The sequence below is a fragment of the Rhineura floridana genome, chromosome 1 (assembly GCF_030035675.1).
Source record: "Rhineura floridana isolate rRhiFlo1 chromosome 1, rRhiFlo1.hap2, whole genome shotgun sequence".
Lineage (NCBI taxonomy): Eukaryota > Metazoa > Chordata > Lepidosauria > Squamata > Rhineuridae > Rhineura > Rhineura floridana.
In genome coordinates, this window is record NC_084480.1 from 150,729,089 (window position 1) to 150,873,267 (window position 144,179).

The 144,179-nt window shown below is 42.9% G+C and overlaps 2 protein-coding genes across 14 annotated transcripts; one reads left to right on the forward strand and one right to left on the reverse strand.

The window, feature by feature from the left end:
• Positions 1-927: 927 nt before the first annotated feature.
• On the reverse strand, positions 928-102,436 carry KEL (Kell metallo-endopeptidase (Kell blood group)). Of its 11 annotated transcripts, XR_009764148.1 has the most exons (21): positions 65,567-65,643; positions 56,236-56,371; positions 47,647-47,850; positions 43,087-43,211; positions 42,325-42,471; positions 40,242-40,307; positions 38,979-39,167; positions 33,197-33,342; positions 28,151-28,280; positions 27,638-27,748; positions 25,856-25,954; positions 20,073-20,150; positions 14,805-14,908; positions 14,011-14,121; positions 13,133-13,200; positions 11,511-11,677; positions 7,272-7,330; positions 6,740-6,835; positions 6,408-6,656; positions 4,753-4,902; positions 3,873-3,952 (listed from the first exon to the last, which is right to left on the reverse strand). XR_009764148.1 is itself a non-coding variant. In XM_061637619.1 (20 exons), the coding sequence occupies exons 4-20, from the start codon at positions 56,348-56,350 to the stop codon at positions 3,776-3,778; spliced, it is 2,133 nt and encodes a 710-aa protein (XP_061493603.1). In that variant the 5' UTR covers positions 56,351-56,371; positions 66,120-66,167; positions 90,440-90,527; positions 102,343-102,436; the 3' UTR covers positions 928-3,775. The 11 variants fall into 11 exon arrangements, 7 of the variants coding, with proteins under 7 accessions (XP_061493603.1, XP_061493594.1, XP_061493613.1 ...); XM_061637619.1 differs by lacking the exons at positions 4,753-4,902; positions 6,408-6,656; positions 7,272-7,330; positions 65,567-65,643 and adding exons at positions 66,120-66,167; positions 90,440-90,527; positions 102,343-102,436 and having other exon boundaries at positions 928-3,952; XR_009764143.1 differs by lacking the exon at positions 7,272-7,330.
• LOC133389645 (glutathione S-transferase kappa 1-like) lies at positions 98,672-114,883 on the forward strand. 3 transcript variants are annotated; one of them, XM_061637682.1, is made up of 8 exons: positions 98,672-99,202; positions 105,228-105,309; positions 107,781-107,909; positions 108,695-108,795; positions 109,779-109,814; positions 110,850-110,966; positions 112,594-112,672; positions 114,573-114,883. In XM_061637682.1, the coding sequence occupies exons 1-7, from the start codon at positions 98,672-98,674 to the stop codon at positions 112,624-112,626; spliced, it is 1,029 nt and encodes a 342-aa protein (XP_061493666.1). In that variant the 3' UTR covers positions 112,627-112,672; positions 114,573-114,883. The 3 variants fall into 3 exon arrangements, with proteins under 3 accessions (XP_061493666.1, XP_061493665.1, XP_061493667.1); XM_061637681.1 differs by lacking the exon at positions 112,594-112,672 and adding an exon at positions 112,673-112,766; XM_061637683.1 differs by lacking the exons at positions 110,850-110,966; positions 112,594-112,672 and adding an exon at positions 112,673-112,766.
• Positions 114,884-144,179: the final 29,296 nt, after the last annotated feature.

Genomic DNA, 144,179 nt, shown 5'->3' on the forward strand with positions numbered 1-144,179 from the left:
TTAGGAACAGCAAACAAATCACTCACTTCTCTCCAGCTACGAAAACTCTCTCTAGCAAGAACTCCTTCCCCCACAGAGCTTCTTCTCCTTGAACAACATCCCCCACTGGAATTGCTTTCCCCCACACTAGGCTGGCAGAGCTGTCCAGCCTATATCTCTCTCGGTTGCCTTGGCACATGGGATGGAGGGGGTTTAATATTTTCCTGCTCCACCATAGTCCTGTCAGAAATTGCCCCGCTCTGCAGCTGCTATTAAACTCATAGGGAAGATTCTATCAGTGCTGATGGAAGGTTCCCTCCCACAGCTAATAGCAAATACTTCGGGAGATTTTTGGGAGGGACCATGGTAGGAGAGGGTTAATCCTCTTCTCACATGACATGATCCCAATAAAAATGTGAGGCTCTCCTTCAATTAAGATGTTAAAAAAAAAATTTAAAAGACACAGCAGCAAGTGACAAGTTAAGTCACTTAGGTTGCAGCATTTGGGCCTTTTTAGGTTAGAGAAAAGGCGGGTCAGAGGAGACATGATAGAAGTGTATAAAATTATGCATGGCATTGAGAAAGTGGATAGAGAAAAGTTCTTCTCCCTCTCTCATAATACTAGAACTCATGGACATTCAAAGAAGCTGAATGTTGGAAGATTCAGGACAGACAAAAGGAAATACTTCTTTACTCAGCGCATAGTTAAACTATGGAATTTGCTCCCACAAGATGCAGTAATGGCCACCAGCTTGGATGGATTAAAAGATTAGACAAATTCATGGAGACAGGGCTAACAATGGCTACTAACCATGATGGCTGTGCTCTGCCACCCTAGTCAGAGGCAGCATGCTTCTGAAAACCAGTTGCCGGAAGCCTCAGGAGGGGAGAGTGTTCTTGCACTCGGGTCCTGCTTGCGGGCTTCCCCCAGGCACCTGGTTGGCCACTGTGAGAACAGGATGCTGGACTAGATGGGCCACTGGCCTGATCCAGCAGGCTCTTCTTATGTTCTTATGTATCCCAACTAGTTTGGTCCAAAGTGGAGACAACATAGGGGGAAAGACACAGAATTTCCAGGGAAAAATAATAATTCCCTCCACAAGTTTTCATGCATAGCAGTGGGATGCATTTCACTGTTGCACATGGGGAACTGTATGTACCCACCAAATAGATCATTGATACAGAGTGTGGGGGTCCTAAGATGTAGAGTCAATTTCAAACAGAGACCCGAGTTCAACATGTTTCAAAAATGCTACTTAGGCTGAAAACATACACAAGAAACAGGATGAAACAATATGTTATGTCAGGTATGTTATGCTTAACATTGCCACTTTTATTTAAAAGGAAAAGTTTTCAATCAGCAGGTCTTGTTGATGAGCTCAGGCAATCAAACAATAAATAGCAATCTCCTCCCTTCCCCTCCCTTGCAGAACAGGCTGGAAAAGATCTCCTTTGTCCTTTCTCTAGAAATATTTTGAGCTTCCCCCCCCCGACTACTCTCCTCATTATGTACACTGAAATGAGGCACAACTTCTTGTATTTGTGAGAGAAGCTATGCTACAGAATGGTTTATGCATTTGTTGCTGCAGCAAGCTCATTTAGCAGGAAACCAATGAAAAGCCTCAGGTAACAGCAGAAAAGAGCTGCAATAGTAGCCAACGTAGTGTCCTCCAGATGTTGTTGGACTACAGCTCCCATCTTCCCTCACCATTGGCCATACTGGCTGCTGAGGCTGATTGGGAGTTGGAGTCTAAAAACAACAGAGGACATTAGGTTAATCACCTCTGATTTAAAGAGTTGCACTAGAACAAAGGATACAATTATTGTCCATTTATATTAAAATAGGCTCTCCACATACTCCAGTGGACATTGGATTACACCTGGGATAGACATGTTGCTCTTGGGAGCCGTTATTCTGGAACTACAGCAGTCTGAGGAATGGAACACCAGTGGTCAGCAGGGCTGCTGTTCTTTGGGGATAAATCTGAAATGTCAGGGTTTTAGTCTTCTCAGAGTCTTCAGAGAGAGGAGTAAAATTTCAGTGTGAAAAGCCACATCACATGGACAGGCTGTTTTCTTATTGGCTTGAGATGACTCTTTACTATTTGCTCCATTTTTGTGTCAATGAGGTTCCACTCTTGTGGCACCAGGCACAACTAGGCTCTTTCCCGTCTTGCCTGATGCCGTCTTCTGCCCTCACCAGGTGCCACTAGGCATTGTACCATCTTATCAGACTCCACCCCTGAGTTGCCAGGCTCTGCTCTTTCATTCCCTGGTTGCACCCCATGAGTTTCAGGGTCCATGTCCCAGCAAACCTAATCACCAGGTTCTACAATAAAGTTGGTGTCACATAGCAGTATTGAACACACATGCCTGGATGGCAGGACTTCTGGACCGTAGAGCTGAGGAAAGAATTTGCTTCCTGAAAGATTGCCTCAAGAGGCACATTAGCAGTAGTCTCATGCCTTTTTCCAGAATGAATATGTTAGCAATGCAATAGCATGTCTATGAAATATAGATGGAGATTTCTTTTCCCTGTAAGTAAAACTGAACATTTTTAACCACACCTTTATTAAAATTTGGTACTGCCTCAAGTGACCAGATATTTGCTTTGGAGGTTAGATTGAGGCCACAGGCCACCAAGCAACAACCTGTTAATTAGGGCTCAGATGATGGAATACGGAGAAAAACAATCTCACTTCCTTTACACAACCTTAATCTCAAGACTGTATTGCATGTATAAGGTGTAAAATAAAAGCACATTTAATAATGTATATTTAGTTAGATACAGTACAATTCAAACATCACACCAAACCATGACTTTTTATGGCTTGGTGCAATGTCTGAATTGACAAGCCATGGTTTATGGTCAGTCAGCAAACCAGAATGAGAAATCATGATTTAAAATGGTTTTGGAAACCATGGTGTCTGCTAACTCTAGTTTGACAAAACTGTACAACCATCTTTTTGTCACTGCACCATGGACATAGGAGAGGACTTTGAAGCTGAGGGGACAAAAGCTAATAAGCAGCTTTAAACTATGGCTTGCCTTTAGGCATTCGCAAGATCAAACCATGGCCTAGTTCTCACTGGTCAACTTGTGTCTGGGTGTACCACTTCAGACTCCCATGATAGAATTCTTTATACAAAAAAAACAACCCTGAACTTAGGAAACTAGTATGTAAAGAAGGAGGCAAAACAGAATCCTTCTCACTCTTATCTAGTTTTCGACATGGAGAGAATGTTTTGTATGAAGGATAAGCAATCAGTGATATGAATCCCTACCTGCATTCTGATGTGGCACTGTTTACACATAGATTTAACACCTGAATGAGTTTCCAAAGGGGTAGACGTGTTAGTCTATCTTAGCAAAAATAACAAAGCCTTATGGCACCAAGAACTAGGTCATGGATTGTGTTCTAAACTACGGTTAACACAAACCATGTTTGGCATAAATGGCGTCTTAGTGTCTCACCATTCCATAATAGTCAGAGAGTCTCTCACTGGAATTGTCATCTTTGATTGGAACAGAGCCGCTAAACACAGTCACCAGACTTGTCAACTGATCTTCAGTTCCCCAATCTGAAACTCCCCTAAGGCAGGTCAGGATGTAAAGAGAACAATAGCAGCTTTCTACAAAGCAGTATCTTCTCTGTATTCTCTTTCTTCCTGGTAAAAGGATGGAATTTTGTTCCACCATGACCACTTGGGTGGAAGTAGTGGAGGAAGAAGGGGTCCACATGATCCTGCAGCTTCAGTCTCCATCTTTTTTGCATCACACACTCTTCAGGTTGCTTTACCAGATGTGGCACTTCACAGTTGGATTCATTGGCGATTTACTCGGACAGTGGAAGTGCCTGGAGAAATCCTGGCTATTGCTTAAGGAACCACGGACACGGAGTGGTGGGGGGCTGTGTGGATCCCTGTGTAAGAAGGTCTGCAGTTCCTCGAGGCTCTGGTGTCCACACATTGCCTGTAGAGAAGACAAACTTTTAAATATGGAACTGTGATATCAAGTGAGTAATTTCCCCATATTCCTATTTGTCACCTTTCCCCTCAGCTTTGGGTGCAGGATAGAAACTTTGAAGACAAAATAAACACATTTTCTGGGGCAAATATGCTTGTGCAACTTTGTGGAAAAGCTGTTTGGGCTGCAGGCTCTTGATCTGGAGCAAACAAAAGGTGGGCAGAAAAAAGGTTAAATGCCTCTTTTCTCTCTGACCACTTTTCTGCATCCAAAGTGACTTTTTGTTTTTATTTTTTTTAAAAAAAAATCATTGGGGCTCAGTTACACAAATTTCCATGTAATGCATAGTAAGACCTTAATTGATTCAGGTATTGGGATCTGAGGGTCTGGGCTTGAGAGATCCACCAAAAGTAATTACAGGCATACCCCGCTTTAATGTTCGCAATGGGACCAGAGAGTACACTTTAAGCGAAAATAACCTTTAAGTGAAGCAATTGTCTTCACTTGTACTGCACGCAATCACCACTAGATGGCAGCGGCGTCATGCCAATAAAGTATACGTTATTGCAAAGCGCGCGAACGTTAAGCGGGGTATGGGGATGAATGGAGCATGTACGTTATAGCGAGGCGACGTTAAACGAGGCCACGTTAAGTGGGGTATGCCTGTACTAGCTCTTGAGGTGGTATTATAGAGCAGCAGTTGTCCTTAATGTACATGGTCATTTTTTCTCCCCCCCCCCTCCCCCGGTCTGTTTCTGGTTAAAACAAACAGGCCTTACCGGGTTTTGTCATGCTTCAAAGATTACCTTTAAAAAGTGAAATATTTCTCGGCAGTACAACATATACTGGTGGAAAACATCCATGTACAACTGCTGTGGGCACCTATTGGATGGAGCCTATGATCCTAACGGTGTGGAGAATGTGTATCAAACTCTCTGCATGAACATTTTATAGCCCTTAAAGAATGAAAAAATATTTTTAAGGCTACCCACTTCTCCACAGTAATGCCCCATTCTTTCAACAGTGTATGCTCATATCCATTTCAGAATCCCCCCCCCCTGGTTCTCTTAGGTTTGAAATAAGCAGAAGCTGCTTGCTATAAGATCTAGTTAATGGCCTAACTGAGCCTTTCCCTCAGTCTCCCCTCTTCCTTTTTGTTTCCTCCACAAGCAAAGAATCTTCCATTCATGAATTGTAACAAATTGCAGTTCCCATTTTTTTTTCTGAATATGGGAAACTGTAGTTTATGCAAACTGTAGTTAGGAATAGGGACAGGGGAAGAATTTATTCGATTCACATTTAATGCAAACCTACCAACTTTGCATTTCTAGCAACACACCAACCAAAAGACAGCTCCCCTTCCAAGTTTGCACTTTTCCAAATATTGCAATGCAGTTGTCCAACCAAAGAATTCATACAAAAGTGTATATTTTAATGAAAAGTGCATGCAAAAATGTGTACATTAGTGAAAATGTATGAAATGCATTCTGTTTGGGGAAAAGTGCTTGCAAAAAGGTAAAATTACAAAGAAAATGCATATATTAGGAGAAATATACATGAAAATGCATGAATTTTCATGTGTAGGTTTTTTTAAAAAATTAGTAAACCTATGCTAAAATTGGGAAAACCAGATTTAAGACTGGAAAAAAGAGGAACTGAGAGACACCAAACTTGACAGATTCATCCATCCCATTAGGAAGCTTTACATTTCTTCCCCTCACATGTTGAGGAGGAATGAAGGTGAGGGAAGAGGGCATGAGCTCAGTGCTTGATACAGCTCATACGCATAATGACAAACCATGATTTGTTGTTAGGTCTAGTGACTTGTGCGGGTCTAGGGTAGGCAACCTTTTTTTCCTGTCGAGGACCACATTCCTTCAAGGGTAATCTGTTAGGAGTTGCATGCCAGTGGAGGGTAGAGCTAGAGATGAGGATGAGCAGACAAAAATGTTCTGGATTAATTAATCCAGAATAAAGACCATCCTGTTTCAACATTCACCATGGCTACCTCAGATTAGAATACCCAATCCTATGCAAATCTGCTCAGAAGTAACTCCCGCTACATTTGATGGGGCTATTCTCAAATAAGTAAACAGAGGATTGTTTTTGGCACGACCGATGCAGCTGCTCTGGAATACTGGAAAGCAAGTGAAATTAATCCCTTTCTGACTTTAGTGTGACATACACATACACACACACACACAATGGCAGAAGTCCCAAGCCATACAACCAAGAAAAACACGTTCTTATAAAAAATAAATTTATTTTCATCAAACAAATGCTGCCCCTTTTAATGGTTCTGAAACTACATAGGAAGACAGGGGAAGTGCTTTTAAAAACCCAGGTAAAAGAATGAGGAAACAAACTGGAAGGAAAAAAACTGATGGAATGGAAGAACAAGGCAACTTCAGGAAGTGTTGGGGGCTTCATAAAATGAGGTTAGGAGACTCAGTTTGCTCACCTGTGGTCCAGAAGAGACCGATTTGGAAACAGGAGAATGAAGCAAAAAGACCTTCTCCTCCTGGAACCAGGTAGGCCAGGCACCCCCTTCCATGTTGTGTTTGCACAGTTATTGAGCTACAGCTGCTGGGTCAGACCTAGTGCCGTGGTACTGCTAAAGGGAAAGTGGCTCCTACTGTTCCACAGAAACAATACGTTGCACTCCGTTCCAAGAAAATATGAAGGAAGACAGCATTTATAGGTGTCAAACCTGTAAGCAATGGGACTGATGTAGAGAAAGGCCGGCCACAGCGAAACAAAAGAAATAAGAAAAGAAGCCAAAGATTTCATTACGTGAGCAAAGCTGATGAAGAAGAGCTGATGGTGTGAGAGCCCAGGCCAAGGTAACACCTTCACCACTCTGTGCTTTGCCAACCAGTTCTTATAGGCCTGTCAACGAGAGAGAGAGAGAGATTTAAATCTGCAAATTTCAAAATTCGTTCTCTAATTCTAGGCATCACTTCCCAAGAACAACCTTTAATGAGAAACTTCCTTTCCACTAAGTTGCCAGGTTGACACCCGGAGAACTTAGCTGGTGATGGATGCATGCACTGGGAGATTTCGCAAGGGTTGCTGCTGCCTCTTCTTTCCTTGGCCTTTCTAGTTGCCTTGAGGGGAAGGTCTATAGCTCACTGGCAGAGAATCTGCTTTGCATGCAGAAGGTCCCTGGTTCAATTCCTGCCATCTCCAGGTATGCTGGAAATATCCCCTGCCTGAAATCCTGGAGAGCCACTGCCAGTCAGCGTAGACAATACTGGGTGAGCTGGACCAATGGATTGATTCAGCATAAAGCAGCTTCCTGTGTTCCTCTGCCTTTCTCCCCTACCTGCTCAAGCAGCTGGGACTTTTATATTGCCCTACAGCAGGCCAGGGAGGAGGGAACACCTGAAATAAAAAGAAAGGGGGCACAACAGAGTTAGTTGCATTCTGCTTTTTCCCTGGCCTTGCTGGAACATGCCTCCCCGTTGGAAAATGGAAGACCAGCCCAGAGGTCCCTGCATCATTGCAGAGCCCCTTGTGATGACCTCTCATTCCCTTAAGGCAGCCTTTCCCAACCAGTGTGCCTCCAGATGTTGTTGGACCACAACTCCCATCAGCCTCAGCCAGCACTGCCAATGGTCACGAAAGATGGGAATTGTGGTCCAACAACATCTGGAGGCACACTGGTTGGGAAAGGCTGCCTTAAGGAAAGAGTGCCCATGTTGACTGAGTGAGAAATAGTGCCCCGTGTGAACGCTACTTCTCTGCCCCGGGGAATGAGCTGGCTTCTCCTAAAGCAGTGTGCAACGTACTTCTTCTCAGCAACTACGGGGGAACATGAGAGTGGTGTACAGGCTTCATGTTGTCTCCCATATCTTGATTAGTCTTCCCCCACACCTATCCCCCAAAGTCTTGATGGAAGGAATGTCTCCGGCCAGGGGAGAAGCAGTTTACCAGATTCTTAATAAGAACAACAACAACAAACTATAGCTTGGTTTTCTGCCACATGCTACTCATTTAAAATGGCAGCCTTATTCATTATGACGGCTGCAGGCAGGGCCTATTCCTTTCAGTATAATTACTATATACTCTGAAAGTACTTTATTATGATTTTTGCTGCTGTTACTTGATTTTGCATGATTATCAAATCCTCACTTTCCAAACAATATGCGAACCGAAACACAGCTGTTCTTCAAAATTGGCACTTATTTGAATTTTGCAATGCAGTTCACCGACCAAGCAATGTTTACAAAAATGCATATATTAGGGGAAAGCGAGCATAAAAATGAATATATTTGTGAAAATAATATTAAAAATGCATTATATTAGGAGAATTGCTTGCAAAAATGTGTACATTGGTAAAAACTGCATACAAAAATGTGCTTAGCAGAAATTCTCACTAAAATACTAAAGGATTGTCATGATTTTTTTTTAAAAAAAACCACAAATTGCTGCAGAAATGTGGAAAACCAAATTTAAGATTAGAAAATTGAGAAACTGAGAGAACCGAAATTGACAGATCATTCCATCCCTATTTCAGATACAAATTTCTTTGAGCAAAAGCGAAGTCTTACAGGTTTGTGATATCAAAACCTGACTACTTCACGATTCTGTCTCATGGTTTCCCTGACAGAAAAGTGGGGATGCCTTGACTTTGAACAACTTTCCAGGCTCATATTCATCTGGCACTGATGCAGTTGTCCTTTGGTACCAGGTTAAATGCTTCCTGTTCTCCTGAGATTTTGATGGCAAATAGGAAGGGACCTGTTTTTGCTCCAGATTGGAAGAAGGGTGGAGGTATATAAAAATATTAAATAAATAAATACAATTTTAAATCGTTGTGCATTGCTGCTGCTTGATAGCTTTGGGGGTTCTGTCTTTTTTAGGCTGTCTTGTTCTTTAAAGAAAATCAAATGAAAGCCATCTTGAATACCTACTGGTGAAAGTGCAGAATAGAATACTTTTAAAGAAAGAAAGAATGCTCGCAGGGAAAGTTGACATTGCTGTTTTTGTGACAACATCAAGGCAGTTCGGGAGGAGTCTAATAGTCTCATTTTTTTAATCTCCATTTTTTAGGATTGTGTTGGATGAAGGGGAATTAAATGAAATCACACAAGAATGCTGATCTGCATTCATACCTATGCGCTCTTCATAGCTGTTGCTAATTCCAGAAGTTATTTTCTCCTGCCCTGCCTTTGTCAAATGCACTGGGGGAGTGTACTATTCTTGTTCACTGTGATGCAACTGCACCTATTGAGGTGAAGTATTTTCCTGCTGAACTCACTAGAACAGTAAATCACTGCTGTTTGAGAGGGTAGGTTCCCCTTAAGATTTGTTTGCACTGATCACTTTTTCATGACCTGTCAATCTACTGCTCATCTTGGACTGTTTGCACCACATGGTATCTGATATCTAATCAATACCTTTTATCCTGTATTTCATTTTACATTCTCTCATTACATAGGAGCCAAATGCTATTGCATTATCTTGCAAACCGGAGTGCCAAAGTAATCGCTTGGCTTCATGGGCAGCACAAAGAGATATTTCCTCTCCCCCATTTCTCCTGTGCTCCAATCTCTTTTTGTACAGCTCTACTGATTAAGTGTAGAGACAAGTGTGCCTCTGTAATTAATCCTCTTTTCCCATTATTGTTGTTGTTGTTGCTGTTGCTGCTGCTTTATGTATTGCTTTATACCACACTCTCAAGGCAATTTACATCATGCACCAGAAAAGTAGATACATTTTGTTAAAAATAAAAGTGATCATACTTAAATCCAAAATTACAATGAATACAGAAATAGTAAGTTTCCTGAAGTTGTCATTCAAAGATAGCATTCTTCCCAAATCCCTGGACGTATCCATACTTTGGTGAAATGGTGTCTCTGCATGACAATCTCTCCTACCCATTTTTTTAAAAGCTGACGGTGAAACGTCTAGCAATGGTGCTAATGGACAACATCATTGCGGCAGACACAAACACTCCTAGATAATCACTGTAACTGGTGAAAGTGTGGAAAAGAACCCCTACTCATTGTGGGATAATTAATGAAGAACGGTAAGTGTGAATGGACATAGGAACAAAGTGTATAAGAAGAAATGGACAACAAGGGGGTGATGTGAAGACTAGGGATGGGGGAGGAATCCTCTAAATTTGAATTTGTAGCCTAATTCCCCCCAAATCCATATGTTCGTCATCCTTGCAAACCAATTATGAATGCTGCCAGCTTCTCTATTTTTTCTCAACATCTTTTTTTTTTTTTTTTGCTAACGAAACTGGCCAGCCTGGGTCTATGCTTTCCTGAGGTAAAACTGGAGTTACTTTTTTCTTTAGTTTATTGTTTTTAGCCAATGGCCATTGCAATATAAGAACACACATCAAAACATATTTTGTAAAACATTTGTAAAACATTAAATTTCAATCCAATGATACATCAATAAAACCCTAAACTTTAAAAGAAAATGGTAAGAATTTGCTACATCTGTTTGAAATAGACACACACTCAGGAGAACTCCTCTACGTTTGTAAGGCTAGTATGTTTCAAAAAGGCCATTCTGATCTTTATTTATTTTATTTATTTATTTTATTTCATTTTTAAACCGCCCATAGCGAATAGCTCTCTGGGCGGTGTACAAAAGATTAAAAGTACAGAAATACAAAATATCACAATAAATAAACTTTGCTGCTGCTAGTGCGAACAAGGGCTACCCTGTAAGTAACCGATTTATCCGTATCTGCCAACAGCCATCTGATCTTAAACTCATCTGATTGGCTTGCTAAAATAGTCTGGAAGGGAAGAATGAACTTGGCCCCTGGTGAATTGTATAAGATATAGTGCTGCATTCCTTCAATTTGCCGTGAGCCGCGTATACAGTAACCACTGAGCTTCCCCAATCCACTCATTTAAAGGAGAAGGTTTTCAGTTGAGCTTGCTTGGGCTGTTAGGGGAAAAGGGGCGGGGGGGAGAGGAGGAAGCGCTAGTACTAATGTGGCATTGATCTTGCAGCCGATCCAGTAGCAAGCAAAGCCTCTTCATCCTGCTGAACAGCTGATGGGGGTGGGAAGTCTAAACATACCAAAGAGCCAAAATCAGGGAACCAGAGGAAGGGGAGATCAGCTTCTCTCCCTCTAGGCAACCAGATCTGTGTATATATGCGCACGAGTGCAAGTTGTGTTCTTTTCCTACTGTAAGCCTGAAACGGACAAGTCTGGGTCCAAACTTGAAACTGAATGACAGACGATCTCTTGCTTTCTCCCATGGCTGGGGGTGGAGGATCTAATATAATTTAGGAGGCGTGAAGGGGAGATTTGATTGGTGCACTGGCCAGAAGGAAAGCCCTTTCAAAACAGTTAACAGCAGGAGACAGCGGGAAACAATCGAACACAGAAAGGGATTTGCCTCCCAGTTCGACGAATGCAATCAAATTGGGAGTAACCAGCAGCTCCTATCCTTAGTGAAGCGATTACCTAAGAGAGCGTGGCAACAAGGTTATGTGGAGAGGACAGAGTGGAAGAGGTGGCTGCAAGTTAGGACTGAGGAGTACCTGCAGTGTTCTGTGGGCTCTGATGATGATCTGATTTTGGTACCTGGTAAGCAATAGCAAGTCCCCCAGTGTCAGCTGCATTCTCCAGGAGGGTGAAAGAGCCATTGATGCTGTGGCCCTTCAAGGAGTAGCTCTCATACTGTTTCACAAGACACTCTATACCCTGTGGCCGTGTTTTCGTGTCACAGGCAGAACAGTTCTCAGGCAACACTATGAACAAAAGGAAAATCCAAGGTAAGTCCCAAGTGGTAATTTACTTACCTCACCAGCAGCCGCTGCATTTCAATTAACTGTATATGTTCTACAGTATTACAGTAGAGTCTATACATACAGACACATATCAATATACAGACACATATCAACAAACAGGCAATGTTTTGTTCCTCTATTTTATTGAGGTGGTTGTGAATGCCAAGACAGGGGAGCTTTAAACTTGCCTTAGGATGGGTTAAGGGTTGGGACATGGTCTGGGTTACTTTCCTTGACTAACAGATTCATCTAAAAGGAGTGAATATGGAACTGTTGCTATTTTTAAAAAATAGGGATTTGAATTTTGTCCTAACCTCTGGGTTTGTAAGCTTGTGACTTTATGTTTTACAGTTTAGATCAGAACTACTAATTACTAGGGATGGTGGAGAATATCCACTAAATCAGACCTGGCACAGGATTTCAGCTGAATTCAATAGTTCGCCATCCTTTCAAACCAGCACCTATTTCTTGCTGTGGGCCATGGCTGTAATTAGCAGAGATTTTGCAGCCACGGCTGCAAATTGGCAAGAATTTATTCTCTCAAACTTTCCCTCCTATTTTACATTATGTTACATTGAGTTATGTTGAGTTAAACCACGTGGAACACTGTGATTATTCATGTAAGCTACCTAAAAACTACGCAAAGTTTTTCCCACTGCCAAAAAAACAAGTGGAACACTGTGATCATTCACGTAAGCTACCTAAAAATTATGCAATGTTTTTCCTGCCACCAAAAGAACACATCAAATACTGTCTTCATTTACATAAGTATCTGCAATGACAACTACGAAAATTTGGCCAGCGAAAAAAAATAAACCTCAGATAGAATCACTCAAAACACGCACAGCAGATCAAATCGGCAAGTGTGAGAGCAAGCAGGAACAACAAAAGGGAGGATTGGGATCAAACGATGGACTATCGGAATGCAAGTGGATCGGAACCATGCAGCGAACCCCATCCCTACTAATTACCCAGCTGCCTGATGTACTGAACCCTCAGCTACTGCTTCTCCTCTGCAAAGCAGCACTGGGAAGAGGCAACATGCAATGGTCAAGAGAAAGTTGTTTTACCCATCTTTCTCAGCCATTTTCTGACCTGCTAGGATTCCAGATCCACATTAGTGAAGAAATAAACATGGGTTTGAAAGTCTGGCTGGAGGAAAAGAGGCTGTGGGTGGGATTTGCACAGGAAAACTGAGGTGGGTTGGTGGGGGAAGGATTAAGCCCTTTCTCATACCTGTCACTTCTCTACTGAAAATTGCCTCCTCTTGAAGCTGCTTTGCAGATGAGAAAATGGTGTCCAAGGTTTCAGCACATAACTGGACAATGTGTTGTTCTGACCTTAGGGAAGTAACTACTTGCAAGTACAAGTGACAGAAGGCCCAAAAGATTATTCACAATAGCTCACAGTACATACCATAATCATAGAAGGAATGTAGCAGCTCATGCGCCATAAAAAAACCCATGGCTCCAAAGTTCACAGCACTGAAAGACAAACAAGAGATGGGCTTAGAAAACTTTCATGGCCTGTAATCTACAGGCTGTCTTTGTGGGAAGCCTACAAAACATTAGCAGAGGACTGCATGTTTTGTTTCCCTGTGCAGGCCCTCCCTTAGCATGTGCGGGGCCCGGGGCAAAAGCATAGTTGGGGGGGCACATTATTTCTCTCTATATATAACCTTTCCTCCAGGCAGCAGCGGAGGCTTTGTATTTTGGCTGCTAGGAGCTTGCGGCTGTGGCTCCCTTTTTTGCAGTCTTTGTTGGCGGCGGCAGCAGCTTTTTATTTTTTGGCTGCGGCTCCCTTTTTTGCAGCCTTTGTTGTAGACTCGCTTAGCGTTTCTCGCTGCAAGGTTTTCTCCTTCCCCGCTCGCTACCGCGGCCGTCAGGAGACTGCCGCTGCACCTCTTCCTCCCAGCTCTTTTCTATGCTCCCCTCAGCTCCCCTACTGCAGCTGTGAGGAGGATGCGGTGGCTGCTGCTTTTATATGCAGATCGCCAAGCGTGGGCCCTCCCAAAGCGCGTGGCCCGGGGCAACTGCCCCGCTTCCCGGTGCCTAGGGACAGCTCTGTCCCTGTGCACCCCATATTCTAAGTAAGGTGAGAGAGAGATAATACTGTAGTTTTGCAGGTTGTGGAAGGTGGCATGGGAGAGCCATCGTTATTTGTGCCCATACACATCCACTTTTTCTACCCCTCTACTCTTTGTGGTTAAACAGCTTTGGAAGGGTTTTGCAATATTATTTGTAGCATAGTGCAATGTGCAGGTGACAGATAAGAAGCTTTGCTACTTTCCTTACCTGGGAAATTCAGTATGGAAGAAAGGGTTGCGGAACATTCCAGCAGGGAAAACAACAGCGTGGCGCCTCAGTGAGTAGTATGAATGTACGGACCAAGGGGGCACTTCCCAACTGGAACAGAAATTTTTAAAAGATGATAGCAAAAGCAGGGATTACTTGGGCCATGATTTTTATTCCATCTCTTCCTCCTCTTTATCACTCAGTGGGTCTCACCTTTGTAGTAATACTTAAGTACTGGTTCATAAATAGATGTGTTCATCACATGATAACTGAAATATTAAGTGATAATTGCAAGTGTGAATGAACTATCATGGATGTAACGTCACAGAGCTTTCATATCACTAGAAGTATAGCACTACTGAGGTAGCAATCTGCTATTCCGTTTTTTAAACATTTTTGGACTTTCTTCAGACTGTAGAGCATGAAATTTGCATTCACTAGTTTGCATTCATCTTTTTTTTCTTCTAAGTTACTGGTGTACATTAGTACATACTGCATATATGTACATTGGTTTGATCACGGTGCAAAATAATCTCGATGCTATCATCACATATATATAGTAGTGCACTGGTAAAAAGGTGAAGAATGAATACTGTGACATATGATGTGCCAGTTCTGGAATTAATTTTAGAAATTCTCCATGCCAAACCAGAAGTCAGGTAGAGTAAGAGTGAATCCATGAAACAACAAAGGAACTGAACAGGGAAAAGTCACTTCTTAGTAACTTCTTACTATGAATCGCCATCTCTCTTGCATTCAGATAATGTCTCCTTCATCCGACAAGAGAAACATACTTATCCTGTAGATGGGGATTGATGAGCCTCAGCAACAACCTCTTTCGCAGAGACTTCAGGCAGGCAATTACATTATGGAAAAAGTTATCTTTGTAAATCTCCAGCTAAAAGAAGAATCAGGCAATGAGGTTAGAAGACAAGGAGAGGGAGCAAAAAAAATGATTGATACTCCTAATATAGAGACAAAAAATCAGGGTCATAAAAAACCTATTTTTTTCTGACCATATTGTTGCAGATGAGTCATTAAAATACAATAAAATATAAAACTTTGGAACATAATAATAAATACTTTCTTCTGCCTTTCAGGCAATATTGTAAGGCAAAACAACCTGAGGTGGATAAATAACACTTCAGGGCACAATCCAAACCCCTGGTGGGCAGCTTGTGCTGGCCAGGGTAGATTGTGCTATGGGAAGGAAAACTATGGTTTCCTGCTCTAACTCCAGGCTGGTGCAATGGAGAAGCTTGAATTGGGCCTATTTCCCCAACTTGTCAGCAGCTGGGTTAGCTTAGGATTCAGCAGATCCTTGACTGGCCCAATCTTGTCCCCTCAACATCCCATCTTCAGGGTATATGCTGGCTAATGCTGCTGGAGATACCACTGGCAGGAGCTTCCATCCACTCTTTAGGAGGGTGCAGTCAGGAGTTACACAACAGTGGAGACACCCACTCCTGGCACAGTTGAGCAGAAGGACATGTCCGACTCATTCAACCCCCCCCCCCCGCAACAAATCGACAAGCTGGATTACTCTGCAAATTGCCAAGCCTGTTTCACTCATATGGCCTTCTTCAGTGGCAAATACTGATAAGCAGATTGCTTCAGTGTGAATCTTGAGTGCACAGTGTATCAGGCTTATCTGTATCTGAGTTCATGCGCTCATATGATTTAAGACAATACTGTGAGAAAATCCTCTAATCATCATACAATTAGGTTGTAAGCAAAAAATGCTGTAGTTAAAGTTCCCACACACTATGAATCTCTGGAGTATCCATCCACATATTAACAAAACATGTCTACTTGCTGTTCTCCTAGCAGTGGATGCTTCAAAACTAAAGGATTTTATCACCATTAGCAATGGCAGCAGTCCATCTTCTTTCTTTTTTCCTAACTGGGCTGGCAGCCTGGCCGCATCATTGTAGGGCATTGTGTGTACATAAGAACATAAGAAGAGCCTGCTGGATCAGGCCAGTGGCCCATCTAGTCCAGCATCCTGTTCTCACAGTGGCCAACCAGGTGCCTGGGGGAAGCCCACAAGCAGGACCCGAGTGCAAGAACACTCTCCCCTCCTGAGGCTTCCGTCAACTGGTTTTCAGAAGCATGCTGCCTCTGACTAGGGTGGCACAGCACAGCCATCACGGCTAGTAGCCATTGATAGCCCTGTCCTCCATGAATTGGTCTAATCTTCTTTTAAAGCCATCCAAGCTGGTGGCCATTACTGCATCTTGTGGGAGCAAATTCCATAGTTTAACTATGCGCTGAGTAAAGAAGTACTTCCTTTTGTCTGTCCTGAATCTTCCAACATTCAGCTTCTTTGAATGTCCACGAGTTCTAGTATTAGGAGAGAGGGAGAAGAACTTTTCTCTATCCACTTTCTCAATGCCGTGCATAATTTTATACACTTCTATCATGTCTCCTCTGACCCGCCTTTTCTCTAAACTAAAAAGCCCCAAATGCTGCAACCTTTCCTCGTAAGGGAGTCGCTCCATCCCCTTGATCATTCTGGTTGCCCTCTTCTGAACCTTTTCCAACTCTAGAATATCCTTTTTGAGATGAGGCGACCAGAACTGTACACAGTATTCCAAATGCGGCTGCATTTATACAACGGCATTATGATATCGGCTGTTTTATTTTCAATACCTTTCCTAATTATTGCTAGCATGGAATTTGCCTTTTTCACAGCTGCCGCACACTGGGTCGACATCTTCATCGTGCTGTCCACTACAACTCCGAGGTCTCTCTCCTGGTTGGTCACCCCCAGTTCTGACCCCATGAGCGTATATGTGAAATTAAGATTTTTTGCTCCAATATGCATAATTTTACACTTGTTTATATTGAATTGCATTTGCCATTTTTCTGCCCATTCACTCAGTTTGGAGAGGTCTTTCTGGAGCTCTTCGCAATCCCTTTTTATTTTAACAACCCTGAACAATTTAGTGTCGTCAGCAAACTTGGCCACTTCACTGCTCACTCCTAATTCTAGGTCATTAATGAATGAGTTGAAAAGTACAGGTCCCAATACTGATCCTTGAGGGACTCCACTTTCTACAGCCCTCCATTGGGAGAACTGTCCATTTATTCCTACTGTCTGCTTTCTGCTTCTTAACCAATTCCTTATCCACAAGAGGACCTCTCCTCTTATTCCATGACTGCTAAGCTTCCTCAGAAGTCTTTGGTGAGGTACCTTGTCAAACGCTTTTTGAAAGTCTAAGTACACTATGTCCACTGGATCACCTCTATCTATATGCTTGTTGACACTCTCAAAGAATTCTAATAGGTTACTGAGACAGGACTTTCCCTTGCAGAAGCCATGCTGGCTCTGCTTCAGCAAGGCTTGTTCTTCTATGTGCTTAGTTAATCTAGCTTTAATAATACTTTCTACCAGTTTTCCAGGGACAGAAGTTAAGCTAACTGCCCTGTAATTTCTGGGATCCCCCCTGGATCCCTTTTTGAAGATTGGCGTTACATTTGCCACTTTCCAGTCCTCAGGCACGGAGGAGGACCTGAGGGACAAGTTACATATTTTAGTTGGCAGATCAGCAATTTCACATTTGAGTTCTTTGAGAACTCTCGGGTGGATGCCATCTGGGCCCGGTGATTTGTCAGTTTTTATATTGTCCATTAAGCCTAGAACTTCCTCTCTCGTTACCACTATTTGTCTCAGTTCCTCAGAATCCCTTCCTGCAAATGTTAGTTCAGGTTCAGGGATCTGCCCTATATCTTCCACTGTGAAGACAGATGCAAAGAATTCATTTAGCTTCTCTGTATGGGTGCTTATGTGTGTGCATGCGTGTGTGAAATGGTGGGGAATATTAAAGAAAATATCTTCTGAATTTTTTTTGACTCAGCTATATTTGGGAGGGGTCAGAGACATAGTAGCCACATGCTGGATTCAAATGTTACTGGAGGTGAATGAGATGGAGCTCCAGGAGAGTGAAAACTAAACCTTTCTGTTTAGGTAGATGAGAATTCTGCTCACTTTGGATTTTTAGCCAGATTTTTATATAGTCCGCATGCTCACTCTGTGCGCCTGCTGCAGACGCAGCGGCTTTTCTGCAATACCGGAGTTGTGCGAGCCCTGCCCCTTTGTCCTTCCCTTCCCCTTTATCTAATACACTAACGGTATCTCCTGCAGCTAGCATGCATTAAGTATCCATTGCTACGGAGGTGAACAGACATGGGGAAATAATGCAGATGCCTCCTCTTCCTTCATGTTCAAGCCTGGCTCGGAGGAGCTGTGGCCGCCTCTCTTTCTTTTACCTCCTCCTTCCCCTTCTGCTTTTAATGGCAAAAGGGAAGTACAGCATTTAAACGGTTAAAACACTAGAGATTACAAGGGAAGTCCAGAGAGACTCTCTAGGCTTCCCTGTTAATCTCTATAGCATTAAGCCTTCAAATGTCCTTCTACTTGTTCCTACCTTGATTTCACTATATCAATTCGAACCAGATAAAGCCAAAGTAAACAAAGAAAAAGCAAAGACGAGTCAGGGCTGCATTCCAGTTGGACGGAATGCTAGCGGACTGGGGCCAGCAAGTGGCCTTCCATCACCATAACAGCCATCCTTCAGCAGGCATTACCATGTCATATATTATTATTATTATTATTATATCTTGCCCTTCCTCCGTGGCAAACACTTCAAAACACATTTAACAAATAAAAAAAATTCTATAAACAGGTACAAACTTTCTCAAAACAGTTGCGGTTAAAAACATTCTTCCATCTAGTGATCTCTGAATTGCGAGGAACAGTCTCTTTCAGCCATCAAATGTCTGGGTAAACAGGAATGTTTTCAAATTCCTTCTAAAAGTCAATAATGATGGGTACGGATGCACCTCACCAGGGAGGATCTATGTTAATCATGTCATTGCTGGACCCTATACATTTATATAAGGCAGTCAGGTTAGACATGGATGCACAGAATAGAGCAGCCAAGTGAAGCTGAGGACAATTTCATGCTGCGTGTGTTATTTTTGGCTGAAGGCTGCTTGCAGTTTTGTGTTAACATTGCACTTTCTACTGCCAGGGAGAGCTTCTGGTAAGAAGTTGGTATAAAGCTGTTGGATAGCCAAAACAATATTTAAAGAGAAAGAATACTAAAAATATGTGTTGAGCAGACACTATGCAAAAACAAGAGCGCTGGTAGGAACATCACTGATGCAAGGGTCTCAGGTACTCAATTTATCCCCCTCCCAGACAGATTATGGTAATTCATGGTCTATGTATTGTGGGGTTCCATCCACAATTATTGAAATTCATATTCAATTATTGGATAATTCCAGCCTCCTGATCTAAGTTTGCTGGGTGATATAAAGGGATGTATTCATATTTTTAAAGCTTCTTTTGGGGCAGGGGAATTGCCTGTGAATTACTTTTTTTGTTTTCTGGCTACTATCTGCTCTGCCCTGCTATCACATTCTATGCCAAGCTGAAGGCTTCAGGCCTACTCACTCGTAGGTAAATATGTCTTTCTTTATTCTAATATTCTAGGAAATTAGAGTAATAATATACATGTAGTGGGCTGGAGGGAGTTTAGGAGGAAAATATATGAGTTATTCTGTTATTTCATATTTTTATTGTTTTAATTAATTAGGTTGTGCAAAAATATATATCACATCACTTTAAGATATTTTCTAAGTTACTTTAAGTTGCTTTAATATCAATGTATTATCTTTGTTTTGTTTTCTATCTGTCCTAAAACACCATTATGTTTATGCAAACTGCTAATGTAACTTTTAATTGTTTTAATTTATTACATCATTTATGATTGTATCATTGTTTTTCATTACAAAATCTAGTTTTTATGAACTTCACATCTTTAATAAACAGATGCATTCATTTCAATTATAATTTGGAGTTTGGTTTTTTTTGTGTTTACCTCCTTGTTCCACCAGGTTGCTGCTGAGCAAATAGAACCAGGGTGAAGAATCCAATGAAGGTTGATGCACGGGTCAGAGTTTGGCATGTTATGCATAGGCCTTGATTGGATCCACTAATTTAGAATTTAGAATCTTATGTTCAGCCTATGATAAGTGATGCTCGATCAACTCACCTCTTGATACTCATCATTGACTTTATGTGTTTGAAGGATGCTGTCTGGGTAACCAATCTCCACCTGGAGCCTATAAATCTAAACATGCAAAAAAAAATATTGAGAGGACTGATGTTGCTTTGATTTGATTATCCAAACACACCTTTTAAGTTATAAATGTGAATTTGGTATGTAAACAAACACTTCATGTGCCGTAAGCTAAGCAGGGAGGGGGCGGATAGATGAGGGTGAAACAGAGGATAAGGACTTGGACTGGGAACCTGGGGAGGGGCAGATAGTGGGATGGACTCACAGGGCACCCCAGCCCCCATCTTAGACAGCTCAGCCCCTTCAGCTCCTGACCCCCTTGTGGAAGCACCGACACTGCCAGAGATTCAACCTTGCATGTCAGATGTTTCCCAGCCGAGCACTGCCCAGCTTCCCCTGCCTGAACTGTCAGTTAGCAGCTCCCCTCTGTCAGAGACAGAAGCTTGGATCAAGCCACCTTCATCCTGCACTCAAAGGTGTTTGAGGTGGGAAGTTCAAAAGTCTAAGCTGAGGAGGAGCCTGTGGGCACACAAGATCCAACCCTACTTAAGGGGACTTGGGGGGGGAACCCAGTTGCTGAGTCAAAGTCTTAGATCCATGGAGACATGTGTGACGATCCCACCTTTGGCTCCACCTGTCAGGTTCCCACCTGCTTGTGGCTACCACCTTTCACTAGGCACCACCTCAGGACACCACCAGTCAGGATTGTCATTTTTATTTTTTCTCACTCCGCTCTAGCACAGATCTCTCAAGATCCCACTGCTAGGCAGCAGCACCAGCCACTCCCTGTAAACAATACTGCTAGAGACTTCGCCTTAGTCTCCCTATGGCTTGTTACTTTGTGTCTGGGTGCCCTTGCTGTCCACAGCCCCCCTGTATCTTTGTCTATAAAGCATACAATCCTGGGTTGCTCTGGATACTTGATGATGTTACAATTTCTTCCTTCACTGCTGCCACCATTAGATACAGTTTCCCTTCAGCCTTGGTAATTACCCTGCCCTCCCTTCTGGTCTGTATATCCCCAGCCAAGGATCAGGCTTTTGGTAAACCAATAAAAGTATTTATTTGATAACACTAGGAAATAACAAGATTACTTTAGGAATGTTTAACAAGCGTATGGTTTCATATAGTGTCACTCTCATGTTTCCAGTTATATATATTCTGTCCAGATATCAGCCTAATAGAATCCAAACCTCCCTCAGAACTCTGTCAACTCAATCCCAACTGCCTCCCACTTCAACTCCTGTCCAATCACTCTCCTCTCAACTCCCCCCAACAACCTTCCCAACTCAACTGTCATCCTCTCATTTATACCTTCAGCCATTCAAACACTCAGCCAATCATCATCCAACATTCTCCCGCATTCTAGCCCATGTACTCCCCCCTCTTACTCAATTCACTTACCATATATCCCTATATAAACCCGCACTTACCATATTTACAGTTTTTAACATATAAGGACATCACGCCTAGTCAGTGCTAGTTCAGGTCAAAAATTCCTAGAAAGTGCAGCTAGGTTAAATTGGGTCACTGCTTTTGATTTATCTATAACTTTAATAAAAAGAGAAAAAACCACAGTCGTGTCTGAGACTGAGTCCTTTGACTCTGGGCAGGAGAGTTTGACTCAACCACAACCTCCTCCATCCGACACCCCCGTAACGGAAAGAATGGAAGCGAGCAGTGGAGCCGGGGAGGACCTACAGACAGCTGTGGAAACCCTGATAACTGAAGTTCAGAGCCTTTGCACCGAAACTCAGTCTCTACAAACCAAGAATCAGACCTTGCACCTCCAAATGACTCAACTAGTGGCCCAGGGGATCCCCACATAGCAAGCACAGGGACCTATTCCACCTGTGCCAGCACCCCGAATCAAGTCTCCAGTAGGAATGCTCGCCCACTACGGAGGGAGAGTAGAGCAATTCTCCACATTCATAGCCCAGTGAGAGCTTTACACATAAGTCCAACAGTTGGAATTCCCCAATGATGATGTGAAGGTGGCAGTCATCATCAGTCTCTTGGAGGGAGAAGCTGCCCAGTGGGCATCCTGTTGTTGCTCCAAAATGACCCCGTCTTGTCCCAGTATACTGCCTTCTTTGACGCCATGACCAAAATCTTTCAAGACCCCCAGTGGAGAGAACCCATGTCCTGCCAACTGGGAAACCTGCAGCAGGGGAAAAACTCGATTGGGACTTACACTAACACCTTTTGTATCCTTGCAGGAAACAGACTTTAACGACTTTGGTTTAATGCATTTGTACCACAATGGGCTCAGCACAGAGGTCTTGGACGAGTTGGTGCGAGCCCCGCAGCTGAGCACTTTTCCAGAACTGGTCCATTTGTGCCTGCAGATAGACAGCTGGCTTGAAGGTCATCACCAGGAACGCAAAGCTCAGATGGCTCAATCCTTGCCTCCCATACCACTCCCCCGCACCTGCATTTCTCCCTGTGTGGGAACTGGGGGAGGAGCCCATGCAGATAGGGGGGTGCATCTGCATCCGATGGAAGTGGAGAAAGAGAAGCATTGAAAAGAGGGGCTGTGTCTATACTGCGGGAAGGGAGGGCACCTGGTCAAGATGTGCTCCTCCAAATCAGAAAAGGCTCTGGTGCAGGAAAACTCCAACTCCCAGATCTCATAGAGGTCCACGAGCTGTGAAGAACCGAAACCCAGCGACCTCAAAGTCAGCCCCTCCTGCCAAAGCCCGCCTTGCTTCTACCGGTCTGCCTAGGGTTGCCTACAGGTCAAAACATCCAATTCTTTACCCATGGTTGATTCAGGTGACTCCAGTAACTTTATGGACTTGGGCTTTGCCCAGAAACATGGGGTGTCAACCGTCAAGCTCGAGGTGCCTCTGTCAGTGGAAACTATAGATGGATGACCCCTGAAGTCAGGTACAGTCACTCAGGCCACAACTGAGCTGCGAGTGGACATACCTGGACATGTGGAGAGGATGTCATTCTATCTAGCCACCCTACCCTGGTTCCTAGTGGTGTTCAGAATGGCCTGGCTGGTGCAACATGACCCCCTCATCTCCTGGGAAAAGGCAAGTGACCTTCCACTTGGACTACTGTGAGCAGCACTGCCAGCCGCCTGAGTTGGTCACCCCAGCGATGCTGGTGACAGCGCTCCCACCTGAGGAGGCTTCCCTGCCTGTGAAATGCCAGGGCTTCTGAGATGTTTTTGACAAGCAGAAGGCCGACCAGTTGCCACCCCACTGACCTCACGGCTGTGCTGTGGACCTGCTTTCAAGAGCCAGTGCCCCCTCAGGTCACAAGCACTCTGTATCCAAGCCAGAGCTGGTGGCAGCTTGCCCTGATCCATGGTTTGAGGAGCTACATCATGCCAGTCTTCCCAGGACTACATGCCAGAATTCTCTCAGAGGGGAGGGATGCTGTATCACTATGAAGCCCTGTATGTGCCTCCATGAGAGATATGAGCCAAGGTCCTCCACCAATGCCATGACCTCCCAACTGCAGGGCATTTTGGAGTGTTTAAAATGTTGCAGGTGGTCATAGGGGACTTCTGGTGGCCAAGGGTCAAACATGACGTGGAAAGATATGTACAATCCTGTCCCACCTGCATGAGGGCTAAGCATACCCCAGGGAGACCCTTGCTGGAGCCGCTCCCCACGCCCAAAAGGCCATAGTGAATGGTGACTCTGGACTTTATCATGGATCTACCCACTTCCCAGGGGAAAACTAGTGTTTTGGTGGTCATGGATGCCTTTAGTAAAATGGCTCATTTCATCCCGTGTCGATTTGCCATCCGCCAGGGAGATGGCCCAATTGTTTGTGCAACACATTTTCTGGCTGCATGGACTCCCTACCAGTTTGGTCTCGGACCAGGGATCTCAGTTCACTGGTTGATACTGGCATGCCTTGCGGCAGCTGTACAAGTTGAGTTAAGACTGTCATTCTCTCACCATCCCCAGACAGATGGGCAAACGGATAAAGTGAACACTACCTTGGAGCAGTACCTCCGCCGCTATGTAAACTACCAGCAAGATAATTGGATGTCCTTGCTGCCCCTTGCTGAATTTGCCTACAACACCTCTGTGCACGAGCCCACCCAGCACATACCATTTTTTTGCCAATTTTTTTATACTACCCGCAGCACTAGCTCCGGCTGTCCCAGCAGCAGTGGAGTTTGTACAAGAGTTGCAGGCAATGCAATAGTTGCTGCAGGAAGAGCTAGCCTGGGCTAAAGCTGGCTACAAGAGAGTAGCAGACCAACACAACCAGCCTGGCCCTGAAATATAGGTGGGCAACAAAGTGTGGCTCTCCACGCATTACTCGCCAACGCGAGTTCCTTTCCACAAGCTAGAGGCTCAGAGGCTGGGACCCTTCGAAGCAGAGGCACAGATCAACTCAGTCACCTTCCGCCTACACCTACCTGCCTCCTTGAAGATCCACCCAGTATTTCACCGCTCTCTGCTCACTCCCGCCAGTCTCCCATTGAGCACCCGAGGCACCACCCCCACCAGTCATGATTGACTAGCAAGAGAAGTATGAAGTGGAGCAGATCCTCGACTTTCACCAGCGGCGAGGAAAGCTACGGTATCTGATCCATTGGACCAGAGGAAAAGCCATGGGAAGTGGCGACAGATGTCCATGTGCCAGATTTGGTGAGAGAGTTCCATGAAGCTTATCCAGACAAACTCCCAAGGTGTGTGTGTGTGTGTGTGGGGGGAAATCAGCATGCAGGGTAGGATGATGTTGTGAGCCAAGCAGGTAGGGGGTGGATAGACAAGGGTGAAACACAGGATGAGGTCTTCAACCAGGAACCTGGGGAGGGGGCAAATAGCAGGATGGACTCACAGGGCACCCAGTCCCCGTCTTAGACAGCTCAGCCACTTCAGCTCCTGACCTCCCTGTGGAAGTGCCGCCGTGGCCAGAGATTCAACCTTGCATGTCAGACGTTTCCCAGCCAAGCGCTGCCCACCTTCCCCTGCCTGAACTGTCAGTTAGCAGCCCGCCTCTGTCAGAGATGGAAGCTGACATCAAACCACCTGTGCCCCATGCTTGGAGGCGTTTGAGGCAGGATGTTCAACAGTCTAAGCTGAGGAGGAGCTTACGTGTGCGCGAGATCCAAACCTACTTAAGGAGACTCAGGGGGAGAACCGAGTTGCTGAGTCAATGTCTTAGAGCTACAAACACATGCTTAGTCACTGTTAGTTCAGGGCAAAAATTCCTAGAAAGCATAGTTAGGTTAACGAGATGTACTGCTTTTGATGTATCCATAATTTTAATAAAAAGAGAAAAGAGTCCTTCGACTTCGGGCAGGCCATCATCCTAAGATCCATATACATGAGTATTACTTATGGTCTGCTCCAGTATACACCTTCCATATCCCTTTACTAAGGTGCATAATGCAAGCTCTCTAGTATGTAGATCACGGGTTTGAACTAGAAGTCTTAGGGTCTGTTGTCTGGTGCTATGTAGCCTGAACCTCAGAGTCCTCTTCTGAAGAAAAAGAGGTATGTAACATCAGTCCTTATGACTGGTAGAATTCTAGTGAGGACTGATATAAATACTAGGAGCCTGACCAGCCCTTGACTTGTCAGTAAATTAACTCTTCTGCCTGCTACACTCCAGGTTTCATTTCCAGCGCTAGTCACTGACTTCAAGGACTTTGAGCTGGAGAACACAACTCTCCAGCTTTAAATTCTCATGCAGTCATCCATACTAGTCCTGACAGCCATCCTGACAAACATATGAAATACGTTTATTGATGCAACAACCATTACAAACATACATACTTTCTCCTTGGCTTCTCGGCGGGACTGACTTCCCATCCACTCCACTTGATCCAGGCGGCTGTGGATGGCATCTCGAATCTCAGAGAACATCTGCTCAGCCTGGTCAGGAAAAGGAAAGAGATCCCCAGAATTAAGGCACGTGTCAATTGCATTTGGGCATAATGCTAAACCATAGTTTAGTGCTATATGAACAAACATGAGCTCTCCCCTCCCATGCAGCTGCAAGGAGGAGATTGGAAGCTGTTGCTTCTGTTTTCAATTAATAGCAGTTTGCCATTATGTACAGACCTGGGCAAGCTGTGATTAATCTTAACTATGATCTAGGGGGGAAAGCCAACTTCATATCATAGTTTCTGATCCTGCCTTGCTTCCCTAAACCATAGTTAACATTAACCTCAGTTAAGGTTCACACATAACTACTGTTGGTATTGACCTTTAAATCCCTATACGGTTTCGGCCCAGTTTATCTCACGGAGCGCCTTCAACGCCACCAATTATGCCGCCCGACAAGATCGGCCACACAGGGCCTTCTCTCAATCCCGCCAACAAAAACAGCCAGATTGGCGGGTACAAGAGAGAGGGCATTCTCAGTGGCGGCCCCCACTCTTTGGAACTCCCTCCCACAAGATCTCCGGCATGCCTCTTCCCTAAATGTATTTCGGAAAGCCTTAAAGACCTGGCTTTTTCAGCAGGCCTTCGGGGTATCCGGGGAGGGTTAATCGATATAATTGTAATGCCTCCTACCCAGTTTTAATATTGTTGTTGTAGATCTATTGTTTTTATTGTATTACTGTATTTTATTAATTGTATTTTAATAATTTTGTAAGTCGCCTAGAGTGGCCATTGGCCAGATAGGCAACGAAGAAATTAAATTTATTATTATTATTATTATTTATTATTACTGTGGTTAGTTAAAAATAGAAAGCGTCTGATCTGGTCTCCCCCTCATGCTGGACAGGAGGAGGAAAGGGAACGGGGAGCCATGATCCTGAAGCTTTTGCACATAATGCTAAATTATGATTCAGCCATAGTCATTTCCACAGAAATGCCATGTCACTGACATGAGAAAGTGGGGAATGCCCACTGGTTTACTGAGCTCTTCAACCCACCTCATCACTTCAGTGTAGTGTAATATCACACCATATCAGCACACGTGGCCTGCCATATCATACAATGTTGAAAAGACTTCCAGAGCCACAAATAATGCCAGAGCCCACTGTGCACTTCATCTTTTCCTCCTCATAGAGGTAGCAGAGCCATGCCACATCAGGATAATATTGCTGTGAGCAAATTGTTTTTCTATACACAGATTTCCTGCAGCAATTACAGGGGAGCCACCAGAACAAACAGAGATGCACAGAGTGGGTGCACGGAACCAGGTAGGTTTCAGAACCCTAAGCGAAACAGTCAGGGGACAGAGAGACTGAAGAAACTCAGCTCGAAATTCAAAGGAGATATGAAGCAAGAGGGAAAGGAGAAGCAAAGGCTGTAAAAACAGGACTGGGAGGTGGAAGTGTTTGGGAGCATATTGGTCAAGGAAAGCTTAAGCCATATCACCAACTCCTTTGTATGGAGCAGTGAGTGTCAACTAGACAATGAGGGTGCTGCAATTGCCCTCTTTATCAAACATCTTGCTTTCTTCCTGGAAGAGACTTCCTTACTCTCCCAGCAATATTCCCTCTGCCAGAATGTGTTACCAGCCAAGAGTAAGGGATAGGATATTAGCTGAGGAGGACAAGATAAAGGAAAGCAAGTCTATGTCTGGCATTATTGAATACCTACGAGATCCTTGGCCTTCTGGGAGAAAATCTCCTGCACAACCATTTTCCCAAGTACAGGGCTAAAGAACATGCTGGTCTCGCTTAGGCATTTTCTCCAACGCTCAGCTCTTAACTAAAAAATAAAGAAAGACAGACAGACAGAAAGACACCTGACATAAGCCATTGGGAAGCTCTCCTGAATATGTTCAAATACGAATGAGAGCTAAGCTATAGCCTGCTGCGGCTGCCATGCCTCTACAATATTGACATTAAAATGTTTAACCTGGGAAAAATATAGCATGCACTGAATCAAAAATCCCCCTCTTACACACACACCCTTACACTCTCTCTCTCTCTCTCTCTCTCTTCCCCTCCCCCCTGTGGCCCTATTCATCCTATTACTCTCTGTTCCTTGAAAAGTTCTACATTTTGTCCATTCCTAGAGCTTCAGTACCCCCAATGCCCAAAGAAAAGTTTTCAAGCGGAACCTTCAGCTCACTGTTAAAATGAGGAAGGTAAATAGAAGCAAGCTCACCATTTCTGATCCTCTTGTCCTGCTATATAACTTGTCTGTGAATTCCTGACGAGCTTCTTCAAATTGTCTATCGAGGGCTGGGGAAAGATTCCTAATCAGATAAAGTATCATGTAGATCTGTAGTACATCCCTGCAAAAAATATAAAACACCAAAGATGTATTACAAATGTGTAAGAATAAGAAGGCACAGATATGAATGTTGCAGGACCCTAAGTTGCCCAACAGTATTCAACCCAAATCCTAACAGAAAATGAAATATCAATATTTCATGCAGATAATCTAGACAAGAGACCCTATCTTTAATATCCTATATCCACTTCCTTGGTTCACGTTATATATCCAAAGTAAGCTATTCACTGTCATGAGAAAAACTTGAAATGTCAGCAGTATGCTGATGATACCCAGCTCTATTTCTCTGTAACATCTGAATCGGGAGAGGCCGTGCAAGCCCTGGACCGTTCCTGGACTCAGTGATGGGCTGGATAAGGGCCAATAAACTGAGTCTGAATCCTAGCAAGACAGAGGCATTGTGGGTTGGTGGTTCCTGAGTTTGGATAATTGGTCAGTTGCCTGCTTTGGATGGGGTTGACCTTCCTCTGAAAGAGCAGGTGCATAGTCTGGGGATGCTCCTTGATCCATCTTTGTCGCTAGAGGCCAAGGTGACCTCAATGGCTAGGAGTGCCTTTTACCAGCTTCAGCTGGTAAGACGGCTGTGGCCGTTTCTGGATAGCCTGACCACTGTTGTCCATGCACTGGATTGTCCAAGCTAGATTACTGTAATGTGCTCTTGTGTGGGGCTGCCCTTGAGGTTGGTCTAGAAGCTGCAGCAGGTGCAAAATGGGCAGCGAGACTGCTCACCGTGGCAGGGTATCGCTAACATGTCACCTCACTGCTGAATGAATTGTACTGGCTACCTATTAGCTACTGGGCTAAGTTCAAGATGCTGGTCTTGATGTACAAAGCTCTATACAGCTTGGGACCAGGATACCTGAAAGTCCATCTTACCCCTTATATACCCAGTCAATCACTACACTCTGCAAGTGAGGGCTTCCTACAGATACCATCTTATCAGGAGATCCGTTCCGCACAACATAGGAAGGGACCTTTAGTGTAGTGGCACCTACCCTGTGGAATTGCCTCCCCTTAAATATTAGATAGGCGCCATCTCTGTTATCTTTTTGGTGCCTACTGAAGACCTTTCTCTTTCAACAAGCCTTTTAAGTGGAGGCTTTGTCCCAGTCTGTGTCTGTGTTGGAATTTTTAAAGCTTTTAAAAAATATAAGCTTTAATGCTTTTTATTAAAAAAATATGTTTGTAAAGATGTTTTGTTTTAATATGTTTTTAAGGATGTTTTGTTTTAATATATTTTAAAGTCTGTTTTTTATTATGTTTTAGAGTATTTTTAGTGCTGCCCTGGGCTCCTACTGGGAGGAAGGGCAGGATATAAATCTAATAAATAAATAAAATCTTAATTATGTTAATACTGTATCTAAACTAAACAGTAGCAAACAGACAGCTGTAGAGAAAGCCACCAAGTAGTGGAGACTGGAAGTACATTCTTACTGTAAGAAACCCAAGATGTGTCATTGTGAAGGAGCCTGATTTGCATGCTGGATGGCAGCCACGCTCAATAAGTAAGAAAAGTAAGAGCCTGTTTCACCCTGAGCACAAAGGGTACTGGGAAACCAGGTCCACAGCTCTGGTTAGGAAAGGGGATTGAAAATCACTCTCTTTCCTTGTAGAGCAAAGATTAAAGAGCTGACTGGTTGCTGTTAGACTTAGTTGCAACTAAGTCTACAAGAGCTTGACTGCTGCTGTACTGAATTACTGAATATGAGATTTATTAAACTTTGTCATAAAAATCCTATGCTATAAATCCTGTTGGCTGAAATCACTAATAAGTGGTCCCATCCTTCACTACTATGATGGAAGGCTTGTGAGCCCTACCGGCAGCTGGGATCTTTTCTGCACCTCTGATTGCCTGACTTTGCAACTTACTGTTGTGTCCATTCCAGTGCATCTCCGTCTCTGTTTTCTGAAAACCGGCATATGACACTAATCAAATGTGGCTTTTTATTAAAAAACCTAGTCAGATAAGCTCAAATGGTTTTTTTCCCATTCAACTTTAGACAGATTTCACAAGTGATTGGTAGATCAACCAGTTGCCCCTCCAGGTGTGGCCAATGGAAACATTTTGCTATAGGCTCAGGCAGATACATGATCAGCCCAATGCTTTGCTGTGGGTGGTCCTGAAAGATCTGAAGTCTGCAGTGGGGAAGGGAGGTACAGGCGGGCCCTGCTTATACGGCAGGTTCCGTTCCAGACCCCCGCCGTAAAGCAGAAATCGCTGTAAAGTGGAACCCCATTGAGTATAATGGGGCGCATCGTGCAAAAATGTCACAAAAATGCTGCAAAATGCTGCAAAAGCAGCAAAATCAGCTTTAAAACTGGGAATGAAAGCCGCTGCATTAGCGGAACACCAGGAAGCGAAGCGCCGGGAAGCGGGGCCCTACTGTATGCCCAGGCAGAGCACAGTCTCTTCAAAATATAGCCAGAAAAACCATGTGCCCATAGCCTAAAAGGAGTTACAGGAGCCTCTTTGCTGATACCTGTTGGCTGGAATATCAATTTGCAGCTGCTAGTGGTTAGGCAGCCTTTCCCAACCAGTGTGCCTCCAGATGTTGTTGGGCCACAACTCCCATCAGCCTCAGCCAGCATTCCCAATGGTCAGGAGAGATGGGAGTTGTGGTCCAACAACATCCGGAGGCACACTGGTTGGGAAAGGCTTAGCCAAAGTATTTGTGATGCACCTAAATCTGATGCTTACACCTGCTAGAAAGTATGTTACATTCTCAAGGTTTTGCATCTTTGTGGAACATGCAAGGGACCTCTCACCTCACTGACTGTATTCTTGAATTAACCATGAGTAAGGCCCAATGGACATAGACTCCCATATCTATCGATCTTGGGAGGAGGTGGACAATTTTGAATATGAGGATAACTTTGTGGTTTTTTTCCTATGTTATCTATGTTATCAGTCTCTTGTTAATGCTGCTACTGCTGCTGAGAGGTGTGGAAAGAAACCTCTAAATACATACATACATACATAATGTAGAAATGTTTGCAAACTGATGCAGAAATGGGGCAAACAACTTAATTTTAGTTTCTCTGTTGCTCATTCCCCCCCCCAGTCTTGGCACATTCATCCATCCCTAACTCTCACGCAGATGCTATTCCTCAAACTTGCTTCTTCCCAGTCTTATGTCTGCTTCCCTTCCCTCTAGCATGGATTGTCTCCTGCTATATTGGAGAATTGCAAGGTTTGTGTTTGTTGTCTGGGTTGTGTTTTGCTCTTTTTCTTGTTTCACAAAACAGCTCATGTTTTGTAGTGTTATTTCCATGCCATTCTTTCTACTGCCAGGCCTTTTTCAGCTTTAAAATTGCAAATCAAATTATCACAGTATGTTCAGGGGTGAGACAAAAAGATTTCTATATTGTCATGGCTTTGGATATGCAGTATAGCACTGTATGGAAAGCTTACCCTATTACAGGATATGCAATGATACAAGGGAGAGGTTTTGAACTGGTGTCTGGAGTCAATGGTGGACTAGATGTGGATGAGCAAACAGAAGCTTCATCCTGACAAGAGGGAAATCTGTTGGCTAGGGATACTGCTGATCTAGGGTTAGGTGACCACCCAATTTGGATGTGGTTCCACTCCCCTTTAAAAATTGGCTATGCATTGTGGGAATTCTCCTGAATGCTCATATGACAACGGTGGCTAGCTTTACTGTTCTTCAGCTTTGACTAGTGCATCAATCGCATTCCTTCATGGAAGAAACTCGGCCTGGTCATGGTCATTCATCACCTGGTTCAATCCAGATTAGATTATTGAAGATTACTGCCTTCACCCTGGGTGGAAGTGGTTTGAGGACACATTCACTAATGTAAAATATATTCCAGAAACAGAAAACACATCTAAGAGTGTTAATGTCAATGTTATGACCTGGTCGGTTAAACAATAAATGTCCATTAAAGTTTAGAGAAAGAAATGCAATAAGACAATTTATTATAATGGAGTTTGTCTGTACAATTAAAGAAGCATTGCCAAAAATGGGAGAGGGTTGTCGTGAGCCATGCTAGCAGTGGGTGGACCAATACGCAGGAGGGGGGTGAGGAAGACTTGGACTGGGACATTCCTGTTGGGAAGGACCCAGTGAAGGGGGAGATGTTGAAGCAGCTCCCGCTTTGGAAGCTGATGAGTCACCACCAGACACCCCAGACACCCCCCAGGACCACTGCCCACTCCTCCACCTGACTTGGTGTCTCTCCCTGTGCCTGCACTGCTGCCAGACAGCTCTCCCCAGCAGAGGGACAGAAAGGGGCTGAAGCCAAGGCCCTGCCTTTGCCCAGGCCCAGGAGGCCAATGAGGTGGGAGATTCAACAAACCCAGCTCAGGAGGAGTCTGCACTTATGCGCACGCCTCCAACCATGACTCAGGGCATACGCAAGTAAGGGGGACTGCCCAGCTGTACTTAAGCTGGGCAAGGGGGAAGGGTTAGTTGCTGAGTCAACGTCTTATTGCTGCCAAGTTGTGTCTAGTTAGTTAGAGAGGGATGCTGAGTTCTGAGTAAGCCATAGGTAGATTCATGAAGCACTCTGAACTGAAATTTTCTATTACTTCAATAAAAGAAAAAACTACAGCTGTGTCTGAGTTCCTTGAGTTTGGGCAGGACAAGAGGGGTGCTGAATACACTCAGATAGAGAAAGGGGGATAGAAGACTAAGGCTGCTCTAATCCTATATTGACTTACCTGGAAATAAGTCCTATTGAACTCAGTGGGACTTACAGGATACTACATTTTTCCACTGCCTTTGTGGGACAAGTTCTGTAGCTGTTTGTCGCTGTGATTTTAAAGTAACCAGTGTAATGACACCTTGGCTACTTATTCTGAGTCCTCCTCCTCTTTAAGCATTGCCTATGCAGATCAACAGCTGTTGCCCTTCTAGGACACAGAAACTACAGTACCACATGCCAACTCCTCACCTCCGGTTCTGCCATTCTCCAATTAGCTGTGACATTCCTTTCAAATAATCCATGTCGTGCACAACAATTGGTTGAGACATGTTCAACTGCAGTGGATGGAAAGTTGCCTGGAGGCACAACAGCCAATCAATAGAAGGAGCCTTTTCCTAAAGATAGAATGAAACAGAATTAAATGATGAGATGTTTCATGAAGAAAGACAATTACAAAATGCCCCCAAGAACCAGAAGGGGGCATTCTCATGCTCCATATTGTGCAACTGTCATTCATGCATGTGGGTGAAGGAAGGCACAAAAGGAAACATTGCTCAGAAATAAAGTGAAATGACATATTGTGAATGAATGAGTGAGTGAGTGAGTGAAGGATGAGCATACCACACACAGCAACAGGAAGCTACATTATTAGCCTGATCCTATGCCTGTGTTTATGTGAAAGTTCAATAGCATGTACTCCCTTGTAGGTGTGCATGGGGGAAGTAAATAGAAGATAGAACTTCCCCCCCTAACTAGAACATAAACATCTTATTGGGAAGTATCTCTGAAACCAAGAAATAATGAGTTTAAGAACATGAGAGTGTTGCTAGAGCAGTCCAAAGATCCTTTTAATCTAGCATTCTTTTCTAAACAGTGGCCAGTTAGATGCCTTTGGGAATCCCAAGAGCAAGGCATGAAGGCAAGAGCCCTCCTCCACTCACTTTTTCAAAGGCAGGCTACCTCTAAACAAAGAGGTTTCACTCAGCTATTATGGCTACGGCTATGCGTAATAGCTTCTTCAATGAATTTGTCTAAATCCACTTAGAGAGCCATTTTAAATCTCAGTCAATGGCTCATTCCATAACCTACATATAGCATTACAAAATGTAAAATCTAAAAAAAATGGAGTCTGTTCTTGGTTTTGTTGCAGGTTCCATCTCAGAGATCTATCAGATCAGCCATGTGTCCATGGTAGTTTGCTCCTGATGGCAATGACAGTTCCTCCAAAAGATATAGGAGTTGTGAAGACAGTTGTCCTAACTATTGCTTCCAAGTTTCTTATAATTTTCTGGAGGAGGTCTTCTAATATCTTGTATATATTATTGCCATGTAACATAAAAACACACTGATTTGTTTTTCCATGGATTAATTGAAGTTGATGGGCTGCTTTTTCTGCCACAGCAATAAACCATATGTGGAATGCACTTTTTAAAAAAAGAATATGATGCCAATCAAGTTCCTTTGGAGGAGCCTGGCATCTAGTATTGTGAGGAATTTACGAGGAAGAAAACATTCTCACTACCTGTTTTCTCCAAACTGTGCATAATCTTTTAAGCCTCTATCATGTCTCACCTGAGTTGTCTTTTTCCTAAACTTGTGCTGGACTGAAACTCCCATCAACCCATCCAGCGTGGCCAGTGGTCAGGAATGGTGGGAGTTGTAGTCCAGCAACATTTGGAAGGCCACAGGTTAGCCACACCTGCTTTAGCCTTTCCTTTTAGGGATGGGGCACTAGCTCCCTAATCATTTGGTTGCATCTTCTCTAGCTCAACAATATCCTTTTTCAGATGAGTCGACCAGAACAGTACAAATATAAATTGAAACATAGATTTTAGGTTGATTGTTAAAAAAACTCTTTCTGATTTGAATATGAGAAATATTCAGTGATAGGGCTGGGGGCATATATGGGGGGGACTGCCTTCAAGTCGATCCCATCTTATGGCGACCCTATAAATAGGGTTTTCATGGTAAGCAGTATTCAGAGGTGGTTTACCATTGCCTTCCTCTGGGGGGGGCATATAGCAAAATGGTAAAACTTATTTCCTTTGGATGTTTTATTTCTTAAAACATTTCTATAGCACTCTTCATCAAAACAGACCCTGTAGTGGTATACAACAATATAGAAACTAAATTAATTACAATCTAATGCAGTACAACAAAACACTTAACATTAGGAATCATAAAAGACAGTAGATAAAAATGACCAAGGAATTACACCAATAAAAGTGCTTGGGTAAATGAAAATGTCATAATCTGGCATTGAACAGACTGTAAATTAGGCACTTGGAATATCTCTTTAGTGAAGGCATTCCAAGATAAGGCACTACCACTGAGAAAGCCCTCTCCTTTGTGACAATATAGCACATTTCTGATAAGAAAGCACTTGGGGTTGGGCTTCTGCAGAAGATCTTAAGATATGGGCAGGCTGGTAATGTTTTCAATAAACATTTGGACTGGCCTTTATTGCAGGATGGGTAGAGGAAATTCTAATGTCAGGGTAGTGGATGAAGCTGTTCTATTTATGTATTTATTGCATTTATTAGTTTTCTTTCACAAAAATGACCCAAAGCGACTTACAAAAACAGGATAAACATGGTAGATACATTTAGAAAGAAACAATCATCATTGCAATCCCCTCCCCCTTTTGAATCGAAACAGTTTACAGCTGGGGCTGATGGGAGCTGTAGTTCAAAAAAGTAACTTTTCCAAGCTCTGCGACTTTCCTGCTTGCATGCTATCTCTCCCAGTTTTCCTTGCCTGCCTCCTAGACTCTCCTTGCTAGCCTTCTCCTCTGCTGCTTGTTACTCTGGAGTGGTGTTCCCTCTTCCCACTTTCCTCCCCTTGGATTCCCTGCTTCTCTTGGCCTGTTGCCTTCTTAGACCCCTGACTCCTCCTTTTCTAGGCCCCTCCTCTTCTACCTCTTCTTCCCTCTGCTCAGTCATGGCCACCAGAGAGAGGCTCTTCTGCGTAGCCTGACTCTGTGAGTTCTAGGTGAGAGTCAGGAGACTTGAGAGTGTCAGAAGGAGAAGGAATTGATATCTGTTTATATTTATTAGTAATTTGTATAAATTTAACATATTCGTATATGTAAAAAAAAAAAGGTAAAGGTGTCCTTGCACTTGTAGTGCGAGTCGTTTCCGACTCTTAGGGCGACGTCTTGCGACGTTTACTAGGCAGACCGTATATATGGGGTGGGATTGCCAGTTCCTTCCCCGGCCTTTCTTTACCCCCCAGCGTATGCCGGGTACTCATTTTACCGACCACGGATGGATGGAAGGCTGAGTGGACCTCGACCCCTTTTACCAGAGATTTGACTTTCTCCTTCCGTTGGAATCGAACTCCAGCCGTGAGCAGAGCTTTGGCTGCGTTACCGCCGCTTACCACTCTGCGCCACGGAGGGTCTATTTGTATATGTAACACTGTGTATTTCTGTAACATTTGTTGTTTCAGTTGTCTTAGTTTTCTGTTTCCTGCTTATAGATATTTTTATATATTAAACAGTAAATAATAATATTTTAAAGATGTTTTGTTTTAATATGTTTTAAAGTATTTTGTTTTTAAGATGTTTTAAAGTGCTTTTATTGTTTTTGTTCGCCACCCTGGGCTCCTTCTGGGAGGAAGGGCAGGATATAAATTTAACAAACAAGCAAACAATAAATAAATAAATAATGCTAGGAGGGTTCAGCCAATCACTGTCAGACATTTGTTTTTTTTTTTTTTCAATAATTTTTATTCAGATTTTCATAAAACATACAAGACGAAATCATAAAACATTCAAAGACAAAAAACAAAATCAAAAATAGTTAAACAAAAAAAAAAAAAGAAAAAAAAAACAAAAATAAAAAATAAAGAGTAAAATATTGACTTCCCATTTGTCAAAGATCAAATCAGTTATAAGTCTATAATATATAACAATCCTGTCTCTTAAGTCATATTATAAAATCACTTTCCTCCAGTAGTTATCTTACTTAATCATCAAATCTCATAAACATTACTTTATTCTTTCCACAAAAAGTCAAAGAGAGGTTTCAATTCTTTAAGAAATATATCTATCAATTTTTTTTTCCAGATAAGCATATCGATTAATCCATCTCATTACTAATTATGATAATCTTATTGTCATAACCATAGTCAAAATAAACATTTCAATTAATCCATCACATCAGAATCTGTTAGGTTCAGTAATTTCAGTAGCCATTGTTCTATTATCCCTATTAGTTCCATTTTCCATCTTCCATCTTCAGTAGTCTTGTTAAGTCCAGTAATTTCAATATCCAATCTTCCATTATCAGTATTCCATAATAATCTTGCTGTCAAAGCCATAGTCATATAGTAAGAGTCTGATGGGAATTACCTCTATCCCAAATATTTTCTTGCCATCCATTCTGAATAGGTTGCTGAAATACTGCTGTAAAATCATATCTCTGTTCTTTTTTTCAAAATACACTGGGTCATCTCTTAAAAGTTTTTCCATTGTCACATGGCTGCAGTTAATTCCATAGATTTTCTCTATATTGGGCTCCATCACATCATTCCAGTCCAGAAGATTATCCATGCCATTGATAACTTTATCTCTAGAATCTTCATTAATTTCTTCAGAGATAACATTGAGTTCCAAACAATAGATTTTATTTCTAAAGTCCATAGACTCCAAATCTTGTTCCTGTTCCACGTTTGTTCCAATCTCCGGGATCTCCTCTCTCACAGGGACCCCTGTTCCAGTCTCCAGGGTCTCCTCTCTCACAGGGACCCCTGTTCCAGTCTCCAGGGTCTCCTCTCTCACAAGGACCCCTATGTCTTTAATCTCCTGTGTCTCCAAACAATAGATTTTGTTTCTAAAGTCCATAGACTCCAAATCTTTTTCCTGTTCCACGTTTGTTCCAATCTCCGGGGTCTCCTCTCTCACAGGGACCCCTTCCAGGGTCACCTCTCTCACAGGGACCCCTATATCTTTAATCTCCTGCTTCATTTTACTCAATTCAATTTTCAGCTCCTTACAACCCTGTCGCAGGTTTTGTTTCGTTATCTCAATCTCATCCATTATTTTCTGAAACATAGTTATTTCCAGATTCTCAGCCACTTTCTTAATTGCCATTTTAAAAGAAAAATATAGGAAAACCACTTCTTATTTCAGCAACAATTGGGTTAATACTCCAAACTTGGTGACATCACAGTATAAACAGAGCAGACAGCCTTATCTCTCCATGCTTAAGTAAACAAAATGCAGTTCCCAGGATCGAAACAATTAATGGCGGTCGTCAGGAAACAGATTCGTCAAAATAAAATAGACCAAAAAGAGAGTAGTCTCAGACAATATAATATTCTTCAAAATAAAAATCTGGAATAGAAATCCCTCTTCTGTGTATATCTTTAGAATGCAAATCCAGGACAGCTTTTTGCAACAAAAACAGAGATAAGCTATTAATTAGTGAGTAGCAGAGAGAAGTTATGGCTCCCCAGTTAGATGTCAAAAACCGATCAATCTGGCAAATCTCTTTTAAACAGCAACAATTTAAGTCAAGTAAAAGAAAAATATAGAAAGAAGGGTGCTTGCCTGTTAGTGCGTTCTCTCTTAGAAGATAAGATGAACGTTCGCTTTATCAGATAGAGCTTGTTGTTGAAAATCCGTCCCACCTTCGTCGGCTGGACCTCGTCCCATAAATTAATGAGATCTGGTCGTCCCAACAAAAATAGGCTTTGAGGTTAATCTCTTCGTTTCTCCCTACCCGGGAGAAGTTTAATCAGTCAAAAAAAAAAAAAAAACCTGACTGATATATCTGAATAAGCTTCTTTTGAGGCAGGAGCCCGTCTCAAAAGCAGGCACAGGCTAAGTCACCCTTCCCGGAAGTCACTGTCAGACATTTGAAAAATCTCTTGGTGCCTTACAATATAGATTACTCTTTTAAAAAAATAGAATTATTTCAAAGAGGAAGATTTGCAAGTCCTCTAAGGGCTTCATTAATCAGATTTCCATGATAACTGGACATGTTTTCTACTCTCCCCAAGTACATTTCTGGAGATAAATATATACCTGCAGCTCCTTGATGGTGGTGGTATAAAATAGCATCCTTTTCTCCAGTCGCGTCTCCAAGGGAGTAACTGCCTTCTGGAGGTTGGAGATAAAAGAGAATGCCAAGGAAATGTAAGTGTAAGTAATGGCTGCATGGCCTCCCATCAGGTCTCCTAGTTTCTTAAGGTACAAGAAGTATGAACGAAGAACCTGCAAAACATAATCTTGTTGTCAGACAGAACCCCTATTTATTTCATCAGACCAAAAACCTCCTAGGCCTTTCTGTCCCTCCACTATCCCCATACACTTGTACAATCTTTAGCTCAGTGTGTTACATACAATGCAGGTTTTCTTGGCCAAATTAATTTGAACCAATGCAGACATTTGAAGGTGATATAGCATACACTGCCTGGGGTATGGAACCAAGTTCCAAGCAGTGTGACCCCAGCATCTTACCCTCTGTGCCATTTTATCCTTCCTTGCCAAAGGAGGAGCGGCTGACTGCCCCCTTCTGCTCATCAGCACTACCCCAGAAGATGGCCAGAAGGTGGTACTGCAGCTGCCAATTCCGCAAGGGTCAGGTGACACACAGGCTAATCCTGATTAGCCAAATTTATCAAATTTGCACTTTCCAAAACAATATGAGAACCGTAACACACCCATCCTTCAAAATTTGTGCTTTGGCTGAATGCTGCGAAGCAATTTGCCAACCAAACAATGTTTACAAAAATGTATATATTAAGGGAACATGTGCATGAAAATGAATATATGAGTGAAAATAAAATGCAAACATGCATTCTATGACAAGTAATGGCTCACAAAAAAAGTACATTAGTCAACATTGCCTATAAAAAAGTGTTTATCAGGAGACATTTGCACGAAAATGTTGGAGAATTTTCATGACAATTTTTTTTAAAAAAAACGCAAATTGCTGCAGAAATTTAGAGAACTGAATTTAAGATTCGAAAAATTAGAAGGTGAGAGAATCAAAGTTGACAGATCTTTCCATCTCTAATCCAGATTCATCTGGTCTCAAAAACCTGTTGACTGTGGCCTGATTTCCTTGTATGAGCTGCTGTCAGAATTTGTTTACCTTCAAACAAGCAGCCCTGGTAAGTTTGGACGTGCATGCATACCACTTGATATCTCATCAATTATGTAACTTTTCCAAACAATGGTTTCTCATACAGCACCCAAAGAGTAGTACAGCCAAGCTCGTAGTGGTAGTAGCCCACTTGGAACCAGTGAATCATCTGACTATTTTGCATAGGGCTTGATACTTACCTGGGGATAATTCACTGTTTTCTTGAAGTGGTTTTCTGGTGGCAACTCAAACTCTGGATGGTCAATCTGAGGCAGGAAGACATGGACTGAATAAATGCCAGTAGAATTAGAGGTTGGATAACAAAAGAAAGCAGTAGCCAGGAGATTTGTGGTGGGGAAAATGGTACCAAAGTTGCAACAGACAGAGAAAGGGGACGATGAATATTGAATTCTGTGAAAATCCCTCTGATGGAAACAGCAGTGCTCATAAAAGGAAGTATGGTTTGTTGTTTTTAATTACATTTGTATTGATGTAATTGTATTGATACATTATTTGATATATGTGCACATTTGCACACGCACGCACACAGAGAGTGGAAGCTGCCAGAGTCCTTCTTAACAATTCTAGTCCAAATCTTACATTAACTTGTACATTCTCAGCGCTCCATATGCTCTGCTATATATGGGACAGCACTGAAAGGTAGACAGCTCTGTCCAGAGTGATTGGTCTTGACTCGGAATAAAGCAGTTCCTTATATTCATATATCGTATGAATTTTTAAATAAAGGGGGTTGTATCCAATGTAGAGCTGAGTCATAGTCCCATCAGCATAAGGATTTGTGCGTGCACAATAGTAATAATAATAATAAAATTTTATTTCTAAGTCGCCTATCTGGCCACGACAATGGCCACTCTAGGCGACGTACATAAAAGGGTAAAAATATAGGACTTCCCCCCTCCTTCCTATCTGACTTCTGTTCCCTATATTATTTATTTATTTACTAACTAAATTTATATCCCACCCTTCCTCCCAGCAGGAGCCCAGGGTGGCAAAACAAAAACACTAAAAAATCTTTAAAACATCATAAAAACAGCCTTTAAAATATATTAAAACAAAATACCTTTAAAAGCATGTTTCTTTTTTAAAAAGAAGCTTTAAAAACATCTGAAAAAGCAATTCCAACACAGATGCAGACTGGGATAATGTCTGTGCCATGGTAACCTCTAAGCTAGATTACTGCAGTGTGTGATACATGGGGCTGCCTTTGAAGATAGTTTGGAAACTGCAGCTGGTGCAGACTTCAGCAGCTAGATTGCTCACTGGGCAAGATCTGAGCTCATAACACCAATTCTGGCACAACTATGCTGGCTACCAATTAATTTCTGGGGTCAATTCAAAGTGGTGGTTTTGAACTATAAAACCTTATATGGCTCAGTACCCAAGTACCTCAAGGACTGCCTCTCCCCATACGAACCAACCTGGACCTTGTTTTGGCATCTGAGGCCCTTCTTTGTGTACCTCCTCCAAGGGAGGTGCAGAGGGTAGTGACATGAGAGCAGCCTTCTCAGTGGTGGCCCCATGCTCTCCCCAGAGAGGCATGCCTGACACCATCATTATCTATTTTTAAGAGCCAGACAAAAATATTTCTCTTCACCCAGGCATCTGGCTCCTAATTTTGGAGGGTTTTTGGAGGGCTCTTGATGTTGTTGCCTCTTTTAAGGGGTGGGCTGTTCTACCACTGTTATATTTATGTGTTTTAATTTTTTATTTTGTTTTAGCTTTTATACTAGTTTTAACTTTTTATTGATTGTAAATCACTTTGGGCTCACTTTTGTGAAGAAAAGCTACTCACAAATCTAATAAATAAATCATAACTAAATGACTTTTCCAGCTAAATTAGGCTGCTGAAATGAAGGAAGCTAACCAGGACACTGTTGTGTGAAAGGATTGTGAGCTCAGTTCAACTCTGGGTCTAAAAACAAATACCTAGGCTCAGAATATGGTTAGAGGTGGCCTGTTCTTTAATTCTATCTCTGTGTCTTCTGCATCTGGCACAGGCTGGTAGATTTTTTGGGTTCTAGTAAAAGTAGATCCAATAAGCCTAGACTCTGCTGACCCTTGTCCTAAACTGATTGGCAGCAGCTCTCCAGGATTTCAGAGATAAGTCTTTCTAAGGCCTAACTAGAAATGTCAGGGACTAAACATAGGATCTTCTGCATGCATATGATATGCTCTACCATTCGGTGATGATGCTTCCCCAGTTTATTTGCATTTCTCATTATCCAACTCTGCCATCTAACACTTGCCTCTTGGTATTCCCACCTGGATAATATTGGTGCTTGGATCAGAGGAGCTGGGTCCCACATAGGCTTTGAAGAAAGGGAAAGTATTGTATTTTCCCATGAGCATCTGAAGAGTCTGGTTGAAATCTGTCTCTTTCCAGGATCCTGTGATGTTCCAGCCACCAATCTGAGCAAAGACAAAATGAGAGAGGTTTTTCCCCCCCAAATTCTCAGATAACGTCCTCCTGGGTGATGTAGGGGGAATCAGTGTTTGACTGATATGAAAGTTATGGCCACTTCATCAGTTAGAGAAACTGTGATTTAGTTTATGATTGATTATAGCATTCTACCATGGATCTGCCTGGATCTTTATTGATTAACATAAGTAAAAAATGAGAAATCCTTCCCCAAAGGAAGGACTTACAAGACGTAAGTCAAATTGCAATAGTGGGGGACATTAAAGGGAAGGAAGGAAATAAGGGAAGAGGTAAAGGTAACAAGGGACAAATGTGAGCAAATGTAGACATGTGTTTTAGCTTCAATTTCAGATGTAACAGAAAATAAGGGTAGAAAGGTAGGGTAGGGCATATTGTATGGAATGTTTTATGGCCATCTGTCAAAAAGGAATAGCGATACAACCTGCTAAACCATCACCAGCTCAGCAGTGATCTCAGATACAGATTGGTTGTGAGTTCAGTTATCACACTTACTTGTTTTATTCTACTGCTGAAAGGAAGATGAGCTTAGATATATGATAGGGTATGTCTGTGCAAGTGCAGGGGAATCTGTGTGCAGTGATCACCTCATTTACAAGCTCCTTCAAAGGCTGAGCACCTTGAGCTTCAATCTGTTCTGTATTCATGCAAGAGGTGTAAAACTGTACGGCTTTCTCCTCTGCTGAGCTGTAAACTCCAAGCTGTGGCTCTTCTGAGGAAGAGAAGGCAGGTAACATACAAAATGGAAATGATTGAATTAGAAAGGCTTATAAAAAGGAGTGCACACATCTACTGACTAGCCCTAGTTTTCAAGATTAAGGCAGCTACTTAGACAATATAACATATAGAATAACTGTAATTAGGACCTAAAAGGAGACCATTATTTTATAGCACAAATGTTTCAACAGTGACCACAGAAGAAGACCTGGTATAGGTCAAAACGTGTATGGTCTTTTGCTAAGATAACCTTTTATCAAGTTTTTGTATTCAGAAATTATTGTGAAGTTGGTATGTCTAGATATATATGCATATAACAGATGCACACCTTAATGTGGTGAAGGGGTTTGAGAGTGTTGAAGAAGCTAAGAGCAATGCCATCAGGAGTCTAGACCAAGAGGCTAGACTCCTAGCAGGGGCACCCAAGGCGGGATGGTCAAAGATGAGACACCAGACTAAGATGCATCCAAACCTCTGAATACCTCTTATCACAAAAACCCTATGAACAGAGTATCCAAACTGCAACACGAGATAGTGCTGGAAGATGAGACACCCCCCCCCAGGTCAGAAGGCACTCAACGAGCTACTGGGGAAGAACAAAGGATAAGGATGCAACTGGGTCAAACCAAAAGGAAGCCCAGAGGCTGATGTGCACAGATGCAAAAGGAGAGTCTGGAGTTGTACGACTTACACAATAGGAACATGGAATGTGAGAAGCATGGACCAGGGAAAGTTAGAAATTGTCAAGCAAGAAATGGAATGTGTCAACATTACAATACTTCGCATGAGTGAATTAAAATGGACAGGAATGGGACATTTTCAATCAGGCAACTACAAAATATTTTATGCAGGAAATGAGAAATTAAGACGAAACGGGGTTGCTTTAATAGTGAGAAGTGATGTAGCAAAAGCAATTAAGAGCTACAACGCAAGGTCTGAGCGAGTGATATCAATGAGATTAAATGGGAAACCTATTAACATAACCATCATCCAAGTCTATGCTCCAACATCAAACGCAGAAGAAGAAGAATTGGAGAGATTTTACGCAGAAGTACAGGAGGAAATTGATCACACACCAAAACAAGATATGATGATAATTATGGGGACTGGAATGCAAAAGTAGGGAACAGAGAAGAACTAGGAATTGTGGGGAAATGGGGCTTAGGAGACAGAAATGAAGCAGGAAAAAGACTTATTGAATTGTGTGAAGCCAGTAATTTGTTTCTTGCGAACACATTTTTTGAACAACCGAAAAGAAGACTGTACACATGGACATCACCAAATGGTCAATATAGGAATCAAATTAATTATATAATTGGTAGCAGAAGATGGAGAAGCTCCATACTTTCTGCAAAAACAAGACCAAGATCAGACCGCGGTACAGATCATGAACTGGTTGAATCGAAGATCAGAGTAAAGCTAAAGAAGAACAAAGCAATCATGATGCCAAAATGCAATTTAAATAACATCCCAGAAGAGTACAAAGATCAAATAAGGAACAGATTTGAGGCTTTAAACTTAGCTGACAGAGAACCAGAAGAACTATGGACTGAAGTCAGGGACATTATCAGGGAAGAATGCAAAAAGACAATACGTCTAGTTAAAAAGAGAGAAAGACCTCAAGGGATGACTGACAAAACTCTTAAAATGGTTAAAGAGCAGAGGAAAGCAAAAGCAAGAGGAGATAGAAACATGGTCAGAACCCTAAATGCAATAATACAGCGACTAGTACATAAGGACAAAGAGAACAGTTTTTTGTACAGTTTTGTATTGTGATATACTGTATTGTGTTAATTTTATTGTATTTTTAATGTTCACCGCCCAGAGAGCTGTTGCTAGTCGGGCGGTATATAAGCTTAATTAAATAAATAAATAAATAAATAATAATTATTGTATAGAAATAGAAGAGGACAACAAAAAGGGGAGAACAAGAGCCCTATTCCAAAAGATTAGAGAAATGAAAGGGAAATTTAAACCAAGAGTAGGGATGTTGAGTAATCAACAGGGGAACACACTGACTGACCGAGATGAAATAAAAGGAAGATGGAAGCAATACACTGAAGAACTTAGAGATGACAGGATGACAGATTCATTCATGGAGGAACCGTACGATGAAGAACCAGAAATTTTAGAATGTGAGGTGAAAGCTGCTCTTAAAATACTTAGAAGAAACAAATCACCAGGAACAGATGCCATACTAATAGAGTTGCTATAAGCTACTGAGACTGAATCTGGCCAAATTTTGACAAAAATCTGTCAAGAAATATGGAAAACTAAACAATGGCCCACAGACTGGAAGAGTTCAATATATATCCCAATTCCAAAGAAAGGGGATCCGAGGGAATGCAGTAATTATTGAACTATTGCCTTAATATCCCATGCAAATAAAGTAATGCTCAAGATTCTACAACAAAGGCTCTTACCATATATGGAGTGAAAAATGCCAGACATCCAAGCTGAAAATCACCCTGTGCTTTATAGATTACAACAAAGCCTTTGACTGTGTGGAACATGAAAAACTATGGAATGCTTTAAAAGAAATGGGGGTACCACAGCATCTGATTGTGCTGATGCGCAACCTATACTCTGGACAAGAGGCTACTATGGAGAAACCGATTGGTTCCCAATCAGAAAGGGTGTGAGACAGGGGTGTATTTTATCACCCTATTTGTTAAATCTATATGCAGAACATATAATACGAAAAGCGGGATTGAACCAAGATGAAGGAGGTGTGAAAATTGGAGGAAGAAATATAAATAATTTAAGATATGCAGACAATACCATACTACTAGCAGAAACCAGTAATGATTTGAAACGAATGCTGATGAAAGTTAAAGAGGAAAGCACAAAAGCAGGACTACAGCTGAACATCAAGAAGACTAATGACAGCAGAAGATTTATGTAACTTTAAAGTTGGCAACAAGGACATTAAACTAGTCAAGGACTATCAATACCTCGGCACAGTCATTAACCAAAATGGAGACAATAGTCAAGAAATCAGAAGAAGGCTAGGACTGGGGAGGGAGGGCAGCTATGAGAGAACTAGAAAAGGTCCTCAAATGCAAAGATGTATCACTGGATACTAAAGTCAGGATCATTCAGACCATGGTATTCCCGATCTCTATGTATGTACGTGAAAGTTGGACAGTGAAAAAAGCAGATAAGAGAAAAGTCAACTCATTTGAAATGTGGTGCTGGAGGAGAGCTTTGCGCATACCATGGACTGCGACAAAGACAAATAATTGGGTGGTAGAACAAATTAAACTAGAACTTTCACTAGAAGCTAAAATGATGAAACTGAGGTTATCATACTTTGGACACATAATGAGAAGACAGGATTCACTAGAAAAGACCATAATGCTGGGGAAAAAAGAAGGGAATAGAAGAAGAGGAAGACCAAAGAAGAGATGGATTGATTCCATAAAGGAAGCCACAGACCTGAACTTACAAGATCTGACCCGTGTGGTCCATGACAGATGCTCTTGGAGGTCGCTGACTCATAGGGTCGGCATAAGTCATAATCGACTTGAAGGCATATAACAACGACAGCAACAGATTGTGAATGTTATGCCAGCCTTCCATCTTCACATATGATGACATATGTTATGCGATGTAGTTGTTTTAATGTTGTTTTAATTATGCTTTATGGTGACAACCATTAAATAATACAATTGACATATATCTAATACCTGAATTGGCATACAACTTTGCCCAATTTTTTATTTCAACTTTTGTAAAGGTTGGCTTTGAATTCTTTGGTGATATATTTTGTCAGGTGAGGTAGGAAGCCAAGGGGACATGCCATTGCTAATTCTACTGTCTATAGATCCTGACGGGGAATTCAGCCAGTTCTGGCTTCTACTGACACTGCAGCATTGTGACCTAACAATGCTAAAAGGGCCAGGATGCAGTCGGTGGTAGTGATGGGTCTGAATTTCAAATGTGCATTAGAGCTCACTTGCCTGTTCCTGCTGGATGAAGAAATGTAGTTGTTTATTTTGTATAGAACCAACAATATGCCCCAAAGTCTCTAAACTGCAGGATTTACAATAAAACTTTTGACAATGGGGAAGACATTAGAGAGAAGGAAAGGGTAGGAGGAATCAATATAAGCAAGGATAAAAAGGAACTGATAGATGTGCATGTGCATTAGTCACATGTTATATAGTGGTGTTGAGTTGTGTTACCACAAATGCTTCTGTGCAGGTTGTGGTTCTTGCAATGCTGGATGGATGCAGACCTTCTTATAATAGGGTGGTGTAAACACTGTTAGTGCTAGTGGCACTTAAGTGTTCTAGTGACAAATGATGTCTTGACAAAAGCATGTCGGATTGTAATCTTATTGGAATGGGTCTTTTCCCTCATAGATGTAAGTAATATTCTGCCAAGGATTCTGGCCACAGCAGCAGCCATCTATCTCTTCTCCCTACCTAAGCGTCGTCTCATGATCAGCTGATTTTCTTCCAAGAGTACGTCAAAGACATTCACCAATGGCATGTGTATCCCCTGTGTATGGTTAGCTTCCCAGTTGCCACAAGTGTAACTGAAGAAATCATCACATGGATCTATGCTCTTGTTATGGACATTCAGCAGTCTGGCCAGGAACACAAGGCATGTTGTAGTGTTGCAGGTTTCTGGGAAAATATAGGAAAGATTAGCAGAGAAGAGGCAATGGCTACAATCAGAGAAAACGTTTTAAAATTATACCAAGCTGAAGATCAAATCTTGGTTTAGTTGGTAGCGTTAGTTGTCTTTAGAAGGTTTATAACTGGCCATAGGAAAAAACATGGGACTTATGTATAACTTTGTGCAACCTTTGACATTAGAAACAATTAAAGGAAATCCCTTCAAGCAAAAATGGGTATGAAATGAACCATATTTGAGGATTGTGTTTAGAAAGTGGAGGAGACCACTTATGGTATGGAATGCTAACAAGTGGGGGAGGAGGCATGGATTCACAAGTTGGGGTAGTGGGAATTTGGTCAGTGTAGCAGGGAGAGGGAAGGGGCTGGAGAGCAAAGGGAATTGGCTGGCTGGAATGGGTTTAGGACAGGGGTGGGCACCATGGGGCTCTTTACATGTTGCTGAACTACAACTCCCATCATTCCTGACCACTGGCCATGCTGGCTGGGGTTGAAGAAAGTTAGAACCCAATGACATCTGGAGGCTGCAGGTTCCCCAGACCTGGTTTGGGAGATTACTAGTTCTAATCACATTTATCCCAGACTTCAGTTTGCTATGAATTTGTTTTCATTGTTCATCAAACAAACATTCTATTGGTTAACTCTGAGTAATTTTCACTGAAATCCATATTTAAATCATTTGAACACCTATTCCAATGCCTACATCTACACAGTGCTATTAGCAGAGTAAGACCAGTGCCGTAACTAGGCAGGTGCAACAGGTGCACAGGGACAGGGCTCAGGACGAAGGGGGCCCTGAAATGGATTTGCTGAAATGAAAATTATGTATAAACAATTGTTATATCGTATTTGTTTTATTATTATTTTCCCCCCAAAAAAATTAAGGGGCCCAAAAATAAAACCTTGCACAGGGCACATGAAAAGCTGGTTACGCTTCTGAGTAAGACAGTATATGACAGGTAGATTTTTAAAAAACTTAATGTATTCTCTAACAGCTTAACAATGCCATCCACCCACCACCCATGCCAATTTCTCATTTCCATTCCTCTGAGGGTTTTTTTTGCTTCAGTGATCTTGTTTGGTCCATTAATTACCAGAGATATGTTAACCACCAAAAAAATGCAGGAAGGTGGTGGCTGTGGAACACTCATAAAAATTTAACAAGAAAATATTTAATGTTGTTTCCAACTAAGCTATACTAAAAGAATACCCACTGAAATCTATCTACTTAGTTATGGCTAACTTGTCCATTGATTTCAATGTGTGTGCCCTGAGTATGACTTACAATGCAATCCTAGCCACGTCTACTCCAGAGCTTACTTGTTAACGAGTTACTTGTAATTTATTAATTTTTTTAGTAACAAGTGGGTAACTTCATTACATTTTGCTAGTAATAGAACGAGTAGTAATTTCCTTACTTTTGAATAGCAACTATAATGTTTCCAGAGTTACTTTTTGGGTGTTACTTGGGGGGGAGCAGGGGAAGTCTTCTGCTGCTCTGATTGGTGGACAAAAAACATGTGCCTCACACTGGGCTTCTGCGCAGCATTGCTCTTCCCTTGTGCTCTGTGTTAGGAGGCCACAGGGGAGGAGGTGGAGAGCCAGACGGTCATGGAGCGGAGGCAGAGAAAAAAAATTGCTTCGAAAATGGACGGTGGAGGGAGAAAGCCGGAGGGTAAGGATGAAGGAGAAAGCAGCAGCAGAATGGAGATGAAGAGCTGTGGAGGTGAGTGCCGATGATGTGTGTGTGTGTGTGTGTGTGTGTGTGTGTGTGTGTGTGTGAATTAGGGTTACCCTTTCCGGCTTTCAGGGGTGATCTCCAGACTCACTCCAGATTGTGGATCTCTGCTCACTTGCCCTACCGCCCTCCCCCTGCACCCGCCTGCAAGCTCACTTGCTCACTCCCTCACTCGCCCTACTGCCCCAACCCCTACTCTCTCATCCCACCACTCATTCACTCGCTCATTTGCCCTACTGCCCCCACCCCAGCTCTCTTGCCCCCCACTCATTCACTCACTCACTTGCCCTACCACCCCCACCCCAGCTCTCTTATCCCCCACTCGCTCACTTGCGCTACCCCCCACTTGCTCACCCCCGCTCACCCACTTCCTCACTCACTCACCCTACCACCCCCTGCTCTCTCACCCCCACTCTCTCACTTGCCCTACCGCCACCCAGTCCCCCACTCTCTTGCCCCCTGCCCTCTCACTCCCTCACTCGCTCTACCATCCCCCACCCCACTCGCTCAGCCCCCTGCTTGCTCACTCACCCTACCGCCCCCACTCTCTTGCCCTACCGCCCCTACCCCCACTCTCTCACCCCTGCTTGCTCACTCACCTGACTGCCCCCACCTGCTCTCTCACCCCCGCTCGCTCACTCCCTCACTCGCCCCCACCCCACTGCTCTCTCACCCCACCTGCTCACTCACCCCCCAACTTGTTCATTTACCCTACCACCCCCCCACCCCCACCGTCTCACCCGGCCTGCTCATAAGTTCTCTCCTGCTCTGGAATGATTTCCCCACTTCCTCCACTTTTTTGTTGGCCTTTCCTTGTTCCAATATTACAGGATTCTTAAGGTGTTTGATGCAGAAGTACATGTTTTATGTTAGTTCTATTGACAATATTGCTTATCCCTGAAACATTTTAAGGTAAATGGACACTGATTTTATTATTTTTTTGTTGATTGTACAGAAGAGTATCTACATCTATTATAAACTTCTAATTTATCATTGTACAAAAGGAAACAACCCTTCCCAAAACTTTGCTATTTAATTTTTGTATCAAAATATGTTTTTTGTTTTATTAATATTAAAGTGTGTGGTGTGGCAATGGGTTCTTTCCTGTCATAATGCTGAATTACTATTTATTATGTGGCTTTCAGTGTTCAAAGCACTTAAGACTCACAAAATTGAAGGGGAGGCTTGTAGGTCATCTAATCCAGCCCCTACTTGATGAAGAGAGAGAAGATCCCAACAGATGGCTGACCTACTTCTATATGAAGACTTCCAGGGAAGGGGAGGGGAGCTGACCTTGGGTACATGGTCCAACTGTTAAGCTGCTCTTATCTTTTTGAGACATTTCCCCCTCAATTAAAATCTCCCCTCTTGTAACTTAAGCCCATTAGATCCAGTCCTAACCCAGAGGTCTTTGTACTCTTTTATGTGGCAACCCTGGAGTTACTTGAAGACTACCATCATGTACTCCCACTCAAGCCTTTTCCAGAATAAACCTACCCAGTTCACTTAAACTTTCATCATACAACTTGTTTTCCAAAACCCAGATGATCTCCATTGTTGTCCTCTGAACCCATTCCAATTTGTCTAGATCAGCACCCAGAACTGGATGCAATGCTCCAACTGATTAGTGCAGAATTACGTGAATGTTTACTTGTTATGAAACTCCAGTTCTAATGAATGCAGCCTAAAATTGGGTTTGTCTTTGTGCTCCCACTGAGGTGAATGGGAGCTTTCCCACAAGCAAACTAGAGTGGCGGGAGTGATGTTGTTCAGGACTCAAAGGGCTAAATGCCTCCACTACCACACCAGGGTCCCAATCCATGTCAGACACCCACACTGGCTATTTCTGGAAGAAAAAAGGTGCACTCAAGGACAAACTATATGGTTAATGTCAAGTGTAGATTAAATTGGCCTTAGTGGCTCTTTCTGCCTGCTTGTCTTGTCCCTGGTTCTACTACCCTCTGAGTGTGTGTGTTTATTTTTAATGTTGTTTTAGGCTACTTAGATGTGCAGCAGCCAAGGCCAGCACCTTGTAGGAATTTTTTTAAAAAAATGCAACTAAAATGTCACTGTAGTGATTACTTTTGAGAAGAAGTAAAGTTACTTTCAGAGCAATTGTAATTGTAACGGTAATTGCTACTTTTTTGGGCCATGTGACTGTAACTGTAATTTATTACTTTTTAAAAGTAATCTTCCAAGCTCTGGTCTACCCAGAAATAAGTCCTATTAAACTAAATGGGACTTACTCACAAGTGAGTTCCCCAGTAAGTGGGTTTAGGATTGCAGCCTTAGTTGGATACAACCCATAGGCTGGATAGATGGGGAAGCATTTCATGAACATTTTAATTTTAAGGTAAGGCAAAACCATATATGTATATTACAATGCACTGTACAATATTCAATAGAGATTTTAAAACGTTCTAGTTTCACTGAACAGTTTCAAAATCGACTTATCTGCCCCTGCCCATTGCAAAAGATTTGCGAGCACATTGTAGGGTATAGTTCATTTGGGGCACCGGCCAAGCCTGTTGGACATTACTGTCATATATGAACTGGTAGAGCACCTTACAAGAGGAATGAGGAGGCTGTAGCCTTCCAGAGGTGGTTGGACTCAAACTCCCATGAGTCCTATTGTCCCTGGCAATGGATCAGGGATGATGGGAGTCGTTCTTCAGCACAATATAGAAGGCCATAGGTTTCCCATCCCTGCCCTACAACACATAGACACTCCCCTGTAGTTGCATGCTGTGTGTGTGTATGGGGGGGGGGAATATCGGTAAATGAGAAGAAGGTGTCTTTCAGAAGAGATTGTCTGATTTTACTGATTTTCTCACTGAAAAACTGCTGATACAACTCACACATTTCTCTAGAATATAGTTTGAAAGCCACCATCATAGAACATGGCATTCTTTTTATCCACACATTTTTTTAAATAATAATAATAATACATTTTATTTCTACCCCGCCCTTTTTCCAATAGGACTCAGAGCGGCTTACAACTAAAAACAACACCATTAAAACATACAGAAGTATACAATTAAAAAAGAATTAAACTATGAGAAAAATTAAAACCATAAAACATACGTTAAAAACAGCGGACAATTTAAAATAATAAAATATTTAAATATTTAAAATAATAAAATCATATAATATAGTCACCAATCCTATGACACTTAATCCTGGTCGTTCTCTATCCCAAATGCCCATTGAAATAAAACAGTCTTTACTTGTTGCCGGAAGGACAGCAAGGAGGGAGCTAATCGCACCTCACTCGGAAGGGAGTTCCACAACCTAGGGGCGGGCACCGAAAAGGCCCTATCTTGTGTCTGCGTCATATGTACTTGCGAAGGTGTGGGGAGCACAAGAAGGAAGGTACCGAGCCTTTTTTAGCAAAGGAAGTTGTTCTAATTGTCATAGTCGTCACATTTTATGCCTAAATACTTTCGAAAACTTGTACAACATGGGGAACTACCCCTTCCTGTTCTGTAGCAACTGTCTGCTTGGTGAGTGTCGAAAGATTCTCATACATAGCACCATGCCTTAGACTACTGTGCATGAGAATGTGAATCAGTGTGAATAAATAATTAAAAAATTATTTTAGATTACTACCACTCCCATTTCGTCACTTCCACTCTCTTGCCCGACAATGGGGCTGCCTGGCTGCTCAGGGCACGGCCTGAAGCTTCTTCCACCTGCTTGCAGGGTTGTCATACAGAAACACTTCCAGGAGAGATTGACCCCCACAGACTAATCTTCCAGGAGTTGCAGATCAGTCCTAGAATCTGAGCACACATTTTGCTCCACCTCTGCCTCTTAATCAGAGTTTGAAAGCTAGACCTTCATCCATGGCTTAGTGTTATATGGATGACACTAAGTGAAGCATTGTGCTTTCATGCTCCCCCCCCATCTCCTCTCATGCAGTTGGGACAAGGACTTTTAAAGAATTCTGATCTTTTGTTACTTTGAAACCAGTAGTCCTGCTTTAAACCTCTATTGCATCCGCAGAGTGCTGTCCCAGGAGGCTGTTCCAAGTGGTCCGAAGCCTGGTCGGTCCAGTTGCCCCGGAACCAATGGCACATGCTAAGGCCTCCTGTGATGAGTTTGCAAAGCACTTTATGGAGAAAATCGATCATATTAAGAGTGCTATTCCGTGCGCTGTGGACACAGTGAGCAAGCCAGAGGCGGCCAGTGGTGCTCCGGTGGTGGGGGATCAGTTCCAGCTTCTTCCTTCTGATGAAGTGGACAAGGTGCTTTCAACCTTAAAGCCAACCACTTGCTTACTCGACCCTTGCCTGTCATGGCTCATTATGAGCTGCAAGGACAGACTGGCGAGGGGATCAAGATGGTGGTAAATATGTCCCTGGAAGAGGGAGTAATGCCATCAGCTCTCAAGGAGGCAGTATAAAACCAATTCTAAAGAAGCCCTCCTTGATCCCCAAGATCTGAACAACTTTCGCCCAGTCTCAAATCTGCCATTCCTGGGCAAGGCGGTTGAGTGGGTGGTGGTGAAGCAGTTGCAAGTGCATTTGGAGGAAGTGAATTATCTGGATCCATTTCAATCAGACTTCAGGCCTGGACATGGGACTGAAACGGCCTTGGTCGCCTTGGTGGATGGTATGAGGAGGGCGTTGGATAGGGGCGAATGCACCTTCCTTGTCCTCCTGGATTTCTCAGCGGCTTTTGATACTGTTGACCACGGTATCCTTCTGGACCGCCTGAAGAGGTTAGGCATAGGGGGCACTGTGATGCAGGGGTTCCATTCCTTCCTCTCTGGTAGGTATCAGAGAGTGGCATTGAGGGATGAGGTTTCGGATCCTTGGCCTCTCACTTGTGGGGTGCCACAGGGCTCCATCCTCTCCCCGATGCTGTTCAACATCTATATAAAGCCTCTGGGGGCTATCATCAGGAGATTTGGGCTGCACTGTCACCAGTATGCTGATGACACACAGCTCTATCTCTCATTCAAATCTTCACCGAGGTTGGCTGTAGAAACCCTATCCAAGTGCCTGGAGTCGGTGAGTGGCTGGATGGGAAGGAATAAGCTGAAGCTGAACCCTGACAAAACCGAGGTACTGTTTGTGGGAGACAAGGGAAGGTTGGGGGATGTTGACCTGGTGCTCAATGGGGTACAATTGCCCCTGAAAGACCAGGTCCACAGCCTGGGGGTCATTCTTGACTCCCAGCTGTCCATGGAGGCTCAGGTCTTGGCTGTGAGCCGGGCGGCGCTGTATCAACTCCATCTGATACGGAGGCTGCGCCCCTACCTTCCCAACCAACTGCTCCCATCTGTGGTACATGCCCTGGTCTCCTCTCACCTAGACTACTGTAATGCGCTCTACGTGGGGTTACCCTTGAAAATGGTCCGGAAGCTGCAACTGCTACAGAATGCGGTGGCTCACCTGATTAAAGGCAGCCGCCGGCAAGATCACATCACTCCAGTGCTGAAGGAGTTGCACTGGTTACCGGTTGTTTTCTGGGCCCAATTCAAGGTGTTGGTTCTGACCTTTAAAACCCTATATGGTTTCGGCCCAGTGTATCTGAAGGAGTGCCTCCAGCATCATCAGGGATGCCGCTCAACAAGATCAGCCTCAAAAGGCCTTCTCTCTATCCCACCAGTTAAAACAGCTAGACTGGTGAGAACTAGGGAGAGGGCTTTTTCAGTTGTGGCCCCCACTTTGTGGAATTCCCTCCGAAATGATCTCCGCCATGCTCCCTCTATGATAAGCTTCCGCCAGGCCTTGAAGACCTGGCTCTTCAGGCAGGCTTTTGGGGTGGGTTAGGTTTTATTATTATTGTTGAGATTTTTAATGTTTTAATGTATTTGTATGTTTTTATTTTGTATGTCGCCCAGAGTGGCTGGACAGCCAGCCAGATGGGCAACTAATAAATTTAATAAATAAATAAATAAAATTTAAACCAAACTGGCTAGTTTAATAAGCCAGCTTCATTACCCATATTAAACCAAGACGCCTCATCTGAATGTAACAAAAGCAGGTATTTTTTAAAGGGAAGCTAAAATCTGCTGAAGTCCTCCTCCAGCAGTACCTGTGGAGCAGAGAGGAAAGATCAGCATGCAAGATCGATGTTTTGCTCAGGCTGGCTTATCAACATAGCACTAAACCATGGTTGGAGAACTTGTAGCCCTCCAGATAGTGTTGTCCAATTGCTACCAGCCCCAGCCACCATGGCCAATGATCAGGGATCATGGGTGTGTAGTCCAACAACATCTGGAGGGCCAGAGTTTCCCCAATCCTGTGCTAAGACCATGGTTTAGCATTACATGTGAACACGGCCATTGGTCCCAAGAAGCATCTATATTGCTGGTTGCCTGCTTTGAAAAGGAGAGAACAACTGATAAGGGAAAATCCCTCAAATGGACAAGTAGAGAGTAAAGCTATAAACACACTAGTCGCCAGAGCAAAGCATTTCTGCCAACCAGTTGTGAAATCTCTTTGAAGTGAATTAAAAAAACCCCACACACTCAAGATGCTCCCTCCAGGTTTTACAGTAAAAAGGGGTGGGGTTTGACTAGTGTCACGTGCCCCCTTTTTCAGAAGAGAGAGGTGGAGACACACTGGAACCGGCAGAACGGTGAGTGTGTCTCTACCCTAAGTCAGAAAGAAGGCATATTCTAGTACCTTGGCCATGTGTGATGTTGGTGAAGATAATGAACAGAACGAGGCCAAGGACAGCAATTAGAAGCAGCAGAGCACAAAGGACCAGGATGTTTGCTTTCTGGCGTCTTTTCACCATCTCGCTTGACTCCTCGCAGGTCTGGAATTAAAGGACACTGAGTATGTGAAGAGAGCCATCATTTATCATCAGCTGAAAGTTAGTTCCTTGTGATATTAGGGACTACTTTTATATTTATGTGGCCTTTGTTCAGACATAAAAATAGCCACTTGCCTGACCAGCTGTTGAGTGTCATCACCAGGTGGGGATAGGGGAGAAATTCTTAAGGTAAACTGGTTTGGAAAATGAGTACATTAGGCAAAATTGCATATAAACATGGGTATATTTGGGAAAATTCACAGTAAAAGGTTGATTAATTTGATGAAGACTTTTTTTTAAGAATCCAAATTAATGTGGAAATATGAACTTAAAATTGGAAAAATGAGAAACCGAAACTGAATCATGAAACAGAGGCGAGACTGGAATCAATTCTTGTTTTATTAAAGTAACATCAAAGGCAAGGCGTCTCTTAGAGGTCATTAACTAGCTCACTGTAATCCCTAACTAACTACTCAGGCTTACTCTGCAGCATGTAAGGGAAGTTGTCTCAGCACCCACTACAGGGGGGCGTGGACTTATATAGGAAAGGTTTTCGCTCGCAACCTCTGACTCCTGCGCGATGCCTCCTTCTGACCAAGCCTCTTTTCTCGGCGTCACGCACGGGGTGACAGAGGGTGCGCACACATCTGTTCATCGGACAGTCTATACTCCTCAGGTGCCGGCTCCATTGAAGGGGGAGGAGAAGTTTCTGGCAGGGAGGCATTTGAAGAGCCAGCCAAGGACTCCTGGGGGGGTGGAGTCTTGTGAGGTCTTGCTCCAACGGCTCTCCTGGGACGCTTGGCAAAGGAGGGGTCTACACGTGAGCGGGCGACATTCCCATGGGAATCAGAGAGCGGTTGGGCATATCTCCTCCCCCCAGATCTTCAGGAGCACCCTTCCCATCTGACATCTCTCCCATCTGCAGGGCTGGGGGTGTGCACCCCCCCAGAGTCACTCTGTGCTGGAAAGGGATCCTGGGGCTCCCCCAGCCCTGGATCCAGGGTCCCCTGGGTCTCTACATCATCCACCCCTCCATGCACCATTCCCCTCCACCCCCATGGTGTGGGTTTACTTGGGTAGGCTTCATGGAACACTCTCACCAACTCTGGAGCATGGACGTCCTAAGAACATAAGAACATAAGAAGAGCCTGCTGGATCAGGCCAGTGGCCCATCTAGTCCAGCATCCTGTTCTCACAGTAGCCAACCAGGTGCCTGGGGGAAGCCCGCAAGCAGGACCCGAGTGCAAGAACACTCTCCCCTCCTCCTCCACTTCCCACGACCGCTCGGAAGCATCATAGCCTTTCCGATGGATGAGGTACTGTAGGCACCCCCTGCGTCTCCTCGAGTCCAAGACCTGCTCCGCTTCATATTCCTCCCACCCATGCACAGTGACAGGAGGCAGTGGCTCCACGGAGGCTCGATGAGGGTTGGGGGGATGTTCTAGAGTTAATAGGGAGCGATGGAATACAGGGTGTATCTTGAAGGTGGGAGTCAATTTTTGGTGAAAATCCACCGGGTTGATTTGTGTCTCTATTTTGAAAGGACCCACTCTTCGAACTTCCAGCTTATGGCATCAACCCTGGGAGGGCAAATAATGCGTGGATAGCCATACCCTGTCCCCCACTCGAAGGGAGGGCCCTCCTGCCGATGTTGATCCACAGTTCTCTTATAATCCTGCTTGGCCTGGTCCAACTGGTCTTTCAAGAGCTGTTGCATGGCTTGCAACTCTTGCACAAATTCCTCGGCTGCTGGAACGGAAGGAGAGGCGTGTGGAGTGGCAAAAGCTCAAGGGTGATAGCCCAGGTTGGTGAAAAAAGGGGTTTGCTGCGTGTTGGCATGCACAGCATTATTGTAGGCAAACTCCGCCAAGGGTAGGAGGGATACCCAGTTATCCTGCTAGTAGTTGACATAACAACATAAGTACTGCTTCAGGGTGGCATTAGTTCGCTTGGTTTGCCCATCCATCTGTGGATGATGAGCTGAGGAGAGCCTCAGTTCACTCTGTAAAATTTGCCATATGGCCCGCCAGAAGCAGGCTGTGAACTGTGATCGGAGACTAAGCTGTCCGGTAATCCGTACAGACGGTAAATATGTTGCACATACAGGCGAGCCATTTCTTGGGCATTTAGAAGCCCTGCGCACGAAATGAAGTGAGCCATTTTTGTAAGAGCGTCTACGACTACTAACACTGTGGCCTTCCCCTGCGACAAAGGGAAGCCAGTGATACAGTCCATGGTGACCATCTGCCAGGGCCCCTGGGGGATCGGAAGGGGCTTCAATAAGCCTGCGGGTCATCCTGGGATGTGCTTGGCTCGGGCACGAACAGGGCAGGAACAGACATAGTGCTCCACTTCTCCTTTCATCCGAGGCCACCAGAAATCCCTGCTGACAGCCTGTAATATCTTATACACTCCGAAATGCCCGGTGGAGGGTGCATCATGACACTGGCGCAGCACCTTGGCCCTTACCTCCCCAGAAGGCACATATGCAGCCCCATGATGATACATCACCCCTTCCTTCAAGATGAAGCCTTCCAGATTCCCGGTGTCCTGAGCAGCCAGTTCAGAGCACCTCTCTTTTACGAATGCATCTTGTTCTTGGGCTGCCTTCAACTCTGCCACCCAGGACTCTTGGCAAGCTCCCACCATGATTTTCTCGGGGGGGATGATCAGTTGAGGCAACTGGGGACTTGAATTCCCTAAGTACTCTGGCTTGCGGGATAATGCATCTGCCCTCTTGTTCTGCGCCTGTGGAATGTAGTGAATTTTGAAATGGAACCACGCAAAGAACTGGGCCCACCACACCTGTCGCTGGTTCAACTTGCATGCAGTTTGGAGACTCTCCAGATTCCGATGGTCGGTCTGCACTTCTATATCCTGCTGTGCTCCCTCTAACAGGTGCCACCAGGTTTCAAAGGCGTCTCAGATCGCCAACAACTCTCCCACACGGTATAGTTTTGCTCTGAACTGGTCAGTTTCTGCAAGAAGTAGGCGCATGGTCTTAGCCCTCCCCCTTTTAATGCTGGTTGCAAAAGCACTGCTCCAACAGCTACATCTGATGCATCTGACTCCACCACAAAAGGACACGCAGGGTCAGCATGTTGTAGAATCAGCTCCGAGGCAAACCGCCCCTTCAGCTCTTCAAAGGCTTGCTGCGCAGCTTCGGTCCAATGGAAAGGTCCCTTCCCCTTTAGGCAGTCTGTGAGGGGTGCCGTCTTGTCCGAGTAGTTAGCAATGAAGCGATGATAATAGTTGGCAAACCCCAGGAAACGCTGTAAATCCTTCTTGGTGCGGGGGGGGGGTTGCCATGTGAGGACACACTGGATCTTGCCCAGATCCATCTCCACCCCACTGGGTGAGATGTGGTATCCCAAGAAGGCCAATTTGGACATGTCGAACTCACACTTTTCTAGTTTGGCATAAAGCTGATGCTTCCAAAGGCACTGCAGCACAGCCTTCACGTGTTCTGCGTGCTGCTCAGGAGTATCCGAGTAAACCAAGATATCGTCCAAATACACAATCATAAAGCAATCCACATAGTCCCCAAATATGTCATTCATGAAATTTTGGAAGACTCCAGAGCCCCCCGACAATCCGAAGGGCATTACTAAATATTCAAACTGTCCATAACATGTCTTGAAGGCAGTTTTCCACTTGTCCCCTTCTCTTATGCACATGAGGTTGTATGCTCCTCACAAATCCAGTTTGGTGTAAATCTTGGCTGTCCGCAAGCACTCCAGCATCTCCGGAATGAGCTGCAAGGGATAACTGTTGGGGATTGTGATTTGGTTCAGGGCCCTATAATCATTACATGGGCATAATTCCCCATTTTTCTTCTTAACGAACAGCAAGGGTGCCCCAGCCGGGCACTGAGAAGGGCGGATGAAGCCTCTCTTCAGGTTCGTATCCAAAAACTCCCTCAACACCGCCAACTCCAGTTCAGATAAGGAGTAGATGCTCCCTGCTGGTATAGGCGCTCTGGGCATTAGATTAATGGCACAGTCATAGGGCCAGTGGGGAGGCAATTGGTTGGCTTCCTTCTTATCGAACACATCACGAAATTCCGCATATTTCCCTGGTAAAGGGGTGTCTTCCCGAACCACCGTCATCACTGCTACAACTTCTGGATTGGTGCCCTCAAGGGGTTGGCAGTGATGCTGACAGTATTGCGAGGCGAATGCCACCACCACCTCTTCCCAGAAGATGGTTGGATTGTGTTGCACCAACCAAGGCATACCTAGCACTACTGGGAAACGGGACAGGGCCGCCAGGTAAAATGACAACTTTCCCACATGTCTCAGGATCTCCATTTGCAGCATTAGTTCCATCAGGTATTGTGGTCCCAACCCGTGTAAGGCTTTATAGGTCAAAACCAGCGCCTTGAATCAAGCTCAGAAACATACAGGCAGCCAATGCAAGTGGGCCAGAATCAGTTTTATACGTTCAAACCATCTGGTCCCTGTTACCAATCTGGCCGCTGCATTTTGCACAAGCTGCAGTTTCCAAACCGTCTTCAAAGGCAGCCCCACATAGAGTGCATTGCAGTAATCTAACTTGGAGGTTACTAGAGCATGGACAACTGAAGCCAGGTTATCCCTGTCCAGATAGGGGTGTAGCTGGGCCACCAACCAAAGTTGGTAGAAGGCACTTCGTGCCACCCAGGCTACCTGAGCCTCAAGTGACAGAGATGGTTCTAGGAGAAACCCCAAGCTATGAACCTGCTTCTTTAGGGGAGTGCAACCCCATCCAGGACAGGTTGAACATTCACCATCCGGTCAGAAAAACCACCCACTAGGAGCATCTCAGTCTTGTCTGGATTGAGCCTCAGTTTATTAGCCCTCATCCAGTCCATTGTCGCAGCCAGACACTGGTTCAGCACATTGACAGCTTCACCTGAAGAAGATGAAAAGGAGAAATAGAGCTGCGTGTCATCAGCATACTGATGGCAGTGCACTCCAAAACTCCAGATGACTGTACCCAGTGGTTTCAAGTAGATGTTGAACAGCATGGGGGACAGAACTGACCCCTGCAGAACCTCATACTGGAGAGTCCAGGGTGCCGAGCAATGTTTCCCAAGCACCACCTTCTGGAGCCGACCCGTCAAGTAGGAGTGGAACCACTGCCATGCAGTCCCTCCCTCTCCCAACTCAGCCAGTCGTCCCAGAAGGATACCATGGTCGATGTTATCGAAAGCCGCTGAGAGATCAAGGAGATTCAATAGAGTCACACTCCCCCTGTCTCTCTCCCGACAAAGGTCATCATACAGGGCGACCAAGGCTGTTTCCATGCCGAAACCAGGCCAGAAACCCGAATGAAATGGATCCAGATAATCGGTCTCATCCAAGAGTGTCTGGAGCTAGCCTGCCACCACTCATTCAAGGACCTTGCCCAGGAATGGAACATTTGCCACCAGCCTATAGTTATTAAGATTTTCTGGGTCCAGGGAGGGTCTCTTCAGGAGTGGTCTCACTACCACCTCTTTCAGGCAGCCAGGGACCACCCCCTTTCACAGAGAGGCATTAATCACTTCCCTGGCCAAGCCGGATGTTCCATCCCTTCTAGCTTTTATTAGCCAAGAAGGGATCCAGCACAGAAGTGGTTGCACAAACCTGTCCAAGCACCTTGTCAATGTCCTCAAGCTGTACCAACTGAAACTCATCCAAGAAATTGGGACAATGCTGTGCTCTGGATACCTCGCTCAATTCACCTGCTATAAGACTGGAGTCTAAGTCCTGGCAGATGCTAAAGATTTTATCCTGGAAGTGCCTAGCAAATTCATTACAGCAGGCCTCAGATGGATCTACCATGTCCTTGGGACCAGCGTGTAATAGGCCCCGGACAATTCTGAAGAGCCCCGTTGGGTGGCAGATTGATGATTTGATAGTGGCAGCAAAACATTGTTTTTTTGCAGCCCTTACTGCCCCATAATACATAAGCACTTACCAGTGTGTAATTGCATCCACCAGGAGTTCATCTCCATCTGCACTCAAGCCGTCTCCTATATAGTTTCATCGCTCTCACCTCTGGGGTATACCATGGAGCCGTACGAGCTATACATAGGAGAGGGCGCTCAGGAGCAATCATGTCAACTGCCTGGGTCATTTCTGTATTCCACAGTTCAACCAGGGTTTCGACAGGAGCGCCAGCCCTATCAGTCAGAAAACTCCCCAGAGCCCTTTGGAAACCATCCAGATCCATTAGCCTCTGGGGCGGACCAAAATAGGTCCCCCACCGTTGCAGAGGGGAAAATCTGCTGTAAGTCTAAACTTCAGCAAGCAGTGATCTGTCCATAACAGAGGGACTAATGTAAGCCCTCCACACACATTCAGATCACCTTCTTCATGTCCAGTTGCAAGAACAAAGTTTAGAGTATGCCCTGCTACATGTGTTGGGCCAATGGCATATTGAGACAGTCCCATGGTTGTCATGGAGACTATGAAATCCTGAGCAGCCCCGGATAAGGTGGCCTCAGCATGGATGTTGACATCCCCCAGAACCAACAGTCCGGGGGATCTCAACCACATACCCGAGACCACCTTGGTCAGCTCAGCTAGGGAGTCTGTTGGTCAGTGGGGTGGGTGGTACACCAACAGAATCCCCAGTCTGTCCTGCTGACCCAACACAAGGTGCAAACACTCCAGACCAGTAGTCACATGGACAGGGTGCTTGCAGAGGGAGATGGAGCTCCTATAGACCACAGCAACCCCCCTCCCCGACCCTCAGGTCTACTCTGATGCTGAACCAGGTACCCTGGCGGGCATAGCTGGGAGAGACTGACTCCTCCCTGCTCACCCACCCAGGTCTTGGTTATACATGCCAGATCGGCTGCCTCATTCACAATTAAATCATGAATGAGGGATACCTTATTGTGCACCGATCTGGCATTTAGGAGCAGCATCCGGAGGTCTGAGAGCTGGCTGATAGGGCAACCAACAAACCTGCGGGTGTGGGGAGGACTGGAACAAGGCCCAGCCGTTAACTGCCTGGGCCGCCTTCCCCTTACCTGGCAAGTCCTCCTCACAATGCCATATCTCCCACCTACACTGATTGGGGCCCCATCAAGTCTCCCCACTTGGCTCTGAGTCCTCTCTCCCAGGCACATGACTCAAGACCCACAAAAAGCCAGGCAATCTGCAAAGCAGAAGCCACCTCAGCCAGCCGGCTTATGCATCCCCTCCAGGGAAGGGACACTTGCATTTAATTATGTAATAAAGTCCCAGAAATAGCAGGCTCCAAGTGGAACATCCTAAAGGCTCCCACTTGCCCTTACATTTGTCATGTATCTGAATAAAACATTATAAAAAAATCATATAAAAACTCTCAGTAATACAATAAAAATATTCATTTCAGTGATCAGAGATAATAAAATGTCAGTGTCCATCACCCTCCCCCAAATGAATGGATTAAAAAACACAGATTAGGGCTGCAATACCATGCTGCCTTGCCTGGGAGTAAGCTCTGTTGAACATACTGAGACTAACTTTCAAGTAAACGAGCATTCCACCTCATCCCACCAGACTGGGGCAAGTAAAAAATATGTTAACCATAAAATCCCCACTTACACTGGATAAACTTCACCTTATCCCCGCTCCCCTGTCATCAAAACCCAAATAAACAGATCTTGCCCTACTTCTGGAAGTCACTCAGACATGAGATTTGCAAGTCTGCAAAGGAAGAGAATTCCAGATATGAGGAGAAACATATATTTCTTTCTCTTTTTTCCCCAAAATCCTATGTTTTCAATTCAATGTGCAATTCAATGTGCACTTAAGGTAAAATGCCCATTATATACAGGAAAACACCAGGCTTGTGTGAAACTTATTAGTCTTTATTTTCATATAGAAAAATGTACTTTACTTGGGACTAATTCTGACTCTGATTTGTTTGCTTTTTAACAAAAAATATTGCTGTCATTTAAGGGAGAAAAAATATCAGTGAGGCCTGAGTGCATTGCAGCCAGCCCTAACAAGAGATTTGAACGACTGCCAGACGTCTAGAACTTCTTTTGGGTTGCAAGTCTTAAACTTGTTACGGTTTTTACATACTCGTCTCCCTCCAAAATTTCAAAGAAGAAAATATGAACCCCCTCATGTACTTCTGGCACCTCATTCTCACACCAAGGCCCTATCCTGAGTCACAGATTGTGGAAGGTTCTTTTCCATCCAGTCTAAGTTTTATTTTTTTGTAATAGCTTGGCCAGTCCTGCATTCTGAAGGCTGCATTTTGAAATGCAAAAATATTTAATACAATCTGCCACTGATTGGGCAGTGCCAAACATAGAAAGCAACAATATTTACAACCCATATAAGCCACTGCTTGGGGATGAGAAGTGGGAGGGCTGCTGGGTGGGAGTCGTATATTGGAATTGTGTATCCATGTATGTGTGATTACATGTGCAGAATTGAGATGCATCTATCCCACCACTCAAAATATTTTAACATCAAGGAACCTGGGAGAGCATGCATGTGCATGCTGACAAAAATTTTAAAGACATTTCCAGCATCTCCCCAAAAGGCAACTAGTTACAGCGTTTTACAACAGACTGGTGCCAGAAAACAAGATAAACAGGAAACAGTTGGAGTGTATGTTTTATGCAGATCAAATCCTTGGAAAACTAGCCCCATAACTAAACTTTATGGGCTGCTCTATAATGACTGCAGAGGCGTATCAACAATATGTGGCAAATTCAAAGAAAAACAGAACACATTGCAAGCACTTCTCTCTCAGAGCAAAACTATTGTATGCATACCCAATGCTTAATTTCTGAAAAGAGAGGTGCTGCCATAAAGTGACGGCCTCTGCCCTAGTACAGCTGCAGATGATCCAGGGTGAGGTAACAGCATTCTGTACATGCTCAAATGCACTGCCATCTGAATTATTAATTACTAATCCATATGTCCTAAAACCGAGCATTGAAAACAGAACAGCCCAAACGCAGCACTGATCTGTTGGCCAGGATGCTGAAAATATATACTTTTTTCATTTCAAATGTTGCATTCAGAAACTCACAACAAAAAAATCTTAATGTCAGAAGTCTGGCAAAGACCCTTCTAAGCCACCACAACCCACAAGTTATTTTGTAGCGTGCAGACATGTAACTGCTGGGAAGGTCAATACACAAAAAGAAGAGGAAATACAACCGGGTGAAAAAATACTGTATAAGGAGAGAAAGAAATAAAAGCGGGGCTTTTGTACTACCTGTGGAGGAGTCCTCATGTTTTCGCTGTGCTTGGTGAAACGTCTACTTTCGCAGAGTTCTTTCTTCTCTCCTCCCCCTCCCCCTCCTCCTCCTCCTCCTCCTCCTCCTCCTCCTCCTCAAGGGCTAGCAAAGAATATAATTCCAGATTAGAGACAAAGCCTTCCCTCCCTGCCCTAACTGGAGGCACTAAGGCAGAGGAGAGGCAGAAAGGGTTTGTCAAAATAACATCCTTCAAGAAAACAGAACTTGGTAGCTTCTCCACCCACCCTCTTCCTATGACACACTTTCCTCCTAAATATACAGGTCATAGCCACTTTCTGTTCCCTGAGATGGGATTGCCCCCAATTTTCCCCCTCTTATTGCAGAATAACTCAGTTGTCTACAGGTGGTTGCAGCCTTTGCCTGTCTCTCTGCTTCCCATGCACTATTATCTTGTGGGTCACAAACATTTGACATTCAACAGCCCGTGGCGAACACTATCCTGCTTCTTCTTCTTGAGTCCTGCCCACCTTGCCATAACCTCATGCGCCTGCTTCGGTCTGATATACTTACTGCTGCAGACCGCCTGTTTCATCTTGTTACAGTGGGGCCCTCGGGCTTCTGTTAAAAACCAAGGTAGAAATAATGTGAGTGGTGAATTCCATTGATCCTTCTTTTTCTCCTCCACCTCCACCCTCTCCCCAGAAGCAGTTGTTTCTGCTAACATTCTCACAACATTTTCTTTTGTACATTAAAACTTCACAATGCTTTGTTTTGTGAGTACCAATCTACGTATTACATTGAAACAGCATGTAATGTTGGCACATAGCACCCATGGAAGCAGAGTTTTGCAACAGAGAAAGCAAGTGTTTAATCCTTGTTCTGCTTTCCCTCAGCAGCATTCTTGACCCATGTTTATCTATGGGGGATGTTTCAGAGGAAAAGACCTTAGGAAAGTCACTCTTACCTTATTGTTTTATGCATTATAAGTCTATATGAAGAGCTTTGAACACTCATATGGGAAATCAGTATTATTACCTCAACAGTCAAATGCCTTCCTGAAAAAAAAGATAGTTTCACACATTTCATAAAAAGCAGGAACGAGTTGGACAAATGACCCTGGGAGGATGTTCCACAAAAAGGTTGCCACCACTGAGAAGACCCTTGATCTGGGAAGCTTTCAGATGGCATCTTACAGCACAGGAGTTTATTGATATTTTAATTCTGTTATGTATTTCAGATGAATGGCCTGTTCAGGGAGGTGTTGCACTCCCCCTGAAGGAATCTCAAGTGGCTTCTGTGGCTAGGAGTGCTTAGCCTACCTTAGGCTGGTTTGCCACCTACGGCCATTCCAGGAAAGCCTGGCCTCAGTTGTCATGCTCAGGTAAACTCCCGCCTGTACTACTGTAATGCGCTCTATGTGGGGTGCACTTGAAGATGGTCCAGAGGCTGCTGCTAGTGCAGAATGCAGCTTCTAGGTTGGTAGCACTGATAGGACCATGTGCCACTGGTCCTGGACGTGTTGCATTGGCTGCCAGTGAGCTACTTCAAGGTGTTAGTGTTAGTATACAAAGCCCTAAATGACCTAGAACCCAAATACTAAAAAGAGTGCCTTCCCCAGTATTAGCTATCTCAGGCCTGGCAGTTGGCAGGTGAGTCCCTGGTGGTGGTGCCTTTGAGCGCTGCCTGGTTAGCACTCACCCATGACAGGGCCCTCCCCATTTGTGGAATACCCTCCTTGGTGACTGTGAGGTGCATCTGTCTCCCACATTACTAACATTCAGGAAGAAGTTTAAAAGATTCCTTTTACCTAGGCATTTGAGGGCTGAAAGATATTGTTCCTAGCAACCTTGAAATTAATGTGAGTGTGTGATTGTTTTATGTTTTCTTAATAAGTTTCAATTTTTTATCACTGATGTGTTTGCCACCCTGAGCTCCTTTGGAAGGAAAGGTGGGATATAAATTTAATAAGCAAAATAAAATAAATATGTAAAGCTTGTCTACTCCCTCGGGACCATTAGCAAATAAATAAACAGCCATTTATGAGGACATTGTTTGTGGTAGCCCCAGAGGTCACCCAGGTTGGAAAAATGGCAGGGCCCAGAGACTGGGGTGTGTGTGTTCCATGCTGACCTTGCCACCATTTTTGGAAACAGGTATGTTAGCCTTAAGCTGCTTTCAACTTTCCTGGGAGATTTGTATCAACTGAAAACACCGCCGCCGCCGCCCACTTCCTGCTTTCTTTATGCCTCATAGTACAATGAAGTTGGGGAAGGATGAGTTTCCTTGTTGTGCTGGACCTGGGACCTTGTGAACAGGATAGGAGAATAGAATGGTCAAATGCAGGGGTCCAGGGGAGCACCTTAAACTGTTTTCTGTTCCTCCACCTTCAGAGCAGCCAGTAATGTGCAACAACTTGCAATCTGAAAACAATGGGGAAATCCTGCATTTGGGAAGCCTGTCTCTGCACTTTCCCTTCTCTGAAGGTCATTCTGAAAGCATTTATTGAGGGTGAGGAGCTGGGGATGAATCCAATTATTTACAATGGAGAGAGGCAAGTAAGGCCTGTTGCTGGAGCCAGTAGTACACTGAAGGCTTTGGGGTGCTGAACCTGAGGAAGGAGTTGAGTTGTATTCATTCATGCATATTCCACTAAGCTCGGCTCATCAGCCAAATGCAGCATCTTTTACAGCACCTCTTCCATGGAAGCAAATAAGCACAGGATTATATTTAAAGGCTCTGCATGTTTTCCCCAGAGTAGGACACACCTCCAAACCTCTCAGGACAAGCTTATCCTTGAAGTGCACATGTTCACGAGATAATGATTACTATTAAATGCCGTTGTCTTCTATGCTAGAGCGTAACCTTCAGAAAGAAGGCTGCTACTTTTTATTTAAGCCAGCTCAAGGCACACTGCGAAGCATAGCACAGGAGAAGTTGGCCAAGTCAGGCGTCTGTAAAACATTCACTGTAAAACATTCAGCTGTCACTAAAGTGGTATAACTGTCTTGGCAATACCACTTCGAGTGCAGGCAGGAGCTCTCATGATTGAATGCTCTGCCATGCAAAAAAATCCATGCTAAATAGAAAACTAAATGTTGGAAAGACTGATCCTAGCCTAGTTTGGGGGAAGAGAGACTTGGTTTGTCATCAGGGGAGGCTATTTCTACCTGCCTTGCCCACCCTCCAGCCCAGAAACACAGCTTCTTTCAGAAGACTTTCTGGCCCTTTGGGTTGAGCTATCGGGGTCAGGGGGATGGAAGAGATTTTTGTATCAGCTTGGGGGTAGCTTTTAAATATTTTTGCTTTGGCTTTGTTGTTGAGCTTTATGTTCATTTATACTTTGATGTATATATATATATTCTTAATGTAGTGATTATGCTTTTTATTATGTGTTGTGCTATTGCATTTGGACTATTTGTGTGAACCGCTTTGAGCACATGTGTATTTGTGGAAAATGCGGTATATAAAGAAATTTAAAGAAATTTAATAATAACAACAACAACAACAACAACAACAACAACAACAACAACAACAACAATAATAATAATAATAATAATAATAGGGGTTTTTTATGACATCTGGTTTTCTGACTGGGAATTTTTTTTTTTTTAATGGAGGGCTATTCAATAATGTAAACCCTGCACCCTGAAATAATACAGCCTGGACAGAGATTCAGCACTTTAGTGAAAACTAGGCCTCAGTTTTAATATTAAGAACCATTTTACAACTTTTTTTTCAGACAGAGGCAGAAATTCAGATGCAGCTCTGTTTTTGCTCAATAAAATAGTTGCATTTCCTCTCAGAGCCCCTGAAACACAGGTTCCTGGGGATGTATGTTTGAATGCTTATTTCTGGGGGAATACACTCCCCGAAAATAGAAAATTGTGTGAGAAGGTCAGGCTGAACACTTCTAACTGACAAGCTCATTTTCTATGTGTGGGTAGTTTCTTCATGGAGGAATTTTTTTTTTTATCATTAATTTTTATTCAAATTTTCAAAAGCAAAACAAAACAAAACAAAAATAACGAATTAATAACTAATACAATAAAAACTATTGACTTCCGATTTGTCGTAGATCAGCTATAGGTCTATAATATATAACAAACCTGTCTCTTAATAAAATTATACAATCACCTTCCTCCAGTGGTTATCTTAATTGGTATCAAATCTCATTAACATCATGTCATTTTATTCTTTCCACAAAAAGTCAAAGAGAAGTTTCCAATCCTTGAGATATATATCCATCAATTTTTCTCCAAATAGACATGTCAATTGATCCATCTCTTCAAGTCTACTAAGTCCAGTAATTTCAATAGCTCTTCTCCCATTCTCCCATTATCAGTGTTGATTCCATCTTCCATCTTTGCACACCCAATAATCTTGCTCATAGTCATATAATAAGAGTCTGATAGGAATTTCCCTAACCACAAATATTTCCTTGCCATCAATTCTGAATGTATTACTGAAATGTTGTTGTAAAATTGTATCTCTGTTCCTTTTTTCCACAGAATGCACCAGCACATCCCCTAAGAGTTCTTCCACTGTCACATATCTGGAATTAATTCTGCAAACTTTCTCCATTTCAAGTTCCATCAAATCCATCCAATCCAGGAATTTTTTCGAGCCATTGATATCTTTATCTCTAATCTCTTCACCAATTCCTTCAGGGACAGCGCTAAATTCCAAACAATAATATTTGTCTTTAGGATCCATCACAGCCATAAAATCCAAATCTTTTTCCAGGTCCATATTTGATAAATCTATTCCAATCTCCAGGGCTTGAACCTTCCCTTTGATCTTTCTTTCATCTTCTTTTTCTTGTCCAATTATATTTTTGGTCTCATCCATCTCCCTTCTCATAGAATCCTGAATTTCATTCAGCTCCTGTCTCATTTTGCCAAATCCAATTTTCATCTCTTGTCTGTTCTGTCCCAGCTCTTGTTTCGTTAGCTTAATCTCATTCATTATTTTCTGAAACATATTTAGAGAGAGAACCCCTTCCTGTACATCCAGGGTCTCAGCCACCTTCTTGATTATCATTCTTAAAACCAAAAGAACAGAACCCCTTCAATTTCCAATATAGTCACTATTCTCAAGCAAAGAACAGTTTATTTCTTTTTCCAGTCACAAATGGGTTAATCTTCCAAGCCTGATGACATCACCCTCTAGACAGCACGAACTGCCTTATCTCTTGTGTGTCCAAAAGTGCAAAACAAATTTAGTTCACAGCGTCCAAATAATTAGTAGCATAAAGAATAAGCAGATTCGTCAAAAGAAAAAGAAAGTAGACCAGTGTCAGGAGGCAGAGTTGGGGTCCCGAGGGGTTGGAAGAAGAGGATTCAGATGGATGGCAGGGAGGAGGGGGAGCAACTTCGCCCGAGTAGAGTGAAGACGAAGCAGAGGAAATGCCAGAGATAGGGTTGCCTAGCAACGGGGAGCCTGAGAGCTTTGGAGTTTCAGAATCTTCCCTGGACATTCCCACGCCTCCCCTTCTCCGAAGCTCAGAACAGGAGGGAGAAGAGGGAGGGCTGCCCAAGGCAGAAAAGCCGCGAGTCAGTTTACCATCAGCCCCCCCATCCCCCATACTGGAATCGGAACCTTCAGAAGAGGAGGGGCCGATGCTTCCCCCTTCGCCGCGCACATGAAGACTTTTGAAAAGACAAGAGAGAAGGGGTGGAAGGCGGGTAGTGCCTGAGGGGCAGTTAAGGAGGAGCGAAAGGTTGCGCGCCCGTTTGGCCCCTTCTTAAAGAACCGGCGGGAAAGCAGCCCCTTGCTCTGTCAACTTTCTCTCAATGCCGCAGGACCTGTATTTCTGTACTGCTTCATGAGAAGACGCAGTCTTTGTTTGGACATTACTCTAATAAAAACTGAATTACTTACAACCCCTGGTCTGGTTCCTGAGTCTCATCCTGGGCCTGACAACCAGAAAAAATAGTCCCAGACATAAAATACTCAAAAGTCATATAAATCATTTTTTTTCTTCAAATTAGATGCCTCTCATCCGTTTATATCTTTATCATGCTAAATTCCATGCCAGCTTTTTGCAATAAAAACAAAGATAGGCTATTTCGATTTTCTTCCTCCTTAATTCCGTGTATAAAAGAGAAAGTTATAACTCACCCAGGGTTTCTTTGTTGCTAATTCTTAAACAAATCTCCTTTACTGTAACGATAACAAAATGATAAGAATAGACAGGAGGATGCTTGCCTGTTAATTTCCGTTTTTCTTTGAAGAAAAAAAAGTCTCGCTTAATCAGTTAGAGCTTGTTTGTAATCCCTAGCTCCGACGCTGCTGGCTACCTTCCTTCATAGGCGATCCCAATGAATTCCAGTCCAACAAACAAAACGAAGCTTTCTGTGGGTAATCTCTGCGTTTCTCCCTTGCCTGGGAGAAATTTTTTTCCAGTCAAAAAGTCTTCTTGCTGGTTTTAAAACTGAAAAAGCTTCTTCTGAGACGGGAGCTCGTCTCAGAGGCAGCACAGGCGGAAGGATCCTCCTGGGAAGTCCTCATGGAGGAATTTTCAAATATGCAAACCTCTATCTCAAGCCTGAAGCAATACAGTCCAGGAAAAGTGTTTCCAAGGCATAGTCACTGATGCTATTGGAATACAATGTCAATTAGAGTTGCCAGGTTCAGGGCCTGAGATTGATCCTGTATCTTTAGGAGAAGAGAAAGTCAGCCAAGTGCAGGTGTTCTTGCAACACTGCAATGGGAAAAACCACAAGGTGGAATTCTCCCTTCCCCTTGCACAACTTTTAAAGATACAGCAGACCTCTTGGAGGTGGGCCTCAACCAATAGGTCTTCTGTATCTTTAAAAGTGGTGCAGGGGGAAGGGAGAATTCCACCTTGTGGCTTTTCCCATTACAGAGTTGCAAGAACACTTTCACTTGGCTGACTTTCTCTTCTCCTAAAGATACAGGATCAGTCTCAGCTAAGGTTACCATCATTTTATCATTTCAAAAAGAGTACATTTGGCTTCGATAAGTGAAAAGTAAGAGTATGCTGTTGCACCATATCAAAAAGACTACATGTACTCTTAAAAGAGTACGGTTGGTAACCCTACTCTCAGCCCCTGAGCCTGGCAACCCTAATGTCAATGTATACATGTAAGTGTGTATATACATGAGGGAAGGCATTAAGCATGTCATGAGCAGAGTGTGCCACCTTTAGTTGTTTCTTGTATGTGTTGCATTTCTAAAGCATCCTTCATTCAATTACTCCCAAGGTAGTTTACAAACAGTAATGAGAGCTTTTTCACATCTTACTGACCTAGCAGGTGCATCTCTCAATGTGTGCACCCATGATGTTCCGTGTAACATGCAGAAAACACTTATCTTTTGAAGCATGCACATTCTATGCAGGGCCAGTGCCAGAGGACAGCCAGGTCAGGTCCTAGCCCAGAGAGCTTCGGCTATGGGGCGGTATACAAGTGCAATAAATAAATAAATAAACTCTACCTGGTAGGGTTGCCAGGCTCAGGGCCTGAGAATAATAATAATAATAATAAATTTTATTTCTAAGTCGCCTATCTGGCCGTATGAAACGGCCACTCTAGGCGACGTACAAAAGAATAAAATAACATATAAATACAAATGAACGGCAACTCTACATAATCAAAACCCACCCACATCTTTACAGAATAAAACGAGATTACCCAAAAGTCCCATAGGCCTGCCGAAACAGCCAGGTTTTCAATTCTCAGCGGAAACCTGCCAGGGAGGAGGCATGGCGGATGTCATAGGGCAGAGAATTCCAGAGGGTGGGGGCCACAATCGAAAATGCCCTCTCTCTGGTCCGCACCAGCCTAGCTGTTTTAACAGAATGATTCTGTATCTTTAAGAGAAGAGAAAATTCAGTCAGGTGCAAGGTTTTCTTGCAACACTGTAATGGGAAAAACCACAAGGTGAAATTCTCCCTCCCCCGCACAACTTTTAAAGATGCAGAAGATCAGAGGTCTTTATATGCATGCAGAAAATGGGTGAAAGTATAGAGCCATATCCTACAGAGCTGAAAACCCTTGGCCTGTCAGGCCCTAGAAGACTGTGTCACCAGAGGCAGGGTTATTTGTGGCATTTGGGAGAATGCAATACAAGAAAGGCTATTGCATGAAGAAGAGGTCACTGGAGAAAAAACTCTCAAGGTATGTAGAGCAGCAGAGGTAGCGAGGGCCCAAGCAAAGAGACTGTCCCCGTACAAGGCAAGCAGCAACAGGCACAGCAGAAGCTAAACATTGCAGCAGGGGCTGCAAAGCTCCTGGGAAAGGAAACAGGCTTGAGCCAAAACACTGTGCTGCATTTGGGGTCTATGGCAAGCACAACCACGTTGGAAAATATTGGGTATCCTGTTCGCTTGTCAGAGATTTCAGCAGTTTATCTATGGACAGAAAGTGCAAGTAGAAACCAAACATAAACCTCTGATAGCATTGCTTGAGAAGCCATTAACTGATTGCACTTTGAGAATCCAAAGGATGATGCTCAAGCTACAAAAATCTGACTTAACTGTATCTTACATGCCAGGTAAATTGATGCTACCGCAGATGCACTGTTCAGGGCTGCACAACCTTCATTGCACCCAAAGCTTGTTTCTGGTATGGAGGTGCAGGCATCTAATAGTATGGTCGCTTCCCATAGCTGATAGAAAATTACAACAAATCAAATCAGAAACAGAAAATGATGGGAGTTTAGAGATGATCCCTATGGGAGTTTAGAGATGATTTCTGGAGAATGGTTTGAGGGGGTTGACTGGCTGAAGAAGCTCCAGCAGAAAACTGGTGGTTGTTGTAACTGCTAATTATTAAACCACCATGGTAACTCTTGCCTCAGGATATTGAATCCAAACGTATTACAGACACCGGCCACTTTTGATTCCAGCCCTACCCACTGCTGATATGCACCTCCTGGCAGATTAAACTTGAAGGCCTGCGACAAACATACAAAAAAAAGTTGTTTGCACTGACTGAATTGATCAATTTTAAGCCAATTCTGGTGTCTCTTATTTTTTCTAAAAGCTGCTGACTGCATAGGGGTACACTTTCACAGGGTGCCAAAGCCCTTGTCCTTCAAGAGTTGTGCAAGAACTCCCATGTTCTCTGATTGGAAAGCAGGATGGAAGGGTAGAGGGACAAGCAGGGACACTGATGGTAAAAGCTTGTTATACCATTTGGACCATGTTAAGAAGGTACATCTGGTAAGGGTACATCTGGGACATCATGGCCCCAGTGCTTTCTGAACGAGGGGATGAGAGTAATGAGTAATTCCCGACCATTTCATCTTATTCCATTGCTGAAAGTAACATTGTTTTCTAATGATGGTGTGAGGTTTTTTCTTATTCAAAGGTAAATGAGCTAGGTAACTACCCATTAAGTAGGCATCTTGTCTCAAGGTTACTGTCTGTCCAAGAAGAGGAGATGAAAGATTTTTCCCCACGCAATTAAATGAGGATTGTGCAGTTCATTTTTTTTCCAGCTCAGAGATGTGATGTAATTTTAAAAGTTAAAAAATGAACCCACTTTATCTTCAAGCCCTGAGTGCTACAGTCTGCTGAGTTCTTCACCTTACAGTTAGCCTGTCTGATCAACAGTTAACCAACTTGTTTTGTTTCCTCCCCACCCACCCCCACTTCAGTCAGTTTTTCAGTGTACTGGTGGTGAGGTACTTTTTTTCCTGTCTGAGGCAACAGACTAGTAAAGCACCATGAGATTGGCTTAAATCACAGAGATTATAAAAAGCAGATACAAGGGGGAGACACGTTAAGAATCAAACAATGAATGTTAATTGCTACCATCATGACCTCAATGACACAGAAGTTACACGGAATACACATTTCAGCAGTTCAGATCAAAGATGTCACTGATAACAATGTTATATTTGCCACTTTTAAAAAAAAGCTGGTATTGGGAAAAGCCGCAGAAGCTCATAGGAACAAGACCATTCTGGAAAGATAGCAAATGTGTGAACTGTGGGGTAGTTAGTTTGATGTATAGTTCCCATTTATCCATTTTTTCACCCGTCCCTAGTATAGTCCAATATTCTTTAACATCAGCTCCTTTTACATGGAACATCATTAAATGTCTGATATGGATAGTAAACACTATACTAAGAGTTTGGAATATAAGAATGAAACCACCAGTATCCCATACAATACATCAAAAGAGAAAAACAATCCACATGAAACCTTTTGGTATGAGCCCATCTCCTTAGTGGGATATTTCATGTTCCTGTTAATATTATTTCCTCTGACAGGCTTGCCAAACTTATTTTAGGTGTAAGGACTTGTTCACATCTGCTGCACTTTATGCAATCCAGTCCTCTGTTGAGATTTCTTGTGCTGCATCTATTATTTCACATTGGTGTAACCTGTTGCTTTGAGGGGCTCCTATATATAGCAAAATATTCACATTTATTGTGTATCCATTCTCTTGTTTACCCAAAATTCCTGATTGTGTGTATGTCTGTAGATACTTTTAAAACAGGAATGAGGCTGTTTAGGTACGGTCTCTAGTGCTCCTCCCCTGTTTTACCTCTGGTGAGCACCTGCTCGCTCACCCAGTCAGTCAACGGTGTGTGTCCCTGCAACTTTTTCACCTTCCTTGGAAATCGGGATCAGAACAGACTGACCCTTCTTTTTTAAAAAAAAGTTATATTTTTGAATATCTTTGTGCAAAGACTGCATAAAACCAAGAATCCAGAGAACATCATGCTTTGGTGCTTTTGCACAAATATGAATTATAAATATATATGCAAAAGAAATATGAAATGGTGTAAACTAAGACCATAGGGCAATGAAGAACAAAAAACAAGAAAATGAACATAATGGTCACACCAGCTTGCTCCCCTGGCTATATCCTGAGACCAGCTTGTGCAGTTGGCACCAAATCTTGATGAACTGGCTGATGAGTGCTTTCCTTCCATGTCTTGCTGTGAAAAACATTTCCTTGTTAAAGAGCAATTGTGCCAACTTGTGTTTTGCAGTATTTTTGAGGAACAATTCACACATGTGATTCATTAGCACCACATATTTGTATGAATCTGTACTCCCAGAACCACTAGCTTTTATGATCCAAAACATAGGGAAACATCCCCCCAAAATTATGTCCCGATGTCCCAATACTATCATCGATGTAACTTACACTCTGTATTGCACCTTGAGAGGCTAACGAATTAGGACTGCAAACTTCCTCCTGTATTGCTGTAGTTCCAGTTCAAGATAAATAGCAGACTTGGAGGGCAACTAGACCAGTCCTAGCTTTTTCTCCCCTCCCCCAGTTTTGTTTAACATCCTACCTCATGAAGGGCTCTGGAGAAATTGCTCACTATTTTGTGTCGTTTTAGTTGGTCCTGATAAAAGTATTTCCCTACTGTGCATTTTGGATTCCTCCACACCCCCCAAAGTAGTGCCCTACCGTGCATTTTGGATTCCTCCATGGTTGCCAGTGCTTCTTGTTTGTCTATCACAATTTTATCTGTTAAACAGAAAGGGAGCTAAGGCATTTCCTGAGTGAGATTCTCCAGTCGCAACCCTTCTTGCCATTGGCCTGAGTGTGACCTTGGGTGACAATAATGGGTAACAGACTATGCAATGCCTGCAAATCCAAATAAGCCATTGATTACAAACTTATTTTTCCTTGGGAATTTTTATTAGCTACTGAGGGGGCCAGAGGTATATCTGCGATAGGGACGTCACAAGAACATTTTTCATCTGACTGCTTCCTTATCTCTAAACTGCAGATGACAATTCTGTGGCATGGAGTCTCTGGGCATTTCAAGATCCCAATAACAGGCAAGGCCAGCCCTACTACGCTGCAAGGTGTGAAGCGAACTGCTTCAGGCAGCATCGTTGGGAGAAGAGGAAATCACGTATTGGAATTGAAAACCTGCAGAAAATATTTTTAAAGTGTTGGCTGCGGCCAGGGGATGGGGAGAGAGCGTCATCTGGGCTCCACTTCGGGCAGCAGAATGTCTTGGGCTGGCCCTGAGAACAGATGAGATGGGGTGCTTCCTGTCAGGCAGCTCCTAGTGGTGCTCAATCGCTACTCTTTTGCTGTAAGCTACAAGTGGGATTGCAATTGTGTGGCAATGCCACACTAAAGGCCTACTGGGGAAGTAGTCCTGTTCTGGGCCTCAACCTCTATTGAACACAGTGGCATGAGCGTGCAGGGTATTGGGCTGTTTGTGTCACTTGTGTGTCTCTAAGCGATGCTAATGCAAGCCACTGTCAGGGCTTGTCCTGGGGAAAACTTCCTGATAGATTACACCCAAAAGGAAAATAGCCATTTCAGCAAATTTTAAAGCACATCTTCTATTTTATTCCTCATGCAGCTGCTCTCTCTCTACAAAAATGAAAGTTAATTGAGCTGTTATGTTGCAGGCAACAGTTTCAAATGCTTGCCAGCACTCCTAATTTAATCATGCGCCATCCTGTTGAATCCTTGCGTGCTAGCACAATGGTAAGGGAGCTTGCTTTTCCAAAAGCAATTGCTGACCTAGATGAAATAGGTTTGTCTTTAGGCAACAGTTATCCAACACCACCCAGGAAAGAGCTTGTCTAACCAGTTGCGAAAATTTTGTTTTGATTCTGGCCAGAATTCCACTACATATATAACCTTTTTCTTATGAATATAACAGCACCTTGCAGGGCAAATAGCCAGGTAGAGGGTGATTTTTCAACAGAAAATCAGTGTAGGGAAATTAATGACATACATACATGAAAATGATTTAAGTGGACAGCTATCAGTTGCTCCCAGAATGGTTTTCATAATGAATTTAATGTAATAGCTAGCTGTAAAATATTTTCATTTGTAAGATATACGTGCTGTCTATGTCGTTTTGATTGTAATGTGGACAATTATTTATTTATTTTTAAAGCAGTGCTGTGACGATCAAGTTTAGGAGCACATTCTAGATTGGGGGTTCTGCAGCAGCTGTTTTTTCTCTCAAAAATAAAAGCTATCATTTTTTTTTCAAAAAGTGTGACTAACATTGCATGTAGTTTGGCCCTAAAAATCTTTCAAGGGCCTCAGATGCATCCAAAGTATGTCCATAATCATGTACATTTGGTTGTGGACATATTTCTAGTGGATCTCTCTCCCCCCTCTCTTCCTTCCCCTCTGAATTTCCTTTGCTCTGATGTAGCATCAAACTGATGGCTTATGAAATGAAAACAAATTTGAAGATTGTTTCTTGGTTTCAGATCTGAAGTTTTCAGAGTGTTGTCTGTAGAATCTCGATAGTGGAATTCAAGCCCCACACAGACGTTGGTAAATTAACTGGTTTAGTTAACAGGTTTATATATACCTCCCTGCCTTGCAAGCTTCTTAGCATGAACCTGCTACAGAATTCCTCTCACGCCAAGAAAAGAGAGTGGAGAGATTAGGAGCTGAGTTAATTCTCTGTGTGAATGTAACTCCCTATAGCTTCCTGTTTGCAGTCTCCTTCCCAGAGGTTCCAGATCTCAGGGTTTGACCTGAAGTTTCATAGTTTAAGCCTCAGGTTCTCTAAGGGAAGAACTACAATTTCAGAGACAGAATGTAGGAGACCGGCTGTTTTTCATTTGGCTTGAGAGCTTTTATATTAGTTGATTCTATCCCATGTTCATTAGGTCCAACCCTTGAGGCACCTGGCACCGATCACTACCAGGTGCCATCCTTTGCTCCACCAGATTCCAACCCTGTCCTATGACACACCAACTCCCAGACTCTGTCTCCTGTTATCAAGGTCTGGGTTCAAGGGACCTGGATACCTTATTTGTCTTCATGAATGAACTGGCAATACAGCCCAACTGTAGGGATGGGAGCACCATGCTTACAAATGCATTACATCCAAACAAACTAGAGCAGCTTGCAGGGAAGCAGATTGCAGATCGGATTTTTTTATGTAGGAATTTTCCATGGCTATTTTTGGATACAGTAGGGCCTTGCTTATATGGCGCGTTATGGACCAGGCCCCCGCTGTAAAGCAGAAATTGCCGTAAAGCGGAACCCATTGACTATAATAGGCTGCGTCGCGCGAAAATGCCGCAAAAGCACAAAATTGGCTTTAAAATGGGGGATTTCCCCTAATTGAAAGCCGCTGCATCAGCGGAACGCCACAAAACGGAACTCCAGTAAGCGGGGCCCTACTGTATGGATTTTTTAACACACTGATATCAAAAATTGACATTTTTATCAATATTTCCTTTAATTTATCAACTTCCTTTCAAAATATCAATATTTCCTTCAAAAATATTGATATTAATATGAATATTTTTTCTGAGGGGGGAAAACAGATCGGTAAAAACAGCAGCTTGTGGACCAAGAATGAACTCGATTTGATATCAGCCTGTTAGGTAGACGGAATGCTTTCGAAGTGACACCGGCCAATGGATTCCATCCCTAGAAGGGGATAAGCAGCGATGGGGTTCACCATGTTATTAATGTGTTTGCTCAGGGCATTGTTTTGATTCTGTCTGATCTGGAAAAATCTGTACCTGAAATAATGGCAGAAATATTGGATTACACCTCCATGACAAATCTACAGAGTTGGGATTGCCAATATGCATCAAATCCATCAAATGCCTGGGTATCCAAATACCCAAGAACTTGGATCTCTTGAAAAAGTTAAAATTTGGGCCTGTAATGAGGCAGCTTAGGCAGGAATTAAAGTGATGGAGAAAAACAAATATTTCTTGGCTAGGCTGCATTATGGTAGTAAAAATGTCTAAGCTGAATTTATGTTTTTCTTCCAAATAACAATTCTCTTAAAAAATCTTAAAGTCTAGCTGAACATGATTGTTTGGTTTATTAACAAGGGAAAGAAAGCTAGAATTGGCAACCATCTTGTGTATCAAGGAGCACACCAGGGCAGCCTAGGAATGCCAAATGCCCAAAAATATTTGGACCATCCCAAATCGTTCACCCCACACATCCAGGAGAGAGTCTGCTATCAGATGGGATTCAGATACATTCAGCCCAAAGCCTTCTGTAGGTGCATGACACTATCAAATGCTTTTATGCAAATATGCAGAGAAGAATATGTATTAGAAACTTAGGTAGAAAGGTGAGGTAGGCAAGTTAATAAGCTACATTTGATGGTGTTCCTTCAGACAGACAAACCCATTTACCTGGTAGGAAATGAAATATAATTATATGTTTTATTGCAAGTTTTCTGCATAGTTGTTAAGTGAATCCATTTTGAGAAATCTGGATTTTCAGCCCAATCCACCTACCCACCCACCCACACTTCTGCCCACTTGATTCTCTGTGTCTTTCCTAACATTTCTCTGGGAAGGCAAATTTCATCTGTTAAGAGATCCCTAACACCCTACCCAAGAGGCAAACACTGTTTAGCCACTTTACCTTTGTGGTAGGGAATGCCTAATTGGACACAGTGCACATGGACATGAAGGTGGGAATTTCTGAGCAAACCCTGAAATGATCCGAAGATATGTCTAAAATGTACAGCTCTTTAGAACAGAGGCAAGGTGTTTACACAGCAATTAGGTCAACTGGGATTACCAAGAGTCAAGCAACATTATTATTTGCTGGCTGGATTTTAAATTTTGATTTGTGAAGATGCCTTGTGAACAATTGTAGTAGAAACATAGCATATAATTTTATTTTAAAATAAATAAGGACACAACAATGATGCTTATCCAATAGTGCTCTCAATTGTAGCTGATGTCACTAAACAGTTGCTGCTTGGATGTGCTTGTTCCTAACGGGATTATAGACATACTTGCAGACATGCACAATGTAGACATGTGGATATATAGAATGGTATTCTACTAACATGTCCTGTCAGCACAAGGATTTCTGCTTGCACAGTGGGATTTCCCCCCTCTCCTCCCCCCACATGCCCCATACCTTCCCCAAATCCAGAGGGCTGGGGAAACCCCTAGATCAGATTTTGAGAGAGGGGAGGAATGAATGAATCTTTATTTTTACCCCACCCTTTTTCCAAAACTGGAACTCAGGGCGGCTTACAAATAAAAACTACACATAGGTAAAAAACATACAAAAATATACAATTAAAATAGAATCAAACTATTCATAACATTAAAACCATGAAACATACACTTAAGATACTAAGACAATTTAAAACATTAAGAATAGGAACATAGAACAATACAACAGAACTTATGAGGCCCTATCTTAAACATCTTCTAGTCCAAAAGCCTGTCGGAATAAAAAAGTCTTTGCCTGCCAACGGAAGGTTAGCAAGGAAGGGGCCATTCGTGCTTCCCTAGAAAGAGAGTTCCAGAACCTGGGGGCAGCCACCGAGAAGGCCCTATCTCGCATCCCCACCAATCGCACTTGTGAAGGTGTTGGGACTGAGAGAAGGGCCTTTCCTGAGGAGGAGGGGGCAGAGTGTTCCACTGCACTAGCAGAAAACCTTGCACTGGTGGAACTGTTTCTTTAGCACTATGTTGGATTCCACTGTCAAATTGGTATGGCCCAAAGTTTATTTTGGAGTGTAGATTCCCCCCAGTCCTTTATTCTTTTCTACATATTTTGGCTAGTTTTGGCATGGCTGTGCATCCTTTCTTGCATCAAAGGAAAGCATTGGACTTGATGTGATTCAATGCCCTCTTGTAGAGGTCAGTCACCTGGACATGTGGATGTATGATCTGGAGTACCCCAAAGCTTTACAGTGGACACTACCAGTTCCTTGTTTAGTTTTATTATCTGGCGTCATCATCCATTTATGATTATTGTGCCAACATGACAGTATCCGAAAAAGTATTGTGGACTTGAAAGGGGGCAGTCTCTCAGTCATGGAGATATATGATATAAGGTAGACCAAAACGTATTTGGGGGGTTCAGGGACATGTACACTTTCATTCCTTTTTACATTTCCTGATTCCAATATGTTCATGTTTGGCTTGGCTTTGGTGGCCAGGATTAAGCTGGAGATTGCTGGCTGTTTATACTCCCTACTGTCCCTTTTCACCAAGAGCTCCCAGTTTTCTCATACCAACCTGTCCCTAGTACTACTGTTTGCTGTGCGCACAACCTTCGGAACCTTGCCATTTTAAATGCTTTATTATTCTGAGTTTTAAAACGCCAATTTTTCAACCAGCTGTTTTTCAAATGTGTCTTTAAGAGCTTCTCGATATCCAGACCAGACATGAGTAGGTGGTAGCTTGTCACCTTGCTTTGATATCTGCATGTCAAGTTGTTCTTAAAGACATAAGGTTGGGCTAGGCTGTGTTCTTGTCAGTAACCAATCATGTGTGAGTTGTTAGAGTCCCCATGTTTCAGGTTTCAACCCTCTCCTCCCTTGAGTCTTGAGTAAGTAAATCTTTGAGGGTTAGGGAAGAGATTCATCTTTTCTCTAGTGCTATGAATGTCAATACACACAAATAATTAACTGCCTGTCTGCCTGCCTGCCTACACACAGAGAGACACATATGTACATATACGAGTAGGGATGTAAGAAGGCATCATTTTCAGCTGTGTCCTGTATTGGTTGCATGCAGCACTGTTTCTGTTCCACTGCAGTTCTTCTTCTGCCAAATACTTTTATTTGTATTGCCGCCTGTGTAGTGAACATCACTCACTGCATACATTATGTTGTCATTACATTATTCCACCTCATTCATTTCAGTGCAAATGCAAATTAGGGGGAAGCTGCAATCAGTTACATGTCATTTGCAGCCTGAAAGCCACAACGCTGGTCATATTCACTAGATTTAGTTCCATTCAGAACATGGGATGAATAAGTGGACACTGGCAATTTCTGCTTGCATTTTCTTCGGAATTCTCTGACATCCCTACACACAGTCCCCAGATGCAAAGGAGGACAGGGCTCCTCCACCTTGAATAGTTGTGTAGATGAGGGAACAACACCTCTACACAACTGTTAAAGGTGCAGGAGCCCTTTCCTCTTTTTTGAGCTGGCCACCCAAACACACACACAACACCTCCCTCCTCAGTGCTGTTCATTGCAAACAAATAGCAGAAAGAGGGATTTTTAGTGGGAATCCTGCCCAGGGCCCCAAACTGAATAAGGAACACAGTGCTAGATCTGTGTCCACAGCTGCTTTTCCTTCCAAATAAATGTGGCAGCATTATTAAGCACGTGTTTTTAAAAGCATGAGTAATGTTAGTGTCCTTTCGTCATAACTGACCACGTAGCAGTGGACAGTCTGCCATTTCACACTCTATAGCTGGTGAGAATAATTCTGAATTGTCAATAACATAGTGCATGATTGCATGCACACACATATGTGCCATTCCTGGGCACTTCACTCTGAGACACATCTAGTTATCAGCCGATATCATAATGCTGTTGTATAAATCTATGGTGCGGCCGCATTTGGAATACTGTGTACAGTTCTGGTCGCTTCATCTCAAAAAGGATATTATAGAGTTGGAAAAGGTTCAGAAGAGGGCAACCAGAATGATCAAGGGGATGGAGCAACTCCCTTACGAGGAAAGGTTGCAGCATTTGGGGCTTTTTAGTTTAGAGAAAAGGCGGGTCAGAGGAGACATGATAGAAGTGTATAAAATTATGCATGGCATTGAGCAAGTGGATAGAGAAAAGCTTTTCTCCCTCTCTCATAATACTAGAACTTGTGGACATTCAAAGAAGCTGAATGTTGGAAGATTCAGGACAGACAAAAGGAAGTATTTCTTTACTCAGCTCATAGTTAAACTATGGAATTTGCTTCCCACAAGACGCAGTAATGGCCACCAGCTTGGATGGCTTTAAAAGAAGATTAGACAAATTCATGGAGGACAGGGCTATCAATGGCTACTAGCCATGATGGCTGTGCTCTGCCAGCCTAGTCAGAGGCAGCATGCTTCTGAAAACCAGTTGCCGGAAGCCTCAGGAGGGGAGAGTGTTCTTGCACTCGGGTCCTGCTTGCGGGCTTCCCCCAGGCACCTGGTTGGCCACTGTGAGAACAGGATGCTGGACTAGATGGGCCGCTGGCCTGATCCAGCAGGCTCTTCTTATGTTCTTATGTTTAGTTACTGACCTGTAGTGAAGGCTGTTCTTGCCATTTTTGTGTTTCTGATATTACGAACCTGTTCCAATAACTTTCATGTAAGTCTGCTGGGAAGCTTTCCTGCCCCCCTCCAAAAGGGTGGAGGGAGGGGTGGATGTTTTGTTTGTGTTGGGAAATTGAAAAAGAACATCTAAACTTTTCCTCTTTAGCCTGTGCTGCCACCCAGTGGATGTTTCTTGTAACATCCTCATCATCTTTACCTAACACTGTGCTTATCAGTAGGGCAGTCAAATGGGGCCACCCTACAAACAAGGGAGGGGTTTTCATATATTCAAGAGACTCCCATGTATGTAGAAAAATATTAAATATGTTAATTAAAAAGAAAAGGTGGGGTTGGACCAAACAGACTGAGAAGGACTGAGCATGCTCATTACCCTCATGGGTTGTTGAGAGCAGCAGTCAGAAAATAAAGGAAGAAGGAAGTGTATGTATGTGTGTGTGGGGAGAGAACTGGCCTCATCAAGCCCCACATAACTTGAAGTATCCTGAAATAGGAGAGGCGAAAGTAGGGTCAGAAGATATATCTAACAATGATGCGTCAGACCCCAACCATTCCCCCAGCTCTTTAATACAGCCTAGGATGAAGGAGGAGGTTGTAAATACACTCCCACTGCACACTCTAACAAGTAGGAGCTGGGTCACTCTCTGCTCACCTAGCCCCAAAGTTTTGCCATCAGCTTTATAGGGAAATTGTGCTAAATAGCAGAAGACTGCTGAGTTTTGGGACGGTGACCAGGAAGTTAGTCCCCAAGTTTAGCAGTCTCAGGCTTTTGCACTAGGGAGGAGAGCTTACCAGTTCTTTATCCCCTGCAATTCCTCTCAGGCCTCCAACCTCCTGCTTGCAAACTTGGCATTACCGCGTAATGAAAGAGGGCTACCTACTGACTGTCAAGGTGCTTCAGAAGCTGCTTTGTCCCGGGTCAGGCTATTTGTCCATTTAGCCCAATAGTGTCTACTCTGACTGGCAGCAATTCTCAAGAATTCCAGAGAGGTCTCTTTCCCATCACAATGTTGCCTGATCCAGAGCTTGGAAGTAACTAGTTACAAGTAACGAATTATTTGTAATTCATTACTTTTTTGAGGAACGAGTAGGTAATTCCTTTACATTTTGATTGTAATAGAACTAGGAGTAATTTTACTACTTTTGTGGAGTAATTGTAACGTTTCCAGAATTACTTTTGGGCATTACTTGGGGGGGGAGCAGGGAAAGTCTTCTGCTCCTCTGATTTGTGGATGAAAATCATGTGCCTCAAACTGGGCTTCTGTGCAGTGTCGCTCTTTCCTCGTGCTCTGTGGATGGGTAGGAGGCGAAGAAGGAGGAGGCAGAAAGTGAGACGGGGTGGAGTGGAGAAAACAATTATTTTAAAAAACGTATAGTAGTGGTGAAGAATGGAGTGGAGGGAAAAAGGATCCAGAGGTCAAGAACATAGATAAAGGAGAAGGAGGCAGCAGCAGCATGGAGATAAAGAATTGTGGAGGTGAAAGATAACTCTGTGTGTGTGTGTGTGTGTGTGTGTGTGTGTGAGTACTGTGTTTGCACTTGGCACACAAGGTGGCCTCCACCACCCTCTCTGCCTACTGTGCTGCATTTGCAGTATTTTAACTTTTTTGCATCTCAGGGAACAATGTTTGCTTGGGTGAGTGTCCCTTAGTTGGTGGCAGGGCAGGGTCCGAGAGCTGGTTAAGTGAGAGAGATTATGCTGGCTGGCTGAGTGGGGGGGTTGCACTTGGTTTGACGTGCAAAGATCTGAGTAGTGGCCTCAGCCTCCCTCCCCACCACCCTTACCAGTGGAGAGACCACCATTGCTATCTTATGAATAAAAATAATTATTCTACTACCTCTGTATGTGTTTGTTTATTTTTAATGTTGTTTTAGGCTACTTAGATGTGCAGCAGCCAAGGCCAGCACCTTGTAGGCGTGTTTCTTTTTAGGTAACTGAAATGTAATTGTAGTGATTACTTTGGAGGAAAAGTAAAGTAATCAGTTACTTTCAGAGCAATTGCAATTGTAACGGTAATTACTACTTTTTTGGGCCATGTAACTGTAACTGTAATTTATTACTTTTTTAAAGTAATCTTCCAAGCTCTGACCTGATCCTTCTCCCCCCTTTGAAATATGTATTTTAATATTTCCAGTATCAAACAGAAACAGAAACAAAGGATCATTCTGAGCATAGTAGGTCCAACAACAGTGATAAACGCATGGAAAGCTACCTGACCCTTTTTTAACTGGAGATGTTAGGAACTCAACCTGGGACCTTCTGCATGCAAAGCAGGGGCTCTTGAGGGAGACAGATCAGTTTTCAGCCAGTGAAGAAGAGTGAAACTCATCAACAGTGAAGCCAGCAACTGTGAAAACAACTCTTCCTAGTCTAACAATAGTAACTAAGAATACTTTGTAATTAACTGTGGCTTAGGATTTGAGTTACTGTGTGTGGTTCTTGTTTACATTGTTTCCATTAATTTCTTGATGACGCTAAAAATCCAAAATATTTTAAACAGACATTTAGTTGACTCCAGAATAACTGTTGTTCTGCCCCTCCTAATCCTTCATAGAGTAACAGGGCTCCATGGGATCAGCTGGCTAGCTTTCAGGGGATCTGTCAGAGGTGTTGAAACAGCAGGGAGAGTCTTTAAGGAAAGAATGGCAATAATTGGTGATGCTCAGGAACCAATGCAAGTTTTTCTGCAACTGTGGCATCTGCCAGTCCAATAAGGTTTGTGCTTGGGATAGGTTCACCTGGATTCTGGACAAACTGTGGGCAGAGGGAAATTATGAGGCCAAGGAACTCTACTGTGACAAAATCAGTTGCACATTTCTTCAATCTTGTACATAGATGGTGTTCACAGAGCTACTGCAAGACCCCTTGGATAGCTTCTGTAAGTCGCTGGAATATCTCAGAGTAGATCAGAGCTTGGAAAAGTTACTTTTTTGAACTACTACTCCCATCAGCCCCAGCCAGCATGGCCACTGGATTGGGCTGATGGGAGTTGTAGTTCCAAAAAGTAACTTTTCCAAGCTCTGGGGTAGATCAGGATGTCATCCCAGTAGATGACTATGAACTGATCTAGCATATCCTGAAACACATCATTCATATAGTACTAGAATACTACCAGAGCACTAGAGAGAATGAAGAGCATGCCTGCAGCTTGTTTAAAGGACTTTTTTCTATTTGTCTGTCCCCCTTTCTTAACACGCACCAGGTTGTATGCACTCTTGAAATCCAGATTGATACATGAGTGGAACCACCTGCAGATACTTAAAGAGTTCTGGCATCAGCAAGAAGGAGCAGTGATTACAAATAGTGATTTCATTCATGGCTACAGGTATAATTCTCCAGATTTCTTTTTGACAAAGTATCAGGGCTCCAGCCAGTGATAAATGATAAAACTACACTTCTTTCTCAATGAATTCCCAAAGGGCTGCAAGTTCAAGTTCAGGGAGGGAGTAGATGTGTTCTGTGTTGGTATCTTGACCCCAGGAGTTTGGTCAAGAGCGCAGTCATTTGGATTGTGCAATGTACGGAAATGAATATATAGTTACCATGGCCAGCAACAGCAGTAGGCCACATTGGGCCTTGGCTGAGGGCCTAGGAGCTCAGAGGGGCCCATCACTGCTGTGCCACAGCATCACCACTCAGTAGTCACCCTTCTCCCTGACTGCATATGTGCACAGGAAAGCTTAGGGCAGTGCTGCTGCTGCTCTTGGATGGGAGTGATATGACTCCAAGGGAATGTGGCTGCCTGACACAAAATTACCCAACATGCAATGTGCATTGCATGGCAGGTAACTTTATGCCCAGCAGCCACTGTGCATGAGAACCAGATCGCTCCTGTTCAAGAGCAGCAGCACATACGCATGCTTTTCCTCCAAACATGGTATGTGGGAGCAAGCCACCTGGATCGCTTGCTCCTATTCAAAAATACTGACAGTGAAAGGATGGGTGGAGAGAGAGAGAGAGAGAGAGAGAAGAAGCCAAAAAAGGGGGGGTTCTCCTGAGCTGAGCCCCAGCAGTACTGGGAGGGTGGGAGCAAGTGAGAAGAGAAAGATCTTCTGTATTTATCAGGTCAATAACCAGCCAGGGTCCTGCTAAGAGAATGGCTTAGATAGTTCTCCCTTTTTTGCCCCTGTCCTTTGAAAATCCTTTTAGGAAAAAGAGGACTTAATATGTTCCTTATCGTCTCACCACCACCACCACCTTCCCTTTGCCACATTGATCTGGTGGGAGAGAGTGTGTGTGTGTGTGTAGACCTTCCCTCTCTGTGTTGAGTCCTTTCCCTCTCCTTTTAAAGGCAAGCTTTCAGAGTTCAGGTCTGTAGGGTTTTTGTACCCTCTCTTCCCCTCTCCCCATACCCTAGCTAGGAAATACCTTTTGTTGGTATTACTGTTGTTGTTTCATTTATGTCCTGCTTTTTGTGCAAGGAGCTCAAGATGATTCTTCCCCTCCTCATTTTATTCTCACAACGACCCTGTGAGGTACAGTAGGTGAAGCTGAGAAACAGTGACTGGCCCAAAGTCATCCAGTGTGCTTCATGGCCGAGTAGGGATTTGAACTCTGGTCTCCCAAGTACTAGTCATGTGCATCTTGCCTTTTGAAACTTGTACACTTGTAATATCTTTTGGTAGCACTGCACATTTCAGACTAATAGCTTGGCCCTAGAAAGCCCCCTTTTCAGTCCTTTGTACAAAACTCAAAATTAGTAGCAGCAGCAGCGTCAAATCTCTACCAGTACTATGTGTTTATTCTGCTCTACACATCAAAGGGCGATTCCTCTTATTAGAAAATGTTATTAGGGTTTCTGAAGGACTTAGGCATGTGGGAATACTGTGTTGAATTTATGTTTATAAGAATCATGCAATATGTAGAAGTTTCTCTGCATGTAAGCCCTGTGATGTGGAAGTAACTGTGGTGAGATATACTATTGGTCCTTCAAGGGTTAAAGTGTGAACAGGAAGGGGAGGTGGAGTTCAATGAAGGAGGGGCTATCTCCTGAGGAAGAAGCACTTCAGTTTCTAAGTCAGCTTGGCTGCTGGTGTTTGTTTCATATAGCATGGTGTCTGAATGGGATGTTTGGGGCGTTTTGATTCAAGAGAAAGAAAAAGACTTCATGTTGCGGGAAGGGCGTGTGGGAAACTAAACAGAAGCAAGATTTTAAAATTGGAGAAAACACCAAGGAAGAATTATTGCAAAGTAAAAGAAAAAGTAAAACAAGAGTCAAGAAGAATGGAAAGAAACAAATTTGTAGAGCTATGAATCCTTTAACACAGATGGCTCAACTTTAGAAATTTGGTGGCCCAGCTGAATTATATTTGAGGAGTAGATGGTTTCTGGTTTAATGCAGAAACCAGAAGAACAAGTGAATGCTCTCATTTTTGCAGTGGAAATCATTGCAGGCAATATTTTATGTGGCCTACAGCAGAAGGCCAGAAAACTTATAAGAAAGGGAACGAAGCTGTTGAGAATAATTTCACAGGAAAGAAAAATGTTATATACAAAAGAACAATGTTCAACTGCAGGTGCCAGAAGCAGGAGAAAACTATGGAAGCTTTTATCACTGCTGCCCAAACACTGTAATTAGGGAGCAATTAAAGAGGAGCTAATAAGTGACAGGATCATTGTGGGCATAAAAGATACAAAATTGTCAGCACAACTTTAGTTGGATCCTGACCTCACATTAGCAACTGCAATAGCAACAGATAGGCTGACAGGCTAGCCCCAGAAGTACAAATGCTTCAAATTGTGTGGACACTGCAAAAATCAAGAATAAAGCTGTAGAAAAGGTGATCAGACCAAAAGTGTAGCGTAAATCCACCTCACAAGTGGAGCATGCGAGACCTACACAGTTTACCAGAATGTATGTGGAGAACATGTGCAGAAGATGTGTCAGAAAACCTACTCACAATTGGCAGGGATGCCCTCCAGAGGAAGTGGAATGTAGGTGATGTCACAGAATAGGGCATTTTGCAGCTGTACGCGGAATGTCTATAACTGTACAAATGACACAAGAACAAATATTGGTAGCCATTGATGAAGACTCTGGAAAACCCATATTTGTAGGGTCTACTCAATACAGCAGGTGCCATCTTGGTCACAAGCATGAACTGAAAGCCTTTTCACTTTAAAATTGATACAGGACCTGTTGTCACTGTAATTCCCATGAAACAGAATAAGCCACATTGAGATGAATGCTTCCAACTACCAAGTGGAGTTCTCTATGGACCTGGTAATGCCACATTGAAATTTGGGTACAGTTTTACGCAAAATTAGAAAAAGAGGGGAAAGCAATTCATTAACCTGTATATTTAGAACAAGACCTCAGTGTTTGGGTACATCTTGTACAGAGACTTGACAACATCAAAAAACAACAACTAAATGTTCCAGAAATATACCCAAGAGTGTTTCCAGGTTTGGGCAAAATATCAAGAGGCTATAAAATAAAGATTATGCCGTTGGCTACTCCTTTTGACTTGACAGCACCACACTAAGTCCTGATCCCTGTGGAAGCTAGGGTGAAAGAGGAATTAGAATTTCAGTATTAGACACAAAGTGAATTAATTTATAAAACTGTGTCCAGGGAACACAGTTTGGATACAAAGTACAAGGACATGGGGCTGTATAAAAACATACAAAAAATCTTAGGTGACGCATTATTTAAAAAACCACAAGTAGTTCAAAGAAATTGGCTACATCTCCAGTACTGCATCAGTGTATCAATGGAGGGCATGAGGAACTTTGAGAGACAACAAATGAAGATACACTGATTTTAAAGGCTGAAATGATGGTTTCTTCCACACTGACAAGATAGTGTGAAGATTCCGCTGTGATTCCAGCATTTTTTCAATGAACTTATGTCTAGGAAGACTGACCATGCAGAGGATAAATGCCAAGAGTGGAAGGAAGCTGGAATGACAGAATGCTACCCACCACCTCAGGCAGGAAGCCTCTTCGAGGGCCATGAGATAGTATGTCTGGATGCACTGGAAGATCCCACAGCGGAGTCATTGCCAAGTTGCTTATTTCTGACAATTATGGTATACTGGGCCAGAATGGGGGTGATAGAACCAGTATAGTATATTCTTGCCACATCTTGTATACCACCCGTGACAATAGAGGCATTGATAGAAAGGTAAATAAGAGACCTGGCAGCTATGCAGGTCCAGAATGGTGCCTGGCTGGATTGCTAGGCTATATTAACTGTAAAAAATCAATCACTTGCAATCAATGCTAAGACCTCACATTCCTGATGAGAAGCATGGAAACTGGCAAATATGGACCACTTTGCTAAAGAACCCAGCAGCACTGCATTGTATGGTCACTTGGAATCTTTGAATTCCTATTGAAAATATAAACCAGTTGCACTGTTTGGGCAGCTAGAAGTGAACGTGCACTGCCTGCAGGTGAAGGTGTGAGTCAGAGAGTAGCATTAGCAAAAACCCTGAAAGTCGAGCTTATTGAGCCCTTGAATGAAAGGAATGTCTTAATGGTAGTTGCCTTCAGAAGCCAATCAGAATTCCTTGTGACACTTCTGGCATTATAAGGGACAGGATAGTGTGTGGAATCTGGGACATTCAAGTACAAGAGTGATTACTGAGGGAGGCTGACTTGACTCTAGAGAAAAGCTTGGAGATATCCAGGGCACCTGAGTTGTCCAAAGACAGGATTGGAGCCCTAGAAGGACAGACAGTGAAGCCCATCCATACAGTACAGAAGAAAGAGAGGGAGAAACCAGCCATAAGGGCAACAGTGAATACCATAGAATAATGCAAATACTGTGTGGGGAAACATGCAAGACAAAAAGAGAGGTGCCCAGCTTATAGGAAGAAATGCCACAACTGTGACAGACATTGCATTCAAGTGTCTATCAAAATGGAAAAAGCCCAAACCTAGAGTGCGCACTGTAAATATGGAGAGTGAATGTGAAGACATTCCGTGGGTAACAGATCATATAATAAACACAGTACAGGAAAAGCCAATAGGACACCAGAAACAGCTATATGCAGCCATGCACTTGGGGAATAAAAGATTCCAGTTCCAATTAGACTGTGCTGCCAGCTGCAACGTTATCCCCATCCACGTAGTGAACCCCAATATTCCATTGTACGAGAGTAATCAGCTTTTAAGAATGTATAATCACACTGCATCTGAACCAGTGGGAAGACACAGACTCAAAATTTCTACTCCAAAGACTAACAAAGAATACAAGCTGGAGTTTGTGGTTGAAGATTACAAGGGAGCCACATCACTGTTAGGCCTTAAGGCAATCCAGGCTATGAACTTGATAAAGTTCCAGAACATTGAAAGTGGACAGCGGAGTCACTGAAAACCCAAATGAAGATGGATGCCGGAATCAAGAAAGGATTCAGAGGGGATTCAGGGATGTGTTTGAAGGAGATGAACAGCTAGATGGAGTTTGTAAAATAGAGATTGACATAATTATGAAGCCAGTTAAGTTACGTTGGAGGAAAGTACCAGTAGTGGGGAATTATAAGGCAAGTAGAGAAAAGCACAGACCGGATAAGCAGTCTGGTGGTGATCAGAAAACCATTAGGGAAGAGGGGGTGTGGCAGGCTGAGCCACAAGATGGTCACTTAACTTGTCTGCTCCTCTCTCCCCCAGAGTAAAAAACCCCAATTTTTCAGCAATGCACTGCAATATCCTCACCCAGCTACCAAATTTTCCTTCAGAGAATGCTACCTTCCTACCCTAAAACCATAGAAGGAATTTTAGAAGAATATTTCCACCTGATTGTTTCGGATAGTCCTAGTGCCTTTAAGAGGCCTCTACTCGACAATATGGTGCCTGGACATCTGTGGAGATTCGAGGCACAATATATTGAATGTTAAGGAATAATTGGCCTGACAACTAGGAACACTCAGAAAAAAACTGGAGTGAAGCTGGATGGCAGCCATTAAGCCCATGGATGATAAATTAGAAACCCTGAACTCCTGTTTGGGGGAAATTGCAGCTACAGCATCAGAAGCTATGGACATGGGCCTGATAAATTCAGAGGACATTCTATTCTTAAAGCATGAAAACAAAAACTCTCAAAAACAGGCTGGAAGAGATAGGAAATTGCAGCCAACGATTGAATTTAAGATTTTGTAGGATTAAAGAGAGAGCAGAAGAAAACTCACTCTCCATGGCATCCTTTTTAGCAAGATGGCTCTCCACAACCTTGCCCAATCCCACCGCGCACTAAACACCAAACCTAAGGACTCCGCCCCGCTGCGAAGCATAGTGGTATGCTTCACTTGTTACACAAAAAAAGACCAGCTTTTGACAAATAAGAGAAAATCTAAAGACCTACCCTTTGAGGGAAATCCAGTAATGGTTCTCTAGCATCTATGTCCTGAAACCTTGAAGAGACACAGGAAACTTTGCCCTGTCACGGCTGTTCTGCAGAACGCTGGCATTCGTTGGGGGGGGGGCTTCCCTTTTAGACTGATCTTTCCACAGAACTGGCAAATTTTAACAGCATCTACAATACCGGAGGCCCTAGCTATTCTCCAGGCTTGCAATATGAAAAGCCCTGAGGATTTTAATCCTCCATCTGAAGAAGGAGAAGAAGGGACTGGATGTAAAGACAAGGGCAGGGGGTGGCAAAAGAGGCTGTCGGGGAAGTTGCTCCACAAAGGGCCCAACTCAATGGAAGAAGAGATCAGACCAGAGACTTTGGGCAACTCACAGGACCCTTAGACAGTGTACTCGCAACCGTCATAGATCTGTTTTTCATGAAGCGATAGATTCATTCTTCCTATGTGTTAAATGCATGTTTATATGTGGTTTGAAATGTCTTTATCTTTGTTACTCATCTTATTGGCGGATAATTTATGCAGCAGACTAGGTCCCCTTTGTTAATTTACCTGCTGAATATCAGGGCCAATTCTCTTTTCTTTTTCCTTTTTCTGTTGGCGGTTTTCCCCTGTAAAGAGATTGTGTGTTTAAAACACTCGGAGTATATGCCCGTGTCTCTCGCCGGCTGGCTTGCTGGAATGTGCTGGGCAAGCTCCATATTATTTGGCTCATTTTGTTGGGTTTTAGCATTAAGATTTGTTGTTATAAGGAAGGGGGAGGGGAGAGAGTAGAATATAGAGCAATGGTGATGAGTAATATATATGAAAATATTTTCTTTATCTAGGTATTAATAGATTGTTTGATTTAAAAAAGGCATGGGAGAGAAGCAAGGATTGAAGGCAGTGGCTTTGAACGTGAAGGGTTTGGGAAATGTAAAGAGGAAAAGGAAGACACTCTATGTAAGATGAATGCACCCCTTAGTGGTCTTTCTACAAGAGGTGCACAGAATAAAATTTTTAGACTCCTTTAGAATGGCATCCTATTTAACCATTGGTATTTTGGTGAACAGTTTGTGGTGTGTGGCTCTTCTAAGGTAAGGGGAGTGGCCATTATTTTTAAAGCTAATTTTCCTTCATAGTGGAGAAAGCATGGAAAGACCCAGTGTAGAAAGACCTGGAACATTCATAGCAGGAGTATTCAGTAGCATACACTTTACCCTTGGCTTGATTTGTGCTCCCAATACAGGGCAGATTAAATTTTTATCCACTTTGTTCCAGAAACCTAAAATCTTTCAATCTGGAAAGTTGATAATAGGAGACAATTTTAATATTAATCTCAGAGATGTGACTACCCCTAAAAATAGGAGGGGGGACCAATCCCTTGGGTGACAGTCCTCTTCTCATACCAGGCAACAATTTATAAATCTCTTTTGGATATATGATTTAAAAGATACTTGGGTGGAGCTGTATCCAAAGGCTTACAGTTTTACTTTTCTTCCTTTGGTTTCTCATTCTCATTCCAGGTTAGACAACATTCTTATCGCAGATGAGTTGTTCCCCTCTTTAGTAGATATTTCAGTAGGAGCAATAAGAATTACAGACCATGATGATTAATTTATTACAGTCAAAGACCACCATACAATATAAAGATAAGAACATCATAAAAAGAAAAATAGCAGTACAATATGCACTTGCCCATATTACAACAACTTCTATTTAAAAACCAAATCTCACTTCTGTATGGGTTGTTGGGTTGACAAAGTTTTTCGGTATTTAATGGCCACAGCACAAAAACTCGCAACCTTAAATGAGACTAGGGTTTTTTTATGGGATAAAAGATATTTAACATAAAATGCAACATCCCTACCCGGGATTTTCCATAAAATAGGGGTGATAAACAAGCGTCGAAGGTCGCAATAAAAAAGACACTCTAATAAGACATGGCCCATGGACTCTACTACACCAGCATCGCAGGGGCAGACATGCTGTGCAAATGGAATTTTTTTATATCTGCCCTCTAAAAGTGCTTGGCCAGCATAAACGCTTTCCTGAGTCTAGGGGTGTAAAGAGAGGCCAAATAATGCGCAGGGGCAAAAGCCTCTGTATGGGGACTAAAACCAAGGTTGGGAGCAGCGCGGGACAAGTGGTTTTGCAGTTCCACATCTAGTATTCGCTGAATGATAGCCAACTTCGCTTGGGGGAAACCTAACGAAAGGATAGTAGTGGGAGAAAAAACTAAACTTGAAAGTTTTTTGAATAGAGATTTCTTCCATCTTGACTGGAAAATGTCAGATAGTATGAGGGGGGCCAGACCGACTGGAAAAACCAACAGTTTTAGCCAGTACTTGATCTTGAGCATCCATATGTGAGCCTCAATCGAGGAGAGCCCAGCTTCGAGGCGTAAGATGGTATCAGGGACACAGAGAGGGGTGCCCAATATGTTCCTTAGGAACTTGGTTTGAATAGTTTCAAAGGAGGTATATTTGCCATAAGCACTTATCTGGGCACCATATAACAGTTGGGAAATAACTTTGGCAGTAAATACCTGTAAAGCAGATGGCACATATTGCCCACCTTTCGTATAAAAAAAGGAGAGGAGAGCCTTTATGCTCCTCTTAACGTTAGCAATGGCATTTTTTGCCTGAAGATCCCATGCTCCGGATGAGTGTAGGGTCACCTCAGCCCTAAATACCTGTATGATGATACTTGTTCTGTTGGGGTACCATTTAATCGCCATCGGTGTTTTGCCCTCTTCCTGGTAAACACTACAACCTTTGATTTATCATGGTTAATAACCAGCAGCTCTTTGTTACAGTAGCTGACAAGGGCCCTGAGCAAGCATCGCAGACCAGTACTTGTAAGAGATAAGAGTACTGTGTCATCTGCGTAGAGAAGAATAGATAAGGGCCTGTTTGACAGGGTGGGGTGATGGGAGGGGACCAGCGCCAGCCTTTTGATCAGGGAGTTAATATCAAGGTTGAACAGTGTAGGGGCTAAACTACAGCCCTGCTTAACTTCCTTAGAAGTAGCAATGGGCCTGGACAGGTTGCCAGTGTTGTTGCATCTTATACGAACTTGGGTGTTCTGATATACACAGCGTATAAGTGCTAGGAGACGTCTGTCAATATTAGCAGACTCAAGTTTTTCCCAGAGCCTGTCCCTTGGTGTGAGGTCGAATGCTGACTTAAAGTCAATAAAGGCTGCGTAGAGGACCCCCCCCCCCCCCGATTTGATGGTGTATTTTTCCACAAGATGCTGTAGAACAAGACCATGATCCATAGTAGAGCGATTCGCTCTGAACCCGGCTTGTTCCTCTTCCAAGATGTTTTCCTGTTCCAGCCAGCTTTGTAGTTTTATAAATAGGTGTCTCGCATATAGCTTGCTGATAATATTCAGCAAACTAATGGGTCTGTAACTGGCCTCCAAGAGGTCTTCTGTATCTTTAAAAGTTGTGCTATGGAAAGGGAGAATTCCACCTTGTGGTTTTTCCTATTACAGGGTTGCAAGAACACCTGCACTTGGCTGACTTTCTCTTCTCCTAAAGATACAGGATCAGTCTCAGCCATGGACCTGGCAACCCTAATGTGTATGTATGTGTACATAAGATGGCCGACTTGTTATGTTACTTTATGCAAATTAAAACTGATCTATAACCTGATTCAGGTTAATCTTTGGTGGTATGAAGACCCACATGCCAAGTACTTTCATATCTTGGGAGCTGTGATATAATTGGGAAATTTTGGCATTTAGTTTTCACCTACACAGAGCAAATCACAAGATTTAGGATCCCAGAAGAGCTCTTTAGAGCCCTGTCTAAAACCCTGGAGAGGTGCTGCCAGCCGTACTGAGTTAGATGAGCCAAAGGTCTGATAAAATTGCTTCCTTTGTTCCTATTAGAGCCACTTTAATCTGTTATGCAGTCAGGGGTGTAGTCGTCCAGGGTCTGGGGGGGGGGTCTTAGACCCCTTGCTTTTTTGGGAGTAGGGTCCCAGCAGGGTCATAGAATCCTAGAATCGTAGAGTTGGAAGGGGCCTAGAAGGCTATCAAGTCTTTTATTTTAATTGTGATTTTATTTGTTGTACACCGCCCTGAGAGCTTTCTGCTATAGGGCGGTCTAGAAACGTAATTAAATAAAATAAAATAAATAAAAAGTCCAACCCCCTGCTCAATGCAGGGATCTAAATCAAAGCATTCCTGACAGATGGCTGTCCAGCTGCCTCTTGAATGCTTCCAGTGTTGGAGAGCTCACTACCTCCCTAGGTAATTGGTTCCATTGTCACATGGCTCTAACAGTTAGGAAGTTTTTCCTGAAGTTCAGTTGAAATCTGGCTTCCTGCCACTTGAGCCCACTATTCCATGTCCTGCACTCTGAGACAACCAAGAAGAGATCCTGGCCCTCCTCTGTGTGACAGCCTTTCATGTACTTGAAGAGTGGTATCATATCTCCCCTCAGTCTTATGACTCTAGCATCCTATGAGACAATCAGCATGTAAGGAGAGTGTGTTAGCCACTGAGAAGAGTCTTCTAGCATGCTTCCTTGTCCTTTCCTGCTGATTGGAGCCAATCAGAGTGAAAGGAGGTGAGCTGGCTACTGAGAAGACTCTTCTCAGCAGCTAACACTCTCCCTTTTTGTACTTATTAGCTCTTAGGCATATATATGTTGTGGGAGAACGAATTAACAAGGATCTCATTCTCAACCCAGCAGCAAAAAAAAAAAAGGAAAAGGAGGAGCGTGGCTGTGACTAATATGAAGGGACTCTGCACTTCTGAATTTGCCACTACACTACTGTATGCAGTAAGAAAAAGCTTATTTGAGGACTATGCAAGGGCCCGAGCTCAATGGCAGAGCATCTACCTAGCGTGCAAAAGGTCCCAGGTCTCTCTAGGAAGGGTGGGGGGAAACTCCCATCTGAAGCCTTGGAAAGCAGCTCACAAATCGGTGTAGAATCGACAACGTTTCTGGGCACCACACTGAGTATATCTGCATACATCGAGAATGAACGCCTGAAAAATGAGCGAAACGAGTTGCCACTGGGGGTCAGCAGCGAGCAGGCTTCATCGGCTTACTCCCTTTCATGTGATTCAGGGGCGGAACACAAACGGAAGGGGAAAGGCCAGAGGCCTCCGAAGGCTCCACGCCGGCGAGTAAAGTCCTCGCGTGTTTTTGTTGGCCTGTGTTCTGCCCCAGCCCTCGCTTCCCACCGCCTCAGGATGACTTTTCTACTGCAAGCGCGCAGATCGCTTCTCTGTGGCTTAGCCAACCCAAGGAGGTCTATGGTGGCGGCAGCACGCCAAGGTTTGGGGAGCCACAAGAAAGTGGTGGATCTTTTCTACGATGTGGTGTCTCCGTATTCCTGGTTTGGATTTGAGGTAAAAACGATGGGAAAGGGTTTAAGGGAGAAGTAGGGAGTGGAAACTATCCCCCAAGTCAAAGAGTAGCACCGATGCAGCCCCAAGCAAGCTCCCAAGGGCAACCCACCCGTCTAAAATAATTCAAGCACAACCTTCTCTACTCAAAAGTACGAATTCGGTGGGATTTACTTATTTCCATTCCATGTTTAGTAAGATTAGAAATGTTGCAGCTTTACCCTTTCTTCTTATGCAAGGTTGCGTGAGTGAGGGAGGAGCCTGTCCCCTGACTCCCAACCCCTGCTGAATGCAGGCATGGAACTGTAGCCTTAGATCGTCAGATCCTGTTGGGTTTTTTTTGCAGAACTGGCCCTTCGTCCAGAGTATGACAGTTTCACACAACATAATCGGAACGCCTGTCAGCTTAACTCAGTAACAGCATTGAACAGCGGGGACTGGCAGCAGCACATTGGTGCTCCTGTTTGCTCTTCCAGGCAATCCGTGGGCCAGGATACTACATTCGGTTCTCCCGCCTCCCAGTTTTCCATTATCTCCCCCACACACACACCCGTGGTAGCCGTGTGTATGTACGTGCGCTCGCCTACGCACATACGAGAGATCAGACAGTATTCTGTGGCCGCTGAATAGACGCAGCCCTCATCATGCTATTTTGGGAGTTTTGTTTCTCGCCCTCTTTGTACTTCTCTGAACCTTCACCCCAGCCTGCTGATACCCCCCTCTTGCGTGTGGATGGTGCAGTTTTGATTACATAGGAATCCACACCCACCTCTAAACATTGGAAACAGAAGGGACTCAGCAGTTCTTTGGGTGGCACTGCTTTTTTGTTTCAGTTTCCAGTTAAGAACACTTTAGGAGTTCCAAAGAGAAGAGGCAAAGCTCATGGGTCTTCTGGGTGCAACCCTTAGGGGTTACCGTAATGAGGCCCCATCTGTGCTGTACATTTAAAGCAGTGTCCTGCCACTTGAAACAGCCATGGCTTCCCCCCAAAAAAAATCTTGGGAGGGGTAGGTTGTGAAGGGTGCTGAGAATCTGTTCCCCTCACAGAGCTACAATTCTCAAAGTGGTTTAACGACCAAGCCCTCTTTCCAGGGAACTCAGACATGATTGTTGAAGTGGTATGACACTGCTTTAAATGTATAGTGCAGGTGGGGCCTGTCCGTGCTGGAGTTGGATACTAGTTCCCAGTTATTTGTATGAAAGTTTGAAGCAACTGCAGCTGGTATAGCACAGTGGGGAGGAGAGCCTGGCTGGGAGTCCAGAGTCTGTGGGTTCAAATCCCCGCTCGTGTCTCCTGGGTGTCAAGGGCCAGCTGAAGATCACCCCCACAGGGAGTGGCTCAGGGGTTATGTGCCCTGCCACCTGTGCAGCCGTGGGCAAGCTGCATAGTCCCAAGGAGCCCAATTGCCCCCCAGCTGGCAGTTGAGGACAGGAAAGGGCTGGCTTGTGCAGCTGTGGCAAGCTGAGCAGGCCCTAGCCAGCTGGGGAGGACTAGCCTCAGAGGGAGGCAATGGGAAACCTCCTCTGAATACCACTTACCATGAACACCCTATTCATAGGGTCGCCATAAGTCAGGATCGACTTGAAGGCAATCCATTTCCATTTTTTTGAAGCAACTGGAAAACATAAAGGGCAGGCAGCCTTTGCCTAATGGACTCCTTCAGAGTTGTTCCCATGCTATACCCCTTTTCCAGGATTAATTGGAAGTGGGATTAAAATAGAAGTTCCACACATCACTTAGCACACGTTAGCCAGTCCCTAGAGCCAAGCTCTTTCTGTAATGTTCACTTTCCAATAAGCCTCGATCAGCAAAGGTCGTTTCCAGTGTCACCTGCTTATAATGTGCCATTTGCTAGTCTGTCCGTTTCATTGCTTCCTGTATTGACGGTGGCTGAGGGGTTAATGATTAATAGTTTCTTAATTGTCCCAGTTTGGGGGCCAGGGGTGTAGTCGTCCAGGGTCTAAGGGGTTTTTAGATCCCTTTTTTGGAAGCAGGGTACCAGGAGGATCCCAATGTCTCCAGCATCCTATGAGCCAATCAGCATGAAGAGGAGTATGTTAGACACTGAGAAGAGTCCTCTAACATGCTTCTTTGTCCTTTCCAGCTGATTGGTGCCAATCAGAGTGAAAGTCAGCCACTGAGAAGACTCTTCTCAGTAGCTAACATTCTCCTCTTTCATGCTTATTGGCTCCTAGGGATGTCAGTTGTTATGGGAAAAGGCATTTGCAAGGATCTCATACTCAACCCTGCAGCAAAAAGCAGGGGAGGGGGCATTGCTGTGACTAACATGAAGGGACACTGTACTTCTGAATTTGCCACTACACTTACTGGTCGGGGCGCTTCCCGATTGTCACTGTTTTTGTGCTAGATTCAGTCGCGTACAAGCAAATTCAGGGTGTGCAATGAAAAGTGATTTGGTGCTCTTGGGAAACAACCCCCCTTCCCAAAAAGATCGGGCTTTTTGCAAGAAGGAAAATGGTGGGAATATTCACTGGAAAGTGTGGCTTAACACTTGCTTGACACAGCAACGTTGTCTAATTTCAGCACAAACAAATCAGGACGAGTGCTCAATAAGCAGGTTCTCTAGAAGCGGCCTCAGTTTCTATTCCCATGGAGGGAGAAGGCTTTAATTGCTGATTTCATTTCCTTATTGTTATTTTTATTTATCATTTAGTGCTAAATGATATTGGGACATTTTAGACAGGCTATTCAGAGAGCAAATATAGGCTATTCATTACTATTCAATTCCATAGCCACAATCGACACAAAGTGTGTGGATTTATAAATAGACATCATTTAATTAGCCTCAGGAGCACTTTCCTTGTCTGTGCTGAACAAACTGGAGCTGCAGTTCACTTTCACTGAAAAATTTGACACAAATCAAATCTGACAAACCACGGGCAAATAGCACAGAAATCCCTGGGTTGCAATAATTCTGACATTTTCTGAATGCTTTGTAAAAGTGACTGAAGAAAGAATGGTAATTTTAAAGGAAAGAGCTCAAGTGGAAGCAGCTCTGGTAGCCTCAGCCTTTCCACGACTTTGCCCTGTTTACTGTTGCTGCTGAAAATGTTGCAACTTTCCAGCTGTAACTTGCTCATTATATCCACAGATTGTGTATATCTTAGGAAAAGAAACTAACCTTCTGCCAGGCTGCACATCGGTCACTTCCAAATGGCGTGTTTATTGAGCATTCATCCTGATTTGTTTTGCATGAGGTTTTCAGGGTAGTTAGACTGCTTTGGTTCTCTGAGTGTTTATTGGATTTGTTTGTGGGGAGGTTAGGTGGCGTTGTGTCAACAAATTGTTATTCTGCACTTTTCCAAGTATTTTCTCGTTGCTTTTCTTGCTACAAAAAGTCTGGTTGCGAGGCAGGAGGGTTGTTGCGCAAGCGTGCCAGTTTAACTTTTAATTTGCTGATCTGCAGTTGAATTCCACCCATACAATAGTGACAGTCTGGAAGTGCCCATAGTTTGAGTGGCACAATGGTGTATCTGTTATCTCAGAAGTGGAGCTCACTATTCAGTTCTGAATTTCTGAATACTAGGGATATTTATGAATATGGAGTGTGTTGCTGTAAGAGGGGAAATGCACGGCTGTATTATTTTAGCATTGTAGATTGTAGGGAAGTAAAAATTATTATGAATGAATGATGAAAAAGTGCTGCCAAACCGCATGGAAGTGGATTTTTCAGTCGGCTTGCCTGTTCACTTAATGTAAACAAAGTACACCCATATTTTCTATCTAAAGGTAACATTTCATTGAGCCATATGCAGGTGTTCAAAAGCATGTTTACTTAACATATTGGGAATGGGGGGAGCGCACATGGATGAGTGCGCTAGCTGTGTGCCGTCCCCCCATTCCCTTTCAGGTCAACTTTCTACTTCTGGAAGGTGACCCTCTGAAGTGGGGAGTCTTCTGTACTCAAAAGGCTCCCTGCTCATTTTAGAACTTCAGAAAATCAGTGAATACACATCTGAACATCCGCATAGAGCTATTACCAGTGCCCAGAGGCAGAATGATGTAATCCATAGGACCTAGAGTTCACCCCCTCCCAGTTCTGTTTCTCCAGTTTAAATTAGGATGTGCTGCTCAATCTTATTCATATTTACTCAGAAATGTCCACAGTATTTCAGCCCTAATTTACTCTTCCCATCTACACATGTATATCAAAACTAGTTTGGCCCACAGCATTATAGTATTGTTTCCATACACAGTGTTTATATATTTCTCAGTGGAAGTTGCATATCCTACTTTAGCCAATCTCATTTATCGGTAATAAGAGGTTTGTAGGATTGCTTGTTAGCAAGGAGAAACACTCTGTACATGTGGTAAGGCATGCTTTTCTCATTTCTTTACATGTTCCTAGGCTTTCTGGGATTGAATTGGGGGCCTATGGTAAAGACCTTTTCAGTTCCCACCGTACTTCTGCCCTTCCTGCTAAGGGCGTGTTATGTTTTGGTCCTTTGACTTGTGTGGCTTTTGATTTCCAAGTATAGAATTAGACCCTCATTCTATAGCAAGCCCTGAATTCATTTACCTGCAAGGACGTCAAAGGGTTTGGCTTTCCTATGTGCATATTCCTTTGTGTTTGTCTCGGCATAAACCACTGATGTATTGCAGCAAGCATAAGTATGCGAGTGGTGCAAGGGTTTACACAAGATGGTATTTGTTCCCAACAGAAAGCTGATCACCTTTTTGCTCATCTAATGTAACTCCCTAGCTTCTGCCAACTCCTGGGGCTGAGTTCGTCCTCCAGTACAACTGTGTGCAACCTCTCCAATTATCAAGCTAGCTCTTGAGATCCCATTTTAACTTTATTATATGAGATTAAGTTAAAGCCGTTTCTTATTCCATGGGCTTCAGTAGATAGTTAACCATGTATTTAAACTCCTCCCATTGAAATCAGTCAGGCTTGAAAGACCTTTACTCAGAATAGATCATTCCCAAAGTTTGGTATCTTCCTGCCCTAAAGATTGGCCCTTCTGTTCATGATTCTGTTGAGCAGAGAACCATCAGGATCTTATGAAACTGGTGAACTTCAGATTAACAAGGTCTGACAACAGAAGAAAGGTGCCCTGTAAAATGTCCAGTGTAAAAGCAGTTCCAGATTTTTCAAAAGAAACTCCCACTTTTTACATCACAGGTTTTTGCCATGAATTTGCCTCCAAAAAGAAATGAACTTGTCAAGACTTTGGGATCTAACTTCCTGAGCTCTGATCTCAACTTTTACCTATTGTCACTTTTGCCTCTTACCCATCTAAATCTGTTTTTTACGTATTTATATCGTATCTCTACAATCTCCAATTGGTTTTTGTTTGCTTTTTAATTGTTTGTGGGGGGCTGGTTGTCTTTGCCTTAAGCACAGAAACTTCTAGAGTTCAGAAGCAGTGTTCAAAGCTGGCTGGCTTTGGCAACTTAAACAGTCCCAGTGGCTTGATACACTGACATACGCCTAAGTTACAAGAAGCATGTTGGGTGTTAGTTTTCCCCCAATGTGAGGCAGGTCTATGTGACTAATCTCCAAAGGAATGTGGATGTTGGTTGATCCTGCCACTTGTTTGACAAGGTTAGGTAGTTTCCCTACCCTTCCCAACTCTTACCCATCCCAGAGTGGAACTCCACAGCAGTGTGCATTGACAGCCAAGGTTCAAATGCAGAGTCGTGTTTACAGCTCTAGCAAACCTGTGTCCTTACATTCCTCCTGTTTTTTTGGCATTCACCTGGTTTTATCCCAACCCAGCTGTCTGTACATGTCACATTCTTATTCCATCTCTTGCAGCTGATGAAGTAGGTTGTTCCCTGTCAAAGCACTTGCCATGTGGTACGCTTGTTTCTCTAGTGCCGCATGTGCATGTGATAGGTCTCTCTTACCCTTTGCTGACTAACACAGACACTGTTTTTAAAACTGCCTTGCAAAAGTTGCCTTCTGTTTCCTGGCTGCTAGCTCCAGATCTCCCCTTTTGTTCTCTCCATATGAATGTGAAGCTGCTGCTGATCATCAATTCGTTTTCCTCACTGATGTAGGTTCTCTGCCGGTACCGTCCCATCTGGAACATGGAGCTGCGTTTTCAGCCGGTGTTCCTTGGAGGCATCATGAAGGCGACTGGTAAGTGCTGACTAATAGAACTGGGTTCAACTGAAGTAGCCGCTGCCAGCTGGTGCTCACCAGATCTTTGGACTTCAACTCCCATCAGCCCCACCAGCACATTATCATTATAAGTTATTCGTTTTCTCACCAGCCCTTCACCATGAGGTCCCAGGGAGGGTTACAATTTAAAAATACAATATTGAAATTAATTTAAATAAACTGCAGTCTAGAGAATAAGGTGGGTTCTAAAATATATAACACATGTAGATGAAAACCAAATCATGAAGGTGCCTGACACACCTGTATGGGGAGAGGATTCCACAGCACAGGGTGTTGGCTGCGACTGACGGGAGTGGTCATCCAAAGCATGTGGAGGGTCCCATGCTGGGAAAGGGTGTGCAAACGATTAGGCATATGCCTGGAGACTGTGTCCAGCAATGGCTGTATGCCAAAGGATCCTGCTTCAGAGTGATCCTCAACCTCAACCTACAGTAGAGTGTGTTACCCAGGGACCACTTTGGCTGGCACCCCAAGCATGACTTTTCACTCATTGGCTCCTTTAGCTTCACTCTAAAGTGAAGGTTCAGTCCTTTGGGACCTCTGTAGTTGGGTTGCTCCAACCCCAGTAGGCTCCATTCCTTGCCTCTTCTACTCAGTTCCCTTGCCTTCTTTTTGTGTTCATTGGTTCCTTTGGGTTAATCAGGAGCCTTGGGGGAACATGAAGCAACATGTTTTCCTTAAGGGAATTCTTCTGCTTTTTGGAGTCATGTTGGTAGGGTTCTAAGGAATCCAGGTTGCTTGCTTGGAACACTTCACTGGTGTGGGGTTGAAGGGAGACTTACGAAAGCTTCACTACCTTCAGTCCTCCCATCATAGTCTTCCCTAGATGGTCCCAGATAGCAGGAGCTATCTAGGATCTCAAGGTGGACTAGCCACCCAAGAATTCATACCCAAGTGCTGTGAGAACCTTGGTCCACAGCCCTGACCCCAGACCCTCAGGTTGCAGTGAACCTCAGGAAACTCTCTCTTTATTCTTTTGTCCTCCTTGGGACAGGTAACTATTCGTGCTTTCACCCTTTCTTATCTCCTCCATTTCACTGTCCTTTCTGCCCTGACACGGCGGAAACCTGTTTCATTGGCACATGAGCATTTCCTGGTGTTTCTAGGCCTCCATTCCAGACTGCTGGATCCCTAGGACCACACTCCCCCCCCTTATATGGCAAGGATAACTGCCCCTATTTGGTCTGTGTCTGTCTCTATCATGTGTAAGTTGTTGTTCCAGGCGAAGTGGTTTGGTGAGGCCTGTATACAATTTTACTCGCAACTAACAATTTTTCTCCGCTTAAATACTGTATTTTGACAAGTCAAACCTCACAGTCATTTTACTCCTCAATGTCATTTTGGTGTTTCTTTGGAACCCAAATTGGGTCTCGGTAGTTCTTCCAAATAATTGGAAGTAATAGAGTACAATGCAATTTATCTGGGGCGTGCCACGATTCTGGGCCAAAGATCTTGAAATATCACCCTCTGTGGTTACACTGTGTGTGATCAAGGGCATGTGAAGGCTTGGTAAGCATGGAGCATAGGAGATAGGTGAAGCATTCCATACAAGGCTGTTTCTTGTGTACTACTTTGGATGCTGACTTACCCTGGGAAAAGGGTATTGTCATTGAGGGCTGGAAATTCAGATTCTCCCCCACACAGTATTTGTTTTCATATTATTATTATTGCTTATTCTCATTTTTATCAAGGATGCCGTTGTTGTATCCTGCACTGCAGATCCTGCATTGAGGAAGGATTAGACTGGATGACCAAGGTCACTTTCAGCTTTGTGATTCAAATAGCAATGTCATTTGACTATACTGTATAGGCTGATCTTGATGGACTTCATTAACGTTAAACAAAACAAAGGCATATTTTAATAATCACCAGGAACTCAGATGGTACTTGGAACAAACTGCCATAACTTTGTGTCTCCGACAAAACTGCATTTAGTGCTAGAGGCCTGGAATTCTCTATGTCAGGGATAGAGGATCAGCTCCCTTGTCTTGATGGAAAGATGAGAGGTGGTAAGATGTAGTATCTGCCTTTCTCTGAAATAGGGATGTGGTAGAATTCCGCCTAATTCGGATTTGGTACCAAATCTTCTGTTAATCTGCTTATTGTCCACTATTGTGGATTGGAGTTCTATGTAGCTATTTTCTGCGGCTGTTTTTGAAAATGGATTTTTTTAAAAATTGCCTCTACCCCATATTGATATGAACAACAATAATTTTATTGGTATTTACTTTCACTTATTGATATTTAATTAAAAAACATTGATATTAATATTTTTGGGGAGGAGAAAACAGATTGGTAAAAGCAGCGGATAGCAGACAAAGAAGGAACTCGAATTGATACCAGCCTCTTAAGTTGGCAGAATGCTTTCGAAGCGGCAGCAGTCAACGGATCCCATCCCTACTCTGAAATCTTCTTATCCTTTGCAACAGGTAACCAGACCCCAGCAATGGTGCCCAAGAAAGGGCAGTACATGTCAAAGGACCTCATGCGAGTGGCAAAATTCTACCAAGTGCCAATCTGTCTCATGAAGGATTTTTTCGGGACTGTTCTTGAAAAGGGTAAGAAAAGGAAGATATTTAGTGGGGACAATCCAGTCTTTTAGAAGAGCTGGTCTCTATGGCACTGAAAGGGTATTCTCGGCCCTTCCCTTGATTTGTAGTAACAGTTAGTGTAGTGGAGGGGGAACGTGGGGGAGCACCGCTCTGAGACCTTTTTCAGAGTAGAAGGTGATGATGTCACCTGCTAGAGCAGCAGATCAGGGTAAATATCAGTCGTCACCCACATGTCCCCTCCCCCCCCCCCCGCAAGTGAATGAAGTGACAAGGTGTCTTTCATGTTTTCCTATTGTTTGTGAAACATTAGCACAGAGGACGGTGGAGAATAATCGAGTAGAGGATGAATACTTCTTTCCCTTAAAAGGGTTCCTACTTAGTTGTGTTGAAAAAAGTAACCACAACCATGTTTTTAAATTTAGAACGTGTTTTACTGCCTGTAGTACATTAGCTCTCACAGTGTCCCCAAACATCACTACTGCACCCAATTTACAGAGAAAAAGTAAGAAGCTTTGCCTGTGGCTACAGAAAGAGTCCATGGGAGACCCAACTCCAGGTGAGACCACAACACTAAAATGGAGCTCTCTAGACAAGTGTGTATCATTTATATGTAAGCCAATCCCTTAGTGACCACAAGGCCAATGTTCAAGTTCCTAATAAGAGTTTGCAGCGTTGGAGTTGACCTCCTCTTCTTTGACAGCAGCCAAATCTTCTTTGATGTTTTGTAGCAATGGAGTTTTTCCTCAGTGACATTCAGGCAGATGCTTTTTCTGTGCCTTTACCCAATACAGGCAGTCTGCCAGCTATGCGTTTTGTCACAGCTGTGGATATAACAGAGCCACAGTTTCTGGAATCTGTGTCTAGAGAACTTTGGATGCGCATTTGGTCCCGGGTGAGTATTCTAGTACTCTTGAATCTCTCCAGAAGTTTCTATGCCCATCAAAATTATTTTTTCTGGGTGCTTAGGCAAGAAAGTTGAAATGACCTGGGCCAGACGTGCAAAATTATCACCCCACCAAGCCAGATGCAGCACTCTGTGGTGGCTCTCCAAGGACTCCTTCAGTCTCCTGAATTACTGTCCCACAAGGACAGTATTGTGGCACCTGGAGGGCCACAATACATGGGCTGTGGTGAGCTGTGTTCTGCTTTGTTGGTCACAAGTTGCACAGGCCTGACCTGGGTGAAATAAGAGGTCAATATCACTTCTAGGGCCTTCTTCTTGAATTCCAGACCATGCTTCACTCCTATCACTCATCATTTCAGTGTAATTATTGTAGCAGTAACTTAGATTAAGTGAACTTTCATTCTTGACACCCACTTCCATTTGGGCCAGAGATGAGTAACCTGTGGCCATCCAGATGCTTTTGGACTCAAGCTCCCATCACCCCAGCCAGCATGGCCAATGGTCATGGATGATGGGAGTTGTGGAATCTGTGGCACTCGTTGCCCCTTCTATGATGAGTTTCCGCCGAGCCTTGAAGACCTGGCTCTTTATGCAGCCTTTTGGGGTGGGCTAGGTTTTACTATTATTGCTTCAGATTTTTAATGTTTAATGTATTTGTACATTTTATTTTGTACGTTGCCCAGAGTGGCTGGATAACCAGCCAGATGGGCAACTAATAATAATAATAATAATAATAATAATAATAATAATAATAATAATAATGCCGACGACGACGACAATAACAACAACAACAACAAAACAACAACAATAATAACAATAATAATAATAAAAGTGAATGAAACTGCATCCTTGTATATGTGTGTTCTGGTATATGTGTGTTACTTCTTGCAGAACCAAGTAATAACTTTCGATACTTTCACTCTCTTGTTCATGAAGATTTGTAACCAACTGCTTATTCCTTGTCTCTTCAGGATGAAGACATTACCCAGCCAGAGAGTATTTTGGCAGTAAGTTTATTTTGCTCTTGCTTCTGCAGTACACCTGCATACGCTTTGTGATGCACAGTGGTCTAGATCAGTGTTCTTCAGTCTTGGGGTTCTCAGTTATTGTTGGACTACAGCGTCCATCATCCCTACCCAACATGGGCAGTGGTCAGGGATTATGCAAGCTGTAGTCTAACAACATTTGGGGACCCAAGGTTAAATAATTGGTCTAGATCCTGTAGGTTGGCCTCTGGAGACCTTCCGGGTGGATGATTCTTCCATTGGGACAGAAGGTTAGCCTGGAGGTTCTTTGGATACTTCCCATCTCTGATTTCATGACTCTTGATCTCTGGGATGCGCTTTTCAGGTAACTTTGTAGTTTGAGTTAGAGAGAAAATATCCAGAAGAAGACGTCTGTGATTTTTATTCCCCTCCTAGTTTGGATACATTGGAGGATCTAGTCGGGCTTTCCTGGTGTTTTTTCTTTTTTAAAAAACCACAGTCGATGTTAATGAAGCAACAGCAGCAGCAGCTTGTTGTAACTTTAGACCACTTCCTGCAATTCTTTGTGAAATGTCTGTGCCCAGATATTCAGAATGTCCTGCTATGTGGTCTACATGTCTGAATAAGACAGCTTCATAAACAGAGAGAGAATACACCTTGCAGATTTTAAGATCTGTAAACTACAGGTGTTCCCATGCGTCTCTTTCCTCGTCACTATACGCTTACCAGCAGTCATTTCACTCTCTTGCTTTGGAAAAGTGAAATGTCTGCCATCAGATCTAGAACAAGCAGAATGCAGACTAGCTTAATATTGACAATCTAGGAGTAAGTTGTTTTGTGTATATGCATCTCACCTGGCTAGGTTACAGCCACTACCTCCCTTGCCTGCTGATTGCACCTGCTTTCCAGCAAAGCTAACTTACTCATTTGCTGGACTCCCCTTTAAAATACCCCATGTGAGTTAAATTCCTGGTCAGCGCTGAAAGCTTCTTGAAGGTCTAACCAAGTTACTTGGCTACTCCACAGTTCCTGCTTTCTGCGTCTGTCTCTTTCCAGGCTACCGAGAGAGCAGGGTTACCTTTAGACAAAGCTCGGAAACTTCTGGAAATGAGCACCTCATCAGAGGTGAAGAATCACCTGAAAGCTGCAACAGATGAAGCAGTAAGATACGGGGTGAGACACTGGCATCACTTTACGCCAGGAATGGGGAAGCTGTGGCCTCCAGATGTTGTTGGACCTTAACCCCCATCAGCGCCAGCCAGCCTGGTGAGGGATGATGGGAATTATAGTTCATATCTGGTGTACTACAGGTTACCCATCCCTGCAATTACGTTGTGAACAGCTGTACATCTTTCATTCCATGCCCATTTTTCCTGAAGGGCATCTTGGGGAATCAAGTACTCAGGAACCCAAACCATAGCGAGAAGGGCAATATCTCAGTGGTAGAACATCTGTGTGGCATGCAGAAGGTCCCAGGTTCAGTTCCCAGCATCTCCAGGTAGTGCCAGAAGTGACCCTGGTCTGAAATCCTGGAGACCCACTGCTAGTCAGTGTAGACAATACTGAACTAGACGGAGCAATGGTCTAACTCTGCATAACACAGTTTCCTGTGTTCCTAACCCCTGAGCGTCCTGATACAACTAGCATAATTAGACTGATCCCCACTGGCCATTCTGGAATCCAGCCCTGGATTTCTGTCCAAAGAGGGCCTCCTGGCTTGCGTTTGGATATCTTCCTGTTTATTCGTCATGGCCCTTGCTGCTGTTGCTACTGCTGAAACACTGCAGATGGATTCTTCACTGACAACATAAAGCCTATTTAGGGAAAGGGAAGAGATAAACCAGGAAAATGATGTGCGTGGCTGCTCAGGGAATTGACCCTATTATTTCCTGTCATAGAGATGGTTCTTATATATACATGTGTGTTTGTGTCACATGATTATTCAACACTTGATGAGTTTTGCCTATGTGAACTAGTGCATTTGAAAAGGATTGTGTTTTGAATTGACATGGATTTATTTATTTATTTAAAATATTTCTATCCCGCCCTTCTACCCTATAATACAGCACTCAGGGCGGCTTGCAAAAATAAAATCAAACATGTACATAATAAAATGGTAAACAGTAAAATCACAAAAACATTACAATAAATTTAAAATATATAAAATACAATTAAAATACATAAAATGCTATACACACACACATATATATATACTAAAGGGACTACAAAGGTAACATTTACTGCAGAAGGCATAAAATCAGTGTCAGGCTCTACCTTCAATCCCTCCCAAAGGCCCTCCGGAAGAAGATCGTTTTCAGAAGTCTTCGGAAAACCAAACTGGCATGATATGCAAGTTCTATCTGATGGCTTATTTTGCACATGTATATCATTGCTACAGTATACGAGTGGTGAGCATGCGTGTACTAACTGGCCCACAACCAGGAATAACAGGAGAGAAGTGAGTGTCTGCCTAACAGTCACACACATAATTCTTTGCCTCATTCCCCTGCTTTTGTGCCTGTTGTTCCTGAATCTCTTTCTCTCTCCTCCTGCATGCCCTGGTGATCAAGGCTTTCCACCCACCTTTTGAGGTGCTTTCAGACATCCTAGCAGAATGGAGGTGACATGGAAGCACAAGTGAGCCACTTCTACTCAGTTTTCAGCGGGCAGCTTATCAAAGTCTGTGTTTATTTAATTTTTTAAAACACATGTGTATATTCCATCATTCTTAAGAACCCAATTCAGGTAAAATCTGCAACCACCAAATGCAAAGACCAACTTGCACATTTGAACTCTGCAGGTTCATGTACATTGCATCAAAGTGGATCGATGAAGCAGAACTTCCTCTTTGTGTCCCTGTGTTGTATGTCTTGATTCAGGTATTTGGGTTGCCATCTTTTGTCACCCACATTAATGATGAGCCTCAACTTATCTTTGGTTCAGATCGTTTAGAACTGCTGGGAAGTCTCTTGGGTGAGTGTTCTTAATGCCATTGTGTATCATTTAATAATGTCCCAAATTCCAAGTTGGACTTGCATGCCGCGAGGAATATCTTGACCACTTTTTTGAAGCAATTTTGAATTGCTCGGGCTATTAACAGAGTGCTGCATTCCATGCTGTTTGCTCTGTCTAGAGACTTTCAGATTATTCAGGAGAACCCAAACATTAATATAAGTGTCTTTTGCACTGCCTGAAATGGTTTTTGATGTTACTGTTATTATCCATGGGTCCTATTGCTGTTAAATTGATTTGTATGTTTATTATATCCTGCCGTCTCTAAAGGGAGGAGCATACATAAGAACACAGTAATTAGTAAAATAAATCTTGCCTGGACAATCTGAATTCTACCCCAAGGAAGTCTTAATTCTGTATAAATCATGTACAAATAGAGGGAACTTTCTTATTTTGCGTATTTCCCCCCTGATTTTGCTCTTCTGGTACTTGGGGAAGGGGAGGGAGGAGAAAGCTTAACCCTTCCGACTGCTTTTTCCTCCAAAGGACATCTCCCCTCTCCAAGGGACACCAGATACGTACTTTCAAGAGTAAACATGACTGGGATTCCATGGGGAATAGAGCATTGAATATTCTTTCTTCCAAATTGCCCCCATTGCTTTTTTTAGTCATTGGTTTTAGTCAGTCTTTATCCTTTGTAGCAAGTCCCATTGAGTTTCAGTGGATGTGTAGTTAAGGTTGTAGTTCTGTGCATACTTATCTGGGACTTAAGTTCTGAGTAAACGTGGAGGGGGCCAAGCTGTCTGGCTAAGTTCCTGTGAAGCAAAGCTGGAGCTTTAGCTTGTTGACTTCAACAAACTCTCTACATTGTCCCTTTGCTGGAGACACTTGAACAAAGTAGCTGGAATGTTGTGACTGGAGAAGTCCCTCTGTTAAAAAAAAGAATCTAAAGCCCAACACTTGTTTCCCAGTTCAGTATCCCCACCAGAATTGGTCCATCTATTGCCTACCTAGTAATCGGACTCTGTTGTTCCCTACTCTGCACTTGCATGTATATCACCTGATTGATCGATGCTATTTTGGATTCTAGTTTTGGGCGAGAGGGTAAGCAGCCTGCTAGTTTGTGCTGGTGCTGTTCCCACCTCCAGAAGCTGTGTTTCAGCTACAGCTGATTTGGGGATGTATGCAGAACTGGAAGGAGGCTCAGCAGTTTCTAAGGAAAATTGGAAGAGCTGCTCTCCTAACACTTCCTATGTCAACAGCAGGCAGAAGCACTGTCCCAGATTAGCAGAGTTCACTTACTGATGAATTCCAGGTCTGGCTTCAGGCTCTGATCTAGTAAAAAGTTCTACAAACTGGCATGTGTGGAAGAAGAGTTCTAGGCTAGCCTAGTATTCTCCCTGCTGTGGGAATTATGGGAATTATGGGAATTATTTATGGAGTATTCAGTTTTGTGACCCTCTATCGGCAGGTTGAAGAAGCGTAGTTTAGGAATAACTTAACTGGCCTTATGAAGAGTTAAGCATCTCTCCCATGTCTAACTTCCCATGAAATGGCCGGGCTTCTTAATTAAAATCTGAGCTGCCTTTATCTTGTTGTTGTTATGTGCCTTCAAGTCGATTACGACTTATGGCGACCCTATGAATCAGCGACCTCCAAGAGCATCTGTCATGAACCACCCTGTTCAGATCTTGTAAGTTCAGGTCTGTGGCTTCCTGTATGGAATCTCACGTTACCAAGTTCATGTGTGGTTTAACTTATTGCTTTTTCAAGACCCCTTCTGTATTCTGAATCTGATTGGCTGTTTGGTCCTGATTCGTTTCACAGGAGAGAAATGGCTGGGACCAGTTCCCACATCTTCTAAGTTATGAGAGCTCTGAGGAACAATGGGACATCTAAACCACAACAGTCAGGGAGTGTCTGCTTCCTCAAGGTGAATGCAGGAGGCCTGGTGGACAGAAGACAACACCACAAACACAATTCCTGATGCTTCAGAAAGCAACACAGAGCGATCATCTCCATGTGCAGTGCACCTCATGTACATGAGTGTGTATCTAATGTGCACTTGACCTATGTAGGTTGCTGGTATGCCGGACATGTCGATGTGCATTAAAATAGACATTAGTGATGAAGCTTCACTTATAGTTGCTGCTCTATAACTTTCTGTCATCCGTTTCTTCCATTGTCCTACTAGTAATGTACGTAATTGATTGGAGAAATTGTTACCGTGAGTCACTGAAGAGCATATTGTTCTTTGTGAGAGATTGCACAGTGTTGCAGATGTATAAGCAGTGGCATGGAAGGCATTCTGGGGCAATCTGAGTAACACAAGAGGGGCTGGGTCCATAGCTTATCCCACGTGGTGATTAGAGTACTATAAAATGCTCCAGAAAACCACTCTGTTGACTGCACCGCTGAGAGCCTTCCTATAAAAATTGCATATGAATGGCATTTGATTATTTTCTGAAATTCAAATGTGTTATGAACCTAGGAAGCTGCCTGGCACCAGCTCTGTGGAGTTCAGTACCGTCTGTACTGACCGCTTGCAACTCTACAGGGTCTTTCACATCACCTGCTACCCAGTTCCTTCAACAAGAAACGCAGGGAATTGACGCTGGAACCATCTGCAGACAGATTGTATGCAGTACTACTGAGCAACAGCCTTGCCTTTTCACCCTGTCAGTTATGCTTACTTTCATTCAGCCATTTATTTATGTCCTCAGTATCTCCAACATCCACAAAAGCCTTTAGTCGTTGAAGCAATTGTTTCTAGGATAATCGTTGATTAGTATGCCTAAGCCACTGTGAGTGGAGAGGGGCAAGAAGTGCTGTAACCTGTGATAAGTTCCTCTCATGAGCCATACTGTGGGCTTTGCATCTAGTTGTGGGAGCAGATGTTCTTCTGGGCTTGATGAACGTCCGACAGTCGTGCCATAGCTGAATCACTGTAGAGGTGCTGTGCTTCATATGCAAGCTAGAATTAAAATCACTCATGATTTCAGGTTACATAGTTTTAAGTTCTCCCTCTTAGCTAGAATAAGGCGAGAGAAGTCAACGAGACCCAGGCCAGGACCTGTATTTTTAGTCCGAAGGTTTCCAGCAGCAACACGTTTAAGAAATCACAATGAAGTTTTAAGATATATTGGTCACAGTAGTTTTTTATTGCAAGCCCAAGACACCACAGACACAACAAGCATGGAGCAAGGGTCACAGATTCACATTTACAGGTTCTTGATGGCACAGAGACAAAGGGAAAATGTGTGTGTGGAGGGAGTGTTTTACAGTGAAATACCAAACAAAGACCTAGTGAATCCCATGAATGATGAAATGAATGCAAACCCCTCCCACTATCAAACACATGTGCACTTTGGCACAAGGTACATATGCTGCATAATGCAGGTGAAGCATCCTTACATACCAGGTGTAAACCTTGGAGTGATGACGTCTTTATTCCTAAGTTTTTCAAGCCTGTATTCTGAAGAATGAATACAAATGCAGCCTTCCTGAGAAGGCCCTGTGAGACACATCTTGGATACTGGAATTTCAGCAATAAAGAGAAGAGACAGCAAAAGCATGCTCCTCTTCTTTGCTTCTGAAATTATGGCAGATAGGAGACCCTCTCCCCCGTCTGATATGGCCTCCTGAGGTTGCTGAACTAGAAAGATATGTGGATGAGCAAATGCTGCATTTGGACTTTGTGGTTGGTTCCTGCCTGCCTGTGGTGCAGGTGTCACTGAATGAAGCAGAAAGATAGGTGTTTCTGGGAATCCAGTATCCATCTCCTCCAAACGTCAGGTCTCACTTCAGCAGCAAGTCCCACAAGCACAGAAAAGAAAAATGATAGAATAGATTGATAGGACAGATACAGTCACTGGATCTTGAAGGACCTTTTTTTCCTACACTTCAGCTAAGCCTTTTGTAAATATTAATAAAGAGAGGCAGTCCCATTTGTGAATGCTAATGAAGGACAAGAACAGACCAAAAACTCAGGCAGCAGAGCAGCTGGGAAGTCAGGAGGCCTGTCTCTTACCAGCAACCTCCATAAAGAATCCAGGCAGACAACACTAGGCTTGAGTAAAAGTCCCCTCATAGGACCAGGTAGGAAAGTTTTACAAAAGGTTTTTCTTTTAAGCGATGAAGAACAATCTCACAATTTAACATGGACACAGTAGGGAGGACAATTCACAGAGCTATCTGGAACTGATTTGGTGAAAGTGTTTCAACCAGGGCTGTGGAGTCGGTACGCCAGACCTTCAACTCCGACTCCTCTATTTTTCTACTGTCCGACTCCGACTCCTTCATAAATGGCAAATGTATATTAACTAGTAATAACAAATTTACTGTAGTAAAACGGTAGCACAAGGCATTTCATCACCACCACATGAATCCAGAGCTTGGAAAAGTTACTTTTTTGAACTACAACTCCCACGAGCCCAATCCCTGGTTTGGACACTTTGCAGGTGTGATCTGACTGGCGCACGCACACACACATCCATTGACAAGATTAGTCAAGTTAGTTGGGTATCTGCTGTAACTGAACAAAGCTACAAATGGGCATAAATCAGTCCAGTGAAATTGAGAGGGTGTATGGCACCTCTTGTGGCTATCGGAAAGCTGTGGGGCACAAGGCATATGCTGAAGTTGTCACTTAGGTTCAGTAAGTTGCATGTTAATTTCTATCAGCACCCCTACCATGTGAAGCTGGTACAACAGCCTGAAATCCATTAATGCTTCCAAGGAGTTCTGTGCAAAGCCAGACAAAATAAAAATATTGTGTCTGATCAGCTACTGTTCAGCAGGCAAGTAATCTGTCACCTGGAAAATGGGTCAGATTACCTAGAAAAGCTTCCATAGTCCTTGGGAGCCGCCCTCCTTTCTTGGAAACTAACAAAGGATGCATATCCCACCGATGATAGGCAGAAAACAGAACGACAGACAGAAATGCACAGGTTAAACCATGAGGTGTTATACAAGGGGTTTAAGATCTGTCTAACAAGGGATTCAGGAGTAGTCTTAGAAAAGCTTTGAAGCCAATAGTAAATAGTGTGCATCCATGCTAGGCAGTTTACAGAGTGTAAACCGACTTCTAGCATAAGGGAAGCCCCAGAAACGCATCTGGGAAAGCCCAGAATAGATCTTAAAAAGGCATGTAGGACTCCTCCAAGGTGCCCCTTTTGAAAGGGAGTCCAAACCAGCGCCCCGTATAACACCATTGGGATTACTTTGGATCTAATAATACTAATTGCAGCTGCAACGAATTGGCCTCCTTTGGAGAAATAAAAACAGGTTAAGGCCCCTAAGTTCTTTTTCACCTTAGCTTTAATATAGTTAATATGGGATTTCCAGCTGCCCGCCTCTTGAAACCAAATCCCCAGATATCGGAACAAATTAACCTGATCAATTCTTTTAGATCCCAATTTCCAGTAAAACCTGGACCTGCTCTTAGAAAACACCATAACCTTGGATTTTGCGTGATTAATAGTCAATAAATTATCTTCACAATAGTCCACAAAACCCAACAGTAGTCATTTTAATCCCGGCTGGGTTTGAGATAATAAAACCGCATCGTCGGCATAGAGCAAAATTGGCACTTTGGGAATTCCCAGTTTAGGGGGATGAGATTGTAATTCTCCCAAAATAGAGGGAAGATCAGCTAAATATAAATTAAATAGAATAGGTGCTCAAACACATCCTTGCCTAATGCCTCGAGAGGAACGTATTTCTCGTGAGAGATGACCACAATGGTTACAGCGTACCTGGATCGAGGTGTTATGGTACAAAGCTGATATCAACCAAAGGAGTCTCTTCTCAATAGAGAGAGATTCTAATTTATTCCACAACGTTTGCGTACGATAGAATCAAAAGCAGACTTCAAATCAATGAAGGCCGCAAATAATTTGCCTCTATGGGGCTTAGAATACTTATATGCTAACTGAGCTAGAACCAGACAGTGATCTATAGTAGAATGGCCCACTTTAAATCCAATCTGCTCCTTGCCTAAGATATTGTTGGCACTAACCCACATTTTCAACTTAGAGCCCAAATAGCTAGCATAAATCTTTCCCACCACAGAGAGCAAGCTGATAGGCCAATAGTTATTCGGGTCATTTTTAGGGCCATTCTTATATATGGGAATAATAAATGCTCTCAGCCAGGATGCTGGAATCACTCCCAATTTATTAATTATCGTAAAGAGAGACGCCAGCATAGACGCCCACCAGGTAATATTGCATTTTAACAGCTCGGGGAATGCCATCTGGGCCAGATGCCTTGCCAGATGACTTGACAGATTTAAGTTGAGTTATTAATTCTACAACACTGTCCGGGTCAACTGGAGGCCATTCAGGAGTATCAGGTGGTAGTACAGGAGAGGAGGGGTGCCATACAGAATCAACATTGTTAAAAACGGTCCGAAAATGCCCCTCCCAAATATCAGCTGGAATATGGCAGTCAGAACCACCCTTGTGGCTAGGTAACGCTGCAGTAACTAACTGCCAAAAAGGCTTAGTGTTACGTGTAATGGTTGCAGCTACAAGTAAGCGCCAGGAATCCCTGACAGCCTCACCTTTTTTCCTAGTTATGAGTTGCTTATACTCTTTACGTAGTACGTAATAGGAATATGGTAATTGGCGTTCATTATTCCTACAATAGCTGTGGTAGACAGAGCGGATGGTTCTCTTTAAGTTCCTACAATCTTCATCGAACCATTTATTATATCTATCCCTCTGATGTTTTAAATTGTACTTAGGAGCAGTATAAAAAAAGGCATTGACATCCTGAATTACTTCTTCATAAGAAGTCACAGCTAAACAGGGCTCGTTGGCTAGAGCCAACCGATTTACAGCTTGGGTGATATGAGGAAGTTGAATAAGTTTATTAAATGCCAGGCCTGTTTCAAGAGACCATTTGATCTTATTAAAATCTGTCTGTGTTGATGAATTTGAAGATATCGCAAGGGGTTTATATAAATGAGCACCACCAGAAATAGGGAGTGAAAGTTCCAAGGGCAAATGATCACTCTCAGTGCGAACTGCTACTTTAAATATATAGCCCTTGAATTTCATCTCTTTAGGGATAATTAAATAGTCCACCACACTAGACCCTCGAGAAGAGATGAAAGTAAATTCCCCCCAGTCATCACCTGGAGGCAAACCATTTAGGATAATCAAATCATGCTTGTATATAAAATGAAGCAAGCCCATTCCAGCTGAGTTTAGATGGTGATCTTTAGAGTGTCGAGCATTGCACCATAAATGTTTCCTATCAACATTGGATAGAAACCCAATCGAGGGGACCTCCTCCAGGTAAGTTCCTGTCCGTGCGTTAAAATCCCCTGCTAGAATTGGGATAGCATCAGTAAAATTAGATTGCCAGTAATCGTACAAGGCTTCTAATTTGAGCCAGTTGGACAGACTTCTCTATTTGAAGTTGGAGCACAATAGATGTTAAACAAAAGTAGAGGTATCTGTGACAACCTAAATTCTAGAAGTAAAAGCAGCACCATAGAATCAGTGTCGGTTGAACCAATAGACAAAAGCTCTGTTGATTTAACATTCAATGTAGAGGAAACCAGAGTGCACAAACCCTGCCTGGCCCTACCCTTATTTATATTGGGGAGTGCTGGGGTACAGAACGATACAAACTCTTCAATATATATATGTTCTGTACACCAAGTCTCCTGAAGCATAATAATATCAAATTTGTTTAAATATGTCATAAGACTAGGGTCCCAATCTTTTGTGCTCCATCCCGCTACGTTCCAAGAAAGAGTTTTTATATAATGAGGGGCGGGCGGCGTGGGCAGTCAGTCCGCCTGCTCACTTTTGTCCATCATTGCCTGGGGATCATTCATAACACAACAGTTCGTAGGGGGAGGTCTGGAAATCGGGGGAAAGACTGTAGACATAGAGTGTCTAATTATGAGCTGGCGAACTATACTCATGAGCATCCAGAAATTGTACATCGATCCAATCATAAATTTTCGGCTCCAAGTTTACAAAATCATAATGAGCCAAACTTTGAAATGATTCCCCACTTATATTAAATGCAGGCAATTGAGGTGACACAGTTAAATTCTCAGCTGAAATCAGACTTAGAAGATCAGGGTTTGATGACAGATTTGGAATTTGTTTTATAATGACTTCCAGGCTTAAAGCCAGGTAACCCAACACGGTTCTGGTATGATGCTCCAAGGAAAGAGAGTTTTCCTTGACTACATTATATGAAATTAATCCTGGAATTCTAGAAGTCTGGTCCGAAGGTTTTGCAGAGAGTTTAGAGTTCTTCCCATCCTTATTGTCAGACACTGTCGGGCACGAAGCATTCAGTTTCTGATCACTGTCATAGTTAACCAATTTCATAAGTATAGCTTCCAAAGAGGGCAACCTTAATAAAATCTCACGTTCAAATTCAGGAAGTGCCCCAAAGCTATTAATAAGTAAACGTTCTTCAGAGAGAAAATTTTCAGGGGCAAGAACCATCTCGCTCATATCATGTCTCCCTGTAGGATGCAAATCCCCGGATTTCACAACCCCTATGTTACTTGTTCCAGAATTATTAGTTGGTAAAGTCAAGGGGGAGGCAACTCGGGTATTTGAAAATTCGATGAGAGGCCCCCGTGATTTATTTGCTGGGCAAAACACATCCCTCTCCTGCACAAATCCAGAGGCAGAGGAGGTGAATTGTCTCTGAAATGTCTCTTAATCATAATACCTCTTCTCAAAAACATCTTAAAGGAGTAAACTAGGTTCATTATGGAGACAGTAGCAAAAGTTACCTTAGCACGGGCTGTTCTACTATTATAGTACAGATATTTGATCTTCTTAAAGAAGTCCATTTTCAACGATGGCTTAACTACCAAAGATAAGAACTTGAATAGGTGCATTTTCCGTTCCCGTTGCAACATCCATCCATAAGGTTTAGGGTAGTTAGTAAAGACTAAAACTTTGTCCTCTAGCTGGAGGCACCACTTTTTATTTTCCAGGGAGGGTGTCCGATAGTTCTCTTGGTGCTCACAATCCATATCCTTGGTTAGGAGTACTTCGCTCCTTTTTATGGGTCATCCAATTAGACAGGGCTCCGAGAGGCCCATCTTATCATAGGTACTCAGGATTTCTGGGCATTGTGTCAAAGAGGATCGCTTTTGTTCAGCATTGTTTTTATTTTTGTTTTTAATTGTTTGTTTCAAGGAATTTGATATCTCATGGCCTTTCTCCTCACATTCCAATATCTTAAAAAGTCTATTAAAATTCATTTTAGAGCCTCTCTTGGAACTGCCGGCAGTTTTTATATTTTTCTATTTTTGTTTTAAGTTAGCTGAAACCGTACTGTTTTTCCGTTTAGCGCCTTTTTTATTTAGGCCCTTAGTATAACGTTTATTAAGTGTATGGGTTGTAATTGTTGTGCTAGTCTGACCTGCACTCTCATATTGACAAGTGCCAGCTGACAAAACCAGTTTAAGGGTAGCACTAATTTCCCTGTCTTCCCGAGACTTCAAATCCTCTTCATAGCTCACTTTATTTGCGGAGGGAGGCTGAACCGGTCCCTTTAAATTGGTTGATATTAAGTCCGTTAGCATAAACAACTGTTGTCTGCATTCAATTAGTAGATTCTCAATCTTACACAAATCCTCTGTTCACCTTATAAACAAGCATTTAGTCAGCTCCAGCTGTGAGCAAAAAAGGTTAATCACCTCTTGAGGGTCAGTATCATTACTGTTGGCTTCTTTATGGCTGCAGCTAGAAGACTGACAAGGGCCGATGTGATTAAACCTCAAGATCCCAGAACTCCCAGGGCTGCGATGTGTGTATGAATGTTCGGGAATAAAGACCTGCCCAGAGTTTAAATTGAAAGACTTAGCTTGCTCTAGCTCCACAGCCAAGGAGCATTCATCAGCCTCCATATAATCCCCACTTGTTGGTTTCATTAAACATTGGGGGCCCAAGGACCAATCTAGGCATTTTCCATTGCATTCAGATGACAACACCTCTAAGAGTTCTGCAGCAGGAGGATCTTCCTGTTTGGAGCCATAGAAATCTGTGATTTTAAGTTGATTTTGTTTTTTCACATCGGACATAATACCCTCTGCTATAGGAAGCAGTCCCAGTTGTTTGTATCCCTCTCTGGTAAGTACCATCACTTCTAGCTAAAATACAATGTTCCAAGGAAACAGCTACCTTAGCCTAGGGTCCAGAGGAAAATTTTTTTACTTAGATGGAATTCAGCCCTGGCACTTTAAACCCGTTGGTCTCATTCAGCAGCTCCTGATAAAAAATTCAGCCAGCTGACCAATCAATAAAAATAGAATAAAAAGCAAGAAGTAAAAGTAAAAACAGTATAACTATACTGAGCAACAAAAGATTAAAACAATGTCTAAGCGATATAAATAGTAAAAATAGGAAGTTAGAGGAATTACTTCTTAGTTAACAAACTGACGAATCCAGGAACTTTCTACCTCCTTATCATTGGCAGCATGGGAGCAGCAGATAACTCCAGTTGTAATCAGCAGACTGGTCCTCATAAATTACAGAACAAAATGTGAAGTTGTTCTAAACTTTAAATGTTAATTCATAGTACATAGTACTATGGTACAATGAGGCAAGCTAATAAATTACAAATCACAGTTCACGGAGCTCAGAAACAACAAGCCTCTCCATTGCCATCTTTTTCCAGGGACAGAGCCTGTGACCCTCATACTTGTGATCATTTATGAGAAGATCCGCACACCGTTCATCTTCCAGAGCTGAAGAATTCAATGCGCCAATGAAGAAATCATGAGCATTTTTAGCTGTATCTGCTACTGAGAACATTTGTCTGTGTTGAAGTTTTCTATCTCTAGTTTTACACATTTTAGCAAAATGATTAAGTTTGCCACATCTTCTGCATTCCTTCCCATATGCAGGACAAGCAGTTATGTCATGATGACTGATACTACACTTGTAGCAGGCCTTTGCTGCTTTTACAGGCCTCTGTGGCATTTCCTTTTCTTGGGGGCTGGTAGTAGTGCCAAAGCTCCATTTGCTCTGAGGCTGGCTTACTTTCGGCTTTTCAAAGGTACTTTTGCCCTGTAAGGCATCCATTTGTTTTTCTGTTGCCCCAAAATCTTTCATCTGTTTTGCAGCCACTTCTTCTGCCCTGCATATATTCACTGCACACTCAAGGGTTAAATCACTCTCTCTCAGTAACTTGGCTCTCAATCTGTCTGTCTGAATGCCACACACTATGCGATCCTTAATAAGAGAATCACACAGCTCCCCAAATTCACAGGTCTGAGCCAAAAGCTTCAACTCAGTCACATATTGGTCTACCCTTTCTCCTTCACTCTGTATTCTAGTGAAGAACCTGTGCCTTTCATAAGTAACATTTCTTCTGGGCACACAATAAGCTTCAAATTTATTCATCAAAACTTGAATTTTATATTTATCTGCATCATCATCAAACTGGAAAGTATTGAATGCCTCTCTTGCTTCTTCACCTGCCACATGCAGAAATAATGCTGACTGGAGTCTCTCATCTTTCTTATCTGCTCCACTTGCAATGCAGTACAATTCAAACCCTTGCTTCCATCTTCTCCAGTTCTCTGTTGCATTTTCTTCAAACACCAACTTTTTTGGAGGCTTCAACTGGTCCATTTTTCACTGCCTTGTGTTTTTAGGTAGTCTTCTGACACCATGTATATTTGCAAGAGTTCAAATGAATCACAAATACTCGTTAGAAGGAACAAACTTTACTTAACAGTCTGTTGCAGCATAACCAAGAGCTCTGCTTTCGTTTTCCTACTGGTCCCTCTCCCAACTGATTCCCCCATCTAACTATATCTAATTCACTTGAGTTCGTACTCACATTACACAGCCTATCAAGGTCCCTTTGAATTTTGTTTCTGTCTTCTACGGTATTAGCTATGCCCCACAATTGTATCTTCTGCAAATTTGATAAGCATGCTCTGTACCTCCTCATCCAAGTCATTAATAAAAATGTTGAAGAGCACTGGGCCCAGGACCAAGCCCTGTGGTACCCCACTTGTTACTTCTGCCCAATTTGAGAAGGAACCATTGATAAGCACTCTTTGAGTACCATTCTGGAGCCAACTGTGGATCCACCTGATAGTTGTTCCATCCAGCCCACATTTAGCTAGCTTGCTAATCAGAATATCATGGGGCACTTTGTCAAAAGCTTTGCTGAAGTCGAGATATATTATGTCCACAGCATTCCCACAGTCTACAAGGGAGGTTACCTGGCCAAAAATGAGATAAGATTGGTTTGGCAGGGTTTGTTCTTCATAAATCCATGTTGGCTCTTAGTAATCACTGCATTGTTTTCAAGGTGCTTACAGATTGATTGCTTTATAATCTGCTCCAGAGATTTTCCAGGGATTGATGTTATAAGCTGACTGGTCTGTAATTCCCCGGTTCCTCCTTTTTGCCTTTTTTGAAGATAGGGACAACATTAGCTCTCCTCCAGTCATCCGGCACTTCACCAGTCCTCCATGGTTTCGCAAAGATAAGACAGCGGTTATGAGAGTTCTTCAGCCAGTTCCTTCAATACTCTAGAATGCAGTTTATCGGGCCCTGCCGATTTGAACTCGTTCAAAGTGATTAGGTATTCCTTGACCATTTGTCAATCAATCTCAAGCTCCAATCCTGCCCCTTCTTCATTTTTCCCGGGAGGATCACAGATCCTTTTTTGGGAGATGACTGAGCCAAAGTAGGAATTGAGGACTTCTGCCTTTTCTTTGTCATCTGTTATCATTTTGCCATCCTCACTGAGTAGCTGTGCCACTGTTTCTTTTCTCTGTCTTTTACTATGGACATACCGGAAGAAAGCTTTTTTGTTGCTTTTAGCATCCCTCGCTAACCTCAGCTCATTCTCAGCTTTAGCCTTCCTGACACCATCCCTGCAATTCTGTGATACCTGCCTGTACTCTTCCTTTGTGGCCTGGCCTTCTTTCCACTTCCTGTATGTGTCCTTTTTTTGTTTTCAGGTCATCTCTAAGCTTTTTGTGAAGCCACATTGGCTTCTTCTGTTGTTTCCCCCCTATTTTCCTTGCTGGAATTGCTTGCCATTGTGCTTTTAGAATTTCCTTTTTTAGAAACTCCCACCCATCTTGGACTCCTTTTCTCATTAGGGTGGCTTGCCATGGAACGGTACTTACAATTGTTCTGAGTTTATTAAAATCAGCTTTCCTGAAGTCCAGGGTGTGTGTATGGCTACTCTTAGCTTTTGCTTCTGTTAAAATCAAGAATTCAACTCCCCCAGAGTTCCCATAACTGCCACTTCATCCACCAAATCATCTCTATTGGTTAGAATCAAGTCCAGGATAGCTGATCCTCTGGTTGCTTCCTCCACTTTCTGTAGGAGAAAGTTATCTCCAACAGAAGTCAGAAATTTCTTGGAGGGGCCGTATTTGGCAGAATTTGTCTCCCAATAGATATCGGGATAATTGAAATCCCCCATTACCACTACATCATGCTTCCTTGAAACATTGGCAATGTGGTTTTCAAAAGTTACATTCTCATCTCCTCCTTGATTGGGTGGTCGGTAATAGACTCCAAGCACCACATTCCTTTTATTACTTGCCCCATTAATTTTAATCCAGATACTCTCAGTGGAACTACCAAGCTCATCTTCCTGTATTTCTGTGCAGGGATATATATTTTTATGATATAGCACGACTCCACCTCCCTTTTTATTCCTTCTGTTCTTTTTGAACAAGTTATGTCCTTCAATTGCTGTATTCCAGTCATGGGAGTCATCCCACCAAGTTTCAGTTATACCTATCAAGTCGTAATTGCCCTCCTGTATTAAGAGTTCAAGTTCATCCTGCTTGTTTCCAATGCTCTGCGCATTAGTATACAGGCAGCAAAGACCATGTGATTTCTGGCTTGGCTTCCTTACTACATTGAAACCTGGATTGCCTTTACTTGGCTCAGCAATACTACATGTGAGAAGGATTTTAGGATTGTTGTTGATCACAAGCTGAATTTGAGCAGTGTGATGTGGCTGCAAAAAAGGCAAATGCTATTTTAGGCTGCATTAACAAAAGTATAGTTTCCAAATTGCATGAAGTGTTGGTTCCCCTCTTTTCGGCACTTGTTAGGGCTCATCTTGAGTACTGCCTCCAGTTCTGGACACCACATTTTAAGAAGGATGCGGACAAACTGGAACTGGTTCAGAAGAGGGCAACAAGGAAGATCAAGGAACTGGAAACAAAGCCCTATGAGGAGAGACTGAAAGAATATTGAAAAGAGAAGACTGAGGGGAGACATGATAGCACTCTTTAAGTACTTGAAAAGTTGCCACACAGAGGAGGGCCAGGATCTCTTCTCGATCATCCCAGAGTGCAGGACACAGAATAATGGGCTCAAGTTACAGGAAACCAGATTTTGACTGGACATTAGGAAAGAAGTCCTAACTGTTAGAGCGGTACGACGATGGAACCAATTACCTATAGATATGGTGGGCTTTCCAACACTGGAGGCCTTCAAGAGGCAGCTGGACAGCCACCTGTCGAGTATGCTTTAATTTGTATCCCTGCATTGAGCAGGGGGTTGGACTTGATGGCCTTATAGGCCTCTTCCGACTCTATGATTCGATGATTATTGGAATATTGAATCCTTCAACTGATACTGACCTTGTTTTTGGAAGACGAACTGTATGTAGAAACTCAAACCCCTAGACACCCCCCCCTCTTGCTTACCCTCATTCTCCTCAAGCCTTATCTGATTTACAGGCCAGCCCCTGCCTGGGCAGCTGCTGGCTAATTGTTTTACAATGCGGTTCATCACCTTGGTGCAACTGGCAAAGACTGACAATAAGTTTTTTGGAATAATGACTCCCAAATATTTGAAGGCTACAGGGCAGTTTTAATTTGGTTTGTTGTTGCACTAGTTGTGGAGGTAACTTCAGAAACAAGTGTTGTCGCTGTTAGCATCATCGCAACTGTTATCATTATTTATCATCATCTTTTGTTACCTGGATGCAGGCGTTGCTGTCGCCGCTATTGTCATCGCTGTTGTTGAGTGAGGATCGGCGGGCTGGCTGTGTGACATCATCTGCTGTCGTCGACATCGTGAAGGCGGTCATTGCTGCTACTACTGCCACAGCCCTGGTTGCTGCCATTATTTTGGCCCTCCACTATTCTGGCCAAATTGGACCGTTGCTGTCCCCATCTGTCTGAGTGTTGTATGTTTTAACACCTGTTGTCATTTTTTAATTGTGGATTGTGATTAGTGTGAATGTCTTTGAATGATCATTTGAATGTGTGAGTTTGAAACTATGTGTTGTTAATTAGTGGATTGTTTGTGTGCGAATGAATTTGGAAGGTGTGTATGGGTATATGAGTGTGAATTTATGTGTATTTTATTATGTGCCTGGGAGAGAGGACCTCGTGCCGAGCGAGGTGACTTTTGGGCCCCCCAATTAATGTAGTGACGGGTAATGGGAGATATGGTGTTGTGAGGAGAACGTGCCAGATAAGGGGAACTCGTCCCAGACAAGTTGTGCCTGTGCCTTGTTCCGGTTCTCCTCACATCCGCAGGACTGTTGGTTGTCCTATCAGCCAGCTCTCGGATCTCCAAGTGTTGCTCCTGAATGCCAGGTCGGTACATAATAAAATCTCCCTCGTCCATGACTTAATTGTTGATGAGGGTGCTGACCTGGCATGTATAACCGAGACCTGGGTGGGTGATCAGGGAGGAGTTGCTCTCTCCCAGCTTTGCCCACCTGGGTATGAGGTTCAACACTGTGGTAGATCCGAGGGTTGGGGAGGTGGGGTAGCTGTGGCCTATAGGAGTTCTCTCTCGCTCATCAAGCACCCTGTCCAGGTGACGACGGGCTTGGAGTGCCTCCACCTTGTGCTGGGTCAAGGAGACAGACTGGGAATTCTGTTGGTGTACCGCCCACCCTGCTGCCCAACAGCTTCCCTAACTGAGCTGACAGAGGTAGTCTCGGAGGTATTGCTGAAGTCCCCCAGACTACTGATACTGGGGGACTTCAACATCCATGCCGAGGCTACTGATACTGGGGGACTTCAACATCCATGCCGAGGCTGCTTTATCTGGGGCGGCTCAGGACTTCATGGCCTCCATGGCAACCATGGGGCTGTCTCAATTTGTTACTGGCCTAACGCATGTGTCGGGGCATACTCTTGACTTGATCTTCGCCACTGGACATGGAGAAGGTGATCTGGAGGTGGGGAGTTTTTTATCGACTCCATTGTCATGGACAGATCACCGCTTGCTGAAGTTTAGGCTTACAGCGACCCTTTCCCTCCGCAAGGGTGGGGGACCTATTAAATTGGTCTGACCTCGGAGACTAATGGATCCTCTAGGTTTTCAAAGGGCTCTGGGGGATTTTCTGGCTGATAAGACTGGCGCTCCTGTCGAGGCCCTGGTCGAACTGTGGAACACAGAAATGACCCGGGCTGTCGACACAATCGCTCCTGCGCGCCCTCTCCCATGCAGAGCTCATGCAGCTCCGTGGTATACCCCGGAGCTGAGAGTGATGAAACAAGAGAGGAGGAGGCTTGAGTGCAGATGGAGGCGTACTCCTGACGGATGCAATCACGCCTTGGTAAGTGCCTCTATGAAACTATATACAGAAGCGGTGAGGGCAGCGAGAAAGCGATACTTCGCTGCCACTATTAAATCATCCCTCAACCGCCCTGTGGAGCTCTTTAGAACTGTCCGAGGGCTTTTACATCATAGCCCACAGGATATTAGAGAAGCATCGGTAACCCGCAGCAATGAGTTCGCTGGGCACTTCCAAGATAAAATCTTATGCATCCGCCAGGACTTAGACTCCAATATTATGGCAGTTGAACCTAGTGAGGTATCCGGAGCATGGTCTTGTCCTCATTTGTTGGATGAGTTTCAGTTGGTACAGCTTGAGGAAGTGGACAAGGTACTTGGACTGGTGTGTGCAACCACCTCTGTTCTGGATCCTTGCCCCTCTTGGTTAGTGAAAGCTGCCAGGGTTGAAACAGCAGGCTGGGCCAGGGAAGTGATAAATGCCTCTTTGAGAGAGGGAGTGGTCCCTACCCATTTGAAAGAAGCGGTGGTGAGACCACTCCTGAAAAAACCTTCCTTGGACCCAGATAATTTGAACAACTTCAGACCGGTAGCGAACATTCCATTTTTGGGCAAGGTCTTGGAACGGGTGGTTGCCAGCCAGCTCCAGGTGCTCTTGGATGATCCATTTCAATCCGGTTTTAGGCCCGGTTTCGGCATTGAAACGGCCTTGGTCGCCCTGTATGATGACCTATGTCGGGAGAGAGATAGGGGGAGTGTAACTCTGTTGATTCCCCTTGATCTCTCAGCGGCTTTTGATACCATCGATCATGGTATCCTTCTGGGGAGACTCACGGAGTTGGGAGTTGGAGGTACTGCTTGGCAGTGGCTCCGCTCCTACTTGGTGGGCCATCTCCAGAAGGTAGGGCTTGGGGAGCACTGCTCGATACCCTGGACTCTCCATTGTGGAGTCCCACAGGGATCGGTTCTGTCCCCCATGCTTTTTAACATCTACATGAAGCCGCTGGGCGCGGTCATCAGGAGTTTTGGAGTGCATTGTCGCCAGTATGCTGATGACACGCAACTCTACTTCTCCTTTTCATCTTCTTCAGGTGAGGCTGTTGATGTGCTGAACCGTTGCCTGGCCACGATAATGGACTGGATGAGAGCTAACAAACTGAGGCTCAATCCTGACAAGACTGAGACGCTGTTGGTGAGTGCCTTCTCAGCCCAGATGGTGGATGTTCAACCTGTTCTGGATGGGGTTACACTCCCCCTGAAGGAACAGGTTTGTAGCTTGGGGGTTTTGCTTGATCCATTCCTGTCTCTTGAGGCTCAGGTAGCCTCGGTGGCACGGAATGCATTCTACCACCTTCGGTTGGTAGCCCAGCTACGTCCCTATCTGGACAGCGACGACCTCACCTCAGTTGTGCATGCTCTGGTAACCTCTAGATTGGACTACTGCAATGCACTTTACGTGGGGCTGCCTTTGAAAACAGTTCGGAAACTACAGCTAGTGCAAAACGCAGCAGCTAGACTGCTGACAAGGACCAGACGGTCCACACATATAACACCTGTTCTGGCGCATTTGCACTGGTTACCTATTGGTTTCCGGGCCAAATTCAAAGTGCTAGTTTTGACTTATAAAGCCTTACACGGTGCGGGACCACAATACCTAGTGGAACGCCTCTCCCGATATGAACCTACCCATTCACTACGTTCAACATCAAAGGCCCTCCTCCGAGTCCTGACTCACAGAGAGGCTCGGAGGGTTGTAACGAGATCTAGGGCCTTTTCAGTGGTGGCCCCCGAACTATGGAATAGTCTCCCCGACGAGGTTCGCCTGGCACCTACACTTTTATCTTTTCGGCGCCAGGTTAAAACCTTTTTATTCTCCCAGGCTTTTTAAATAAATTTTTTACTTTTTATTGTTGTTATATGGACCAGGCGGTTAACTGTTTAAAATATATGCTCGGTGTTATTTATTGTCATTTTAAATGTATTTTATTGTATTGTATGGTATTTATTGTACACCGCCCAGAGAGCCTCTGGCTTCGGGCGGTATAAAAATTGAACAAAATAAATAAATAAATAAATATTTCAGATTTATCCAAATTTATTTGCAATCGGGTTAGTCCACCGTATTGTTTAATTAATTCTATTAATTTGGGTATAGATTGCTCTGGATTAGTCACTGTAACAGCAATATTGTCAGCAAGAAAGTTAAGTAAATGAGTGTTTTTTTAATGTACAACCCTGTAATGATGTCGTTGATTCTCAAGGCCCTAGCCAACAGTTCCATTGCCACCGCAAAAATCAGGGGGGATAGCGGAGGGCCCTACTTGATGCCACTGGCAATATTAAATAACAGAGAACCCTCTCCATTCACTCTCATACATCCCTTGTACCTTCATTCAGGCATTGCACCACAGAAATAAATCTGCTGCCTGCTCCCATCCATAAGAACAGTGGGGGCGGGGAGTCCATATTAATTTGCCGAAGGCCTTACTGGCATTGAGTATGGCCAATGGGTTTTTTAGCATACAGCATTAAACTGCCTGTGGATAGGGTCCACAGTAATGTGCCTCACAAATCCAGTTTGGTCCAATGGACAATAGCAAGGAGCCACACCAACCAATCTCTCCGACACTATGGCTGTGAAACTTTTTGCATCATTATTGATCAGAGAGATCAGCTGGTATGATTCCACTAGTTCACCATTTTTATTGGGTTTCAATATGACCACTGTATGTCTTTGTTTCCATGTCTCTGGGATAGGTCCCTCTGACAAAATATTGTTAAATAGCAAATGTAAAAAAAGGTATTAGTTCAGTTTAAAGCAATTTATAGAAGAAGGCAATATATTCATCTGTACCAGGCATTTTCCCAGGTTTCAATTTTTTAATTACATCTTCAATTTCTTCTGTCATTATAGGAGCATTTAAAACGTCTGCATGCTGCAGGGAGATCGAATCCATTTTGAAGGTATTCCCCAGTTGAATTGTCACTACAGAGAGGCATAAAAATTCCTAAAGCACTGAGTTATTTTATCAAGTTTTAATGTTTTAGCATCTCCTTAGTAATTAGAGAAGTAATACAATTCCTTTATCGTCTTTTCTTAAGCCTATTTGCCAAGAGCTTCAAGTTTTTTGTTGTCAAATTCATAATAAAATTGATTAGTATATTGTGGAGAAGCAAGTATTTTGCTGGTGTCTAATGCTTTATATTCAGCTTTTTTTCCACATAGCATTCTATAGACTCTGGTACTATTACTCCTTTTAAACCTTTGTTCTAATGTAGATATTTCATCTAAAAGTGTTTTTTGTGTCATTTGTGTCTTCATTATTTTGCTGTTTTCATAGATTAAAAACCTCCTGAGAATTACTTTCAGTATATCCCAGAGCAATGCCAGGGAATATTGATCTATATTGTGAAAGAAAGTCTTAATGTCACCCATATTTCCCCCCATGTAAGACTATTTTCCAGTAATGAAATGCTTAAATGCTAAGTAAAAGGATGTTGCTTTGGAGGGGACATCCAATTGTACAGGGGCATAATCTGAGTGAAGTATTGCTCCACTATTAGAAGTTTTTAACCAGGAAGATATCACAGTGAAAATGAGTATATAGTCTATTCCAGTGAAAACTCTGTTTTGCTCCGTAAAACAGGTATAATCCTTGCTGGCTGGATGATCTAAACGCCAAGCATCAATAAGATCATGTTGGAAAAGAAGGTCTCTGAATTTGTCCCCTAGAAGGCATAATTCCTTCATTTTCTTTCCAGTTTTATCCAGACTTGGGTTAGATACCAAATTTAGGTTCCCTCTGTAATAATTTCACCCTCCTTAAATATATCTATCTTCCAAGATTTGTGTGGCTGAGCCAAATTAGGTAAGTAAATTGTACCTAAAGTACAACCCCCTCAAGTTTCCTTTAAGAAAAACATATCACCCAATGGGGTCCTTTAATGCATCTTTTAATACACAACCCAAATAATCTTTAAGCCAAATGGCAACTCCTCTTAATCTGGATGTGCCAGGAGCTTCATATCATTGGCCACCCTATGAGGGCAATATGGAGTAGTGTCTGAGTTTCTTCTGATGTGTCTCTTGTAATAACATTGAAATTATGACATTTTAAAGTATTCCGTATTCTGTTCCGCTTCACCACTGCGCCCAGTCCCCTGACATTCCACAAAATAAGAGGGCCATGATCTCTTCTTGATGATCCCAGAGTGCAAGAAACGGAACAATGGAGTCAAGTTACAGGAAGCCAGATTTCTGTGAACATCAGGAAAAAGCTTCCTAACTGTTAGAGTGGTACTCCTTCTGGGAGGAAGGGTGGGGAAATCAATCAATCAATCAATCAATCAATAAAAGCAATGAAACCAATTACCTAGGGAGATGGTGGGCTGTTCAACACTGGAGGCATGCACGAGGCAGCTGGAAAGCCGTTTGTCAGGTATGCTTTAAGTTGGATTTCTGCATTGGCCAGGGGGTTGGACTTGATGGTCTTATAGGCCCTTTCCAATTCATAGATGTCCCATTGTAAATTAAATGGAGAACCAGGTATAGCCTAAGAACTGAAATCAACTTCAGCCACCCGTAAGAACAAATGAACAAAAAAATGAACAGATAAACAGCCAAGTGTCCACGGGGAAGAAAAGTCGAACAGAGTCCCATCACTGGGGTATCCTATGGTATCCTATCTAGTAATCATATGTGAATCTTGCAGTAAAGGACCATAAAAAGGAAAATGGATCAGTCTGCCGTAGTGAGTAGACTCAGGTAAAGTAGTCAAATCCAGTAATATTATGTGTAACAGCACAATGTTGAATCCTTAAGAGTCCCAGTCATATATACAGTTAGTCATCTAGAAGAATAATCCAGTGTTCTCGTCCTGTTCAGAAATAGTGTATGAGAACAGTTCAGTAACTGAACATCACAATTATTATAGTTAGCAAAGAGAACAACATCAGCAGTTAATCTCACAGTTGTCTATCAAAGAAAGGTATCGCAAGCATTGCACTGTTCCAGTAAAGCAGAGATAAAATACTCCAGGTACCAGTATTCCAGCTCATTATATCTGTGCCCATGACCATTGCACTTCCAACTCTATCACTCTCAGTTGTCCAAAGGTATCTTGTCCTTTAGCAAGACTCCAACTATTCTCTGCCCCCTATGGATAGAGCTCCCTCCCTAAACATGTATGTCAGGTGTGGGAACCTCAAGTTTGGGGGCCAAATGCAGCTTTCCAGTCTTCTCTTTTTCTGACCCTCAAGACTCTTTTAGGCCGCACCTCTTTTCCCCCAGGCCATGTCCCTCACAGGTTCTGCTCAGTGCCATTGGAGTGTTTTTACCTGCCTGAAATGTGTCCTTGAACTGTTATAGCACCTCTTCCTTGCCTACATGGAGAGATGTGAAGTGTTTGCAGAATAGGGATGGAAAGATCTACCAATTTCAGTTCTCTCGGTTTCTCATTTTGCCAATCAGTTCTCCACATTTCTGCAGCTATTTCCATTTTTTTTTAAAAAAATCCTCATAAAAAATTCTCCAGCATTTTAGTGTGAATTTCTCCTAATCAAATCATTTTTGTAGGCAGTTTTTGCTAATGAACTCATTTTTGCAAGCAATTTCTTATCATGTATAATTCATTTTTGTATGTTATTTTCAATCATATTCATTTTTATGCACACTTTCCCGTGACATATGCATTTTTGTAAACACTGTTTGCGTGGCAAACTGCATTGCAAAATTGGATTAAGTGCAAATTTTGAAGGATGGCTGTGTTTCAGTTCTCATGTTGTTTTGGAAAGTGCAAATTTGATAGACTCGGCTTGAACTGCAAACTGAATGGAATTTCTTATCCATCCTCCTGCAGAAACTTCTGAATGGCTGGAATGCATTCAGAGATGCAGCTCTTACCTTGGTATAGTAAAGAGCTGCATCTCTTGCTCTGCCCATTTTTGCCTTTGCCCCCGACCACCAATGACATGCAGCCTCTAGAAGGTTGTCCATGAGAGAATGCAGCCCCCAGGCTGGAGAAAGCTTCCCCATACCTGATGCATGTAGCTTCTCTCACACACTCTTCAGGCATTATGCAAACAGCTTAGTTATCATTTAAGGGGGGAAGGAGGGACAAGCATGCTAACTCCACCCCCTCCGTGCCCATTCCAAAATTCATGTGGAGATTCCAGAATATAAGAGGCTCTTTGCTGCCATCAGTCACCTTCCAACTCATGGAAGGTAATGAAAATGGGCACAGAGAGGGCTAGTAAGCTCATCGTCTTTGCCCGTCTCATGTGATAACTAGCCACTCACATATCACCTGAAGAGGGCTTCTTTCACAAATCTATTCTCAAAAGACACTTCCCTAAAGGTCTTTGGTTGAACCTAACGTTCTTCAAAGCCCAGAGTTCAATTGTCCATTTTAGATTGCAAGCAATTTGGGGCAAGGGCCTTTCTATTTTTTGCTTATGAAACTCTGTTAAGCTCCATGTACACTTCTGTTGTAGACTAATGATGATGATACATTGCAAGAGCTCTCATTGTGTTACATCTCTTCAGAGTACAATATGGGTGCATCAGAAATTATCTCGGGGGGGTTCTTTAGGATTTAATGCTAACACGAATGTGCAGAGCTGGGCCTTCTCTGTTGTAGCACCATAGTTATTCAGAGCTTGGAAAAGTTACTTTTTTGAACTACAACTCCCATCAGCCCCAGCCAGCATGGCCACTGGATTGGGCTGATGGGAGTTGTAGTTCAAAAAAGTAACTTTTCCAAGCTCTCGTTATGATATTCATTTCCCAAAGAGGCCAGGTTAGCTTCCCATATTTCTGGTTTTAGATATGTGGTGTAATTCTTCCTGTTTCAACAACTTGAGGGGGGAGGTATACTAAGCTTCTGCTTATTTTTTTGGAGGAGGCCACTGCTGCTGTTGGAAGGAGTTACTGTTGCAGCTTAATTCACTGCTTTAATTTTGATTTACTTGTTGTTCAACGCCTTGGGCAGGGCTGGCTCTAAGTTTCTTTGGGCCCCTGGGCACAGGATATCAGAGGGTCCTTTGGCCATACCCTTTCCTTCTTAAACCACACCACTCCATCTTGGCTCCTCCCCTTTAAACTAAACAAATTTTGACTGATGTGACAACCCCTTATTGTCAAAGAAAAACAAAACAAATTGTAAGTGTTCCATTAGGTGTGTTTTTAATTTTTTTTGTCAACAGTATAACTTAGAGGTGTAACTTAATCTGCAATCCTGTGCACACTTACCTTCCACCCTGGGCTCCTTTGGGAGGAAGGGTGTGATATAAACTGAATGAATGAATGAATGAATGAATGAATGAATGAATGAATGAATGAAATAACATAAACAGACTCATAGGGACTTACGCCCGACTAGACACATACATAGGAATGCACTGTCAGAGGTAGAACTTGAGACATAACTTAGATGTAAACAGAAAATGTGCATATTGTAAACAACTATAATAATTTTTAACCACCACCCTGCATTTTCCAGAAAATTAACATGCAACTGAACTAAAACACTTTCCTCCTAGTTTTTTCAGTAGCAAAAAGGTGAATCACAGAATCAAAAACTACATGTTCTGCCTCTTGCGATTCAATTGACAGGACTGCTAAAGAATTCAGTCATTCCTGGGACATCTGTGACCTCAGGTAGTTCTTAATAAGTTTAAGTTTGCTGAAGCTCCTTTCAGCTGATGCAATTGACACTGGAATTGTCAGCAACAGCTTCAAAGCTACAGCAGTATTTGGGAATGCCCGGCTCAGTGACTGAGAAAAAATATATTGTAGAGTCTCCTGTGGAGACAAATGTTCAGGCAGTATTCTGCCCAGTGTCATCAGTTCTTCCAATATATCCTCCCCATCAACTGCAGGATCAGAAAAATTCAAGCACTGGCTTCGAAGTTCAGTCACATCACAGATGGACTTCTTAATATCATTAAGAAATCCATACTTGGCAGTAAATGATTTCAGAAATGCAAATCTTGTATCCATTTCCTCTAGGACAGTTTTAAGTAGGGGCCTGAAGAATGTTTCTTCAAACTCTGCTGCAGCATCAGAAAACTGTGGCATATCTGCTTGCTGGAATACTATCTCTGTACAATGTCCGTCTGAGCATTTCCTAACTTTTCTGCGCTGTCTGCTTATTGAATACTCGGCAGGAACATCAAGATGCTCACAGATACCTGCAGTCTTGGTTTCTGCCTGTTTCAGACCTGACTGTAAGTAGTCCTTGAAACCATCAGCCGCAGAATCACCCAATGGAATAACACTTGAGAGATCTATATTTTTGTAGAACCTGGCTGATTTGGTTGACATGGAACAAAATGTCATACCATATACATAAACATACAATAAATCTAAATTCACAAATGAAAAGTTAGTAATTGGTTTGCCTGAAAGTACCCATCATAATCAAGAATTGTACCATGTGTAAGCTCTTCTAAAGCTTCGACAAGTTGTGGCAACTGCAACAGAACAGATTTAACTGCATCTAGGCGAGCACTCCAACGTGTCTGAGAAAGCTTTCAGAGTCAGCTTTGTCAAATGTTTTGAGGCCACTTCCCAGTGTTTTGTTGCTCCAGAAAAAAACACATAAATCTGATTCAACTTTCCAAAAAAATCTCTTGCTAGGCTAGAACTGCTTGCAGCATGCACTAACACAAGATTCCAATTGTGGGGTGAACAAGGTACAAAGAAAGCCTGAGGATTTTTTTCTGAAATAATGGCTTGCACTCCTTTATATTGTCCCCTCACATTGGCTCCATTGTCATAGCATTGGCCACGAATGTCAGTAAGCAATAACCCATATTTTTCGTCAATGTGTCCAACACAACAGTGGCTAGACCTTTTCCTGTGGTGTCTGTGACATGAAGAAATTCCAGAAAGTTCTCCTTGACTTCCACTAATTTGTTAATTTCATCACTGACAAGAAATCGGACCACAAGTGAGAGTTGTTCCTGCTTTGAAATGTCTGGGGTACAATCTACTATGATGCTGAAAAATGTAGCATTTTTAACTCTTTTAATAATAGCCTCTGTCACTGCAGCTGCAAGCAAACGACAAAATGCATTCTGCATGTTCTTACTTAGATAGTGGACATTGGTCCTCTCTTTAGCTGCACGCTGCAAATGTTCACCCAAAACAGTGTCATATTTTGAGAACACTTGAAGGAGCTGTAGGAAAAATCCATTATGTTCTGTAAAAACCTTGTCTGATGACCCCCTGAAGGCTGTGTTGTTTCTTGCCATACAGCAAATCACATCCAGTAAACGCCACAATACTTGACGCCAGCGCTGCTCCTCAAACTGGAGCTGTCTGTGTAAGTCTTTGTCAACAGTAGTGCTTGATTTTAGACTAGCTTCCAACTTTTTCCACTTATAGTAATTATTCAGGTGAAAGCTAGAGAGCTCGTGTACATGCATGGACCCCTTGCCAGAGAGATGCTTCCAGTCTTTAAATCCTCTTCGACTTGAGTATGTAGACTTAGTATCTTCATCAAACAATCTACTGCAGAAACAATATGCAGAATCATTTAGTGGTGAGTAAACTAACCAGTCTCTCTCAACCTTGCAACCAATGAAGATACAGAGGAGAATCTCCTCTTGTGACCATCAGGAAAGTCACTCAGTGGAAAGTCTCCATTTGGCATATCAGAGCTTTTCAGTTGCTTAGGACCCCTTTTGATGGCTTGGCATCTCAGCAGATCACTAATGGTCTCTGGCCACTCTGCAGGATCATCACTGAGTTCTGGGGGCAGTTCAGAAAGGTGAATCTGGGGTTGCTGACAAGAACCAGAAGGCAGATCACTGATGGTCTCTGGCCACTCTGCAGGATCATAGCTGAACTCTGGAAGTGGTTCAGAAAGGTGGATCTGGGGTTGCTGGCAAGAACCAGAAGGCAGAGCTGTGAATTTCTTCTCAGTGTAGGAAAATTGTGGAATGTATTGTGAAGTATCTGATGTGCTGGTGGAGGCAGAACATCCACTTCCCTCGGTGTTCTCAAGCACACTGCTCTTCTGAAGGAAGCGGTCAATGGATGATGTTGCCTTCTTGGATTTCTCTTCCAGTAAAGCCTTTTCCTTTCTTTTCAGGTGTCCAGACTTGTGTTTCTTTGCAGGTGTTGATCCTTGGTGGATATACTCCTTAGGATCCATTGTGTCTATTGAAAGAATGCATTTAAGTAAGGGCTGCTGCAAAAGATACCAGAGTTTGGCTTCATGGCACAATCTCAGCCACATCAAATAAAGTCCACTTCAAATCTATTTCCTGTAATTATTATGCTAGCTACCAATAGCAATTATCTGAATTGTGCTCATTATCAGGAATTCTGCTCCATGAACCTTATTCCCTACATGGAGCATTTAGATCTTATTACCACCACATATCTTAATATAGGAGAAGTTAGACTTCAGGCTTGCAGGATCTAGTTTGCTTTAAACCAGCACTCTAAAATCCACCAAGAACCTAGTGCAAAAGAGATACACTTAGGAATATAGATCAGTGGTAAAGCACATGATGATTGGTCCAGATTCATTTGGCTTCAACAAGGTAGTGGCCCCATTTACCTCCACGCCATACTCTGGGACTTTTCTGATTGCTTTGGGGGAAAGGTCATAGCTTAAAGACTAAGCATCTACTTTGCAAATCCAGGCAGGACTAAGACCATTTCCTGTCTGAAACTCTGGAAAGCCACTGCCAGTCATCATAGACAATGATGAGCTAGATGGACCAATCGTCTGACTTGATATAAAGCAGATCCCTGTGTTCCTAATTATCACCAGTCTGCTGTTGTAAATGGTGTGCCTTCTGTGAAAATACATTTGTTGTTGTTGTTATGTGCCTTCAGATCAATTATGACTTATGGTGACGCTATGAATCAGCGACCCCCAGTAGCATCTGTTATAAACCACCCTGTTCAGATCTGTAAGTTCAGGCCTGTGGCTTCCTTTATGGAATCAATCCATCTCTTGTTTGGCCTTCCTCTTTTTCTGCTCCCTTCTGTTTTTCCCAGCATTATTGTCTTTTCTAGTGAATCAGGTCTTCTCATGATGTGTCCAAAGTATGATAACCTCAGTTTCATCATTTTAGCTTCTAGTGATAGTTCTGGTTTAATTTGTTCTACCACCAAAACATTTGTCTTTTTCGCGGTCCATGGTATGCGCAAAGCTCTCCTCCAACACCACATTTCAAATGAATTGATTTTTCTCTTATCCACTTTTTTCTTTGTCTAACTTTCACATCCATACATAGAGATCGGAAATACCATGGTCTGAATGATCATGCCTTTAGTGTTCAGTGATACATCTTTGCCTTTGAGGACCTTTTCTAGTTCTTTCATAGCTGTCCTCCCCAGTCCTAGCCTTCTTCTGATTTCTTGAGTATTATCTCCATTTTAGTTACTCCCCTGCAATCATGGTTAGGATAGGTGAATCTGACCACAGGGGATGGGGAGGGGAGAGGAGGAGGAGGGAGGGGAGGAAACGCAGAGGGGTGGACTGAGATGGGAGCAGGCAGGACGGGGAGGGGAGGAGGACAGGTTTGATCATTTGCATGTTTATTGAATTCAGTGAGATTTACTCCCATGCGATCATGCTTGTTGTTGTTGTTATGTGCCTTCAAGTTGATTACGACTTATGGCGACCCTATGAATCAGCGACATTCAACAGCATCTGTCGTGAACCACCCTGTTCAGATCTTGTAAGTTCAGGTCTGTGGCTTCCTTTGTGGAATCAATCCATCTCTTGTTTGGCCTTCCTCTTTTTCTACTCCCTTCTGTTTTTCCCAGCACTATTGTCTTCTCTAGTGAATCATGTCTTCTCATGATGTGTCCAAAGTATGATAACCTCAGTTTCATCATTTTAGGTTCTAGTGTTAGTTCTGGTTTAATTTGTTCTGACACCCAATTATTTGTCTTTTTTGCAGTCCATGGTATGCACAAAGCTCTCCTCCAACACATTTCAAATGAGCTGATTTTTCTCTTATCTGCTTTTTTCACTGTCCAACTTTCACATCCATTATCACTGAGTGTATTATATACCTCTCATTGTCATTCAAATCCCACTTTACATTTGGCCCCCCTGGGGAGTTCCTTGCAGCTTGAGGCCATTGGCCTGTGCCCTAGTTCACCATGTGCTATGTACTGCCAGCCCTGTATAAGCATGTGCAGTTTCACAGCAAAACACACACACACATTTTGCCAATCTTTTTTTTTTATAATAATTTTTTATTATTCAAATTTTTATAAAAACAAATACAAATACAACAAAAACAATACAACAGAAAAAAATAAAATAAAAAGAAAAACTTGACTTCCGATTTGTTACAGATCAGCTATAAGTATATAATATATATCAAACCTGTCTCCTAGAACATACGAAATTCACTTTTTTCCAAAGTCTATCTTAATTAATCATCAAATCCCATTATCATCATTTCATTTTTTTCTTTCAACAAAAAGTCCAAAAGAGGCTTCCATTCCTTAAGAAATGTATCTGTCGTTTTTTCTCTAATAAGACATGTCAATTTGTCCATCTCAACTAAGTCCATTAATTTCAATAGCCATTCTTCCATTGTTGGTATCGATTCCATTTTCCACTTTTGTGCATATAGTAATCTTGCTGCCGTGATCATATATAATATTATTCTTCCATATTTCTTTTCCTTTTGTTTATCCATAAAACCCAATAAAAAAAATTCTGGTTTTGACTGAATATTTATCTGTAAGATTTTTTGCATCATCCTACCTATCTGTGCCCAAAATAATTTTGCCTGTTTACACAACCACCACATATGATAAAAAGATCCTTCTTGTTGTTTACATTTCCAACATACATTAGAAACATTACTATACATTTTTGACAACTTTTCTGGAGTCATATACCAACGATAACATCATTTTATAAAAATTTTCTTTAAGATTATAGCATAATGTAAATTTCAAACCTTTTTTCCACATATTTTCCCATTGATCCATTTGTATATTATAACCAAAATTTTTTGCCCACTTAACCATACACTCTTTTACTTGTTCTTCTTCCATGTCCATTTTTAATAAAAATTTATACATTTTTGCAATTATGCATTCATCATTTGTACACAAACCTATTTCAAAATCAGATTTATTTATTTCAAACCCATACATTTTCTTGTCCATTTTAAATCTTTCTAACAATTGTAAATAGGCAAACCATTGTGAACTATATCCTTCCTTTATTAGTTGTTCTCTCTCTTTCATTATATATTCACCATGCACATTTTCTAATAGTTCTTGGTAAGTTAACCATTTCTCTTTTCCAGCCATTTCTCTTCTATAAAATGCTTCTTGACTTGAAACACATAGTGGTATTTTCGAAAAAAAACCTTGTTTTGTATTTATTCCATATATTCAACGAAGGACGTCTTATAAAATGATTATTAAAATCCACATTAACTTTTACTTTATCATACCATAGATATCCATGCCATCCCCACTTCAGGTTGTGACCCTCCAAATCCAATAATCTTTTATTCCTCAATAGAATCCATTCCTTTATCCAGACTAAGCAACAAGCAGCAAAATAAAGTCTCAAATTTGGTAATCCCAGCCCTCCTCTTTCTTTGGCATCTTGTAATAATTTAAATTTAACTCTTGGTTTTTTCCCCTGCCAGACAAATTTAGAAATATCTTTTTGCCATTGTTTGAAAGGTAGATCAGAGGATATGACAGGTATTGTTTGAAATAGAAACATCATTCTCGGCAATACATTCATTTTTATTACAGATATTCTACCCATTAATGACAACTGTAATTTATCCCATTTTAACAAATCTTTCTTAATCTCTGTCCATAGTTTTTCATAATTATTATGAAACAACTTTGAATTTTTATTTGTCATAATGATACCTAAATATTTCACCTTTTCTTCTATTTTAAAATCTATCTTCTCCATTAACTCTTTTTGATCTCTTAAAGATAAATTTTTCACCAGCATCTTCGTTTTTTGATTATTGATCTTAAATCCTGCTAATGGTCCAAATTCTTCTAATTTATCCATCAATACTTTGATTCCTTCCAAGGGATTTTCTAATACAATTATCAAGTCATCAGCAAATGCTCTCAATTTATGTTCCTCTTTTTTTATCTTTATTCCCGAAATCCTTTTGTCTTGCCTTATGTCTCTAAGCAGCACTTCTAAAACCAGAATAAATAGAAGGGGGGACAATGGACATCCCTGTCTTGTACCCTTTTGTATTTCACATGAGTCCGTTAAATCCCCATTGACAATTATCTGTGCCTTCTGTGATGTATAAATCGATCTGATCCATTTTATAAAATTATCTCCAAAGTCCATTTGCTCTAGAACCTTAAACATAAATTTCCAATTCAAATTATCAAATGCTTTCTCAGCATCCAAGAAAATCAAAGCAGCTTGTATGTCATTTCGTTGTTCTAGATATTCCAACACATTCAAAACATTCCTGACGTTATCACGTAATTGTCTTTTAGGTAAAAACCCCGCTTGATCTTCCTGAATAAATTGTTGCAATATTATTTTCATTCTTTCAGCCAAAATCATTGTAAAAATTTTATAGTCATTATTCAGTAAAGATATTGGCTGATAATTTTTTGTTTTAGTTAAATCCTGCTCCTCTTTAGGTATTAATGTTATATTGGCATTTTTCCAACTATCCAGTATCTTCCCCTCTTGTAAAATAGAATTCATTGTATACTGTAAAGGTAGTAAAAGTTCCTCCTCCAAGCATTTGTAATACATTGCTGATAGTCCATCCGGTCCTGGCGCCTTTCCTAATTTAATTTTACTTATAGCCTCAGATATTTCTCTTGACGTAATAGGACCATTAATAGCTTGTCTCTGAAGATCTGTAATTTTGGGCAAATTTTGTTTAGATATATACTCTTCTA

Coding starts and splice junctions, on each gene's coding strand:
- KEL (XM_061637601.1), bottom strand. Junction 28,281..33,196: donor GGAGAATGGCAGAACCGGAG/GTGAGGAGTTGG, acceptor TATTTTTTGCAG/GGATGTACTACAGATCTACA. Junction 3,953..6,739: donor TCTTCATCAGCTTTGCTCAC/GTAATGAAATCT, acceptor TCTTCTCTACAG/GCAATGTGTGGACACCAGAG.
- LOC133389645 (XM_061637681.1), top strand. CDS start 98,672: ATGGCAGAGCATCTACCTAGCGTGCAAAAGGTCCCAGGTCTCTCTAGG. Junction 109,815..110,849: donor AGCCAGAGAGTATTTTGGCA/GTAAGTTTATTT, acceptor GTCTCTTTCCAG/GCTACCGAGAGAGCAGGGTT. Junction 112,767..114,572: donor ACTGCTGGGAAGTCTCTTGG/GTGAGTGTTCTT, acceptor TTCGTTTCACAG/GAGAGAAATGGCTGGGACCA.